Source organism: Carlito syrichta, unplaced genomic scaffold, assembly GCF_000164805.1.
Source record: "Carlito syrichta isolate Samal-C Ts95f unplaced genomic scaffold, Tarsius_syrichta-2.0.1 Scaffold256234, whole genome shotgun sequence".
NCBI lineage: Eukaryota > Metazoa > Chordata > Mammalia > Primates > Tarsiidae > Carlito > Carlito syrichta.
The window spans coordinates 129,351-242,908 of NW_007200330.1; the positions used below are offsets into that span (position 1 = coordinate 129,351).

The 113,558-nt window shown below is 51.2% G+C and overlaps 1 protein-coding gene across 3 annotated transcripts; it reads right to left on the bottom strand.

Annotated features, from left to right (window-relative positions):
• Positions 1 to 3,838: 3,838 nt before the first annotated feature.
• On the bottom strand, positions 3,839 to 80,674 carry ARHGEF7 (Rho guanine nucleotide exchange factor 7). Of its 3 annotated transcripts, XM_008052080.2 has the most exons (21): positions 80,604 to 80,674; positions 78,196 to 78,280; positions 73,997 to 74,127; positions 64,303 to 64,504; positions 52,600 to 52,688; positions 46,677 to 46,771; positions 46,361 to 46,456; positions 39,721 to 39,843; positions 34,309 to 34,447; positions 33,669 to 33,728; positions 32,798 to 32,944; positions 30,512 to 30,598; positions 26,633 to 26,711; positions 26,308 to 26,447; positions 23,654 to 23,878; positions 21,746 to 21,839; positions 18,279 to 18,368; positions 14,743 to 14,919; positions 5,485 to 5,584; positions 5,160 to 5,214; positions 3,966 to 4,088 (listed from the first exon to the last, which is right to left on the bottom strand). In XM_008052080.2, the coding sequence occupies exons 1-21, from the start codon at positions 80,607 to 80,609 to the stop codon at positions 3,966 to 3,968; spliced, it is 2,343 nt and encodes a 780-aa protein (XP_008050271.2). In that variant the 5' UTR covers positions 80,610 to 80,674. The 3 variants fall into 3 exon arrangements, with proteins under 3 accessions (XP_008050272.2, XP_008050271.2, XP_021565234.1); XM_008052081.2 differs by lacking the exon at positions 14,743 to 14,919 and having other exon boundaries at positions 3,839 to 4,088; XM_021709559.1 differs by lacking the exons at positions 3,966 to 4,088; positions 5,160 to 5,214; positions 5,485 to 5,584; ... (3 more) ...; positions 78,196 to 78,280; positions 80,604 to 80,674 and adding an exon at positions 50,551 to 50,607 and having other exon boundaries at positions 13,642 to 14,919.
• Positions 80,675 to 113,558: the final 32,884 nt, after the last annotated feature.

The window sequence follows — 113,558 nt, forward strand, 5'->3', positions numbered from 1 at the left end:
GTGTGTGCACGAGACCCTGCAGGAAAGACCTCCAGGGCTCTGACGGGCAAGTCGGGGGAGACGCCATCGGCGCGCCCTCATCTGAGAAAGCCACACCAACGCCGCATCTTGTGTGTGCTCCGAGCACGAGTGGGAGAACACACGAGGCCCCGACAGCGGCTCCTCTCGCGGGGCCAGGAGTATCCCGGGGTGGCACGTGTGGTTTCTGCCTCAGACTCCCGTGCACTGTCTGGATTCTCCCTACAACCAGGTGTTCTTACAGTTCAAAACTGGCAAGAAACACACACACGTCCGCCCCAGATCAACGATGCCCACAGGCGTCTCATGTCCCACCCCTTCTGGTCACTTGCAAATCAACAGAAAAGACCTTGGCACGCCCACGTGGTTGGGCCTAAAGTAATTAAAAGCCTTGAAAGCTGAGATCCTGGCTTCACGTGGGTTCTGAGCATGACCCCCCCGCCCTGTCGGATGGTGTCCGTGTGGCAGAGCCTCGGCCACGCCTGAGCCAGGGGCAAGGCCCACAGGATGGGGCTACCTCACCCGGCCTCGCAGCCACCCTCCCAGAAGAGGCCCTCATCAACGCCAGACCCAGGGGAGGACCCGCAGGCTCGGGTCACAGGCGCCGCCCCAACACCAAGCTGGCTGACCTGACGCGTGACCGGAGCTCACCGTCAGCCGCGGCAAGGGCATCACCCACCGCTGTGCTCACAGGCATGTTTCCGGATGCCCAAGGAGATTAGAGGACTGTGAAAACGTAGAGCACCATGTGGACACAAATCCCGACGACATCCAGAAAAACCCGTTACGTAAGATATGCCTAAAATCTGGGAGAAGGAATTCAAGATAGCAGCTACTGGGTTATCGGACAAAAACTTTCCGTAAATCAAAGCTTCCCAAATGACTACGCTGTTAGCCCACTTCCTTGGGAGTAGGAGAAGCGCTCCGAGCAGGCAGGCAGCCAGCCAGAGAATCTTCCATACAGCTCGCAGCTCTGCGGGTCTCGTGCGTGGCTGCCGCTTCCCAAATACTACGTCCCAACCGCCACAGTGAGGGCCGGACGCGCCGTGACCAGTGAGCACTCAGCGAGGACCTGGCCTTCAAGACAAGTCTAGGCAAGACAGGACTTGAACAGCAAGCACACAAGCCATCTTCGTCTCATGGCTGTTCCCAAGAGGGTCCCCACGGGTGCCCTTCCACATGCTTTCACTTATTCTACCCCACACAACGATCTTTAGCATCTTCCAGTATGGGAGTCCCTATTCTTAGCTGGTAGAGGCTGTCCCCGACAGTGTGACCTGTCACTTGTTCCCATTCCTAACCTCTTCCACTTCTTTCTCTTATCTCCACATTTTCTCAAACTTTTAAGGGCAGACGCGTTCTCCAGTATCAAAAATTCACCCGGAATTTTAAAATCGACAACAGCCCAAAGCAGCAGCACCCACTCAACAAACACATCAAAGAAGATAAAGGGAGAGCATTTGTGACGTAAGAAAAATATCAGTTTAATAATGACAACAATGTAGCATCAATGCCGGAGTAGTCAATACCAGGACACTGTGACGTGTTTCTCCACAGCGGTCGGCAGGCGCCCTGGTGTCCCAGAGAAGTGAAGACATGATTGGCATTTGGGAAGTCCACCCGGACCACGGCGCCAAGGCCAGTGTTCGGACCTAGCCGCCCGGGTACACGTGGACGCACCGACGTCACCGGGCACAACGGAAAGTTTCAGACGCTGGGTCTCCATGTGGCTTAAAACTGAAAGTGCTTCTCAACTACAGATAAGAAATGGCTTCCTCTCCTCATCCACAAAAGACGGGAGCAAAGGAGGGACCTGGGTTAACTGTGCCCCTTCTGACGTCTACACCAAGCCCCCACCGCGGGAGGCCACGTGGTGACCTCACCGTACACAGCTGTCCACAACAGGGCAGGGTTTAGCAAGAGCTGCTCCTGGGCACGTTCTGAGAAGCCTGAGCGAGGCTGGAGCCACAGGGAGGCGAGGCTATGCACGAGCCCAAGGACCTCGCAGCCACCCGCGCACATCCGAAGAACACTCCCATCCAGGCATTAAGGCAGGTCTGCAGGAGGCCGTGCTGGGGGCTGGACAGGCGCTTGCGGCCCTCCCAACAGGCATGGCACCGCTGGCCACACATGCTGGACAGCAGAGGAGGCTGTTCCTGAGTGGACACTACCGCGACGGCAAACCTCAGGACATGCCAGTGCAGCGTCTCCCACTGTGGTATCTTTCGCATCACCAGAAAAATACCTATAAAAATAGAGCTTGCCAAAAAAAAAAAAAAAAAAAAAAAAAAGGACTTGCTCTTTCCTTATCCCAGCATGCGTGAATAAAAACAGGAAGTGCAGGAAGCTGACGATTCCAGCGGAAGGCCCACCGGAGGCAGGGTCTGGAGCACAGCCAGGCGACAGTAGGCCGGGAAGACCCCGCACCGGGGACCTGGGCAGGAAGCCGGCGGGGCTCGCTGGCCACCAGGAGCTGTGGTTACAGGGCACGGAAGAGCCACAACCGCAAGAAGACACTCTCCAAGTCGCCCGCCCAAAGGCATCAGAGGACAAAGGATTCGGGCGCAGCGAGAGGGCCTCTGACCCACAGACTGAAAAGTGCCAAGTCCCATAGCTGTTCTGAGACCTTGGCACTGCAGGGTGCTGCAATTTTGGCTGTAAAGACAGAGCATTTGTTCTATGAAAAGTTTCTCTTGATTCAGAGCTGACCTCTTCAGAGGAAGGGAAGCAAACCCAAGCGCCTGCGGCCCTACCATTTATTGCTGAGAGGACAGAAGCCCGCCCATGGGGGCTTCCTGCCTAGCCGCTCAGGCTGCCAGAGCGCCGGGCCAGACACCTGAAGGCTCCCGTCTCCCCCGCCCTGGACACAGTGGAGGAGCACTCCCACGTGGGAACCTGCATGACCTGCTTGACTTGAGGTGTGTATTGCTTTATTCTTGCTGAAAGAGGGGCGAGAGTATTTTCGGGGAGCACAAACCCTGGCTCGCCACCCCCGACAGGAGGCAGACCTCAGGCTGACAGTGGCCCGATGGCAGAGTTCTGCCTGTCAGCACAGGCTGCAGCATGCCTTCGCCTGTGTGCATCAGCCGCAGTGATCTACAATAAATAGTGGGTTCTATTTACAGGTTCTAGTTAAGAATTCTCCTGGGGGGAGGACAAAGCAGGGCACTTTGCCAGTCACGAAGCCAGCCTGCGTACAGAAGCCCATGTGAGTGACCACTGCAGTGAACACACGTGGCGACCCGTGCTCAGACGGAACGGCGGGAGCAGACACCCCTGGACATGGCGGAGGCCTGGGACCACCCTGCGGGCCAGGCTGAGTCTCCGCCAGCCACGCACCGCCCCTCGCGTCCCGCAGGGCCTGGGACCATGACGCTGCTTTGAGAGGAGGCTTGCAGGTGGGGCTGGGGTGTCTGCAGATAGAAATAGGGTCACACGATGTAGGTGTGCTGAGGCAGGAGCGCTGTGGCAGCCCTGTGGAGACCGCGGGGGCGAGAGCACCCCCGGCGTCACGCCTCTGATTCTGCTGGTGCGCGACAGGACGTGGTTTGGGCGCAGGGCGGTGGAGGGGAGTCTGGCGTGAGGACCAGCCCCGACACGGCCACCAGGGGGCGCATTCAAGAGGGACGTGTACAAGCGGCATACATCTACAACATTCACGTATTCAGTTAAGAGTCTGGGAAACCAGGACCTTCCGGCAGCCACTGAGCTTACTGCCAAGTGAGGTAACTGCGGGTCAGCAGGTGAGGGCCACGCAGCTCAGTCCTCAGGCCTGCGCCTCCGCTGGACGCCTCAGCGACGGCCAGGCGTCCGATCGCACAGCCAGCTCGTCTATGTACAGAGAGCGAGGCGGCGCCAGCCAGCCCTGTCTGAGTCCTGGTGCCCCGACGCGGCCAGGGCACCCGGCTCATCGCAGCATCGTGGGCAGGAAGCACCCAGGCCGCGCCTTACAGGTTGGTCTCGTCCCAAGCAGGGTCGTTCATGTTCTTCAGGACCTTCCGCACCAGCTTCTCCAGGTCTTTGCGGGCCCGCTGCTCCTCCTCCAGGGACTTCTTCATCTTTTTGTTATCCTGCAAATGAAGCAGACCACAGCATGGGCATTACGTCTGGCAGCCTGCGGCGTGCCCTGTCCCCAGACTGCCCCCTCCAGGAGACCCTGGGCCTCGATGATGAACTCCCGAGTGCCACTGCCTGTGGGTTGAGGTCAGCGGGGTCGGCCAAGCCCAACCGTCTACACGGATGGCAGCTTCTGTACGTGCAGCTGTGCTGGGCACCCAGACACGGCGCAGACAAAAGCAATCCTCGCAGCTCCTTCTTAAGTCCTTAAGCGTAATGTACCATAAGAAAATGGCTGAAAACAGCAGAAGGAACAGCTATCTGATGTCTTCTTGAGTTACAGACAGGAACGGGAGAAACATTCCTCCTCCGGAATGAACACAGAAGGAGGAACCTGCTTCTGGGCAGCCGAGCCAGGCGTTCTTGGGTGTGGAAGGCACGTGCGCGTGCGCTCTGGGGCGGGGCAAGCCATGAATGGAAAGTAGTGTGCCTGGGAGCCGCGAGGACACGGTCCTGGGTGGCCGAGAGCGCACCCAGCCCGCACGGTGGTCCACCCAGCTCCGTCCCACGCCAGATCGCACCTTCTCGGGCTGTCCTGGGCCTAAAGTCCTCCATCTCCTGCCCCCCGCTGGGCAGGAGACCAAAGCCGTTGCACACGGGAACTCTACGCCCATACGCGAAAAGCGTGGCACGTTGGCCAAGTGGCCGCGACTCGCTGAGCGGGCTTCCAAGGTGCAAGGACGTGCGGTGGCCAACCCCAGCCGCAGGGGACGCCTCAAAGGATGGTCCGAGTAAGCAGAGCTTGAGGCGTTTCAAATGAGTTTGAGATGGTTTGTGGCATCAAAAACGTAGGGATTTGAGATGGTCTGTGGCATCGAAAATGCAGTTAAAAGAAGACTAGCAGAAGCTCTCTTCATGGAGTGCTACCCAGGAGACCCACTGTCTCCTCGGCTGGAACTCCGAGGGGTGGATCTCCTGGCTATACTTCTCTGCTTCCGGACAACCGGCTTGACTTTTCCGATGGCACTTTCCTCTCTTCTCCCGTTACAGCTTAGAAAACCTGGCGAACAATGAGCACGACGCACCTGTCTTAATTCTTGGACTTCATCCTTTAACGCATACACGGTATCCACGAGGCTCCTGAAACAGGAAGCACAGGAAGCACGTGAGCAGGCAGCGGCGGGCACAGGACGGGGGCGCACCGACGCGGGCACAGCCCTGCCTGCTGGGCTGACGTCCACGCTCACAGCTCTAACAACCAACCTCTGGGGGCGCAGGGAAAACCCCAGCAGGGCTTCCAAATCTCTCGACAGCAGCCCAGCCCAGCCCAGCCCAGCCCTCGGGGACTAGCTCCGCTCACGAGCCCCCTGCCCAGTTCATGCCTGCTGGAGACACCGGGAGACAGCTTACTTTTCTTCTATCACTGTCTGACCGTTACTTTTAGTTTCTTCAACTATAATTTTCTCCTCTTCCGGAAGCAAAACTTGTGGTGCAGATTCTTTGCGAGAACCTAGGACCGTTAAAAAAAGAATAAGCCTATGTGAGTACCACAGCAGAACGAAGACAAGAACTTGACGCTACAACACTACTTAGACATTCAATTCCAGAGACCACACACTAAGAAGCCTGAGACAAGCTCGGGAAGGCGCCTTTCACAGCCCGTCCTCTCCAGCTCTGTCTGCTGGGCCTTCTCACACCCGAAACCGTAGAGGGGAAAAGGGACACCAGCCTTCTGGTCATTTGTGAAGCTTCAGCTTCTGAATCTGGGTTACAGATCTTTTAAACCTTAACATTTTCAGCAGGTAGTAAGCTAAACGTTGTGACCAGATATTCACCCAAATTTTGAGTCATGTGCTATCTCAAAATGTCAGAAAGACATAGGTGACCAAGCAGAACATAGACAATGGGTGCTTATAAATCACAGACCTGGCAATAAAAACATTTCACTCTACAGCGACATTTAATAATAAAGATATCACAGCACATGGTTTAGAGAAAGATAAATTTATTATTCGATTCATGAAAAGTTTGTTCTACATTTCCTAGAATAGAAACACGTTTCTGAATGAGAGGAAGCAAGTCACTCACAACATCAGAGAAATTTTTGCACCATTGAACCAGCACCTGCCCAAAAGCTTGCACAGGACAGACAGCCCCTGAGTAAATGCTGCAAAATACACACCTTGGAAATTAAAGGAGAAATCCACATACTCATTTCAAAAGGCGAGGGAAGAGAACCACATCGTCTCATCATGCAAGGAAGATCACACCGTATAATACACACCACTTACGTTTTTGAGAAACTATCGTCAAATGCTAACCAGAGGAAAGATATAACCTACCGGAGAACACGAACCCTTGCACGTGGCACTGCCACGAACATTTCTCCGTGAAAAGCAGCACACAGGGCTTGTGACATGCTCACATTCGCTAGAGAAACCGTGGCTCTACCTGCTTGGTCTCGCTTTCTAGGGCCCACCTTTTGTCTGTCTTCCTAAAAATGTGTCCGGTTATAAGAACTGCACTTGCAGCTGGGTGCAGTGGCTCATGCCTGTAACCCCAGCTCTCTGGGAGGCCAAAACAGGAGAACTGCTGGAGGCTGAGAGTTCGACACCAGCCTGGGCAACATGGTGAGACCTGCCTTCACAAAAATAAAAAAATAAAAAAGTCAGCAGGGTACGGTGGCATGCAACTCTACTCCCGGCTACTCAAGAGGCAAAGGTGGGAGGATTGTCTGTGCCCAGGAGGTTGAGGCGGCAGTGAGCGGTGATCACGTCGTTGCGCTCCAGCCTGGGTGTCAGAGTGAAATTGTCCTGAAAACACACACCAACATACACACACACACTCACTTTACACTGTGCTTTCCCATAATGAAGGGAGTGCGCAGCAGCAAACGCCACTCTTTTTCCTTTTTCAAGAGTCAGGGTCTCGCTCTGTCTCCCAGGCTGGCGTCAAGTGGTACAATCATAGCTCACTGCAATCTCAAATCCTGGGCTCATGGGATCCTCCCGCCTCAGCCTCTAGAGTAGCTGGGACTATGGGCACCCGCCACCATGCCTGGCTAGTTAAAAAGTTTTTTGTAGAGAGAAGGGTCTGGTTATGTTGCCCAGGTTGGTCTCAAACTCCTGGCTCAAGTGATCTTCCCGCCTCAACCTCCCAAAGTGCTGGGATTACAGGCGTGAGCCACTGGGCTCAGCCTCACACAGATATTTTCAAGAGACAGGATTTTAAAGAGCCTCACCAGCATTTTACTGCACACACCTACTTCTCTGAGAACAGGACTAAGGATCGCTGTCCCAGGGCCTGGGAGGGGTCCCTGAGGCGCAGGGCCTCTCTCCTACCCCACGGCAGCAGGCGCAGGAAGGGCTGGAGCCCGGGCAGGCACTGGCCTCTGCAATGACAGAGTGTAGCTGCGTCCCTGACCGCGGGGTCCCAGGGCTTGCCGTGGGTCCCGGGCTGAGGGATGACGCCGGTCTGCCTTTGCAACGCCCACACCATCCCTCAGCTCTGGGACCCCACAGTCAGGGACAAAGCTACACTCCGCCATCGCACTCCCCTGCCCTCAGGTAAGGAGAGAGACTCACGCTGGCAGGCCACTGCATATGGCTCCGTGTCCAACAGCACAGGGTGTCGGGACGCGTGCTCCCCTCCAGCCATGGGCAGGGCCTGTGTATGCTGAGAAAACGCCAGTCTCAAGGTTGGAGGCTGCACTCAGCATGCCAGCGAGTGGAATGAACTTGGGGACTGGTGTTAACATGAGTGTGTCAGGCCGGGCGCGGTGGCTCAGCCTGTAATCCCAGTACTTTGGGAAGCCAAGGCGGGAGGACCGCTTAAGCCTACGAGGTCAACATAGAGTGACCTTGCCTTTACAAAAATTTTTTTAAAAGACCTGGGTGTGGTGGTGCTCACCTATAGTCCCAGCTAATTGGGAAGCTGAGGCAGAAGGATTGCCTGAGCCCAGGAAGCTGAGGCTGCAGTCAGCCGCGACTGTGCCACGCACTGGACAGCCTGGGCGACAAAGTGAGATCCCGACTCAAAAGCAAAAACAAGTTTGTCAAACACTGTCTCAAAGATGACCCTCCCACTGGTGGTGTGTTCGCACTACACTAAGGGCCCCGCAGCGGCAGGACGCTGACCCCTTCACCCAGCCTCACACGGTGACCCACATCTCGGGAGCAACTTTCCCACAAAACGGAGTGTGGTTTCAGAGAGAAAGATGCGTTGAAAACACTGGTCTGGCAACCTCGGGGCTCCCCAGAAGTCTGACGGGTTCCTGGAGACCAGGGCGGAGGCAGCCCCTGGGCTGGGGGGAGCCTCGCCTGTCCAGGGTCCAGGACCCTGCCGGCTGCGGACAGGCCTCATCCAGGCTTGCCCGGTGGACGGGTGATGCTGTGGAATGTGGGGGCCACCCGGGTAAACGTGCTCGGTTAGGCGACTGACTCGTGATGTAAAGGTCAGAGGACGCACACGGCCGCCCGTGCAGGCTTCCCTGGGCTTGCAATGCAAGCACACATGGGAACTGGGCTTCTACGGGAAAAAGTCAACCCATGCTCTATCTGCCCAGAAAAGAGAGAAGCAGAAAGAAGACCCAGAAAAGCACGCACCAAGAGCACAGCGTGCAGATGCGCCTCCCGCCAAGGGCAGCAGCCCCAGTGTCACCCACCTTCACCTTCGCCCCTGGGGTCCCTCTGTCACCAGCCACCCAGTCTCCTGCTTGAGACCAGACGGTCAATGACTGTGGCGGAGTCAAGTCAAAAAAGAGGCCTCACGTGCGTGTCTCACAACACACTCTGCACATGGTGGGCTGAGGCGGCCTGAGAAGGTTCTGGAGCTGCGCTTCGGCAGAGGATGCATTTCTTTTCAATTGTTTTCACCCGTTCCAGCTTCCTAGACAATCTGTTTCTAGCACTAGGATTTGCAGAGGACATGCAAAATGGAGTCGCAGAGGATGCCGACTCGGTAAAGCCACAGGTCGTGCGGGGCTGGCTTCTGCGCAGAGCACCTGAGGGCGTGCCCGAGCATCGGCCGCCAGCGGGAGCTGGGGTGCCCTGGCTCCTCTCCAAGTGACTGGAGCACGGCACTCAACCGCTGGGTCTCAATTTCGTGGCTTGTGAACAGAGTAACAACCAACCACTTCTCCAAAGCTGTTCTGAGGATTAATTTAGATATTACACTTTACAAGTATTTTTCACAGAAGAATTTATAAAGACACAAGTCATGCTGTTGTGTAACATGATTCGAGGGACGAAACCTGTAAGAAATGGTATAACGCTACATGTGTATGACACAGGCCTCATTTCACAAACACAATGCACACGGGAAGGACTCCGTGATATGTGACAGAAATCTAAGGTTATGACTGTCATGCTATAGACAGAACATACTAACTGCCCCATTCCTGAAATTCATGGATGTAAAAAATGCCACCACGGATCTGTGGTGAGTTAGGAGGTTTGTAAACGGAGATTCTATCAGCCTGCCTAAAAATCCATGGAATGCTAATCTTCTATCTATAGTTTCCAAAAACTGTATTTTTCTAAAACGACTGAAAAATGTTTACAGCCTTTCAAAAAACAATAAAGGAATGGTCTCCAGCCAGGTTTATAAGCAAGCTGGCTATTTCTTTAAGAACAAAATTTTAGAACTAGCTTTAAAAAGCTATCTTAGAAATTAAAGTATTTTTAGAGGTATCACAGCACATTTTTCCTGTACCGTCTAGGTCGGAACAACAATTTGATGGTAGCACTCCCAGAGAATGTTCTATCGCTTTGTTCAGAATCCCACAACAGAGGCTCAGACACAGATAACACATTCGTGATGGTGCCACCGGTGTCAAGATCTGTGTTTCCCAAACTTCTGTGTTTCCGGGAGGCGAGAGGAGTCCCACAGCGCACCCTTCTGGGAAGCGGGCGCTACAGCCGCGTCTTGAAGACCCGCAGTGCACCCTCAGCACGCTCTGGGTTTTGAGGAAATTCGCCATAAAGACGCTCATTTAACTTTGATCCAGCACTTCTGAAACTTGTCTGAATGCTGAGTTTTTTCTTTTCTGCAGCATCAGTGGTAGCACCTTGTGGTTTTCTGGATACGTTTGAGAAGCGCTAGACGAGCCTGTAATCTGTCTGTTACCATGAACATATACAAAACTGCTGGCTGGTGGCTACTGCTTCTGCACGGAGAGGGGAGTCAGAAGAACACAGACATAGCACAACAGCAGTTTACACTCAACACCCATCCAGCACTTCTCAGACTCAAGGACTCCAAGAACGCGCCTGCAGATGCACTAAGTGCTGGATGTACTAAGTGCTGAGAAACCTTCCACACTGCCACCAGCAAGGGCTCACCTCAGGCCACGAGGCTGGAGATGCCAGCAGGCACCAAGACCCGTGGAGACACTTGCACAAAGGCGTGGTCCGGAAGCCTGGGCAGTTTGCACAAATGGTCAAGTTTGAGAGAGGCTGAGGCCCCGGCCCCTCCCCCGCCCAGACAGCCACAGACCCCCAGGAAACTGTGACCTCAGTTTAAGAAACACAGATCTAATCCAGTATTCCCATTTCATAGAAGGACAGCCTGCCGGGCAGCAATGACCCGCAGTCAACCCCTGGGGTTCCAAGTCCAGGCTCGCGACCCCGTTCTTGGGTGCTAGAATGCCACCGGGCCTCCTGTGAGGACACAACCACCCGCTTCAGGAACAATGCAGCCTGATGATCCCCGGAATCCAGGGCCCCGGGTGGTGCACAAGCGTGCATGTATAAGTCTGCCTGCACCAAAAGCCTAAAAGCAACACGTTTTGCAGAAAAGAATGCTGCCTGTCTGGCCAGCGGTCTAGGATATCTGTGGCAAAATTCACGTTCTTGAATTTGTAACCTTTTGAAAATCTGCATGTCATTATAATCAACTGCAATTGAAATCATTTTCACAATGAAGCAAAATACTATGCTTGAAAAAACCCGATTTAAAAAAATATCTCTGAAAGCCATCTAGGTCGCTTTGCTATTCATGGCTGCAAGATTCTTGTTCATTTTTCTTAGTGAAAAGGCGGCCTGCATCCTCTCTCGGGAGGGTTTTTGGTGTGGATCGCCCGCAGCTTGTCCTGGCCCCGTGCCTGCCACCAGGTACTTCTCCTTCCATTGTGCTTCCTTTCTCTCCTGGTCAACTGGACATCACTTTACAAAACCAAAAAACAAACTGTCCTCAAAGCCAGATGTGGTGATTCACGCCTATAATCCCAGCACTTTGGGAGGCAGAGGCTGGAGGACTGCTTGAGCTCAGGAGTTCGAGACTAGCCTAGGCAACATAGCAAGAGCTCGTCTCTACAAAAAAAATTCAAAATTATCCAGGTATGGTAGCACATGCTTGCAGCCCCAGCTACTCGGGAGGCTGAGGCAGGAGGATCACCTGAATCCAGGAGGTTGAGGCTGTGGTGAGTCACGACTGTGCCACTGCACTCCAGCCTAGGCCACAAAGTGAGAAAACAACTCAAACAAAAAGCCAAGCAACAACAACAAAAAACCTCAGTCCAAACAAAAACTTGAAAAGTCGTGCTTTTTCCCATTTATGCACAAAAAACAATAATGCTTCTTTCTGGAGACAAACCTTCCAGTGACTGAAATTTGTTTCTAAAAAAGAAGGAAACAGAAGTGTACCAGGAGCAGCCTCGTCTTGTCCAGCACACACCTAAGCTAGGAAGGGCGCGCTTGCCTACCAGGGAGGGGGTGTCCTCCACCTGCCTGCCCTGGGAGGACGCTTGGGCTCAGGGAGAACGGCCAGCCCTCTCAGCTGCACACTACGCTAGCCCCCTCCGCCCCACGTAACAAATACTGAAGGCCACAGGCTAGCAAAGGCAAAATTTATTTCAACTGTACAGAACAGAATTTTTATAAAACAAACACTTCATTGCCATATGCAACCACAAACAGTAATATGCATACTGTACAATACAATGCAACATTCAGATATACATCCAATTGTGTTTTCAAATGGTAGTCACCTACTAAAAATGGCTTTTCCCATTCACAGGTAAAGAGCACAATATAGAGATTTTTATCAAGATCTTATACCACTATATACACATTACTGTGTTTTGGCAATTGTATGCAAAACACATCATTAATATAGCTTATCATGTACTGTGGCAAGTGTTATTTCAATGGGACACCATGTGGGCCACTTGCGAAGGGCCTGGTGATGGCTTAGCCTACCTTCTAGTTCAGACTCTGCACCCTTTCATGATAATACTAACTGTACACAGATATTACAGGCTGCATAAACAGGAGATACTATTATCAGCATGACTAAAGTTCCACAGAAGCAGAAACACCGGCCCCTGGGTGCCATATGACCAATGCCACATGAGAACTGTCTTTCCGGGCCTGTGGCACTAATACTTCTTAACCAGGTCACGAAAGCTAACGGTGTTGGACATTCAAAACAAACGCAAACAAAGAAAAGGTCAGGTTATTATTCTGCAGTGATCTCAGCATCGACCAAGAGCATGGTCAGAATGGCTTTAACTGGTACAAAGAGGAGCGGTGGTCAACTGTCAAGACTTTGGTGTCTAGAACATCCATGGAAATGCCTCATTAAGACAGCCAAACAGTACTTGGCGTTAGAGAAATCCAAGTGCAGCAACTGTGTTCCATGCTGTGGCCACAGGGCACTGACAGGCAGCCGAGCTTCCTACGGCATGGCAGAGGCGTCAGAGCCCACGCCCTCATTCTCAGGCTCAAGCCAACAAAAGACACGCCACGGTCCCCATCAGAAGAGGACTGCTCTAGGTCACAGGAAACCAAAGCCACTTCCCAACCCATCGCATGTCAGTAAGTTACAAACTTCACAGTCATTTTATTTCTCAAAAACCCCATTTGCTATTTATTTGGCTGAACGTACAGAAACCTCATCTCGACTGGAGATTAATACTGGGTTTTGACTAGTTTTAGAAGACTGCCCCTCGATTTTCCCACTAATTGACATAAAAACACAGACTCTCCAGATGGCATCAGCAGGTCAGCAGCCACTCGGGGACAGACAGATACGTGGGCTCGGCAGCGGCTCTGCGGACTCCTGTGCCAGCCCCCATTCCACGCAGAGCGAAGCCCCAACTCCACGTGGTGCGGCTGCCGGGGTTCCCAGACCTGGGGCTTGCGAGCAGCCGGACCCAGTCCCAGCACACGGCCACGCCTGGCCCAGGGCTCACTCTGCGCAAGCACGGGCAGAACACCGCGCACAGGGTGTGGCGGCGGAGCGGGTGGCGGAGGAGGGGCCGCGGCACCTGGAGTTACAGCCGCCCTGAAGAAGGAAAAACGTTATTCTCAGTTTACTCTGGCATCCGGCGTCCTCCAGCAGGTTTCCACGAATACTTAAAACACAATGTAAGGTGCCACCTGAACACCAAATTGAGCGTGCGTGGGAGAACACAGTCTGGCCCCTCAAGCAATGACTTGATGTGGATCTGAGGCTGCAACTGAATGCGACTCTCACATTCAGTTCTTTGGAAGCGAAATTAGTCTGAGTGAGGCCAGTGAAAACTCCTTACAACAAATCCCAGGACAGCCGGGGAGATTTGGTTGCAAGCGAGTTACAAGCAACCTAGTAAGTCTGCAACGGACTTGGGTGCCCACGGCATGAAGCCTTGGGGTTCTCGCTATGGGTTGCTGTAACGGAGTTTCACTGAGGCTGGGTGCTGCAAACAATGACGTGCTCATGGCTCTTTAAGACAGCGCCAGCATGGATGTTGGGGGCAGCCGGGGGACTGAAGCCAAAGCACTCCACTTTCAAGTATTCCAAATGCCTCTCCCGACACAGTCAAGTCTACACTTGCAGAGGCTGAATGCTTCAGATCTGGGACTCTGAGCCCTCAGGACAGAGCTTTCAGTGTAGAGTGGCATAGGCTTGCTAAGTGCCACATGACAAAACCACTGCAGCTCAGGGAAGTCGGGGTGAGGATGAGCGTGAACATCTGAGCCGGGACAGTCAGCTCTGCCTCTGGAAAGGAGAGCGCCCGCGTCCTGGCCACCACGCAGCACACGCAGAGCACAGAGCCGTGGGTGCAGACAAGCTCTGGACACACGTGACGCCCGCCCGTCTGTGCACGGCCAAGGCCCACAGCCCACATGCCGTTCCGCGTGATCACCAGAACACAGCCCTCGGAACTGGACTCGCAAGTGTTCTTCTTATCTCTCCACTACTCGGTCAGTGTGGGTGTGAGACATAACACACACGGGTCCCTACAGATAAGGCCAGAGTCTCCTCCGTGGTGCTGGCACTTAGATCACAAACCTGTGTGGTTTCAGGACAAAATATAAAAGTGTGCATACAGCCGTATCCAGAAAAAAATGAAACAGTTGCTACACTGAGGATAAAAAACAAACCCTGTGGAGCTGTGAACCGACCATCCATCAAGAAAAGCCCCCCTGGGTGTGGGCTCGTGCGAACACACCACCTCCCTCCAGCAGGCAGTCACTGGAACGTATCTCGAATTGGCAATTAAGCCTCCACAAAGTACAGTGGGAAATATCAGAACACTCTCCAGAGTTGTTAAAATATCACATAAAAGAGACAAGGAACAGCAAGAAAACACCTAAGAAAGCAGGCTGCGATACAACAGGCATTGGTTAGGAGAGCTCAGAGTGCGTTAGTTCTGGTGAGAGATAGATGAGCAACAGCTCTTACGAGATGCAGAACCCATTCTGTAACTATGGGCTGTCCATATACTGTCATAGTCAGAGTCTTCCGAGAGGTCTGAAGGCTCCAAACGGGAAAGGCTACTGCGACGACCCAGGGAGTCTAGACTTGATTGGTCATCATCAGCCAAGACGTGATTATGCATCAGGTCAGTGCCTTGCCATGCTAAGACGGGCGGATGGAGTGACAGGAGCGACAGGCACAGGGGGTGAGGAGGAGGACGGACAGGAAGAGCCACAACCAAACATGGAACAAAAGCAAAAGGTGATGGGAAGAGAAGGAAAAGAGAAAATACTGTTAAAAAATGGCAACAATGCGTTCTTCTTACATAATGAACTCAGCACAACCCTTAGCATAAAACCAGAGCAAGTATCATCTACATAAACCTAACACATTGCATGGCTTCCGCATTGCTCCTTGTTATGGATATTGCTGTAAAGCCCTCATTTAAGAAACTTTTGTAAATTACATGTCCAAAAGATGATTCCAAAACGTGGCAATTGACCAATTCTATTCCACATTCAATGAGCAGTCTCATTTAGGACATTATTTGCAAAAGGTACCACTCATATGGCTGATTAAAAACAGTTTTCCACTCAGTAAGTAGATAGACTTAATGTAAAATGATTTGAAAGGATTTCTGACTGACTTCTTCAGCTATCTCTTTGCCAAGACAATGACTCACCAGAGGGGGTCTAAACTTACCTGATCAATCTACAACCACTGAGAACATTTCAGGGGAAGCAAGCCAGGGATAGCTCAGGGTCCGGGGCCCCTCAGCAACCACCAGCCGCCCACAGGGCGCTAGGACTCAGCCCACAGGCAGGGCACGGCAGGAAGCGAGTCTGTTCGCAAAGCAACTGACCCTGGGACAGTGTCAGGGGCATCTGCCAGGGCCGCAAGGCCTCCTCCTGCAAAGGCGCACGGCTAGCTACAGCACCACAGGCTCGAGCCCGCTCCTGCTCCTAAGCAAAATGACCTCTGCTCCCAGGCTGTGACAAGGACGAAGTCACAACAGTCTTGAAGGCCTTTACGGCCTCAAGACGGGGATCAACCCCAAAGATGTTTGGCTGATGAAGCCTTCTTGGCATCCAAATGTACACTGAACAGAGCTGGATTTTAGGTCAAAGACATTCTTCTTCTAAAAGCCATTTTAGTGGGAGAAAAAAGCCAAAAAATGAGAAACCTGCTTTCACTATGATCCCGTTTCCAAAGGTCTTGACTGCGAAGGCCGCCTTCCCAGCAAAGATGGCCCACTTCTCCTGTGGCCCCATTTGGGGAGGGCTGGGTAGAAGGCCATATGTGATCGTCAGCCCTCTGAGGCCCCAGGCTGGTTTGCCTGTGACAACAGTTACAAACAAAAACCAGCGTGCCATCCACAGCCTTTCCTGCACAGGAGAAGTGGAAGACCTAGCACAGGCCGTGGGAGCAGAGAAGGAGCCGTGGGCCGTCCCGCCAGACAGCAGAAGCAGCGAAGCAGGGTGCGGCCTCTGGCCATGGAGGAATGTGTCTGCACCATGACGCCCACGCGGCTCCTACACAGGCCACCCTCAGTGACCGCAGGGCATGGGCTCAGGACCCTCAGATGCCAAGACTCTCGAGTTCCTGATGTGTACCCTACACATGTCCTACACACGTTAAACCATTTCTGGGTTACTTATAATACCTAATGCAATGCAAACAGCTATTACACTACATTGATTTTTTTATTTTTGTACTGTTGTTTTTTATTGTTTTTCCCCCCAAATATTTTTGATCTGCCGTTGGTTGAATTTGCAGATGCAGAACTCATGGACACAGAAGGGCAACTGAACCTGGTCTGTTAATCTGAGACTATGGAGCTAAAATTTTTTTTCGAGTAATTGAAATTAACATGACTAATTTTTTTAAAACCTCAAATTCAAAATTCAAAGATTAGGTCACGTTTCACAGCCTCCTACTTAAAACACAGGCACCATCCAACCACGAAGACGTGGTACTTGAATCACAATCCTGCGTGCTGACACCTCGCTGCCTGCCTGTGCACCTGCTCCCTCCACATGCTGACAGGGTACCCAGGCCCTTCCATTACTCGCCCATTCTGCTGAGTCGTCACTGAGAATGGGTATTTTCACCAAAATATGCACAAAAAAAGGCAGTGTTGACTGACCCCATGCAAAAGGTCTTAATGTCACACAGTGCTGGTGAAATACTAGAAATGGTAAGATGGAAGTTTTCAGAAAATACACAACTCCCGCTGGGCCTTAGCCCTATCTCACAGTTGTAGTCATCCTGGCAGAGGCCAAAGCGGTCCAGAGTTCCTTTCCCACCTTTTCTTTTTTTCCAGTGATCATTTAAAACAAGACATGACCCTCACCCTAACCACCACACCAGGGTGATGGACTAAAGAGGCAAGTGTGTAATCTGCTCAAAGCCAAGGTGGAAAGGGAACCAAACTGTAAGAGCTGACAGACCAGCTTGGATGCTGAAGTAACATATGAACCGTCCAGTTCTCATAAAAAAATAAAATAAAACAAATAAAAGCACACCTGAGGAACACCAGGTCAAAAGGACAACCTGTGGTATCCGTGGCTGCAGCCCTGCACGCCACACCCGGTCAGCTGTACTGGGACTGCCAATGCCAGGAAAGGGACAGGCCACTTTCCTTGTGTGTCAGCATGCACGGCCATGCCAGTGGCTACACCGAAGTGCTGCACCCTCAGCTGCTGAGAAGGCTTAAAAAAAAAAGCTATCTTTTTATTGTCCATATGGTAGGTAAGCAGTTTTCATTTAAGACACTGGTCCGTGGCCCGTTAGGAACTGAGCCGCACAGCAGGAGGTGCGTGGCGGGCAGAAGCCCTGCCTGCTGACAGATCAGCGCAGCACTGGGCTCCCCTAGGAGTGCAAATCCTGTGTGAACTGCACTTTGAGGCATCTGGGCTGCACACTTCTCATGAGAATCTAATGCCTGACGATCCTCCCCCTCCGAGTCCGTGAAAAACCTGTCTGCCATGAAACCAGCCCTGATGCTAAAAGGCTGGGGACCACTGTACTACACATAAGACCCGTAAAGTCCATGGTTCTGAAATCTACAAATAAATTAGTTATCTTCTGAAGAATAAAGCAATCATTTTTAAAAAGGCTACAAGAAGCCTTGTTTAGGTTTATGTTTTGGACAACATCTCTAAGGAATTTAAACAAAACAACAAAAAGAGTCTCACTATTACACTCATAGTCTAAATAGCTGAAATAACTGAATTAACCTTGCACTGTCTTCTAAAAGCGAGAGAAGCGTTATACACTCCGAAGGCACCTTATATCTAGATACTTCCTAGGACAGCACAGCCACTCTGCCCACAGCTCGACCCAGTTCCAAGGCCCTGGGGCCTCACAGTGCCACTGTACTGCATGTTCCCACTAACAGCAGGAAGAGCAGAACAGACAGACGAGCTGTGCACGGGCCGCCCAGGGCAGCTTCCCGCAGACTGTCATTCAAATCAAAACAGAACGAACCACAACCCTCAGGATGTCACCGGGAAACTTACTCGAGTTGAGTGTTTGCCGTGTTTTGGCGCTTGTGCAATAAGCTTCGATGACTTTCAGAATCTGAGCATCTTCTTCCAAAGCAGCCGTGCCTGTCAAGAGACACACAACACTTCACCAACGAACGCAAGGCCACCAGTACCACCACCGAGACACATGCAGAGGCATGACCTCAACCAAAAAGGACACGCAGATTACCTACCCCCTTTTATGATATCACAGATGGCTACTTTCTACATACGTACAACAGTTATGTTCAAAGAGGTTTTTAGTCTTTTAAAAATATCGTATCTGCAACATATCTGGAAACAGGCTAGTATTGGAATTTTTGAAGGTTATCTTACTAATCCCTAAGAAAATCAGTTGCCCCGCTCTCCAACTGGAAAAAGGGCAAGAGAGAGGAATGAGCACTTCACAGACGAACAGCCAGCAACTGTTCATCCCACTGAAATGAAACATGATCACTAACACAGCGTCTCCACATTGTCACACTCCAGTCTGACAAAAACAAGACTGACCGCTCCTGGTGCTGATGTGGGAGGGGAAAGAGGGACTTTCCACCCGCCCCGGAGCAGGAACAGGAGCAGCTCTCCGGAAGGGCAACCCGACTGTGTTTCTCAAAGGCCTTCAAAGGAGCATGAGAGCCTCCTCGGGATCTCCCGGAGACAGTTTGAAAACCCAGCCCAGAGCCCACAGACGCCATTCCAGAGTTCCTCCTTAAACTGTGGACTTACTGGACACGCGCTTCATCTGTGTCCTCAAAGGCCCAAGGACAGGATCCTCCAGACTCTCAGGTCTCCTGGCATAAACCCCAGGCCCAGCGCCCCTCCCCCAGGCGCTGAGTAAGTGCTCTACCCACTGCCGCAGGGCCTGCAGATGAGCTGCTGGCTTCCTCATGTACTTGTGTGGGTTTCTATACTAAGACAGTACTTGGATACATGTTGCAAAAGGCTAGCCTACTCTCACAAAACATGCAAGCGTATCCATGCAAGTGTATCACAGCCTCATAACAATGAGGCCTCAAGGGCATTTAAGAGTAAAACATATACGAGGCAAACCACATATTCATGAAAGCCACATATTCATGACGAGAGAGCAATTTGCAGTACCAGGAATTTAAGCGCTCCTGAGAGAAGACAGACTGCCCCTAGCTGGGACCAACCACGCCCCAGGTTCCACGGGAAGCCCACTCCTCAGGAGTGCGAGGGTGGCCGCTGAGCAGTGCGGGCTCACGAGGGGTGGGCTGCAAGGCAACGGCCTCAGGGGAGGGGCGGCCACTCTGGTCAAGGTGCCCACAGACAAGTCCAAGTGCCAACGCAGCCCACACGGGCAAGAAAGACCCCCAGGGCAGCAGGGCCCACTGGCTCCCGAAGAGAAGCGGCCATCACGGTCCAAGTCTCACCCCAGAGGCGGGATGGAGGCCCATCAGCCCGGGGCAGCACAGAGTCCCCACGCAGCGCAGACCTCCAGGACCCTGAGCATGCCCGAGGTCAAGCTCACGCACGAACCTCCACCCTGCTTCAGAGCAGGGCGGCCTGCTGAGACACGCACACAGTTCCCTGGGCAGGTGCTCATGCAAGCGTCTCTCGGCCGGCACTGAAGCGTCTCCACTACCCCTCACCCCACACCCGCAGCCTCGGCCCTGTTCCCTGCCCTCCAGGTCCACCCTGCCTCATGCTGGAAGCACTGTCTAAGCTCTGAGAGCACTCTGGAACGCTCACCCCCAGCCCAGAACTTTCCTGAGCACCAAAATCACATATCACCACCATCTGCCTTATGTTCCTCCTGGGCACAAACCTCACGCTCTGAGTATCTTCCATGGCAGTCTACAAAAGTGCCAAAAGTTGGGCCTCCACACTGGCCTAGCACACCCAGGCTAGCCTCCACACTGGCCTGGCACACCCAGCCTGACACTCCGGGCTGTCGGCTCCCCACAGCCATCAGTGGTTGTGTGAAAACCCAGGACCGCTGAGGCCTCTGTACAACTGCTGTGCTCAGAGCGCCCACATCATTTCACACACCACCTCAGACATGCCACGGGCTTTCTGCTGGGGTCCCTGTGAGCAGGTCTGGGGCACCCTGGATGTCTGCTGGGCGCACCCAGCCAGCCCCAGGCCTCTGCTCTACCAACTCGCCTGCGCCGACACCCACCCGGGCCTGCAGCACTCCATGGTGTCTCCACTTGCCACGTGTCAGCACCCTCCTCCTAACATGCGGACTCCACGAGGACGGAGCCTCTCCCTTGGCCACGCCGTGTCCCGCGCCCCGGCTCATGAAGGTGCCGAGGAAACACATGCCATGCACACGAGGGCCCTCTGCAGTCGGGTCCACGCAGCTCTGCACTGCACACAGACCTGCTGAGGAGGGCAGCCAGCGGCCTCGAGTCGAGGCCCCAAGGACCCTTCAGAGGCCACGGAGTGGTCAGCGAGCAGCAGAGCAGACCTCCGATGTCAAGTGTGGTCCTACCCATGAGACCCCCTGCTGAGAGGCTGAGGAGGGCTCTGCCAGCCAGCGTTGGACAACCCAAGGAGGGGGCAGTCTGGTGGCCACATGTGCCCTGCAAATATCAGGGACAGAATGAGAAGTGGACCCCTGTGCAGTCGAGGAGGCCGCCACCTCACGAGCTCTCTGATTTGCTGCTGCTAGCAGGAGGTGAGGGCAAGACCACAGGGATGCCATGGCAACCACGGTGGGCGGGCCCAGCTGCCGCCTTCCCTGAGGAGCCAGCAACACCCAAGCTCCGACTACAGACAGCTCTCCCACCAGCTTTCTTTCGGAAGCGAAGCCCTGAAGGGTCCCAGGGTATGCAGGGTGAAGGGGGAGCGGAACCCAGTCTCAAGGACTTGCACAGGCCTCTCACGGCACAGGGGGTGCCACCCGCCGAGCCCCTTGCCCTGAGAAGGGAGTAGGGGGCACAGCCCGCAGGGCACACCCCATACTCCGAGTGAGGCTGGCCCACCTGGCACGGGAAACGTGTCCCCAATGCCCAGCAGCCTCAGCAGGCTGTGCCCAGTGCCCTGCCCAGCAGACAGCCGGGAAGAGCCGACACCATGGCCACGGGCCCGGGAGGGCAGCGAACCGCCCCGATCGCCTGCCTTGGCACAGCTCCCCTTGCTCATCCGCGTCAGCTGAGCCCCGGGGGGAAGGAGCTGGAGGCAGGACCCCAGGGCTGCCCGTGAGAGCCCAGGCCTAAGGCACAGCCTGGCTCCTGCACCGGCTGAGGACCGAGCTCCAGGGTGGCATGTGCTGAACCAGAGCGGAAGGAAGGGAGGACCAGGTCCACGCGCCATGGCTGGTGGTGAGCACACCCTCCCGCTCGCGGGGGACTCTGAGAGCTTGTTTCTGTCACCGCTGCAAGGTGAGGACCCTGCTTTCGCCTCCCAACCTCCCTCAGCCCTGCAGAAACCAAGAGGACGCGTTGTCCTCACTTTTCCGAGGGGTCTCAGCGGGTGGCACCCGAGGCACTCACTTTTCCGTAAGGCGAACTCTTCGTCAGAAGGTTTCCGCTCAGGTTTCCGCTTAGGCAGCAGCTTTTTCATGGTCTTGGGACTCTTACTGAGATCCTGGGAACAGAAGAAAAAAATACTGGCATGCTCTGAAGTCACTCACGTGCACTGGGCTACCAGAAAGGGCTGCTGAGAAGGTGTCAAACACACAACGGCTGCACCCACGGTCAAGCGCCTCCTACTTCCTGCAGACTTGGATTTTTCCTTGCCAGCTGTTGAACAGTCATTTAAAATCAACAGGGCACTTCCCGCATTAGTCACCGGTTAGTATCTCTTCTTGGTTGATAAAAGCCCTGGTGTGACCTGGATCCTGCTAGTTTCGTCACAGCAGAGGTGTTGCCAGCAGACAGGCTGGCAGCATCTGGAGAGGAGACAGGGAAGCAGAGACATCCAGGCACACGAGGGCGAGGACCAGGCAGACCCATCCGTACAGCTAAACAAACAGAGATGAGGAGACTCGGGCCATTCTTAAAAGGCAGAGAAGTACAAAGCAACTCCTGTAGGAAGACATCTGAAGAAAAGGGAGGGAGCGACCAGCTCGCCGGCTTTGGGTCCCAAGGAACCTGGCACCCGAGCCCTGGCACCATGTGCTTGGCGGGTGGCATGTCCACACCAACTCAGAGCATGTTCACCACAGATGGTCTACACCGCACTTCTCAAGAGGGCTCGCGAAGAAGCACAGAAGATGAAGGTGGAAGCGAGGTGAGCAAGAGAGAGCCCGCCGGGGCAGGCGAGGTGGCAACAGTGGAGCACATCTGAAACACCAAGATCAAAAAAGAACTCCTGCACCAGTTCAGCTGCATAAACCACCCGTGAACCTGATGTGGGAAACCAAGACTCAGAGGGTGACACGCACTACGGAAGGAACTCCAGTGAAAAGAGAGGAACAGAGCTTGGGTTTTACAGTTACCTTACAGAAATAAAAATGTAAGAAGCGCCTGAAAATGCAGCAGAAACCAGCTCCGGAAGAAACACACACGTACCCTATGACTTCCCCAATTCAAAGCAAGTCGAGAGGAAGACCCCGTGAGCCAACACCACCCGCCCCACCCAGAGGGCCCTGCGCTCCAGAGCCTCCTGGCCACACACCGAGCCCAGTCCCACAGAGGGGAGGAGCAGCAGCTGCCACGGGCCACCATCTCTGTCCCCCGCACCCACGGAACCCCGCTTCCCTCCACGCTCCGGGGTGCTTGCTACACTGGCCAGGAAGCTTTCCTCCCCATGGCATCTGCCAGCGTGCACGGCCAGACTCGTCCTCGTCAGAGTCAGTCTAGGTAAAAGTGTAGGAAACTGCCAATACTTATTCATGGATAAGAAATGTCTTATAAGTGCACCTAACAAACACGAAAATACTGGATTTGAACGGAGACGGACACGGAGTGCACTGGGATTCTGGCACGCCCAAGGGGGCGCTGTCTCAAATAATTCTTCTCATTTTTATCTGCACAGGTTCTCTTCATCTCAAATAGCTTCTGGTGACAAAACATGGGCTCCTGGCCAGGAATTTCGGACTTAGAAAGTCAGAAGACACAGCTGAACAGCAGATAGAAATAAAACGAGGCCACTCACGAGATGGGAGGCAGTCACTGCCGGCACCGTGCGGTCCCAGACCCCCGCTCGGACAACACGCCTCAGGCAGGCAGGAAGAGTCCCGCAAGTGGCAGGGAGGCTGGCACACAGCAGCACTGCCCGCGCCGGCCACTGAGGCCTTGGACCTTACGGCAGCAGCGGGGATGGCAGGGGACAAGGGCAGCCCCTCCCTCAGGGCTCAGAGGACCAGGCCTGTCTTCCACGACGGCAGAAGGCCCGGCCCAGCCCCACAGCCGCAAGGCACGCTCACCACCACCGGGCCGTGCGAGCGAGGACCTCACCTCCTTGTAGCAGAGAGCAGCCGAGGGCCGGAGGGGCGGAGCAGGCCGCAGGCAACTCAGGCTCCAAGGCTTGGGCGTTTTTGGCGGCTCCAGGGGTCCCCAGCTGATGGTGGTGTGCGGGGTGCCGTGGTGGGAGGGGTGGGGGAGCGTGTGGTAGGCGGGCGTCAGCGGCGCGGGCTTGCTGTCCGCGTGCTTGCTGGATGGTGTGACCGCGTGGGAGGGCAGCTGCCGGGCACAGAGGGAAGAGCAGAGACAGACCATGAGGCTCCGGGACCCCACGGGAGGACCCCGAACATTTGCTGCGCCTGGGCTTTCAAAACACCCACAGGGTAGCCAGCCCCAGGCTGGAACTCCTCCTCATCGACCTCCGATGCTCAGCCAGCAGTCTCTGGGCCGAGGCGACCCTGCGGAGTGTGGGGCTCCCTCGCCATCTGCTCCGTGTGGGGGCCCGACCCTTGGACACACCGCCAGTCACATTTCACAGCAGAGTCACTCTCGGAAGAAGGCGTTTCATCTCATCTAAGTGTCCGAGTCATACGCGAGGACGGGCGTCCCCTGGAGTGTGGACTGCAGGGAGGCAAGTCTCCCAGCCACGTCCTGTCACCTAGCACTGAAGCAGCGGGCAGGCCAGGGCTGACTGCTAGCTTTGTCCCGGCAAACACAAAGCTGACTCCTGTCCACAGCGGCACTCGTGTCACAAGGGCAAAACAGAGTTGCAACAGAGGCCTGAAAAGCAGCAAGTGTTTACCATCTGGCCCTTTACAGAAAACTGCCAAACCCTGGATAAAAAGGGATTTCCTTGGAAAACTCCACTTCAATCAAAACAAAGCTATTCAAAATCTAACTCCTACAAGGAGTGTGTTATTAATGAGGCTTATATTCCTGGAAAACCACAAAATAGCCCATCGCCCACTGACACTTAAGAGAGCAAAGTTAAAGAAGTAACCCTCAAAATTAGCCAAGGATCACCATGAGGCCACACGAGCCAGGCATGGGAGGATGGCCGTGAACAACTGTGACCTGAAGGCCTGGGTGAGGTCGCCACGCTAAGGTGTGAGTGACGTCAGAAACCCAGGCTGGAGCAGAGTCCTCCGGCGGCAAGTGCCATAGCTGCAGGAACAGAAGCAATCGCTTCTACAGGGTCATGGCCTCGCCCCCGCATGGGGTAGGGCGTGTGGGACCCGTGTCGCGCTATACACATGACATCACAATGGCGTCCACCTAAACCACTTTTCTCCTTGCAGTCATGGCTTGTAATGTTCGGTTTGGTTTCTCCTCACTTGAAACAGTCAAAAAAGGTATGCTTTCTTACTGTCTGAAGAGTTCTAAATAACATCAAAGTTCTGTCGTATCTTGTATACTATGTAGTTTCAAAATTAAATATAGCCTTAAAGCAAATTTTTTTTTTAAAAAGGTGTGCTTTCTGCTAAAATCAGACCATGATTCAAGCTGGACAGAGCTGGCTCCCAGGGCAAACACGTAATGCCACGAGAGATGCTCCCTAGAAGAACTCAGGACATCTCACACATGAGGCGCAGTGCTCTCCACACAGAGAGACTCCTTCCCAGCTGCCAGTGGCATGAAGGGAGACACTGAGGTGTGGGGTCTGGCCGCGGAGAAAAGTTGACTACAGGAAATTCTTTAGTCCGGCTGCAGGTTAGTACTAAAAACCTGAACATCCACAGTTCTTATAAACACAGACCCAAGAACACACATACATCCTGGGGACAAACTTAGTTCCATGAAAACTAAGTGACTTCAAAATTTTTTAAAGAACAGGCAAATTATAAATGGTAGAGCCACTCAAAATAAAATGTCAGCTAAAGCAAATGACAGTTTTACCCTTTCCTAACAGCTGAGTGCAATGGAGGCCCTAAAACTGATCAGAAGATTCTACCACAGTGATCCTTCCTGGGCAAAAGCATTAACATGAGGACAACAAATGAAAAGATGGATGTCGCAGAGGAAGCTAGCCCAACAGTCTGCTACAATGTGAGGAAATGCCTGTGCAACCGTAACAGCTCTTCAAAAGATTCACTCAGGTTTCCAGTATTGCTTGATAAAGACAATGAATGTTGAAATAGCTCAGTATCAATTTCTTGAGCACAAAACACCAGAACAGAGAGGCTTAAACTCTGAAACTTCAGTGTTGAATTCTTTTGAAATGTTATAAGCCTCTCAAGACGCCAAAGAGTTGTTGAGCTTTTCTAAGTAGGAGATAAATCTTCTAAGTAAAAGATAAATGAATTTCTTGAAGTCAAAACAACGAGTCATACACTATATTCTAATGCCTTCTATGTGGAACTGGCCCTCTTCATCAATCATGTTTTTAAAAAAATGAAACACAGGAAACCCAGTTACAATTCTCAGAAAAGTCATCCTGGGGGGTTAGTGTCAAACCCCACCGAGCTGGTCTCCAGGGGACACATGCGCCTCCCACTGTGTGTCCCTGACCGGCGCCAGACGCGGAGTCAGGGCTCTTCCCAAAAACCATCCTGGCGATGATTCACCACTAGCTGGAAAGGCCCGAACATGTGCGAGAAGCAGGAAGCCAGTGCTCCGCATTCCCAGCTACACTCTCAGGCACCTGACCACTTGCCACGGCTCAGCGCCGGCTGCCATCGCCAGTCTGAGAGGGCATGGCAGGTCCTTACGGTGTGGGACGGCACGGAGTGCGGCTTGATGGTGGGGTTCCCCACAGACGTGACTTTCGTCTGCTTCTGGAGGTGGTCCACCCACTCGTGTAGATCCTGCTGGCTGCTGCATGACACTAATATCCGCTCGATCATGCTCCCTGCAAGAGACAAGGAGGAAACAGACGAAGTGGAAACACAGCAGAGTGCACGCCACGCCACACCCCCAGAATGCCACTCCACCACGCCTCAACACGCCTGTGAGCACGCAAGTGAGATTCCGCACGTGGGGACAAGCTGCCCGTCCCCTGACACACACAGCATGCACACAGCTTGTGCCTGTCACCTGATATTTCAAAGGCATTTCTATGATTTTCACTGTCCTCAAGCTTTGTGATTGTCATTCCTGTCGTGGGTAGCTTTCCCTAAAAAAGACCCCCCCCCAAAAAAAAAAAAACGATTAGTGCTTTTCCACCAAAAAAAGATACCATCATTAAAGTAAATATTCGGCAATTTTAGGACTGGCAAAGGAACTGGGCTTATGAACCAAAAGAACTTTTTTTAGCAAGTGCAGCTCTACATGGTCTGACAATTAAGTTTGCGAACTTGCCACCACACATTTGTGCTAGCAGCATTGTACAAACAGCTCGGTAAGGCTTCATGACCCTGGCGTGTCAGAGTCTCACAGCTATGTTCATGTGGAGGGATGTGTGCTGGCATCTTGCTGAACGGCATTCACCACTGGTGCTGCAGGTTTTTGCGTGCCATCACGACAATGCTGGAGCTTGAGTTAGAGCCACAAACAAACATTAAATTGCTAGTTGAATTTTGCAAGAGTGGAAGTGAAATCCGGGACGTGTTGGTCCAAGTTTATGGGGATAAAGCCATGAAGAAATACATTGCACAAATGGATGAAATGTTGTTCTGAGGGGAGAGAAAGCAGCACTGATGAAGAGAGGTCAAATCAGGATGGCCAGTGACAGGCAGAACTGACAAAAACACTGCAAAAATTCATCAAATTGTGTATCAAAATTGTTGGCTGACTGTGGGAAGCACAGAAGACCAAATAAACACCGATGGAGAAACAGGAAGATCCTAAGTGCAAAGCTTGGCACAAGAAAGGCGCGTGCAAAAAACGGTCCCGAAGGAGCTCTTGCATCAGGACCACGCACCAGCCCACATAGCCCTGTCTGCGAGGGGATTTTCAGCCAGTAAACTGCATCAGAATAACTGCATCGGAATGCCCTCCCTGCTCACCTGACCCCCAATGACTTTTTCTTTACCCCAAAATAAAGGAAATATTGACAGGAAGACACTTTGATGACATTCAGGACATCAAGGGTAATACAATGACAGCTCTGATGGCCATCCCAGAAAGAGAGCTCCAAAACCGCTTTGACAGGTGGACTAGATGCTGGCGTCAGCGCATAGTTTCATAGCTTCCCAAGGGGGGTACTCTGAAGGTGACTGCGATGATACCCAGCAATGACGTATGCAGCACTTTGTCTAAGACGAGTTTGCGAACTTAACTGTCAGACCCATAATACTTTATAAAAGCTCTGTTTCAAATAAGAAAGCATGACACTGTACTGTAAACAGGAAACTGAACTGGCAAAAAGATGCAGAATACCAAACCAGAACAAAAGCCTCAAATAAACGTCAACATCTGACACACAAACATTACGCATCATGATTTTATTTTATTTTATTGACTGATTGATTGAAGGTAGGAAAGCAAGATTTATTGAGAGGACAGAATGCTCCCACAGTGGGAGGGGACCCAAGGGGGTTTTAAAAATGTTAAGCAGGTATCAGCTGTTTTAATTGACGTCTTTATAGAAAATAAACAAGTGCTAGCCTCATAAAAAATGCAGAGCGGTTCCCTTCTAGCTGCAGAAGGCAAAACAAGGATGGGAGACAGGCTGGAACAGGACTGGATAACAATTTCACTCTGTCGTCTAGTAAGCAGAAAATAAGCCATTGAGGCATAAGGCTGCACACGGTGCAGGAGGCTGCGGGCAAACCCGCCCTCCTCCCCCGGGTGGAACAAACTGGTCCCTCAGAGAGGAAGTGTCAATGGAGAGAAACCAGAAGGGGATGCAAAGTGACCATCACAAACAAAGCAGAACTGAACACAAGCTCCCCTGGCCCTGCAGCACGCCCTTGGGAAAGTCTAGGGAGTCTGGGGCCGAATTGTCTGTGAACAACTTCAGAGGTGCTGATGGAATTCCACTAGCCAGGGAGCAGAACTCCACCAGCACCTCTGAAAGCAGAGCCTCTCAACATGTAGGGAATGTGTCTCCCACAACCTGGTGGGGCTCCTGATAGCCAGTAGTAGAGGCCAGAGGCTGCTGACATCCTACAGTGAGCACGACGGTCTCCCCACAGACTCCAGCCTCAGGACCAAAATGTCAGCAGGGCCGAGGCTGAGAACCCATCACCGTATGGCAGGTAGACTAGCAGGCTCTTGACACTTCCATGGCCAAGTGTATTTGAAAAAATGCTACATACTGTGTATTGCTTTCCAAGATTCATAGCACATACGAGTATTTCAATAGTTTTGAAAAGTCCTATAGAAAATAAAACTAAGGACTGGGTGTGATAGCTCACACCTGCAACCCCAGCACTTTGGGAGACTAAGAGTGAGACCAGCCTGGGCATCACAGTGAGAACCCATCTCTCCACAAAATTTTAACAGATTTAAAAAATTAGTCAGGGGTGGAGGCATGCACTTGTAATCCCAGCACACTGGGAGGTCGAGGCAGGAAGACTGCTTGAGGCCAGTTCAAGACCAGCCTGGGCAACATAGTGATAATAGTGATACCCTATAGCTCTACAAAACTGTAAGTGTGCCTAACCCAGCACATCTTAAGATCAGCAAATACAACACAAGTATGTTGCTGGACCTCACATTGCTGAATACCCCCTCAAAGCCAGGGTTCTTCTAGCTGCAGAAATGGCTGCTGACAACACACAGACCATGCGTCACCACAGTCTGGGAGAAGAACTCCCAGGAAATGGAGCCAAGAATGCGAAACGCAAACCCTGCTGTTGGGATGTGGTCTCCAGCGCACGTCAACATGTCAAGGGCACATGTGCAAGCGCCAGGCACAGGCAGGGCCTACGCATCTGCAGGCAGCACCCTCTTGTCCCTTAGGTCAGAGTAAGCCCCGTCTTCAGTCAACGGTATGACACTCCCGGGATATAAAACACGAAGCCAGTGCTGACAGAGAGGACTCAGGTCACCTGGGGGATCCTCACAAGTACCACCTCTCCTCGGCAGAGGCTGGGCAGAGGAAGGCCAGGGTTTCCTGTGGTGACTCCATGTATCTGCTCTACCTGCTTCCAAGGGCTCCTTTTGGAATGGCCATGAAATGACACCCTCTGAGGGTGGACACAGCCTTCTGTGGGGATGCAAGGAAGCCATGTCTACACAGGACTGGGATCCTCTCACACTCTCGCTGGGGACAATACGTGACAGTGCGGCTTCGAAGAAACGCACTCAGGATGACACACAATGGTGACTGCTGTGGCAGCAGAATCTAGTGACTAGCCAGTCCCCAAGGAACTGGTGGAAGGGCCCAGCTGCTGCAACTTCACAGAAAAAAACACGGAACCCTGCCAAGGGCACGGGGCAGATGCACAGGAAGTCAGAAACTGCTTCTGCCTCCACCAGGGACCAGTCTAGCCACAGAAGAGACCTGGCCTGCACCTCCTCCTCCAGTTAGCTCTCCCAGTTTCTCAGAGAAAGGCAGCGAAATGAGTGAAAAGGCTAAACGCCACGTATCTGCTTGCATCACTTCGTGTCTGCCAGTATACCTGGGTGGTGCTGGGCCACATACAGATCTCAGCCTGCATGAGCCCACGACCCAGGACCTCTGGTAGGCCCATTTTGCAAAAGAGAAAACCACATCTCAGGGAAAGATGCAAGGTTCTGTGCACAAAATGGCATAAGGCAGTAACAGAGACGGACGTGCAGCCCAGGAAAACGGACATGCCTTTCCTTCTTGTTTAGTTAGAATTGGCACGGGTCCTGCCTGCATAGTCAAACTGAAGCACAAACATAAGCAGCACATCCATGTCTGAATACATTACACTACACATACAACACCACACACAGCACACACAGATACATCCACTCTTCAACACACAACTCAAAACCAGCCTAAAGGTGATTCTCAGATCCACAATCAACAAGAAAATATAAATTTAAAATGTGTTTTACCTGATAGATAAAACCACTCATCCTAGGACTGGCAGACAACATTAGCAAAATATTTGGGAAGAGTAGAAGATATCTTTCATTCTTTTCCTAATACAAAAAAAAAAAGCAATAATTTTTTAAAAAACATCTACTTACAAACATGAGCATAAATATGTTAGGCCCTATGAGACATTATTATATTCCCTCTTTAAGCATTTCTATCAAATTTTATTAGGTAAATTAAATAGAAACAAAATTATGATAAAGTTCTATATTAAATTTTAACATATAAGTAAGAGAGTGCTTTAACATATAGGTAGAGATGAATTGCAGAATTAAAAAAAAAAGATAAGAAAGAAAACTGGATGATTAAAAGATCCTGGATTCACAAGTAGCCTGTGTAACATCTTTTAAAAAACTGGTTAAAAAGTTCAGCTCTGCAATTAACTGTTGTTAGTTCATCTAAAACTTTCTTTTTGAATTGAGAGAAAAGGAACCTGGAAAATTTTGGTGAGGGGGATGGGGAATAGGTAGAGCCTTTGAAGCTAAAGGAAGAAAAGGAGAAATGTTAAGACCAAATTTGGTCTTTCCTGGCACTTCCCTAAACTTGCCAAATGTCAATTCAATGTTGTTTTCATCCATCCCATCAACTTCACCTGGTTTATATGAAAGACTTACAGCCATTACTTATGCATTAAAAACCATCTGCTAGCTGGGCTCGGTAGCTCAGCCTGTAATACCACGCCTCTGGGAGGCTGAGGTGAGTGGACTGCCTGAGCCCACGGGTTCGAGACCCGCCTGGGCAGGCGAGACCTCATCTCTACAATAAAATCAAAAAATTAGCCAGGCGTGGTAGCGTGCGCCTGTACTTCTGGCTACTCGGAAGGCTGAGGCGGAAGGATCGCCGGAGCCCAGCAGGTCGAGGCTGCGGTGGCCGGGAGCGGCCACTGCACTCCAGTCTGGGCGGCAGAGTGAGACTCCAACTCAAAAAAAAACAAAAACAAAAAACCATCTGCTTCAGTAAAATAACAAAAGCCAGAGAGACTACAACTAAAAGACAAAAATTCCCCAAGAATGTAAAAAGAGACCCAGAAATGCCAGATGGTCCTCTGTGCATGCTGACATTTAAACCACTGTCCAAACAGTAAAATAAATCCTAGGACATAGTTTCCCCAAACATAGTCCTCAGAGCACAGACCTACACCAAGGACCTTGAAAAAGCTTCCACACATCGAAGCAGTCATCGGGGACGTACTATGTTCCCTTGGAGATGCACGACACAGGTGGGGAACGTCTGCACCAAGACTCCGAGTTCTAACATCAAGAAATATTTCTGCTGCCTATGCTCTTTCCCATCATGGTGAGAACTTTGAATCGTTTTTGGAGTAACACCTACCAAAGTCACACAGATCTAGTATTATAAAGAACACACTCTGGGAAATACTTCCATAGAGTTACTTTAAATGAAGTTTTTAAAAAGCACATGATTAAGAAATAAACTGATTCTGGAAAACCCGGGGCTGTCTGATCAATGCAGTGAATAAGAAAAGTCATGGTTTCTTATGATACCCAAATTATAAGACTTCAGTACATAGAGGGGGTGGCACTTAAATTTTATAGGTAAGAAGGAAGAAACATTGTGAGTATTAACTTTCAGCGTTCTTATTCTCCTAAGAGTTTCACGTTTGAAATGGGTCATTAGCACATCTGATGATGTTAATTATTTGTCCAAAGGCAGAACAAAATTCAAAAAGTGGGACCTGCTTAGTGGCTCAATGAACACATTCTAACGTGGACTGTGAAACAAACTTCCCAGTGTTCGCTATGTGGAGATCTCACAAATCTCAGATTGGACCTCTCACTAGCCAAAAGCCCACGAGAAAACTGAGGATCTCATAAGCAAATGCCAACTAGCAACATGAGGAGAAGAGTAGGAAGACCCAGGATCACTGAAACAGATTCCTGAGAGTGAAAGGCTTGGCACGAACCCACCAGCAGGCGAGCACACGCACCTCTGTATGCAGAGGCTCCGTGAATCCCGTCCAGACACCACCCGGTCCACGCAGGATTCCCGCCACACTGAGCTCAGCGGGACCCAGACTGGCCACAGTCCACGCTCAGCGCTCAGTCTCCCTCTCTAGTGGCCACAGCCCCTTCTGTATCTGTCAAGGATAAAAACTAGATCCCAAATGATGACAGAGACAGAATTCCTGTGAGATCTTGTCATCGCTGGAGGAACCTTTAACGTCTTGTGTGGCAAGATCCCAAGTGGGACAGAACCACGCGGCGTGCACAGGATGGCAGTACCTCACTCCCCGCACACTGGATCAGGACCTGGGACATGTAAATGACGTTGCCCAGGGTTTTGATGTCATCTCCCTCCCAGCTCCGGATGGCTTCCGTCAGGATCTGCAGCTCAAGCTCTTTCCTCTTCCGGACGTCCTGACACTGGGCCTGAGAGACCAGAACAGCGCTGTCAAGGGAGACAAACTTCCAGAGCCTTGCACTCTGGCCACATTGCTTTTTGTGCCTTACTTCTTAAGACACATAATCTATTGAACAAGTTACTCAATTGTATGGATTTAAAAGTATTTGGTTGAAAGGATGGAATCAAGTCAAGACAAGCAACACACACAACCGCCGTGGAACACTAAATGCCACTTCAGAAAAATTCAGATTTTGCCACTTTTAAGAAGAAATGAAGACTGTACTAGAAAAAGATGTCTGTTCTGGTTTTACTAGTGTGTGCCAATGTAGAAGACTGCGAAGAGAAAAAAGGGGGAGTGTAACTTGTACTGTAAACAAGGCACATGTTCCAAAAACACACTGGAGTGATAGCATGACAGGAGACGCAACGGACTCCAGTGTCCATTTCATAATTCAGCACAAGAGACACTGGGCAGAGGCAAAGAAAATGCTCTAAGTAACTACAAAGTAGCCCTGACAGCAATTATGTTGTCTCTTCAAAACTCACTCACGGTGTCACTTTTCTAGTGTCACTAGGCCACTAAAGCAAGGGAGTTTATCAGCCACGGGATGCCTACTGTCTATTTTCATTTCATCTGAGTCAACACTGAATTCACACATAAGTTTCCATCATCTGACTTTCAGTTGCTAACTCTTCTACAGTCATTTGCCACACGATGTCTGGGGGTAAAATTCATAATACATCACTTACGGAAAGGTTTTTGAAGGCAGTCATGGATTTCTGAATATCTTGTCTATCAGTGTGATAATCCTTTGAATAAAGAAATGCACCGTCAGCTTTCACAATGACAAGGCTTCCTTCAGAGAGTGCCCCATTCCCCAGCCTGAAGCCCTCCCGAGGCCCTCCGGCCCGGAAGTGCCAGTCGGCAGTCTTCCAGCCCTCTCGGCCCTTCGGTCATCAGCGGACTTGGGGAAAACATAATTTGGGAGAGAACAGCCAAATGACGTTTGGTGTCTAGTCCACTGGGTTTTTCCGCACACTGCCACACCGCGGCTCTCCCTTACAGAAAAGACTCACAACCTGCCATTCAAACTCTCCTTTACTATCATTCCTCTGTAGCCTGGGCCCTCGTGGCAGGGAGCAGATGGTCCCGACACGACACCTCAACACTAAGAACAATCAGTTTCCACCTCTGGCTTTGGAAGTGGTCTGAGCCGCGGCGGCGGTGAAAGGTGGGGCGAAAGGCAGGCGCCTTTTCAGGGCAGAAGTCAGGAGCCAGGACTCTGTGTTGAACCACATCGCTTCGGAAGTCCCCAGTGAAAGCTCCTGGCAGCTCTTGGCGCGCCCTGGCCTCTGCTCTGCACTGCCCCTGCGACAAGGACAGGCGTACCTCCATGTGCCTCTCGAGCTCCTTGAGCAGCGTGGGGTACTTGTCCAGGCGCATGAAGGGCTTGCTGAGGCCTGTCGTCAGCACGAGGATCCCAGGGCTGCTGGCACCTCTGGTCTCCATGAACTCGCCCAGCTCCTCACTGCGAGAGAAACACTCGTGGTTAGGGGCAGAGAGGCCATTGCTGGCTGACCTGCAGGTCCTATGGAGCCCAGGAGTGCTGCTGGGATCTTTGAGAGGCTCCAGCTTTTACAGATAAGCCTGGACTGACTGTCTGGAAACGCCAGAGGGGACCCACAAGGCCTCTGCTACGACTCTCACGTGAGCGGCAGGAAGTGCACAGCGAAGCACGTGCAGTCTCCATGTGGCCACCCGAGAAGGCCCTCTCGCATGGCAAGCCCTCATCCCGCAGATGGGTCCGATGTCAGCACAGTGTCTCAGAGTGGGGATGAACTTTCCAGCTACCTCGGGATGTCAGGCTACTAGGAACCAGGGCCGCACTGTGCAAAGAGAGGTGTCTTAGCAGCACACGCACTGAGAGCCTGAGCCCAGGGCCGGCTGGTCCAGCACCCACGCCCAGCACAGCTCGAGCAGGTCAGGCCCCAGCCTCCTGGTCCAGCCAACACGCCCAGCACTGCCAGGTAACAGGTCCTGGCCCCATTCTCCTGGTTCAGCCAACACGCCCAGCACTGCCAGGAGGTCTGGCCTGGCCTGATGCACATCCAACACAGCGTGACAGTAGAAGGAAGGCGCGCTCAAGTGCAGAGACTGATCCTCACAAAGTGCAGACCAGGAAACCGAGTGCGTGCTCAGAAATGGAAGAGAGCCACACGCCTCAAGGACATCCTGCTCCCCCTTCACTGCCACCTTCACCACTTCAACAGCCGCCCACCCCCCGAGTCCTCACCTCCTCCCTCGGAGCTGCCACAGCCACAGCAGGAAGGATGCAGGGGGACTGCCGGGGGTCCCAGCTCCGTCACCAACACGCCTGTGACCACAGACCATCACCCACCTCCATGGCTCTCTCGCAGAACAGGCGCTCTCTAAGGTCTTGGCTGGGCCCCGGGTCTGCCATCCCCACGCTGTGTGTCATTGTTCCAGAAATCTGACACGATGTGGCCAAACCAGCAGGTGGGAGGAGAGGCAGCACCAGCTCAGACAGCCCACGTCATGTCCAGGAGACCAGGGTGAGCCCTCAGCCACCATACCCTGCCCCAGGAGACCAGGGGTGTCTGGTCAGCAGAGCTAGGTTCAAACGACACCCAAGCCACTCATCCTAGGAAACAACTATTCCTAGCCTAGAGGTTTATCCTTAATAGGAAAAAAGACGTATGCCCTTGGTAGTGTATAAATGATTCCCTAAAATAAATATGAAAATCCTAACAGAGAACCTGAAAAGCATGCTGGTCCTCAGTTTCAGTCTCACGAGAGCCGCAGGGAACCTCCGGCCAGCCTCCCAGCCCACCACGCTGACCACCCCCTGAGCTTCAGGGATACCAGACCCAGCAGGGCTCCCGGCGAGATTACAGACATTTAGGCCAGGCCGGAGGAAGCTGCAAGTTCAACAGTGAATACTGACAGCTTCAGGCAGCTCCGCCTAAAAGCAGCTGCCTGTGGGGAGGAGAGCTCCGGCTGGGGCCGCCACCCATCAGGGTCCACAGTCACCTGCCGAGACAGCCCGGACACCGCACTCAGCTACACCAGCTCAGAAGCAGGAGGCTTCACCGTCAGGCCGGACGCTCCTGGACCCCGAAAGAGCCTAGGCTCCCCCGCACAGGAAGCTTGAGACGACCACAGTCATCCAAACGCTTGCTAGGACACCGGGTTGTGGCGAGGCCAGCATGTTCCTGCCCCACGTGAAAACACAGCAGTGGTGTGGGCCACAGCCTGTTCTGTCTCTCTACTCACACCCATAAGAAATCAGTCTTTTTTCTCTCTGAGTCAGTTCTCTGCCACGCAGGCTGAAGTGCAGTGGCACAGCCACGGCTCACCACAGCCACCAACTGCTAGGCTGCTACTCAGGCTCTGGAGTATCTGGGACCAAAGGTGTTGCCACCATGCCTGGCTGATTTTTTGTAGAGAAAAGGCCTCACTATGCTGCCCAGGTTGGTCTCGAACTCCTGAACTCAAGTGAACTCCTGAACTCAAGTGATCTTCCCACCTCAATCTCCCAATCTCTGGGATTACAGGCATGAGCCACCACACCCAGCTGAAAATCAGTCTTTTAAATGAACACATATATATGCACATTTAAGAGGTATAATCAAAACCAAAGCAAATTATATAAAAGGGAGGTATTTCACATAATCCAGTAATACAAAGTAACACAAATAACCAACATTTCCTCCATTCTGTATACAGTGGGTACTAAAAAAAAGCATACATGTTTTAAGAAAGGAAAAAACTATATTAAAACTGTAATATTCTCAAAAGACACCTGCACGTGCATGTTTATTGCAGCATCATTCACAACAGTAAAAACATGGAACCAACCATGCTGCTCATCAAAAAGGACTGGATAAAATAAATGTGGTACATATACATGAAGGACTATTATGCACTCATAAAGAAGGACAAAATTATGAACTTCACAGCAACTTGAATGGACTGAGAGTCTATAATACTGAGGGATGCATCATAGAAACAAAGATCTGAGTACCATATGTTCTCACTCATGAGCGGACCTTGAACAATTATTGTAATACTATAAGAAAAGAATTATGCTGGGTTCAGTGGCTCAGGCTGTAATCCCACACCTTGGGAGACTGAGGTGAGTGGATTGCCTGAGCCCGCGGATTCAAGACCCACCTGGACAACTTAGTAAGACCTCATCTCTACAATAAATCAAAAAATTAACCGGGCGTGGTAGCACACGCCTGTAGTTCCAGCTACTCAGAAGGTTGAGGCGGAAGGTTCGCCGGAGGCCAGCAGGTCGAGGCTGCGGTGGCCAGGAGCAGCCACTGCACTTCAGTCTGGGCAACAGAGTGAGACTCCAACTCAAAAAAAAAAAAAAAAAAAGGGGGGGGTAATACTCAATAGGTACTGATAACCAAGAATGAATTTTGCTTGTGTTTGACTTCTGCAATTATAAGAGGTGCTCAAAGTGGCTCCCATCAGCATCCAGACACTTCTGATCACAGCAAACACCTCATAACGTCACTTAAAATATGTATACGTTTTTTGGCACCCCCGTATAAGGCTTCATAATTATTTTACTCCTGTGAGATAGGCCATCATGGTGACGCTATTTTAAAAAATCTTTAGCACAGAAACTATCGGAGCAGCTCCAGGTGTGGCATGTGCTTTCATCAGCAACACACACTATCTCCCGTCTCCATGTCTATGCCTCTGGGTTTTCTGGAGCCTGGGGCTTGGGATTACGCACAGGGCACAGAGCCATACTCTGGAGGCTGCAGGACGGAAGCACCACAGCAGCACCAGGTGCCTGAGCACATGCTGCTCCCGGCTCCGCCTCCACACACACCTCCCCACGCTGTGCTCAGCACCCACCTTCCCCTGGCCCACCTTCCCCAGCCATGCAGCAGGCCCGGTCTCATAAAATAAAGTCTGATCATACGGAAAGTCACTTCAACTTCTGTACATACAATCCATGCACGAACATTCCCACCAAGAGAAGAACCCAGCAAAGCCTATCCTGGTCATCACTGTATTTCATAGTCATGTGTGAATCTTCCTAACTATGATGACAGCAGAGAGAAATCAGCAAATCCAAGCACAGTTACCCGCATTACCACCCCTCCAAGAAGCCCCAAAACTAAAAACACAAAATGTTTGCAAGCAAAACTACCTTCCCGTGATACCCACACAGCATTCTTATAATGCCAGAACATAGGCACAGTTAAGAAAGGAAACAGAACTTTATAAACTGTTATAGTTTCATTTTGAAGCTTTAAAAAAAAACTAGTGCCACAATAAAACAAACCATCTAGTTACAGCTGCTTTGACAAGACAATGGCTTTCAGCCTAGTTCCTAGGACGCCAGCAGCCCTCACCCAGGATGTGGTCCTGTCCTTCCGACACAGCCGTGGGTAGGAGGCGGCGACAAACCACATGCAAGGACCTCCACACAGGCACAAAGAAAGGACAAGCTGCTGGGAAAGGGCCGTCTTCGTGGAGGACATGACGAAACCCACGGTTCATTCAAAACTGCCCCCCCGGACAAACGACATCACAACCACATGGTGACACAGAAAGGGTGGCTCAGGCACAACTCGGGGGGGGGGGGGTCCCGCATATCCAAGTTCACGCTCCCAACCTACACACCACACAAGCCCCACAGGGACGCACACAAGACTTCTGAGCTCCCACGCTACACTCAGTCAACCCTGAAACGACCCCAGCGCATCCCAGATGAGCCCACCTGCGGGTGTGGCTTTAGGTGTGAACAATGTAGGACAGGAGGAGAGAAGTTACAGTTTAAGAACCTATGTCTAGCTGGACTCAGTGGCTCAGCCTGTAATCCCAGCGCTTTGGGAGGCTGAGGTGAGAGGATTGCCTGAGCCCGCGAGTTCGAGATCCGCCTAGGCAACTTGCCAAGACCTCATCACTACAATAAATCAAAAATTAGCCAGGGGTGGTAGTGCTTGCCTATAGTTCCAGCTACGTGGAAGGCTGAGGCGGAAGGATTGCTGGAGCCCAGCAGGTTGAGGCTGCGGTGGCTGGGAGCGTGCCACTGCACTCCAGTCTGGGCAACAGAGTGAGACTCCAGCGAAAAAAAAAAAAGAACCTATGTCTAAAAACGCAGGAACACAGAAAGCAGCCACAGAAAGATGCTGTGACATCGCCGTCCCAGGTCCCTGAACACGCTTAGGGAGTGGGACCGACAGAGCAGACACTCCCTCGGCCCAGGGACACCAGCAGGGCACATGGGCATGGGTTCAGCGTTCTGCCTGTGGAGCCTGGCCCTGCCTGAATCGGTGCCTTCTTTCCAGCTGGCCTCACGCAGGCTCCGCACTGCGAGCTTTGTGAACCAAGGGAAGCACGACTCCAGCAGCCTCGACTCTGCGTGTGGGTACCCTCAGACGCTCACCAGTGCCTTCACCTCCTGCTCCATAAGGCTCCAGGCTGCAGGGAAGCCTTCGCCAAAGACCCTATGCTTTCTCAAAAACACTAACCATCCGCATGCCTGTCATTCCGGCTACTCGGAAGGCTGAGGCGGAAGGATCGCCGGAGCCCAGCAGGTCGAGGCTGCGGTGGCTGGGAGTGGCCACGGCACTCCAGTCTGGGCGACCGAGTGAGACTCCAACTCAAAAAAAAAACAAACCACTAACCATCATCAAAGACTCCTCACCAGTACTTCCCGAGCACTAGCTCTGAGCAGTAATGAAAATGAAATTGGAATAATCAAGTGAAAACTGACAGTGCCCTGCCCACTGTCCTGCCAAGCCAGCAAACCTGTGCTCCGTGAGGACGTTCACTGCAGACGGGTGATTGGCACAATACATGAGGTACAAGGTCTTCATCTGTGGCATCAGGTTTAAAAAGCAGCCTCCGACTCTCTGCTGGGCTTCAGGCAGCCTGGAGATAGGTAACACAAACGGACAGTCGTCAGTTTCACAGGCAGAAAGAAACTGCTAAGGGACGGCCCCATGCTACCTGCACAGGAGAGACCTCCCCGGGCCCCATCTGTGAAAACTGGATGCACAATCTCAGAAGCCATCAGTTCCACCATGACCCTCGCAGGAAGAGACATCCAGCCCCTGGAAAGAACTCTCTGGAGTTCCCTCCTGCAGCGTCCTCTCTGCCAGGACTTGTGCTCAGCACAGCAGCTGGCCCTCAAGGCCAAGTTCTCCGGGCAGTGAGAAACACAGATGTCCCAGAGCCTTCAATTTTACATAAGACAAGGGGAACCACCTAACGTGGCTACGTGCTGTCTACCGAAGGAGCATCAAGGCTGACCCAAGCAGCGATACTAAAGACCCCTCTCCAAGTGGGAACACCAAGGTGGGTTTCCTCAGTCAGGGAACAGGCAGGATAAACAGTCACTGGCTCACAAATTAAGCTCAACTATTCAGCACCATCACAAGGTACTGGGAACAGATTAAAACAAAGTAAGAAACAGTCTCCACCTTAAAAGTGGCCGCTGTCTTCTAGCTATCTTCATGGGAAATGAACAGGAAAGTAAAATGAGTGCAAGACAGAACACTCAGTCCCAGTTCCACACACTGAAAACCGCTGCCAGCCTGCAGGGGAGGAGAGATGTCCCCACAGGGAGGGGAGCAGAGCCTGGCTCTCCTGCAGCCACAGGGGTCTCACAGCCAGACACACGCTTCAGCAAGAGACACCGAGCTCCTTCTCCCTTCTCCAGGGAACCGCACACCTAAGACACCGATGTCTGGAGACCACTACAGACATCTGGGCAGGTGATGCCGACATTCGGAGACACAGTGAAGAATCCAGCTTGAGTGTGGATGAATGTGTGTGAGCCCTGAGTGCTTAGCCAAGGACTGAGGCCATGGGGTCATGATGGGGTGCCAAAGCTGCTTGGCTGCAGATACTGCTCAGTCCTGGTCACACGTTAGGCTACAATTTCAACTCCCATCTGGCCCGAGCCACAGCCCTGACCCCTTCAAAGGAGAAGGTACCTAAAAACCGGAACAACAGATTTTCACTTCTGATATTTTCGTCACCGAGAATTAAGTCGTATTGCAGTATGGCTTATAACTTCATCATACAAACTTTCTTTTCTTACTTTCACCCCATCAGACCTAGGGACTAGACCTTAATTACCTCTCTCAATCCCAAACCAGTTCTCCAAGAATTCACTGTCATGCTCACCACCAGTCAGTTTCTGTCTATAAAGCCCTTGCAATCATGAACTCGGCAGCAGGTGAAGCCCAGAAAGGTCGGTGAAGCCCAAGCCTGGAAGGCAGGTAACACACCAACACGTAATGCCCACTAGACAGCTAAAGTCACAAGACGAAAGCGTGTCGCCAGACGAGGCAAATCACACCGCCACTCCCACCCTGGCCCTGGCAGAGCGGGGGCCGAGATCAGGTGGCAGTCGTGGCGTTGGTGTGCCAGAGTCACACGTCCTGCCTACACTCGAGATCTCTACAGCACAAGCTACCAGGGGTGTCCATGGGTCTCTTTCTTTCCCAGAGTGAAAATGACTGGGTCCCAGCAAAAACATCTGAGAAATCCGAACTGCTAACCCACTCCCCACAACACGCCCGTTCCTGCTGACAGAGACAGAGGAGAAGTGACGAGACAGAGGAGAAGTGACGAGACAGAGGAGAAGGGGCCCGCTCAGCAGCTGGCGACTCCGGGCAGAGGCTGCGACGCACGTAGAGACAGCCATGTGTTGCGTGGCGCTCACAGGCCGTTCTCCACAAGCTGGCACGGCCCACCTGGGAGCAGCGGCAGCCTTCAGGGACAAGCTTCACAAGCCGCCTCATGTTCCCACAGGCACACAGACACATGGCCTCTGGGCAGTCCTCTCTTACTGACCCCACACCCAGAAATGGAGCCCAGTTCTTCCAAGGGGCCCTGTGACCCAGGAGGGCAGCAGGGCCAGAGTCAGGCTACAGGTGACCACACGAGGGCTCTCCCGGCTTCTCTCCTGACAGGTGACCCGTCTTCTCAGGCATCTCCCGGGCCGCTGATGTCCCAGTCGCCACTGCCTTCAGGACACCACAGGCTAGACCCACTGCACAGCCACGTCACCGTCCCCTCGAGGTCTTAGATGCCTACCAGTCTCAACCTGGAACAGTGCTCTGAAGCTGTGTTTCTACAAAATCAGCAGTCTGCACAAGAAAGGGAATTACGGCCAGGGGGTATCAAGGGGCCTCACGTGGCCAGGGCACCTGACGGCCAGGGCTGGAACCAGCACTGGTTGCTGCATCCTCTGCCTAGGCCTGCAGCCTGGTCCCCCAGAGCCCTGCAAGGCTGTGCCCCGTGACCTTCAGTCACCTGGGCCTGTACCTGCTAAGGGCCCAACTTCTGCAAATTGTCCAGGAAAGCCCCGATCATCTCCAAATCAGCAATAAGCCCTGCTCCCTGTTACTCGATCAAGGCAGCCCACGCAGAGCCAGAAGTGTGCCAGGTCTGAGCCAGCTGACTGTGCTCCAAAGTCAAACATGATCCCAGATAACCTACACTCGAATCAGTTGTGTGTTTCAAAAAGGAAGTTTTCAAACACACTCTGTGTGTGTATATAAAAGCATTATATCCTCTACCTTTCAAATGATAATTGATAATAACCTAAAAGAAAACTATTATGAAAATGTTACAGTAATGGTCCAAATATTGTAGACACAAATGCATTTACTTCTATCTTAAGGTAAGATTACTAATTAATTCTTGAACAAAATCCTTATGTAAGTAAAATAACAATTCCATTAAATACTTATGTACTATATTAAATATTTCCTTCTAGCTATTGAAGTCCTATCATATATAAGGCAGCACATGGGAATTCAGTCTACAGACGTGTGTGATACATGGAGACGGGGTTAGCCACCAAATAAGGTCCAAACACCCATGGATACGACACGTGAGAGAGGAGAGGTGCCGAGAAGAACTGCTGTGTCCCAGGGCCTGAGGAGCATGCAGGAGTTTAGTGAGAGGAGATGGGAAGCAAATCCCACAATGGGATGGGGGAACAGGGCTGGGGAGAGTCACCATCTCTGCAGGAAGTGGCAGGAAAGGCTGTGAACCGAGGCGTGAGAGGGCAGGGACAGGAGTGCAGCTGGAAAGGAGGCCGAGTCCATCTGGGGAGGGACTTCTAGAGATTATTACAACTTTGAATTATTATTATAGTTTTGAATAATCTGGTGGGTCTTCTAAATTCGTTTTTTTCAAGAGCAAAAATGACCACGATTTTTCCAGGCTCTGTTCCAGCATCTCAAAGCCCAGCTAGTCAGACAGTGCTCTGAACAACAGATGTACCATGGGGCATGCCCAGAGCATCTCAGATGACCCATTTCAGAAAGAGCCAGTGCTGGATGGGAAGGGAACCATCGGGAAGGCAGAGTCCTGCTGCGAGGTTTGTGCAAAGGCACCATAAGAACCCAGGAAACCCTGAACTGCAATGTTTGGGGTGTCAGGGACAGCCGGCGGACAGATGGGGCAGATCCTCGGCGGGAGGCCAGGAAGAGCTAAGATATACCAGGCGTCCCAGGAGAGCGTGGCCAGGGAGAAGGCGTGGGTGGAGGGGCAGGAGGGGCAGGAGAGACCCCCACAGGTCCTGACGTGCCCACCAAGCACCTCCACTGCAACAGGGGGTGAGAGAGATGGATCCGGAAAGCCTGGCTTCACAGGCAGGAGGCAAAGCTGGCCTCGACACCGAAGGCCGGGGAGTGGCAGAGTTGACGCCACACCATGTGAGAGCAGGTCAGGGCTCAGGACAGGACAGAGGGCGGGCAGCAGGGAGGACATGCCATGGGCAACCCGTGAGGAGGCGGCCGGGTGGCTCAACATAGACATACTGACGGCTCCGAGCGCTCTGCCTCCCTAGCGGACACTGACGGAGATCTCTCCGGCACCCACCACATTTCTCTGCGGAATACTTGTGCCATTTCTCTAACACCAAGTGAAGCTTCCTGTCTTTTTCAGCTTATGGCACAACCACAGTCTCCTTGCAAGTAGCTGATCCGTGTCTGGTAAGAATAAGACCAAAAAGACATTTTGCTGTTTTCTACCATGCCAACTACAGGCTATGATGGCCTCAACGAGCTGGGGGTTAAAAATAAGCTGTCTCCCCTACAGTTGCTCTAGAAAAACACTAGCTGGCATACTGACACTGATGGGTTCTGAGAACACTTACCTAGCAGGGGAAGCCTGTATGTGCTACAAGGGACCCACTCTCCAAAAACGAAGTCCATCCTCTTTCAGGTCCCCCCCGTATAATAGGACTTACAGTAGATCACCCAGCACAGGGCATTACCCATCACTTAAAATAAGATCGTGAACTCTATCCTGAGACAGCACTCACCATCTCTTCTCTCCCTACAAACTGCCCTGTCCCAGAGTGAGGCAGGGTCTTTCCCCAACAGGAGAAGGCAGCCTGGACTCCAGCCAGGGGCCACTCTGTCCCCAACACAAGAAGGAGGCCTGGGCTACAACTGGGAGCCCTGTCATCAACATGGGAAGGCGGCCTGGACTCCAGGCAGGGGCCCTGTCCCCAACACAGGAGGCAGCCTGAACTTCAGGCAGGGACCCTGTCCCCAACACAGGAAGACGGCCTAGACTCCTGCTGTAGATGGGCCTGGCCCTGGCCGAGAAAATGAACTGGCCATGGCTGCCTCTCACTGGGGCCGCCCGACAGGCAGCCAGGCCTGGGTAGCGCCCACAAGCAAGGGTGCTGCAGATGGAAGAAGCTAACAATGAACTCACCTCCTCCACGATCTCCGGTGGAGACAGGTGACTCTAAACGCAAACCCACCAGCCCCAGATATGCGACCTGGGCACGTCCCTCGCCCTCTTGGGGTCCTGGCTTTCTCATCTTCAGACACCTGCCTCGTGGCGCCGTGTAAGGGATGAGACTTGTTAGCACGTGCACAGTACTGACAGTGGTCCTGGGAACATGTTAAGAACCCAATAAAAGGCAGGTTTCCACATGGAAAGGCACCCTTTCTAGTCACTGACAAGAAGACATACAAAGCAAGACAAAATGTATCTAGAAACTAAGTCATGGCTAAAACTGGTAAAGCCCTAAGACGGGCAGGATCTGCCGCCAAAGGGCATCTGAGAAGACCTCGTGATGGCACAAGAGTGAGAGGACCCTGCCACCGAGCCCTCCGGGTGCCCTTTCTGCACATCTGCGGCCTCTGAGTCCGGTCTCGCGTGATGTCTCCTGCACCAGCCGTCGAGGAGGAGGAGGAGCTACCGCCTGTGCCTCCCACACCTGCCCTACACCGAGGCTGAATCGCCCTCACTGCCCCACTGAAACTGGCAGCTCTCAATCCTGACTCCGTGCGCGTGTGTTCCCTGGAAACCAGAGCTGAGAGAACAGAGACAAAGAGAAACGATACCAATGTCTGGATGAAGAGATGACGGGTGAGTTTAACTGTCAGTGTGTCCTACTCTGCAGTTTCTGGATCTCTCGTGACGCGCGCCCGTCACTCTTACAACCAGAAAGAACGAACGAACGCATCTTAGCACATGCCCCCTCCCCCAGCGCCTTCTAGGCTTTCCCCACTGGCACCGCCAGTGCACCCACCCAAGGACCCCGGCACTCCCTGTGCTGCACAAGGAACTGCTACAGCGGTAACCCCAGGAAAGCTTTTGTCAGGGTAAAGGAATGCTTAGAAAAAGACGCGTAAGCTACAGAGAGCTCTAGGCGTGGGGTAATTCTTGGGAGAAGCAGACAGAAACAGGAGAATGACGGATACACGAATGAGCAACCGTGAGAGAAGCTGGCCCACGCCGCAGATAAGAGTGGCTCTGGGAGGGGAAAATGGCTGTGGACTCCCAGAGGCCCTAACTAGGAAACTCCACCAAGCAAAAGGCTAAAAAAGAGCTAAAGCCCGTTGTACCAGCACCACACCAAGCCATTGTCAAGTGGCTACTAGTCAGTGGCTTTTAAGGCAGCAACAGCACCGATCACGGAACAGAGCCCCAACGAGGTCTGGCAATCTCGGGCCTGACTCTCCACAGCCCCGCCCGCCACAGCAGCCGCTCGTGTTCAGCGGAGGGGGATGACGACACCACCAAGCGCCAGCCCATCCACGCAGGCAAGCCGGAAGACAACACCGGAAAGACACGGCCTTCAAGGCCTACCTCTGCAGCACACAGGGGCATGCAAGCAGCCATGCCGCTAGTCACCTCCATACCCCCGAGGAGGACGAGCCAGTCTCCTCTGTCTCCCAGTGGCCCTGCCTCCAAGGACACCTTAGAAATCACCACTTTTGCCACGTGTTCCTCTGATGATCCCTGCTGTAAAAACTAAACGGTCTACCATGCAGCTCTAACTGTCAAAGTCGACCCACCTAAAAGACTTAGAATAACCTAGTTTGCATCTTTAGAAATATGAATTCTAAAATGATGTTTCGCTTGACCCTTAAAATACCAATTATGCCAACATCGTACTTACTTGGTGCATTCTTCTAAAGACTGTACGAGCATTTGCTGGAAAGAACATATTTCTTCCAGATTTCCCATTAAATAGGAAATGTCTGCTGAACTTAACCTGGAGCCAAGAAGAACAACAGTCAACACACGGAGACGGTCCCACCGCCACTCCTCGCCCTCCCACCCCGCACCCTGAGGAAAGCCAAGCAGACAAGCGAACTGCGTGGCGAAGGCGAACTGGCCGAGCTCAGCTCTGTCACTCCACCCCTGTTCTCTGGAGACAGAACAGCCTGCAGTGAAGACTATTGACAGGAAACACAGTTTGCCATCTGACTTACTTCTCACTGGTCTGCAATGGCCGTAGGTAGGCTGAAAGCACAGTCTGAAGCTCTTTAGAATATTCATTTTCTGTTTCTAAAATATTCTGTAGCACCTACAATAAATGAGGAACAAGTGTTAGTTGACATTTCCAGTGCTGTTTGACATGGAGATTTATAAGCTTTGGACAGCTCATCACCACTGCTCGATTCATACTGTGGCCTCTATGTAATACCCAAGCGTTTGGTATCATCATTCCTTGCGATTATTAACTGCTAAGCCCATGGAGTAAATTATTACTAAGGCTACACAACTGACTTCATCTCGCTGCCAACCATATCTCCCACATGAGGCTAGAACGAATTCATTTCATCGTTAGATGAGTAATGCAAGTCCACTGAGATAAGAGAAACCACTCGTCACCACAGCAGCACAGACAAAGTCGACACCATCGTGCTGTGCAAGAGAAGCCATCCCCACAAGTACACCTGCAAGACTCCATGCACATTAAGTCTAAAGCAGGCAGAACCAATCTGTGGTGACAGAAATCAGAAAAGAGGTGAATAGCCGGGTGGGGGAGGGCCATGGGGGAGGGGCTCAAGATATATCTCTAGGGTGAGAAACAGGGTCTCCATTTAATTTGTAGTTACAACAGATATGCAGATTTGTCAGCGTTCATTGAACTGTGCCTTCAAAGTCCATGCGTTTTAATATGTACACCATAGAGCAACTGAAAAACAAAGTTTACTCTTTAGATGGCATCTACAAATTGAAATCAATTTCTGGGAACTACAGAATTTCATTACCAAATATGAGTTTCAGAGCACCCTACCTACAATGTTTTTTACAAATTAAAGGTCTGAGGGAGTGGGATGTTCCACTTCCAAGTAAGAACCTTCGCAGTGCCAAGGGTAAAAGAGAATTAAACAGGGGTGATGCTGAGAAAGGCAAGAAGACTTCATTCAGAAGAGCGCCCAGTGCCACACCTGGGAAAGGGAGGCAAGCACAAGACTTGGCCATATCGCCACGGTCTCTCTGGGCGGAGGCCAGGCCAGGCCGCTGGATTCTCTTACACAGACGCCATAAGAAAACAGGCATCACCAGATGGAGTCTTTGGAGAATCACAAGAATGCATCCCTGGAGCAAAAATGATCTTTGTGGCAACAGGAAGACAGAAAGGGTAGACTTGACAGCTTATCTCAGAAAGTAGTAACTGGCCACTGCCATATTTATTACAAAACAGAAATGTCTCATGCCTCTTTTGGTGTGTACCACAATTTAATTGATCTCACACACCAGAATTCAGATCACGAAGGACTGACAGAATATTTTTGCTGAACAGTTCTGAATTAACTAAGACTGGCTTGTGGATAAATTAATATGATCAGGTTTTTTTTTTAATTTTAAGAGGAATCTGAATTTAGTAAGCGCTATCACTGTCTTCTCCCTCTAGAAGTGAGGCTAGACCCGATCAGTAATGTTCAATTCTTCACAAAAGTGTGAATGCCACCTTAAAGCCTCCTGGCTTTATGTTTTGATTTACATAACCTGTTTATGAGTACATGTAAACACTGGGGAGATCCCTTCACTGTCTCAGAACAAAGCAGAACTTACCTGTTTCATGTTCCTGAGCCTCTTGAAGGCAAGCACCAAAGCTAAGGTAGCAGTGTCTCCTTTATAGTTTTGGTCTTCACTATGCCAATCTAATTAGAATTCCCTGTATTTAAAATGCTGATTTTTACTTACTGAAAGGCATTTCAGCGTGCTTCATGCGTAATACCGAGTAACACTGAGCACTTCTCACGTTTTATACACAAACTGCAATGTCAGATTCTTTTAAAAGTCAGCATGACAAGAAATAGTAGCAAGTTAAACTTTACTTTTGAATTCTTTACTAAGTCAGATTAAGTTATAATTTAGGATTGCCCTTAAAACAGCTATTCAAAAACACATAAAACTGTAGCATTACTGTGGTCGTATGACTGAGAATGGTGTTTCTGCCAATTCATTAGCAGGTTTTAAGTAGAGGAAATATACACAAACTAAAAAAGTCATGTATTTTCATAAAACTGAAGATAATTAAATACAAAATCAGAGATCATGAAGAAAATTAAAGGTCTATCAACATAAGCCATCTTTAACTGTGACTCTGTTTAAAGATAGCAGAAAAATTTATAAATCAGCCTTAGAATTAAAATGTTTCCTGATACCCTGTATTACGAAAGCAAATTTAGCCAAAAGTAAGTCCCATCAATTGGCAGATAACGGAAAGTGCATGATGCTGAGATCAAACACAATCCTCTCCCACTATCACCAACAGCACGGCCCCTCCCAGGCGGGACCAGAGGACACTGGATGTTAAGCGCTGGTGTCAGGACACCACCAGGGCACCAGGCTCCCAGTGACCAACGCTCACCACGTTCCTGCCACCAAGCATGTGGTGCCTCTCATTCTTGCAGAAACTCTCCTCTCAGAAAGGCCAACGTGTCCCAGCTCCAACAGCGGGTGGGCAGCCCTGGTCTCTGCCGCTGCACTCCCCCACGAGCCCTCCTTGGGCGTCACATGCAGGACAGGAGTCGGGGCTCCCGCAGGACCTGGCCCACGCAAGAAAGGGAAAGCCCTCCCTCAATTCTTTTCACCCTCCCATTAGAGAGCCAGCATTTGTAAATCAGAAAATCATACTGCCTGTATTTCCTGCATATTTACCACATGCACTAAGACATGCTGTCTGTCTTTCAAAGCTAACAAGCATTCCAAATTAATCACACAAAAGAAACTATACAGAAGTCACCAAGATATTACACATGCTCATTTTTGACTCCAAAATTTTTGATAATCTGAATGTAAGTTGAAACATTTAAGAAAAATCACTGTTAAGTTTAAGCATCGGGCTCAGTAAACGCAACCTGGGTTATTGTTCTATTTGCTACTGTATACTACAAGTTCTGAGGCCAGAGGAGAGTCCCTCCTGAGTAAAGCCGATCCGATTAAACAGCTTACATACTCCACTCTTCGAGACAGCAGAGTCAGAGCCTCCTCCCCCGGGGCCACTGAACTCTGGCTCATCTCTGAAGGGCCTATTCACGCAGGAGCCTGCTGAGGCAGGGCGGAGGGGCCTCGGGGAGTCTCTTTTGTGGGGCGATGTGGATGCCGATCCCACGATCACAATGTCTTCCTTCTGAGAAATGCCCGCTGAACACAAATGTCAACGGCCTGGTGGACAGAGGACACACTGTGGCACCAGCCACATCATCAGAGACGCTACTTGAAACCAGGACTGATCCTTCAAAAACAATGGGAGAAGTAAGCCAAGTATAATGGGACCTTGAACCAAAAGAAATAAAATAAAATCTGTCACAGACATATAAAAAGGAAAGTCCTTTTCCAATGTCAAAACAAAGATAAAAAATGATTTAGTTTCTTAATCACAAATATCGAACACCTACACAGCAACACTGCCTAGCGCACGCTTGCAAACCCATATGAGTAATTTTTCATACAGAAAGATGCTCCTATGTGATGTAAGGAGGAAGATAACCATGAGAAACCATCCGCCGTACTAATATGAGCAGAGGAATAAAATTCAGTGATTCTCCTCAATCCAGCACCCAGCACGGTATGCAGATGCAAGAGTTTCCCAGAAGAAAGCACTGAAGTCCTCGGCCAGAAGAGTCAGTGGGTGAATCACAACGACTAGTCTTAAACACCATTTTCAAGCAGATGCTACAGACAATTCTACAATGCCCACTGCCAAACAATGCAAGTCACATTTAGCTCTTCCACAAGTGCCGGCCAGATGCGACTCCCGAGCTCCCTACCTCCGGCCCGCACAACCATCCCCTCCGGAAAGAAGCTGTAGCCTTCCTGACCCAGCCACGCCTCGTGGGTACCAACCGTCACCTTTTGTCCCCTTCCCGTCTTCTGTACACTCTGGCTGCTGCAGGACCCCATGAGACCTGACAGCCTGGCCACCACGGCGCCATCACACCACGCTGGGAAGCCAGAGACACGCAGTCTCCAGAGAAAACAGTCAGCCTCTGGAGTCCCCGGGGCTGAAGAGTGGCCCAGTCAGGGGGCGTGGAGTCAAGTCCCGGCAACAATGGTGCTACACAGGGCAAGCAGCTCAGCGAAGCCTCTGACAGTCCCTACACTGTAAGCCTCACAGCAAAGGACACAGTAAGCACTGGCTCGTAACCTTGAGACACACAGAAGCTGACTTGAGTAGCTGCGTGACTAAAGGCGTGCTTAAGTTTCTGATTTTACGAGTGGGTGACAACTTTCACGGCCAGTTTGGTGAGGTGTACCTGCTCTATCTTATATGCCATTAATAGCCACTCAAAAGATAAATAACTTACATATAAGAAGCAAATAACATTAAGTAATTCTTCCAGATTCATCCAGATAAAAGATTTTCATCATCATGAACTAAAGTCAAATTTCCATAATTCCAACGTATAAGCACGAGAAGAAGAACTAAAAAAACCCATACAATTATTTGAAACCCTCTTCCACCCCATGTCATCAGCCCTCCCAGCGCACCGGCACAAAGACACAAAATCAACTTGAACACGCTCCTTTCACTCCAGTCTACTTAAACTAAGGATTTAAATTTTCAAAGTGAATTTCGAGGACCCTGACTTTCTGCAACATCAAGCACAAGCCTAAAACAAGACCACAGGTGTCACTGAGCACAGAAGGCAGGAAGCACCATGCCCTCCGGGTCAGTAGGCTGAAGAAACTGCGTTCCCCACTGGGGAGGGAGAACTCCTCACCCTGCCAGAGGCGGCTCGTGGCTAGTTCTCTCCAGGTCAGGCACCCAGGCCCCTCCTTCAACACACCTGGCCTGAGACGGCACCAGCTAAAGGAGCCAGTTTCCTGAGGCCAAATTATTCGGCAATAAGACACCGGGGCCGGCGGAGGCAAAGGCTCAGGAGAAGGTGGTTGTGCAAGACCCAGACAAGGCTGAGCGGGAGCCCATCACACCAGGGTCCACCCGACGCGCCGACGAATCTCAGCACAAGCTCAGAAAACGCAGCCCTCATGGCAAGGGGTGGTGCAAAGACGCTCATCAGCAGCTATCCACATCACAAACCAAGGGTCTCGGGGCTCATGTTTACACCTGCTGACTATGGAAGTTAAAAAGACCGAGTGGGAGTGGGAGAAGAAATAACAGCATGAATGCACCCCTTCCACAGAATCCAAAACAGACACATGTAGAGAGCTGACTCCGCTGTTGCCACACGGAGTATACACCAGCCATTTAAAATGGGATCTAAATAACGAACATGGCTTTCCATTTCTCTAGCACATGCAACTGTTTAGGAACCAAGAAAGATTAGATTATACAGATTTAACAGGTCAGAGATTTTTAAGCTCACAAATTGATCCCATTAAGTTTTAAAATGCAGCGCATTTTAAGAGCCAAACCAGCTGTCTTTAACACACATCACATCTAGGCATGCCCGCATGCCCCTCTAGCTCCAGGCCTTTCGATATGTTCCCATCAGTCCTGGAAAGGCATTACTGAGAGACAAAATAAATGAGGAACTGTACTGATCTCAATACCCACAGTCTATCCCAAATGCTGATGTAATGTCACGCTATATAAAAATTTCAAATCACATCATATACCTCTTAAAAGTCTCATTTTTGAAGACTTGTAACGGTATGGGGAAATAATCCCCATACCATTGTTATGTGAGAAGAGCAAGGTATATACATGTCCATTTAAGCAATATTAAAACAAAACCATAAAATCATAAAAATACATGCAGATTAGAAGGAACATGCCAAAACACTGGTGGTGGTTGTATCTGTGTGGCAAATAATAAATGATTTTTACTTTCTTCTTCCTCTTCCAGTAAGTTCACCTATATTCTACGTGGTTGAATTTTACAGACATTCTAAAAAGTTATTTGCAGAAAACGTCTTGTGATGACTTACCACATTGTAATAGCTTTTGTTGATGGCAGTTGTATCGAATCCTTTGGGAGGGCTCTTCAACGCTCCTGATTTGGGAGACACAGGCTTTTCTGAAATAAAAACGGAACGCAGTTTTACTCAGCAGCACTTTAGATAACAAAAAAAGTGCCGGCCCCTCACCGAATTAACAAACCAAAAGGAGAGCTGAGGAAAAGGCATCACACGGTGACAGTGACCAGCAGAGTACAAGACCAGTCCCTCGGTCTAGCTCGGCGGGCCAGGGCTCCCACCACGCCATGCCAGCACGCCAGCACACTCCCCCAGTTTTGAGTTGAAATCCTGAGAGGCGATGCTGCACAAGTGTCAGCCGAAACAGGGCAGCTCAGTATGCAGACAGTCGAACAGTGTGGTCAATACAAAACATCACCCCAAGAGAAAATGCAGGCAGATACAAAGTACTCAGGCACCGAGACCCACAGCACTAGGCTGCAGCTTAGGGACACAGAGCACTCAGTATGCAGGATCAGGCCCCAGGCTTGAAACCGTCACTATGCACAGGAGATGAGAAGGGAAATAAGAAAACCCCAATTGTCAAGAACCTCCATGCCAGGCAGTTACGGCAGTCAGACTGCAGCCAGGACGTCAATGTTCTAAGCAGCCCGGTCCTCGTTCCCCAACCATGCAACACCCACTCACCCAGTGCCACAGGCCCTGAAGAAACATGTGCTGAACACAGCCTGGCGTGTGTGTCTGTCCATCACGGACCTAGGGGGTGTGTGTGTCTATCATTGGTTCCACAGGGCGGGTGGGTGGGTGAGGCTTCCAGGGTGGTTCTGTCACTGGTCCTGTGGGGGGCTGGTGGGTACATATGTCTACATGTGTGTCTACCATCAGTTCCATGAGGCGAATGAGTCTATCACTGGCTCTATGGGGACGAGGAACGTCCGACTGTCAACTGGTTCTATGGGTGAGTGTGTCAGTCTATCACTGGTTCAATGGGGTGGGCTGGTGGGCGTGCGTCCAATGCTGGTTCTATGGGGGCTGTCTGCCCATCACTGGCTCTCCAGAGCCACAGGGGCAGAGTACCACATGGGGAGGCAAGGACAAAGGCGGGAGCTTCTTTCCCAAGAAATTCGGATGAGCCTAAGTTCACAGCCGTCCCCCTCAAGCCTCCCTTCCCCTGCAAGAACCCAGCCGTGTGACTGGCCATTCGTGAGCAGAAACGCATCCTGTCCCCTGGGGCAGAAGCCGAAAGGATGCCGAGCGGCGCCTGTCCACAACCCTCTCGGGCCCTCCTGCTTTCCTCCACGCGACCCCCACCCACAGTCTCGGTCCCGGCGCTTCAGGGAGTGCTCCCCACCGCAGAGCCTTCCGCCCCGCACCCCGGGTGCCACCCGCCTGCCCAACGCCTGCAACACCTTCTCAACCGTAGAAGCCCAAGTGCCCCAAACCAAGCTCGCCACCTTCAGCCTGGGGTCCCCCCCTCCTCTCATGGAGCTGTCTACCGGCATTTCTTTCAGTGCCTCACTGTCAAGCTCCTCCTAGTGGTTGAAAATAAAGACCAAGACAGAAGGTGCCACTGCTAGCTGAAAGAGCGCTCTCTGCCAGCAGGAGGAAACGGAACTCCACAGGAAGCCCAGGACTTCCACTCTGGAAGAAACACAGAAGGAAACACTGTGGCTTCCACCAAAACACAGCACTGAAACACAACATGAGAGGGTCCAGGCGACAGCCATTCGTAACAGAGAAATGCACACAGCCAGGAAGCAGACGAGAAAACCCTCAACCTGCCTGGCATCCTAAGAAAACAACTTTTTGGCCCAGCTGATGGCCAAAAATCAGTGAAATTCCCTGTCAGGGGTGTGGGGGAACGAGAATGGAACTCAGTGCTGCCCTTCCCGGGCTGGTGGAGGCAGCAGGCCTTCCGCTCTTGCAGTAAACTCAGCAAATGCCGCCAACAACCGTGCTGACATACAGAGTGTGAAAGAAGAGGCGTGGCATCCCAAGGCGCAAGAGGAGGGCAGTGACTTGCCCTCGTGCAGGGGCTGGGGGACAGTCCCGGCCCTGCCTATGTGGGCAGCCCAGACTCACGTGCTCCCCTGAGAGCAGAACCCCAACTCACCCAGGGCCAAAAAAACCTCTGGGAAACCCAGAGGAAGCCAACGCTACTCCTCACTGTCGGAATCTTCTACAACCCAGGGGGTACAAGGTGCCCCGCCGGTCAACCGTCACCATCCAAAACGGACCCACGAGAAGGAAGCATCAGCCACCACTGAGAGGGTGAAAGGAAAGGCCCAGCTCAGGGAGCCAGCACCCCAGGCAGAACGACGGGCCATGAAGACAGACGGCGTCAGTGCACATAACGCAGCAGGAAGACAAGAAACCAGAGCCACGATGAACACCCAGGGCACCGTGGAAATCAGACACATGTGAACAAGAGTGAAGCAAAACTTCAAGAAATAAATGATACAGTCGTGAAAATGAAGACCCCGCCAACAGGCTGATATCAGTGAGGAGGGAATTCTCGAACTGGAAGACAGAGTTGAGGAACAGACTCCAAAGAAGGTAGCACCGCAAGCATAGGCAACGGGAAATATTTTTAAAAAGCAACCCTTGGGAAGAACCTTCAGAGCTGAGGAGGCCTTGAGTCGGGGGCCAGAGATGGCCACCCTGCGGAAAACCAGAAGCCACAGCCGAGCAGGGCGCCTGGACAGCGCCCGGAAGGCGACCCGGGGAGCTTGCGAGGGCCGCACGACGCCTCCGCTTCGGCCTGGGCGAGAGGCAGCAGACACCGGCAGGGCTGGCGCTCCGGCCTCTCCTCAGAGCAGCGCTCGCGTTTCTTCTTCCTCACCTCCCTCTCGACTGCTTTTCGTGTCACGGACCCCCTCCATCTGTGGCGTGTCTGGCAGGCCCACAGGCTGCAGGAATGAGGACAGCATTCATTGCCTCGTACATCTCCGTCAGAGCACTTGGGTGACCAGATCCATCGTCCATGAGCAGTAATATTTTAAAAGGAATCTTTCACTCTGAGCAGTATGTCTCAAAAGCAGGCTTAAAATATTCAGTAAACTGGCCAGGCGTGGTGGTGGTTCACGCCTGTCCTCCCAGCATTTTGGGAAGCTGAGACGGGAGGATCACTTGAGCCCAGGAGTTCGAGACTAGCCTGGGCAACATAGCGAGACCCCATCTCTACAAAAAAATTTAAAAATCAGCCGGGCATGGTGGCTCAGGCCTGTAGCTACTTGGGAGGCACAGGCACAGCTACCTGGGAGGCTGAGGTAGAAAGATCATCTGAGCCCATGAGGCAGGTGCTGTGGCGAGACTTGCCTATGGCACTGCACGGCAGCCTGAGCAACAGAGCAAGAGCTGACTCAGAAAGATTCTTTTAAAAATTCAGTAAACGATGGTGTAAGCAGATGGGTTTCCATCTGGGCTTTGTGGGTGCGCTTCTAGAGCACAGGCAGAGGAGATCTTGCCTGAGTCTTGAGGGCTCTAGGATTTGGGGACTGGTCAGTGAGCACTGGCTTCACCTTCAAGCCCCCAGCTGCATCGCCCCTAGCAAGACAGCCAGGCTGTCCCTCGCAGCTTTGCATCCAGGCGCCGACGCCCCACCTCTAGCTGCCAGTCCGGGATGGCGCCTTCTTCGAGCAGCAGGCTGTTTCTACACTGGAAGTCGGCTGCTCGGTGCGTCCCCTCACCCGTGACCTCGGCCGACTCTGCAGAGAACTTGCCGCAGCTTCTCCATCGGCCCTTGCTGCCTCACCTGCAAGTCTGGGTCGTGTCGTGTCGCGCAACGACTTCCTCCTTGATCCTCACGCCCTGGCCTCTCCCAGCTGCCGACCCTCCCTTGGCAGCCTCCAGGCCTCTCTCAGCCTTCAGAGCTAGGCTTCGGCCTACGGGCATGTGGTGGCTGGTTTGCTGTCCATCCAGACCACACGCATCTCCTCCCTATCAGCACAGGCTGTTTGGCCTTCTCGGCCTTCAAGGCCTTCATGTGCACCCTGGAGAAGTTCTTCACCGTCCTTCAAGCCCTTCTTCTCCTCTGCATTCTCCGCTTGGCTGGCAGGTGCGAGAGGCCGAGGCTCCAGCCCACTCTGGCTCCTGACGGGCCTTCCTCACCAAGCTCAATCATTTCCAGCTTTTGATGGAAGTGAGACGCGTGCGACCCCTCCTTCACGACAGGCCCCTGCAAGGTGATTAACTGGCCTGATTTCATCTGTGGTATCTCAGGGAACGGGGAGGCCAAGAAGAGGGGAGACAAGGAGTGCCAGTCGGTAGAGCAGTCAAAGAACGCATCTGTCAAAACTGACGCCGGCAGGGCGCAGCTCACGGCCCCTCGGAGCCACTTCAGCAGCGACACCGAGGCTCACGGGTCCCAGATCGCCACAACGGAGATGACTACGAAGAAGGCCGAAACGTGGCAAGAGCTGCCAGCGTGCCCCTGGGGGCCCGAGGTGAGCATGCACTGCCCAAGATGGCGCCAGCAGACTTGCTCTGTGCGGGGGGCCCAGACCCCCAGCTGTAGACAGCGGAGCAGGGCCTCGCGGCGACTGTACCCCTGCACCACAGTCTGCACCCCACACCCCGTGGGCAGCTGGGCCAGGGCTCCTGGCTCGGCCTGGGCAGGGGCCTCCACTCCATCTCCTTGCCCTTCTGGCCTATCCACTGTGCCATCCCAGGCTTGTATTCGTAGGCAGGAAGGAAAGGAAAACTTTTTTAAAAAATAAAACCTCTAATACTGGAAGAGGAACAACCCTGACCCCAAACTACAACAGGCCAGCTGATCCACGAAAAGTCCCATGAGACGGGATGTTTAATCACGGTCACCGGGAGACATGCACACGCACAGAATCGCACTCCAGAATGCCAGTGTGAGGACATGCTTGGTAGATGCATCTGGAAGGATATTTACCCCCACATTCCAGAAAAACTCCAAACCCTCTCACCCCAGATCCCTCTGAACAAGTTTTGCTCCCTACCCGGGGCTCGGAGACTTCTGTCCTCCCATTTATTCCCCTCCTCCACAGAACCTATGCATGGGAAAACAGGGCTGAAATGCCTGCCCTCTGACGCAGCCTTATCCTGGGCGCTTTCCCAGACGCACCCCTGTCCCAACCCAACCTGTGCCCATGAGGAGGGCTGCGGCATGAGCAGGGCTCACAGTGACACAACGGAGGGTGAGTCGTATGCGGCCTCCGTCCTCGTCCCTGCACAAAATACATGCACATTGCACACTGCTCTTTCAGAGCTACGTTAACGACTATGTCCGAACTTCAACCACATGTTATGTCACTTTTTGATGTCAAAAATAAACAAAAAACATTAAAAAGTGACCGTAAAGAAGAACAAAATCATGAATTTCGCAGCAACCTGGATGGAACTAGAGTCTATAATACTGAGTGATCTTTCACAGCAACAAAGATCTGAGCATCACATGTTCTCACTTATAAGTGGACCCTGAACATCTATTGTAATACTATAAGGAAAGGATTGACAGTGGTGGGAATCTATGGGGGGGGACAGGGAGGGCAAAGGCGGTGGGATCAATGGGAGTCATTATCTGTCTGGGGAGGGGGGGACACCCCTTATCAACAAGGGTTCCTGAACAATGTATATTTGTATACTTAACCCTTAACTGTACCCCACAATTTTAAAATAAAAAATATGTTTAATAAAAACAAAAAAGTGACCAACTTAAAAAGTGGCAGTGCAGACGCTCATTTAAGACCCATGGATCAGCAAATGGCAGCCCCACTTAAGTGCCAAACAGATTATCAACCATCATCTCACACTAGCCAGCTCCTAGAATAACACGTCTGTGCTGTACAACAGATAGCAAGCTGTCCAGAGACAGAAGAATGTAAGGCAGCGCGTCAGAAGTCGTCCTCTAAGAGGCCTAGGCGTTTGTACTCGTGCACAGAAAAGCAGCCCCTAAGCTTCCTTCACAGGACTCCTGCAGTCCCCTGGCTTAGCCCCGGCAACATTCACGTGCATCAGGTGGTGCCGACCCCATGGGGCTGAGGGTCTGCACGTCCATCTAATCCCAGCAATGGCTGACTCATCCCCAGGATGGACCTTGTGGCTTTGCTCTCCGCATCTCCTCCCTTGCAATTGGAAAGTCTGTAGTGTGTGTGCGCGTGCAAAACACACAGACACGAGGGAGGACCCCAAGAAAACGTAACTTATTTACAAAAAATTGTGTGTTTATTCTCACATGTTTAAACTTCAGTCACCTCCAAAGTACTCTCTGTTCGACACAACACACCTATGGAGAAACTTTTTCCACCGCTCAACACAATCCTGTTCTGAGCTCGTTCATTCTGCTGCCTTTTGTACTTCTGGTTTTTGTTTCACCTCTTCCACACTGGCAAAACGTTTCCCTCTGAGAACTTTTTTCATCCGGAGAAACAAAAAAAAGTTGCTCGTGGTATGGGGGTCCTGCTGTTTTTGATTCAAAAACTGCTGAACACTCCGTGTGGGATGGGCAGGTGTGCTTGCAAATCACCATCACGAAACGGGCAAATGCACTGAAAGAATCTCCCAAAAAACTCACTGAAGCTGAATGCAGCTTCTCACAACAACACTAGCCAGAACACCAATGTCGATGGGCTCCCAGAACACTTACCTAGCGGGCAAAGCCTGCCCTCCACAAGATAATTCGAGGTTTGTTGGGGTCCCCCTTCGGATACATGTGTGCATAAAATGCAGCAGAAATTCATGGCTTCGCACAGCCAAAAAAGGTGCACTGAAAATAAATGTTAAGGAACAATCATGCATCTTCCAGTAGACTGTGCAGAGCTTTTGATGCAGGCATTTGAAAGATCCTTATACTGAACACTGGAAGATTCCTGCCTTCAAAGCAGGACTGCTTCAAACAAGAAATGCACAGGCTGAAAGCCCAAAGACACAAAAGCTGGATCCTGACAGGCACCATCCCACCTCGAACCACAAGGGGGCAAGCGACAAGGGCCGTTCACGCGTCCCCAGGGAAGCTGGACTGAGGGGACACTCTGACTGAGGGGACACTCTTGCGGACGTATCTGGAGACAAGCAGCCTGAAAGACGTCCGGGGCTGGCTGGCTTCAGTTCTGCCCATTCGGTAAGAATGTCTGGAAGTCAGACCAGACTGCGGTGCGGGTGAGCAGCGCTCAGACCTAAGGGGGTCCGGTGTTTTCATTTCGCAAATAAGGGATCCCTACATGACTGCCCGTCAGAGAAGTCTGAGTTGGAAGCTGGCAGTTCTGTTTCCAGAAAATTAAGAATTACTACACTACGAATGGCAAAGCCTACGGCAAACACACTCTTCAGAAACAAGGAAACCTAATCCAACATCAGAAAGCCACGTAGGCTACTGGGAAACACGCAACACAGTGGCCCCCTTCCCCACGGGGCTGCGTCCCAAGACCCCCCTGCAAACGCCTATCCCCACAGCGTGAACAGCATCAAACCCTATGTGCTCTAGGGCTTTTCCTGTCCCCACAAACCTATAATAAAGTTTAATCTACACATTAGACACAGCAGGAGATTGACAAAAATAAGCAACAATCAAACTGGACAATTAAAATAACATAGGAGAGGTCAGGTGAACGTGGTCTCCCTCAGAACACCTCACTGTACGGCACCCGCCCCCTCGGAGCCGCGCTGCCCACAGCAACTGGGACTGCGGAAGTGAAGCCTGGGGCGCGCTGCGCGGAAATGCGCCTGCGATCTTGGCACCACATTCTCAACCGCTATAAAGCCACACAGAAAAAGCTGTGGCTTCACACTAGTCTCAAATGCCCACACAGGCGATCACATGGGCGTAACTTTCCATCCGTATATTCAGGCAACGACAGAACGCCAGGGATGGGAAGTCATCAGTATACTGAGGTTACTCCCTTCATGCCAGTATCAGATTAAGAAAGTTCAGCATAACGAGTCACTAATACGAGCAAATACGGTATTTCTCGTATTTTAAAAAATAAACAGAAAATTTAAAAAAATTTTCAAACAAAGCTACGAAGGTCTCAGCTTGGTACAGAAACCCTGGACTCAGTGTGGGCCCTGCCGAGAGCTCTTCGATACATGCATCACGCCACACATTTAATGAGCCCACACGTTCCCAGAGACAGACTGAGACACAGCAGGCCGGGCGGCTCCTGAGAGGGGCCGGACTCCGAACATGCCCCGCTGCTCCTTCCTCCGCAGCCTCGGCCGCTGCCCCGTGAGCCCACGCCCCACTCCCAGCGAGGCCTGCTCAAGGCGGGGGGGGGCATCGCCATCTGAACAGCCTAACACAGGAGGCTCTTGTTTATGAAGACATTTTGTGACCCTTTCTCTACACACCGAAACAGAAAATGCCTCGGTCCTCTTCCCACAAACGGAGAAGAAGATTCTCAGGGATGCTGGGGGATGGGGGGAGGGGGATGCTCTGTAGGTTCTTTTGACTCAGCCACAGACAATAATTTCAGAGCCAAGTCCTAACTATAGTTTAAGACAGAATTCACTAGAAAGAGACATGCCCCAAGGGTATGGATGACTTCAGAGAAAGGACATGTTCTTGCCTTTGAGAAGAAGCTGTATAGACTTTTACAACCATGACTAGGCAAACCATGAGCTAAGAGGGGTGGGCTGCAGGTGTCTGGTCATGACTTCTGGTGACATCTCTCCACCTTCTACAAAGTTAAGGGGGTGACTGCAGGTGTCTGGCCACAAGTTTTAAGGACCACCTCGCCACCTTCTAAGGTCACAAAGACCTTCTAAATAATTAAAGTTACTGCCTAACTGGATTTGTGCTTTTCTTAGAACATCACGCCTGTGTTTTGGGGAATTCCCTGTTGTTTCTGTGATTTCCTACACTGGCAGATGCACATTCTAGCCCGCACAATGGTCGGGTCTGGCGCACCGGTCGGTTGGGTGGAGGCCGAGGTCGTGCAACAAAGATGTCTGAACACTTACCCTATTTTACTTAAACTGCCTGCAAGAAACGTATCTATGCATGTCTAACCTGCCTCACCAAGAGGATACCAGGACTCCTGGTGGCAAAGTCTTTTAGGAACACTGGTCCCTAGCTATAGTAGTTCACACCAACAGAGATACCTATCCACTACCTCCGGGTTAACTGCTGAGAAAACTGCATGCAAAGAGCCTTAGGGCCCAACAAACACTTTGTAATTCACTCAATTCACTGGCCCAGGACTACTAGGCAGTGTCATCTTTCCTGCTGGCTAGCCAAGGCTAACCAAGGGGCTGTCTGCACAATGCTGGATACCACCTGCTGCACCTAGAAAAATACTGCAGGAGAAGCAGCATCTCCTACCGAGCTGCGTGGCTATACCAGGTCTCCTCCACAGACACCGTGTCTGGCTGCTCTCTAGCTATTCTCACAGGTACCTCAAAATGGCAAGTCAGGCCCGAATGTCTTGACCATGCAGACCTTGGAATGCGAGCCCAACACTCTCGAACACATACAGGCCTGCAAAGCAGTTACTTTCCTCTTACCCTAGCCAACTCCAACCTCAACTACGCCCCTGTCAGCAGAAAGAAGTTAGATTAGTCACTGACTGGTTTCCCTCAGGACTGAGGTGTGCTCAAACTTAAGAGGGGATTGGAAACCCCCTACAGAAAACTACCTACATGTCCTGACCCCTGGGGAGGGGCACGGCCTATCAGCTCTCTTAGCAATGGACCTGAAACTGCTGGAAAAGACAAGAAGTCATCTGAAAGACAGAAAGTGGCTTCGACCTCCAGGGACCCCACCCCTCCCACACCTTCCTCTTGAACTGCCTCCACAAAGGCTGAGGGCCAGGCAGTACCTGGCGGGCAGGGGAGCTGTTTTATGCACGGCATCTACCGTAAAACCTAAAAATGTGCTCTGGCAGACCCAGACTCCTACCCAGGCCCCAACTGGGAAGTCCTCCCCCAGCCACAGGACACAGGAAGACAGTCCCAACACTCCCATGACATCTTCAACCAGTGAAGAGTCCCTTCCCCTCTTCCCACCAAATTCCCTTTAGAAAACTTATCCTCTGAATCTTCAGGGAGACAGGTCTGAATGACTTCTCCCACCCTCCTCACTAGCTGCTCTGTGATATTAAACTCTTTCTCCACTGTAGCGGCTGTGTTAGTTCTGGTTTTTCTGGGCAGCAGGCATAAGAATCCAGTTCCGCCATAACACCTGCTGCCTTATTAAAATACTTATTGTTTGAGGTTGCTGCTGAGAAAAATACTCTTAATATCAAAACTGTCACATTCACACTTACAAACCTTTTTTTCTTGCTACCTTAAAAAAATAAAATAGCAGCAATTAACCCTCACTGAGCTCCTTCTCTGCCAGGTACTGTAGTAGGTGCTGCACAAACCTTAACTTACCCCCAAGACCTGACAAGTGAGGGCTGCTGGGCCTCGTTTCACACCTGAAACCCGTGGCTCTGAGGCTAATTCACCCAAACCCCAGGGAAGACCTGTGAGTTTACATGTGCCTCCCCACACCTCCCTATTTATCAGCAATTTGCTGCAAATCACCCTATCCCTGGAGAATCAGTGAAACTAGTATTCAACAGTGTCTTCAAATCCAGGGGCAACAGGCAAGTCAGTTATGTGAGACTCGTTTAACAAATCTCAGCTTTCCCCCACCCACAAACCCACACCCTTCCTTGAAGACACTAATTCTGAAATTTTACTTCTTTTGCATCTCACAAGAGTACCTACAACCAAGGTCAATAGACATGCACATATAAACGTGTACATGTGAATCTGTGGGGTGTGTGTGTATATCCACTGTAAGCGCCTTGAAGGCAAGAACTCTGTGGCTGTACTCATAATTCAGTCCTAGCAGAGTTTCAGTAAGTGCCTCTGACCCATGAATGAAGATGGCTGAGTGACAGCCATGCTCAGCAACTGCACCCGTCCTGCAAAACAGCTTCCACACAAGCATCTGGCCCCACAAACACAGGACGTCTGCTGGGCACTCAAACCAGCCGCACCCTTATTACGCGAGTCCCAAGTCCAAGCCTCTGAGGAAATTTTTAATTCGACAACAAGAAAGACAGCAACAAAAATGTGCCACAGACTCTCTCTCAAAAAGTTATAAACCCTAAAATGATCACTTTTAAGAGTCAGTGATATATATATGCGCATGTCTATTGACCTCGGTTGTGGGTACTCATGTGAGATGAAAAGAAGCAAAATTTCAGAATTAATGTCTTCAAGGAAGAGTGTGGGTTTGGGGAAAGCTAAGATTTGTTAAGCAGCTACAAAGACATAAGGAAAGTGGTGCGTTTTGAAAATATTATTACTGGCACACAAAAAAATGACAAATCATCAACAAAAATTAATACAAAAACTTTTGTTACTAGTAACAAAATAGTACATTTAATTTCGTTGCATAGTAACAAAAATTAAATACAGCCTGTACATCACAAATGCCAGGTCCTGACGATAACCCTGAAAAAGGATAAATTCTCTCTCAGAGTACAACCACAGCAAACAGGAGCAGATTTGAGGCATTTCCTTTCCCACGTGGCGAAGGTCAGGATGGGAGGTAACGCGGCTTATGGCCCTGGAGCTGGCCGAGCACCCAAGTGGGGGAGGTAAAATCAGTTCCATGCAACAAGAAGACTTCCCCCGCCCAGGTCATTTCCACAGGCCACCTGGAAAACGACACAATGTGCAGTCCATTTGCTTCTCTCCGCTCCTTCTCACCTGAAGAAAAGCATTCACCAGTGCCCCCACGAGGCCACTTACCGCTGGCCTTGACCTCGCGCACGTAGTTGCTGGGGAACCAGCCGGTGCGGCCGCTGTGTGTGCCCTCCCACCAGCCGCCCTCCTCCACGCGGGTGACATGGATGACGTCTCCTTTCGTGAAGGAAAGCTCGTCCTCATTGGTCTGCTGGAAGTTGAACTTTGCTCTTACTACCAGCTGACTGCTGCTATTATCGCTCATGTCCTGAAAGGCAGGAGGGGCGGGAGAAAAAATACACCAAGTACAGTCGGCTTCATTATGAAACAATCAGATCGTATCCTACATCTTAAGGATGGTCCAACTGCCCAAAACACTCACACAGCACAAAAATCTTTAAAGAAGTTTCCATTTCCTATCTCCCGGTGTACCCTGATCACCACCACCCCACCCCAGCTCCTGGGACACCCTCTCCAGGACTTGCAAAGGCCCTACTCTGTCACTGTGACCCATAGAAACAGAAGCAGCCTCAGGCATTCATATGGAATCACAGGGACACCTCTCTACAGGTGACGAGAGTTTCTCCAGTGTGGTCACTTCTCCAACAGTACTTGATAGCTACTGAAATAACTGTTTGCTAGGGTGTGGCACTGACTCGTCAAACAGCTCTCCATTAATGAAGTTTAGGTTCTTTCTCATATTTTCCATGTGCTACGTACAGTATTTTTCTCTTTGTGTAAAATAAGCCTGTATTGAAATCACGTGTGCACCCATCTTTGCACACACCTGTAAATAAGCCAGTGCATGAAGTTCTGGCCAGAGGACACGTGTAACACACACAAAACTCTAACCCTTTACACTCGGATGTCCCCTCTCAAGGGACATAAAGAGACTGCTGGTGATTATGCAGGACAACCTTATGCCAGTGCAAAAATGTATGTTTCCTTGGAGTTTTCCATTCAAATTGCATGAAAAAGCAAAGAGATGGAATATAAACTGAGATATACTAAAAAAAAAAAAAAAAAATCACTTGGCGTTACATAGCAAGAGAATGTGTAAAGTGCTTCCACAGTGGTGCTGAAACTTCTGTGTAACAGAAAGTAGCGATAAAGAGCATTTGTATAAGAAAGGCAGCTGTAGGTATACCCTTTGTGTCAGACGGCATAACTTGAAAAGATAGATACGCAAATTACTGTAGCCTTAAAGGAAAGAGACTTTCAAAGTTGAAGGCAGATCATATTAAAGTATGGAGCAGCACAGATTGAATATGTTGGAAAAGTAAAATTGGAAGAGTAAATTTTTTTGGATAAATTTCATTTCGTGATTTTGTGATTTACAACTAGAAATTTGTATCCATGTATTTAGTTTGCAGAACAAGGGCAAGATGAAAAAACAAAGTGAGAGTTACAATATAAGCAGCAGCACAGACGCATTGGATTTAGACTTTTATACACAAAAATTAGAAAAAATAAATACTGATGTGGAAGAAAACGACAGTAGCAACAGTGATGCCATCCCACCAAGAAGAAAACAGGTGAACGAAACAGGTGAATGTCATAGAAAGTGACTGTGATGAAAGTGTGTTAGTAGTTTGGAAGAAGTAGAAGACAATGTATCCATCCAGGAAAGACTGGCAAGATGATGTCACAGAAAAAGAGGATCCTCCAGCAAGAATAAATTTGGTGGCACACCCTCAAACAGGACCACAAATGGCAGGTAGTATAAGAGAACACACACAAAAATGACAGAAAGCAAACGACTATTTTACTCTGTATTTTACAAATGAATTAGTGGATAGTACAATAAAAGAAACAAACTATTATGCGGATGAAAAATAAGGAAAAAGCAGCTATCACTCAAATCAACTGGCAAAAGTGGCATGAGGTTGACTGACAGAAACTTTCAGCTTTTATCGCAGTTACCCTAAATATGGAAATAATTCAAACACCAAATCTTCATGAGTACCGGTCAACTGCCTTCAATAGTAAAATACAGCCGGGCTCGGTGGCTCAACCTGTAATCCTGCACCTTTGGGAGGTTGAAGTGAATGGACTGCCTGAGCCCGCGGGTTCGAGACCTGCCTGGGCAGCGAGACCTCATCTCTACAATAAATCAAAAAATTAGCTGGGCATGGTAGCACACGCCTATAGTTCCAGCTACTTGGAAGGCTGAGGCGGAGGGATCGCTGGAGCCCAGCAGGTGGAGGCTGCGGTGGGCGGGAGCGGCCACTGCACTCCAGTCTGGGCGACAGAGTGAGACTCCAACTCAAAAAAAACAAAAGTAAAATACTCTTGGGAAACATTCAGAAGTTTTACGTAAATCCTCCAAATGTTTCATGTGAAGTCACCTGCGTCAAGTGATGAGACAATCAGAACTCATATTCAAAAGGCCAATAATTATTTGGAATACATCAATTCAAAATTTTCACAATATTTCATTCCAGATCAGGCAATTTATGTTGATGAGTCCATTGTACAACTTAAAGAGTGAATATAATTTATAACATACAGTCCAAATAAGCCTACAAAATGGGATATACGTATACATTTAGAAAAAGAGCTTCCATAGAAGAAGTGTCATCTTACTGCTACAATCAAAGTCAGCCAAAAGAAAAGACCAGCACAAATCAAAAAGTCAAAGATATCACAAAAAAAACAGTAGTGCATAAGAAAAATAATCTTATGCTTTTTGCTTGGAAAGACAAAAGGACTGTTATAATTCTCAGCACTTGGAATCATGCAGGAATGAAATCTAACATGAGGATATTACATGGTAGAAATATGGTATCGGTCAAAAAGCCTGGCCGGGCTCGGTGGCTCAGCCTAAAATTCCCACACTTTGGGAGACTGAGGAGAGTGGATTAACTGTGCCCCCAGGTTCAAGACCAGCCCAGGCAACTTGGCGAGATCTCGTCTCTACAATAAATCAAAAAATTAGCCAGGTGTGGTAGCGCGCACCTGTAGTTCCAGTTACTTGGAAGGCTGAGGCGGGAGGATCGCCAGAGCCCAGCAGGTCGACGCTGGGGTGGCCGTGAGTGTGCCACTACATTCCAGCCCGGGCAACAGAGTGAGAGACTCCAACCAAAAATTTTTTTTAAAGTCTGAAATAATTCTAAATTATATTGCAAATATGAGCACTGTGGAGCATGTGGATCAATGTTCTTCCAGATATTTTTTGCAAAAATCTTTAAAATGGTAGAGAAAATGATTCTTCTGGGGACTAGAAATATGTGTTGTTAACTCCTACATACTGTTCTGAGCATCAAAAAAAACCCCAATTAAAAACCTACATTCCATTTGAAATTTGTCAAGTTTCTGATCAATCAGTTAAACAGTGATTTTCAGGAATTACGAGTGCGTCCTTCCACATCGTTTTCGAACAACAGACTGGACAAAAAAATAACATGTTATTAATGTGGGAAGAAAACGAGACTGCACTGTCTGCTCAAACAGAAAAACACCAGGTAGAAGACATCCAGCAAGTTACTACTGCACAACATACCAATGAACCTGCAATGCATGTCGGTGACTGTTTCACACAGTACCACACGCTAGGAAAATATATACAATTTTTATTGTGATTATGTGATCATTTCCTCAATGTCCAAAATTCCACTACAAGCCAAATATCATTACAATAAAATAATTGGTTCTGGCGCTATACTATTTAATGTGAAGTGACTTGTTTTTCACTATTTTGTAAAAAAGTGCGGCTGAGTTGCTAGTAGGTGATCCGTGGGATGTCCCTGAGTGCAGAGGGTTAATATATACTACCACACTGCCCTGCCTAAGGGCTCTGGAAACTACACCAAGCAACATTACTACCAACAGGCTCTAAGAGTTCCAATTTCATCAAACTTGCACCAACACGGTATACTGCCAAATGTTTTATTTTTGCCTCATGGGAAAAAATGGTACCTCATATTTTAATGTGACTATTTTCAGATCTCTAAAGGTGGGATGAGGAAGACAGACCGGCTGGGATTTTATTCTGATTTCGTCTACGTTGGACTGAGTTCTGCAGAGGCTGCCAACTCCAGCTGTCAAAGGAAATAGACCACAACACTCCCCAGAGAAGCCTGCTCTCCTGGCCAAAGCAGCAAGGGACAGGGTCAGCCCCGGAGACCCAGCCTAGCCCCATGCCCAACAGCAGTGCTGCACCCACTCAAACAGCTCATGGCACCAGAGAGAACCATGCAGAGTGCCAACGCTCGACCCCAATCACTGACAGTAAATGAGTGTGCCACCCTGCCAGTGTCCACAGAGACAAGGAAGAAAGTCCTGAGCCCCAGAGCATGAGGGACGAGGCCTCTATCCACATCGGGTAGCAGCAGGTGACCCAAATGTGCTTTTCTGGCCTGTCACCCAGTCAAAGGGAAGGACCCAAGTCAGCATGTCCCCGCCTACACCCATCCATAGGGGAGGACCCAGGCCAGCAGATCCCTTCCTCCACCCAGTCAAGGGGACATTCTGGGCCCAGTACTCATGACACACAGCCTCCTCTACCACTAGCAGCCAGGCATCACTCCCCGCCCCACAGCTCCAGGTCCAAAGGCAGCACCACCCAAAACGCAGCAGGAGCCCAGCCAGCCAGGTGAGGACAGCTTGGCAGACACCACCGCACGAGCTCTGGAAATGCAGCCGCCTCTGCAAGCGGTCGACCCACCACGGCCAGACTGGCACAGGAAGCCCAGTCAGGGCTCCGGTCTGCTCCAGCAGAGGTGGAAGCTGCAGCCAGCACTGCTTCACGTGCTCTTTCAAGCATCTAGGATGCAATCTCAAACATTCTTCAGTCGGACAAACAGGAAACTGGGCGGAGTGAGGAGAGCCCACCCCCTGTCGCAGCACCAAGACAAGAGGAAGCAGATGCGGGAACCGCTGCCAAGGGTTTTCAAGCAGCTGCCAGAGAAGGCGTCCAAAGCAATGACACATCATCTCCGATCGACAACAGGAGACACAGAAAACTTCCGAAAAGAAAGGGAGCTCACTAAATGTGCTTCAAGTGAACTACAAAGAGAAAGCGGGCGGAAGAATGCAGAGCAACCCCGGGACTCCTGGGAAACAATGAAGGATCGACACTGGCATCGCCAGGCTCAGCAGAGTCTCAGGAAGCGGGCAGGGCTGAAAGCAGCAGAAGAAACAGGGCTGAAAATGCCCCAAATTTGGCAAAAGACACACATACGTGGATCCAGGAACCGGTGTGAACCCCACGTACGATCAACCTGAAGAAATTCACACCAAGCTGCAGCACAATGAAGCTTCTGACACTAAAGGCAGAAACAACCTTCCATCAGGAAAGAGCAGACATCTGCAGACACACAAGAGCTCCGCGAAGCGCACCTCCCACACAGCCTTGCACGTGCGCCTCCAAATCGGGGTCGCTGACAAAGGACCACAGAAGGAGGCAGAGCAAGCGCAGAGGAGACACTGCAGGTCTGAGGGCACATCCAGGGATGCCAGCAGGTAAGACCCTGCTCAGCCAGGGCCGCTCCAGGCAGATTGCAAGCTCCAGGGCACACCTCGGGAAGAGGAAAGCGGAAGGACAACTAACCCGGCGGGTGTAAGAAGAGCTTCCGAGAACCAGGAGAAAGACTAGAACTGCCATCAGCAATAGGTAACAAGCCCACGAAGCCCACATCAACAATGGTGAGTGCCAGAGAACAAAATGTCAGCAGGGAAAGAACAGTTGGAGCACACAGCGTGGCTCTGCTATGAATATCACCCACCCTGGCATCACGGTTCCCTGAATGCAGGTCTAATGAGAGTGTACGGAACTCAGCCACGGGCAGATGGGCAAGGAGAAGGCGGGGGCTGGAGATAGCACAGCCCCCCTTTCACTGGGGGAGTCCACATTGGTAACATTTCAAATGAAGCAAAAAAAAAAAGAAAAAAAGTGGGGGGAATCTTTTATGTAGAGTCATACAAGCAAATACCTGAAACTAAAGTGGTTGTCTCTTTTTTTCCCCCTAGTAGCAAGTCTTAGAGAATTATTTGACTCTAAACTAAGTGCATGTACAAATCACTAAATTAAAAGATCTTAAAAAGGTAAAGCATCAAATAGTGATGAGGCCACAGCAGTTACTCAATAAAGAGTAGCTGACCAGCTGGGCACAGTGACTCTCTTCTATAGTCCCAGCACCTTGGGAGGCAGAGGCAGGAGGAATGCCTGAGGCCAGGAGACCAAGACCAGCTCTCCTTAAACACATCAAGACCCCATCTCCTTAAAAAAAAAAAAAAAAAAAAAAAGCCAGGTGTGGTGGTACACATCTGCAGTCCCAGTTACTTGGAAAGCTGAAGCGGGAGGAAAGCTGAGGCGGGAGGACAGCTTGAACCCAGGGGTCGAGGCTACAGTAAGCCCAGATGGCAGCACTGTACTCTAGCCTGGGTGACAGAGCAAGACCCTGTCTCAAAAAAAAAAGACTGATAACACTATTCCCAAAACATTTAGGAGGATCTATTTAAATGTGTTTATATATTAATTATAAATACGTACTTAACTGAAAGTAATAAATTAAACATTTAACACCTGGTTACAGTTTAATGAAGAAACCCCCCTTCGGAGTTTGGCTGAAAGCCGCAGCGGACAGTGACCACCCGCATGCCAGCCCACTGTGCCCTGCCTGAGAGGGGCAAGGATGAGCTCAAGTGCAGGAAACGCCACGCGTTCCCAGCCAGGCCGTGTCCCCAGCCACCTGCTGTGGCCTCCCCACACCCTCCTCTCTGTAGCTCACCCAAGTCCCCTGGGCAGGACGGCGCCGTATGAAGCAAGCACGTGGCCAGTCCTGGTGACAAATGCCAACACAGAAGGCGGGAGCAGGCATGCCGAGCAGGTCAATCCCCACAAAGCTACGGTGCCCCAGGGGCCCACCTGTAGCTCCAGTGCTCCTGTCCACCCCCAAGCACCCAGGCCAGTCCCGTGGTACACCGCAGGCCTGGTGTAAGGGGCGGTGTTAACAGGTGGCAGGCGACACCCCCCCAAGGTGCTGAGCAGGAAAACAGCTCTCTGAACTCAAGCAGGGGCGGGAAGGCCAGCACAGAATCCCCCACTCCACCCAAACACCCCGAAAGGAAAGGGCAGCAAGGAAGAGAGGGAGCGGGAGGGGAGGCACAGAGGCCAGGACACATGGAGGTGGGGAGCGAGGACGGGAGGTGCGGAGAACGGGCGGCGGGGAGGATGGGGAGTGCGGAGGACGGGAGCACAGCCGACAGGGGGCGAGCGAGGCGGGCTGAGCCCTTGAGTGCACAGGCTGCTGAGAGCCCGCAGAGAGGTATTCGACCAAGGACCGGCGGAGAGGAGGGCCCGGCGGACTCCCTCCACCCACACACTCCATAACACCAGTTCCAGCCCACACCACGCCGCTGAGCACAGCCAGAGGTGGGGGGGGGGTGTCAGTGCATGGTCACCCGTGTCCAGGAAGCAGGGAGGGAGGGATGTGTTTAATCGCTATTTCATCACTGCAGGGTCATGTTCCTTTTTTTAAAATTATTATTATCTTTTTTGAGTCGGGGTCTCATTGTCACCCAGGCTGGAGTACAGTGGCATGCTCACGGCCACTGCAGCCTGGACTTCGTCTCTCTCAGAAATGAAGGCCAGTGGCAACAAACACCACCCACAAGCTTAGAGACAACGTCAGGAGCTCACAGCGCACTGCACAGTGATGGTAACTGAGGGCACAGCAGAGACGCCAGAAATTCCAGGAGTATCAACACAATTCTCAGGACTAAGAAAGCAAGCAGTCACACCACTTCTGTAAGGAAGGCCACACTGGGACCTGTGCCTGGGCTGGCCACGCTCTGGGTAAGACACGCATGGCAGAGCACAGACGGCTAAGTCAAGAGCTCAGGTCAGCGCTGGACGGGGTCGGAAGAACTCTCCCAAGGAAAGGACTCACCAGGAAATAGGGGAGAGGCACCCAAGGGTGCAACTTCAAAGCAAAGATCTAAACAAAACTGACACTAGAGACACTCTGAGCTGCCTTCAAACGATGCAGGAGCAGGGGACGGCAGGTGCCCCTCCAGGACCCGCCATCCAGATTCAAATAAACAGCTGGCCATTCTCGTTTTTCTTACACATTTTTCAATTCAAGAAAACCACTGCCAAGTGCTATTCGTAAAGTATATATACACAGAAAAATCTCAGGGCCAAGAAATAGACGCTCGCACGCGGCCCCATGGAAGACGATGTGGCATGTTCCTTAAGAGAAGTCAGCTCACCAAGCCACTCAGCTACCACCACAGCCACAGGGCTTCATGCAGGACATAGCGGAAGTCTCAGAAGGTCTCTAGCTAATGAAAAATTAATCCTGCACTCACAGTGATCTCCGTAACATCCACGATCCACACTACATTTCTGTTTTACTAAAAATCATACATTTGCAATCCAGCCCTCCTTCACTCAAAAAGGAAAAAAAGAGTCTGATGAACACTGCCACAGTGTCCAGGCAGACAGCTAATACCGCTCCCCCAGCGAGCCACCCTCCCGTCTCTGATGCCCATCACCGCACTGGCTGCAGATGTGCTTCCAAGGTGCATACTTCTCTAGACCCGGGAGGCCCGGCACTTGTAGCAGGCCTCCACAGAAGTCCTCCACACTCAGCCCAGGAGGCGAGGTGGCAAGGGCAGCCTGAGGGCTGCAGGGTTCCAGTCCACATGAGGCACTGACACAGGGCCTGGCACAGCCCGCCACACGCCAGCAGCCCCCAGCGGGAGAGCCTTGTCCACGAGAACCCAGGGAGAGGTGGCTGGAGACCAGCATGCGCAGGAGCAGATGCCAGCGGCGTTCTGCCCTCTGCCGGTCCTCACTCTGCTCCGTGGCCACGGTCGGCTACTGCCCTCCACGAGACACAGCTCTGTCCACAATGACTCCAGCCCTGGGGGCTGACCATCACCCTGGCACTGTTCCTGTGTCAACGCAGGGGAAGGGCTGGAGAATCAGGTTCTCTCTCAACTCTCACGGCAGGTCATTGCATGCTCCAGCGTTAAATAACTTCTGCCTGCTGCATGAAGGAGAAGGCCTGTCCCCGGCAGGGAAGCACAGGGCCGCCAACCAGCCGGCAGTGGCAGGGGCCAGGCTGCAGGACGCGGGCTCTGCGGAGATGCCCGCCTCCGCCTTTCCGGCAGCTGGGCTTTCGCCCTCCTGACTCCTTCACACTCCCCCTCTGCGGACACACGCCGTGTTCTGCGCTCCCAGCCTGTGTCCTGCGCGTTTAGGCATGACTCTTCTCCCCTTGCCAGGATGACCAACCACCTGAGTGTCTTCCCCCATCACAGTCAGCCACCACAAGCGTTCCCCTCTGTCAGCCACAAGCAGAGTAAGGCATCTAAGCATGCTTTCACGGAGAGAAAAACACCGTCTTCAGACTCTGCAGTTTCAACCATCTCTTCTCTTACAGGCAAGCACTTACTTATGCACATATATTTCTTATCCTGTCTCTAGACGTGTGCAGAGCAGACAAGACTGCAAGAGACGAGGAAGGTGTTTTAAAGCACACATCTCTCCAAACAAGCAGAGTCACGGGCCTTAGAGCAAAACCTGAAACTACCCAAATTTTCCAAAAGCACTCACTGAGGGCACTCTCTGGAGACACAACAGAGGCCACGTCCTGCCGCCTCCAAGCCCTGGCTGGCTCTGGGAGGCACCCACGCTGCCTTCTGGCTCGTCAGCACTGGGAACGGGGCCCACAGACCTTTCCAGACACATCTACACACACTCATACTCCAAACACACGTTAGCTTCAGCAACAAAACCTCTCCAACTTACCAAGCTCCGATACTGGCCCTGGAACAGCTTTGAAGTCCGACTGTGTGAAGCCTGAGATCCGAGGGAGTCGAAGGACTTGATGCGATGGGACGAGGGCCGGGCACACACGGAGTCGCTTCCCAGCCCGATGTCTGCAGCGGGCAGCACAGAGAGAGAGAGCTGAGACCCCGACACCACGCCGCCCGCACCACGCCCAGCTCGCAACGAGGGCAGCACAGAGGGCACCCCGAAGACCACACAAAGCAGGCCATTCACGCAGAAAACAAAGAGCAAGCTGTGGGTCTGCGGCATCAGAGGCTTGCATTCACTCCCCAACTACCTGTCCAGAGGTTGTCTGGAGATCGCTACCAGCCTGCTCTCCCCTAGGATGAGAAACTGCTTGCAAGACTCTCCCTTCTCCTAGAGAAAACAGGCCTCTGCGATGCGACCATGCGGCAGAGAACCGCCAGGGCCTCATTCGCCAACACACGCCACACATGTCCTTCTCCAAGGCTATGTGCCGTGTAACACGCAACAAGGACCATTGTGCAGCGAGAAGACTTATTTGAACTAACAGCAGACCCTTGTGGCTGTCAGCCAGTGAGAACCTTCTGAGAGTCTTTGCTCCCAGTGAAGGCAGCACATGCTCTCCCTATCACAGGAGCTCAGAGCGAGCAGACACTGGAAGGCGGAGCTCTGGGCTCTGGAGTCCCTGCAGGTTACACTCCACAGGCCAACCAGTAAGGACGTGACAGCCACCCACTTCTTAAAAGTGACTTGATTAAGAAAAAAATAACACAAGGCTATAAGGCTTTCCGGGGAAATCACTGGACTTCCCGTTCCGAGACGACATGCCCAGCAATGTCTGAAGCTCACGGGAGCCTTGGAAAGAACAACCCTAAACTGATGGCATCCGGGCCCTGGTTTTCTGGTAGATCTCTCTGGACTGGCTGACATAATGTCTTACAAAATTCAGAATTAACTGTCAACACCTAAGGCTGATGACACCACCAGAAAAATCCGGACTTCCTGCTGTGCTTGGTGCACGGAGGGCGTGGCAACACCGAGTCTGTATTCCTCAAGTCAAAGCAGCTCAGAGCACACAGGGCTGCCCAGAGGACCCACTGTCCTCACACGGCATCGAGCTCCTCCTTCGGCCACCTGCCTGGCTCCAGGATGGCAGGGCGGCAATCCTGTCCCACAAGCACCTCGACGGCCTTCCTCTGTGGCACCCATGACAGTTGCCCTACTGAGGTCCTGTTGGGACTTCAGACAGAGCATGTGGACTTGAGAACACAGGGCCCAGGGGTGGCCCAAGCATAGCCCTGCTGAGGGGGCATGATCTGGAGACCCTGCCCAGGCCCCCATGTGGCCCAGTGCTCCCTGGCCCTGGTCTTGGAGGGAACTCTGGGGACAATGAAGCATCCCGAGGACATCTGCACTTCCCCGCCCCAGGCTTCCTCTGTCCAGTTGAAAGGCCAGCTAAACCCTCAAAACCCCTTGAGCACGCACATGGTTTTCTTTAACTGACACAGCAGGGGAGGTCAGTGATGGATTTTCCCAAGAATGCCTACAGCCACTCTGCCAATCAATTATGAAGGCTGAACTCTAAAGAGATGCGGTCAGTGCCATCACATTTACTTCAAACACAGACACAAGAGCAAGCAGCCAACAAGCAGAAAAGCAACACTTCTTTCTGTCTGAGAGGGGTCACTCACACGGTTTGTAAGCTTCTAAGTACCAAGTTCATGTCAGAGCTTCCAAATCTGTCTTTGTAAGGAACACGACTTATTTTACATGCATACAGATACAATGACATCAAGAATGCAAGAAGACTTCCGCAAAAGGTGGAGGTAAAAGCACCTGTGCCCAAGAGCTGCTGGAGCCTGCTCCCTTCTGCTCTTACACATCACAGCCCCTCAGGTCGGAATCAGTCTGATCATGTGAGCGAGTGTGGGCCAGAGCCCTCCTCATCTCCTCCTCCTAAGGAGCACCTCCACTTAAGGCGCAGGCGGAGACAGCACGGACAGTGGAAGGCAGAGTCGGCCTCCTCTGCTACAAGGAGCAACCACTAGGGAGGCCCTCAGTGGGGCCAAAGGCGGGGTTTAAAGGCAGGATGGCCCGCAGACTCCAGGCGTCTCTGCTCTTCTTCATAGCTGCCACAGACACCTACGTTAATTATAGGATACATCATTCAAAACTGAGTCAGGCAGGACACGGTGGCTCACACCAGTAATCCCAGCACTCCGAGAGGCTGAGGCAGGAGGATGGCTGGAGCCCAGGAGTTTGAGACCAGCCTGGGCAACACAGTAAAATCTTATCACTACAGAAAAATAAAAAAATTAGCTGGGTGTGGTGGTATGCACCTATAGTCTCAGCTACTCAAGAGGATGAGGCGGGAGGACTGCCTGAGCCCAGGAGGCCGAGGCTGTGGTAAGCCATGATGGTGCCACTGCATTCCAGCATGGGCGACAGAATGAGACCCTCACTCAAAACATAAAATAAAAATTAAAAACCACACACAACTTTGAGGCACAGATGAACAGAAGCAATTTGCAGACACAGCCCACGTGGTTAGGAAACATGGATACACACCCTCTGTGTGAGCTAAATCCCAGGGTAATCCACTCTAAATATATTTCCCTTTCTATATTATCCATCACTTCCTGTAACTGATTTTCTTTTCTTTTCTTTTTTTTTTTTTTTTTTTTGAGTTGGAGTCTCACTCTGTCGCCCAGACTGGAGTGCAGTGGCCGCTCCCGGCCACCACAGCCTCGACCTGCAGGGCTCCGGCGATCCTTCCGCCTCAGCCTTCCAAGTAGCCAGAATTACAGGCGTGCGCTACCACGCCCAGCTGATTTTTTGATTTATTGTAGAGATGAGGTCTCACTGCCCAGGCGGGCCTCGAACCCGCAGACTCAGGCAATCCACTCACCTCAGCCTCCAAAAGGCGCGGGATTACAGGCTGAGCCACCGAGCCCAGCTCTGATTTTCATTTTATCTGTTTCTTCACATTAAAGCTATCATTTGTACAACCGGGGCAGAGAAGGCACCTGCATCACCTGATCAGTCACTTACATAAAACGCCACACTCATTTGCAGGATATTAGTAAATGATGGGACAATTAAATTATTGGCATCCACCTTTCTATCCCTGCCCTTTGAACACCTGCTTCCTAGATGCTTTTCTCAGAACAGCCCTTGAACTCAGGGTCAAGTTCTGAAGCAGCCATGTTCACATGTCTGTCTAAATCTCCCAGGGGCCCCGTCAGCAGCAAGCTCCAGACAGCAGTCATGGCACACGTGTGCAGGCATGTGGCACACAGGACAGTCCTACACCCCTGGGAGATGAAACCTCCCAGAGACAGGAACATGGACCCACCATGCTCCACACGTGGAGGGTAATCACAACTGAGAAGGGTCAGAAGCTGAGAAGAGGCCACTCTACAAGACTAACCTAGGAGGTTTCCATTCAAAAAGGACACTCTACTTTAAATCAAAAATTCAAATCGTAAAGTGAACAGGAGAGAGAAAAGGCTTTAGAGCAAAAGAGGAACTTAGGCTCCTCCATTCTGAGTCACCCAGTCATCCAAGAGGACTCCAGAGAGCCCAGGGGATACGACAGGCCTTCCCTCAGGACCTCGGGACACAGTCCAGCATGGGCCGTCCTCTGGGACCTAGCCCAGGAGACCCCCGTCCTCGTGTGGTCTGAGAGCCCATGGGGCATTCACAGCCCCATCCCTACCCCTCAGTTCCCCTGGGGCTCAGGACCTGCAGATCCTGAGCCTTCTTCCACCATGGCCGGAGCAGGCTCCGGAGACTCAGAGGCCCATTCGTGAGCCACAGCCGCGCCATGACTACACTTAGGAGCCCTGTGTTCACCTACTCGCCCTCGCCCGCCTGACGCCAGCGAAACCCCAAGAAGGAGCCTCCCGCCCAGGCAGCCGGACTAGGCCTCCTCGGAGCTGGTGTGCTCCTCTGTGGCTCCTGGGAGAGTCTCTCCGCCCCAGAAAGGAAAGCACCAGACACCACCAAGGCCAAGGGGAAGATCCCGTTCTAGAAGGAACAAGGATCACAGCAAAGGGAGCAAGCAGAAGGGCAACACACAGACGCTCGTGTCTCCCGTTCCAACACGCTCTTTCGGCCTTGCTTACAGAAAACCACAGGCGTCCACCCTCTTGTCTTCCCACCCCCACCAGTTCAATAAAAAAGGGTCTTACCTGCTGTTACTTTATTTAGGGTCACTAAGGAACTGAGGACCTTGTTAAAATTCTGCCCCTGATACAAATCATTTGCATCAAACGTCTGCAAGGAAAAATTAAACAAGCAGAATTAGTAGAGTGAGACACTGGGTGCAAGGCATACCACATTCTCCCACGACGCGAGGATGCATGACTTTCCGCATGTGAGGAGGCCAGGCCTTCAGGGAGCCCAGGGCGCTGGCTCCAGGCCTTGGGTGGGGAGCCCCTCGGTGCCCTTGCTTGGCCTGTCACCCCACGGCCTCAGACCAAGCTCCTGCCCAACCCACAGCCCTTGGCCCACTGGGGCTTTTTCCTGGAGCAGCGCATCTCCACAGTGGCCCTGCCACAACCCCTCCTGCGGCCACACAAGGCCCACAATAGGCGTTCTTTCTAATCACAGAGAGGGCCAGGTGATAGCTGATTCCAAGGCTAGGAGCAGCAGAAGAAAATGGACATGAGAGGCGGGTGGGCATGAGGGCAAATGGGGGAAGATGGGAGAGGCAGAAGGGACAGTGGAAGGGACAAGGGACCCACCACCCTCCCGGCTCTGAGGCCAGGACAGGCACATCTACAGCCACATCCCCTCTGCCCCAGGAGACCTGGGAGCATGACAGAGCTGGTCGCATCATACTGACAGGCACTCCCCAGCCATCCTGCAGCTGGAGGAGATGAGCAGTGAGCCTCCTACAGGGGTCATGGCCGGGGCCCATGGCACACGCGCACAAGCAGACACGGTGTCAAACCAACCCAGCTCTCAGCTCGGATCCTGTCTACAGACTACACACAGCTCCTGATCACCAAACAGCCTCAGAGAGAGGAGGCTCCAGCCATGAACAACTCTGGCCCAGGGAAGTCAGGAAAGTCTTGCTTTCAGATGCACAGAGTGCAGAAAGATGTCTGCAGATACCAAATGTGTACCATGCTGACATGCTCTCACTGTGGCTGCCCCCCCCGGGGGGGGGCGCCAGGGGCAAGGGCCCTGCCCTCTCACCCTGAGCTCCACGCCCTCCCTCCGGCCAGGCCCTCCCTATCCCTCTGTCAGATCCTGCCAGGAAGCCCCTCTCCTCCTCTTCCTGCCTCTGCACCCCCTTCCCAGCGAACTCTTACTCATCGTGCTTCCTGGTGGAGCCCTGCCCTGACAGCCTAGCTGCCCCTACCAGACCCGGCCAGGTGCCCCACAAGCTCCGCCAGAGCTTTTCTCACAATGACACTTTTGTGGCTGCTGTCGGTATGCCTCCCTGGACTGACAAAGCTTCCAAGGCAGACCGCACATCCCCAACAACCAGCAAGACAGCCGGCACACGGTAGAGACACACATCAGATAGACACCACGCCAGCTGCCCACACCACACCAAGCGTGAGATCCATATCAAGAGTAGCTATGCCACATGGCTACATCGTGGATGAGTCCTGGTGCAGTGTTCAAAACTCATCCCCAGTTAATGGTCTTCTGTCTGTATTTTTTGAAATAAGTCACGAGAGATGTTTATTTAAACATTAACAAAAAAAGAAACGCAGAAGCTGAAAAACCGCCTCAAGAAGGAAAGCCATCAAGCCACTGAGTCGAGAAAGGAGCTGAAAGCCACAGTTCACGTTGCGAGAGTTCCCATGGAAACAGTAAATGGAACCAGAAAGCTTACAAAGGGAAAAGATGACATCTTCTCAGCACCCTGTGCTTACTGACGCCCCTTCTAAGACTGATCAAGTCCAAAACGCAACCCACTCCGTGAAGCCTTCGTGCAGTCCTCAGAGTAATCTTTCAGACACACGAGTTAATCCATTTGCTGTGATGTCCGTTATTTAAGAAGAAATTCTAACTCACACGAGAGCATTATCTAGGCTGACATTTCCATCTACACTTGTAAATAACAAACATGGCCGGGCTCGGTGGCTCAGCCTGTAATCCCGCGCCTTTGGGAGGCTGAGGTGAGTGGATTGCCGGAGCCCGCGGGTTCGAGACCCGCCTGGGCAGCGAGACCTCATCTCTACAATAAATCAAAAAATCAGCCGGGCATGGTAGCGCGTGCCTGTAATTCCGGCTACTCAGAAGGCTGAGGTGGAAGGATCGCCGGAGCCCAGCAGGTCGAGGCTGTGGTGGCCGGGAGCGGCCACTGCACTCCAGTCTGGGCGACAGAGTGAAACTCCAACTCAAAAAAATAAATAAATAAATAACAAATATGGGTTAAGTTGCATTTTTTAAAAATTAAAAGTGTTAACCTTAATAGGCCTCAGTTTCCTCATATGCAAAATACAAAGTTCCTTTAGTTGTGAAATACTTAAACAGGTGATCAGACTGTCTTTCAGCTCTGAAGATCTAATTCTAGAGCTTGGAAAACTCAAGTCATGGCATTCTAATAAAAGAAAACCATACATAAATTTCTACTAACCTTCATTGTGGCGAGGCAGCAAGTCGCAAAACCCAGAATAACAGGATGCTAAAAACGTGAAGCTTCCTGTTATTCCAGAGCTATATATCTGTCTTACTTGGATACCAGGAAGCACCTGATTGGCTGAAGCTGCTCACCAATGGGCTTCAACATGATGTCAGAACTTAAGTGAATACACACACACCATATTTCTCAACAGGAAACTAAACAATGAGATGAGACAAATGCCTGCCATGAGAGAGGAAAAATGCACACTCTAAGCCAATAAAATGTTTTGACTGCAGCACTTCTCTGGAGAAAGACTATTTCCTGAAATAGAAATCTATTCAACAAAGAGCAAAATCAGAAAAACCCTAGCACAGAGGAAGTTTGTACTATGGGAAAAAGAGAAAAGTCCCAGGACTTTTATAGAAATATCTCTGCAAAGAACAAATCAGTGTGTATGTAAGAATGATCATGACATTTCACACACTAAGTCATTCCCCGGGGCAATTCCACGCCCACGATGAGACAAGGCACAGCCTTAAACAGGACCCGCTGGCTGCTTCCCTCCGCCTTCTCTGCGGCCACTCTGAAGACACGGTCACTCTTGGCGGGGGCACAGAGCAAGCAGGAGGGAAGGACGCAAACGCCACTTCTCCCCAAGCCTTACCCCTCTGGAGCAGAGGTTCCTACCTTGAGCTGCACTAGGTCCTCCTGGGGCACTCCAAGAGGGCAAGACCCTCAAGCCACATGCCAGAATCTCCAAGGAGGGACTCAGAAGTCCACACTCCAACACCCACAAGGTGGTTCTGATGTGCAGCAAAGGGTGAGAAGTGTCTCCCTGGAAAGACCAGGAGGGTCACAATGAATCCTGCCCAGCTCACAAAGCCAGCTCACAAAGCCAGCTCACCTGCTTCCGGTCCCCCATGACCACCTGCACAAGCACCGTGCTGGGGAAGTGGGTGGCCGTACAGACACATTTAACATCGATATCTTAGGATCTCTTCATCTGGAAAGCTAGATGACACACTCAGCCTAAGTGAATTCAATGTGCAGTGGAATGATGCAATACTGTCAAAATAAAATCTTCCTCCCAGTTTCCCACCAAAGAGCTCATACTATTAAATTTACAGCTTATTTTTAATATTTTACTGTCAACAGAAACAATTCTACATCACAAAATTTAACAAATACCAACTACACAGAAATGAGGGGCAAAAGAAACCCAGAGTATTCAAAGTAGGACCCAAAAACACTTTCTAGAAAGTTTCTCCTGATGTGGGAAGAAGGCAGCCCACCGTGAAGGGCAGTGTCTTCGCAGGTGAGCTGAACTGAACACCGCCACCTGCCTGCCACAACCTACCAAGCCCGAAGGGCCCCAGGCTTCTTTTTCCCAAGGAGAATGAGGAACAAATGAGACACTGATGAGGACAATGTGACAACAGGAAACAGCAACTTGCAAATGCCTGGCACTTGGAGAACAAATGTTCTGAATCTGCTTACCAACTCCCAAGGGCTCCTGTCAAAACCGACCTGCCTGAGCCCAAGGGTTCAAGACCCCCCCCCCCCCCCCCCCCCCACAACTTGGCGAGACCTCATCTCCACAATAAAACAAAAACTAGTCGGGCGTGTTGGTGTGCGCTTGTAGTTCCGGCTACTTGGAAGACTGAGGCAGAAGGGTCGCCGGAGCTCAGCAGGTCGAGGCTTCGGTGGCCGTGAGCATGCCACTGCATTCCAGTCTGGGCAACAGAGTGAGACTCCAACTCAGAAAAAAATTGACCTACAGATAACTACCTTCTGCCAAGGAAGACTCTTACTTTTTAAAATGTAAAATAGCCAACAAAGGGAGAAAAGCCCTCAATTTCACTGAACAGAAAGAAATCACCTATGTTATATACAGATCAACACCTTCACTTCCAACACAAAAGTGAAGCCCAAAAGCACAATGACTTTTCCAGTTCTACTCTGAGTCACTGAGACTGATATTTTCGGCTATTAATTTAATTAATTGAGAAAATTACAGCACACCTGCTGGGCTCTGCGTCGTCTAGGGACCTGAAAGGCAGCTGGCATTATTTAGGAAAAGTACCTTGTCTTCTATGAAACAAACAGGCCACATATCAAGCAATCTGGGCAAAAAACAAACAGAGAAGACTAGAAGGTGTACAGGCTCTACAGACTGGAGAAGGGACACGCAGAGAAAATAGCAAGAGTCTTCTGCCATCGGCAGTGGCCATGAGGAAGTCGGAGGGAACATGAGCCCTGGGTGGAGGAGCCAAGGGAGCCATCCACTATGCAGGGGAGACAGGCTGGCACAAGTCTGCGTCAAGTTCTGGGTCCAGAAGACAACCGCACCCGCGGCTCAGGGCATCACTAACGTTTAAAACTAAGGGAAAGTCCTCCCCTGACTTGAAGCAGAAAACCATGTCTTCAGTACCTTGTCCTGTTCTCCGTCCTGTCTCTACTGGGCACCTGTGCAAGCTAGACACTACGTCCTGTCCACAGATCTGGTAACAGAACAGAAGGCTGCTCTCGATTAAAGTAAGGAACCCACCAGGCACAACGAGTGGCCTGGACCAGATGCTGCTTGAGATCAACCATAAGGTTCTACAAGGGACGTCTGGGAACAATTCAGGAAGTTGGAATACAGATGAGGTGTAAGACGGAGTCGGGAAACCACTGTTAAAATTGTCAGACGTGACACCACTCTGGCTATGGCGGAAGATGGACTTATTTTTGGAAACACGCATCTTTAAGTATTTAGGGACAGAATGTCATGATGAATATGTAGGTTAAAATATGTCAGCATATCCCAAAGTAGAAAATAAGTGTAAGAAGAAGAGAGACTTCACAGACATGGAGGCCGGTGTCAGGAGGCCATGGCCCTCCAGCCCAGCGGGAACACCAGCCGGGGGGACACAAGCCACAGGCGGGCAGTGACAGGAGCCCAGAAGTCCTGAGAGGGGAGCAGGCGCTGGCCGGGTGCAGAAGGGAGTCCCAGCAGGGGAGCAGAGTAACTGCTGGGCTTTCTCCCACTGCCACCGCTCCTCGGATGAGAAGACGGCTCCCTCACAGCCGCTTCCTTGAGGAAGAGGTCAGGAGGGATGGGAGGCCAGGTCGTCGGCAGCTCGCCCAGGGCCCCAGGAGACTCCCGTCCCAACCCTGCACACCTCTTGCCCTGCTGTGCAAGTGTGGCCATGGCACACGAGCATGCCCCCCCCCCAGTTCCACAGCCAATGGTGCAACACGGGGCCTCATCGCAGGCACTGTCCTTCCCCCGGACTCCATTAGTGAGACCCTGGCTCACACCCTGGGAAGTGTCTTCGCCATCAAAGCGGTGAGACTTCCACCGAAGCCCACACTGCCAAGCAGCTGCTCCGAAACAAACCCGAGAGCCGGGCCTGTCCTCATCACCCCGAGACTCCCAGAAGGATTAGACACCGGCAGGAATGAGGACAGCCACCCAGCCTCCGCTGAGCACGCTGGGTCCCCCACCTAACTTCCCAGGCCACTGTCACAGAAGCTCTCTCCCCACACTGTCCACCCACACCATCCTACCCAGCACCCTTCCACATCTGCAACCTGAGTGGGTATCACAGACAACACTGCCTGAGCCCAGTTTAACACAGCATGAACAGCCTGCACTCACTAAATCCAACAGCAGTGCCCACCGAGGTGAGTGCCAGGCAGCCGGACACCACACAGCAGGAAGGACACAGCCCAGAACGCACCGAGGCACCTTTCGAAAGGCCCTGTGAGACTGGGCCTCTTGGCAACTGGAGGGAAAGAAGAGTAAATCTCAGCCTTGGGGTGGAGGCCCTGCCTTCCCGGTGGAAGGGTATATCCACCACCACGCAGGCTGTGCACCACCGAGGCACCTGGGAGCAGCAGCCAGGGGGCCACCATGCATAGGCCCCTCCAAGTCTCAGCACCGACACAGGCTCTGCCTGACTGCCCCTGCTCCTGAAGGACTGAAAACCAGCTCCCTAGTCCTGCCCCTGCCGAAGGATCCTTGGTAGGGCCATTCACCTCCCAGCGACAGCTACTGCTGAAGGGCGTGGCTGGCTCTACCACCTCGCCCCAAGAACAACAGGAAATCCAAGTATCCTAAAAGAAAGAAAAAAGGTTCTAGGAGTTCCTTTTAATGAAAATGTACGCAGCAAGCACAGCTACAGGCAAAGACGTTTCCTCAAAAAGTGTGTAAATACGGCCATGGCAGAATCACCCAAAGGACAGAAGCTCCCTTCATCAGGAGCCCTTCCAAGACCAAACAGATTCCAGCCACGCCTGTATCGTTCTTCTGCCCTCAGTCAAAGCAGAGACTGCCATGGTCTTCACAGACAACAGGCCACTGGCAGTTCACATAGGGCCCGGGCACACCAGCTCACCAGGGGAAAACGAGGCACATGAGAAGCAGCTGGAGACACAGACACAGAGAGGGCCTCCCAGCAAGCAGGGATGTGTGGCCCCCGGCTGCCACCAGAACCCCAGGAGCCAACCCGACTCGAAGCAGCGGCACCTGCTGGGTGGATGGTCTCTGCACCACGTTCCGTACCCGGAAAAGGAACCTCCAGAGTCCCTTCGATTCCCCTGATGTGGTGTACTGTTTCATGAAAGCACAGCTGACTCGGAACAAGGGAGAACCAGGGTCAAAGAGCCAGTGGAAGAGAAAGCGAGAAAGCGGGAGGGGACGAGGTGGGCAGTCCAGAAGCTGGCTGTGAGGATGAGGAGCAGAAGCAGAAGGGAAGGCGCTCTCCTCCACGAGGGGGTAGACACTGCAGAGTGCTGCAGCCACGGTCCCTACACGCAGTTCCAGAGAAGGGAGGTGCCAGCTTCAAGGGGACCAGGAGGAAGGAGGAGACACAGAAAGAAATGCACGAGGCTCTCTCCAGAGCGGCCATTCCCACAGGCCTGCCAGGACCCCCTCGCCACCCAGGGCAGGAGAAGCACAAGACAGGCCGGGGGAGTCTCTCTGGGCGCTGAGGAGCACACCAGCCGAGACAGTCCTCAGAAGAGCCCAGAGCTACTGGAATAGAGCTTCCTTCAACCTGTCTGCACTGCTGCAGGCACAGGGCGGCACTGGAGCAGCAGAAGGCCAGGACCTTGGCCCCGGGCTAGTGGCGGAAAGAAAGCACCTGCCAGTCAACACTGTTAAGACGCCCATCCTACCCAAGGCAATCAACAGCTTCAACGCAATACCCATTGAATCACCAACATCATTCTTCTCAGACCTGGAAACGACAACACAGAAACTCAAATGGAAACATAAATGAGCACGAATAGCCAAAGCAACCCTCAGCAAAAGAAACAAAATGGGAGGCATCACACTTCCAGACTTTAGACTTTACCATAAGGCTACAGTAATCAGAACTGGATCATATTGGTACAAGAACAGGCACAGAGACCAATGGAACGGGATAGAGATTCCGGAAACAAAACCTCAATTTCTCAACCAACTCATCTTCGACAAAGCCTCCAACAACCACCACTGGAGAGAGGAGAGAACCCGTTCAATAAGTGGTGCTGGGAAAACTGGTTGACCACATGCAGGAGATTGAAATAGGACCCTTACCTATCACCAAACACTAAAATCAACTCTAAATGGATCAAAGACCTAAAGGTAAAACCTCAAACTATAAGAACCTCAGAAAATGCAGGAGACATTCTGATGGAAATTGGAACTGGAAACCAATTTCTGATCAAAACCCAAGGTGTCCATGCCATAACAGATAAGATTGATAAGGGGGACCCCATCAAACTGAAAAGCTTCTGCAAAGCAAAAGAAGCCTTCAAGAGAGCGAGGAGACTGCCCACAGAATGGGAAAAACTATTTGCCAACTGCATATCTGACAAAGGCCTAACCTCCAGGATCTACAAGGAACTCAAATGTTCCCAAAGGAAAAAAGTAAACAGCCCCCTAACAAAGTGGGCAAAAGAGATGAATAGATACTTCTCAAAAGAAGGTATACAGACAGCCAACAGGCACAAGGAAAAGTGCTCAGCCTCACTCATCATCAGAGAAATGCAAATCAAAACCACACTGAGATACCACCTAACCCCAGTAAGAATGGCCAACGACAATAAAACAAACAACAGATGCTGGCAAGGATGCAGAGAAAAGGGAACATTTCCACCCTGCTGGTGGGAATGCAAATTAGTTCAACCTCTACAGAAAACAGTGTGGCAATTTCTAAGAGAACTAGAAACTGACCTTCCCTATGACCCAGCGATCTCCCTACTGGGAATATACTCAGGGGAACTCAAATCATTCTACCAAAAAGATACCTGCACATGCATGTTTATTGCAGCACTGTTCACAATAGCAAAAACATGGAACCAACTGCGCTGCTCACTAAAACTGAACTGGAAATAATAAAAAATGTGGTACATACACGCAATAGAATATTATGCAGCCATAAAGAAGCACAAACATATGAACTGCACAGCAACTTGGATGGATTTAGAGTCTATCACACTCAGTGATTGATCAAGAAACAAAGAACTGAGCACCACATGTTCTCACTCATGAGCGGACCCTGGACATTTAACATGATACTATAAGAAAGGGATTGGCAGTAGCAGGACACTGCCAGGGGAGTAGGGGGAGGGCACACAACATCCATAAGGGTCCCTGATCTCAAGCCAGGCAAGGTGGGGACCAAAGGGAGGCCCAAACTTTACCTGGATGATGACCACTTGGATACCTCATCCTGAATTGTAACCCACATTTAAAATTAAAAAATTAAAAAGGGAGAGAGAAAGCACCTGTCACTAGAACCGAAGTCAGAGCTCCACAGAGAAGGTGACAACTGTGTGTGTGCTCGACAGAGAGGCAGGCTTCAGGGCAGACACAAGGAAGAGGACAGCCCCATCAAATGCAAGGCTACCACCCACCTGGGAAGTGTTTAGACGAGGAAGTCACTGTCTGGCGTTCCCTCCCTGCTGTCCAGGCTCCAGGCCCAGCACACGTCACCCAAGTGCTAAAACTGGCCATCACAGGCTTAACTCTCGCCATCACTCTAAAAGGCCTGTCTGTATGTGAGGAAGATGGGGCTTGGCTGGTCACAGCAGCCACCTGGCAGGCTGAGGCCATCAGGGTCATCCCGTATGCACATGCAACAGCAAGAGCATAGTCACCGGTGCTCCCAAATGCGAAAACCTCTGGCCAGAAAGGATGCCTTTGTCTTAGCAGAAATATCCATAGTGGTTTTCAGGAGCACCTGAGCCAAGAGAAGACTGCTGCAAAACCAGAAGGCTTCGCCAGCACCAGTTCTAGGAGCTGGCTCTGACCCACATCCTGAGCACTGTTTGCCAACCTCCTTAGTCCCTCTGACCTGGTCTCTGAGGCATCTGCAAACCACCCATGGTGCAGGCAGGCGTGGGCCTGGCCACGGACAGACACACGAGCCGAAGTCACAGGCACCAGCTCCGACAGAAGCCAGGCACACTGGCTCTGAGCAGAAGCAGCGGGAGCCTTGGGGTGCTCCAACCACCCTCCCATCCTCCTCCCTTAAATGAGCATGGCGAAGCCCCAAAGAGAGCCACTCCATCAGCCTGGACCTGGAGTGAAGAGGACGCCTGGAACGGAGCGACGTGCTGTCCGCAGCTAGCACGTGACTGGTGTGTGACTGGTGTGACAGGCCTAGGCGCTGAGGCACTGGGCGTGGGAGCGGTTCACTAGCACAGCATCAGCTCGCAGGAGGTGGTGTTATGGCCCGACAGAACTTATTCCCGAAGGAGAGGGAGGACACCTTCAAAAACAAGAAGCCAGAAGTAAGACTCGCCTAGAGCAAGGCCGGCCGAACACCGCCTAGCCGGGCAGACAGACACAGAACGCTCCGCTGGTCCAGCAAAACGGCCTGTGACCAACCAACACGCATCACTCCGCAGCAAACGAGGTTCTCCCTCCCCAAACCCTGACGCCACCACCATGCTGCTGGCAAAGGACGCCGTTTCACGCAGACTCCAAGAAAAAAGTCACACAACCCGAGGACCTATGGAAGACCCCGCCTGTGGGCCCTCTTGGTCACAGAGGCCCTGTGCAGGAGGAAGGCAGACAGGCGAAGGAGGGCGAGGAGGTGTTGGGGGTCAGCCGACACGTGCGTGGCACCACCAGTCACCTGAATGCCCGTGTCGTCTCCGTTTCTACGGAAAACTGATTCCGAGACAGCAAACACCTATGACCTCGCAGTCTGTTTCAGCAACAGGAGCATCTCAGCCATGGGCACCTGGCAGCAGAAGGCCTCCTCGGAGCTGAGGACCTGCTCACAGGATGGCCCCGTGCACGGCCGTGGGCAGAAAGCCACAGCGTGAGCAATGGTCCCCAGAGTATGCGATCCCAGAGCACCGGCAGGAAGGAAGCTGGCACCGGCAATTTCAGGAATCCCATGAGGCCTCAGAAGCCACACAGGCCATGGTCTGGCAGGGAGAAATGAGTCACTTCCATGCTCAGGGAAGGAGCACAGGGCTCCAACCACAGAAGCAGGAGGGCAAAGCAGAGGCAGCGCTTGAAAGCCACCAGTGGCATCCTGGGTCTTCCCCTTCAAACGGAGTGGCCACATCTCCTCCTTGGATATGTCAGATAGCATAAGCACAACTTCACACAGAAATGGACAGAGGCCTCGAGGTCACAAGAAGGCCCTTCACTCAGTGGGGTCTGAAAGGCTCCCTCCCATATACACCCCACCCCACCCCAATACAACCAGTGTGCCTCCCCTTGGCTCCCACGTTCACGGATAGCATAGAAATTCAGGAATATCTTGCATATAATAAAAGCAGCGGAGCAAACTTTACATCACAAAATAGATTGTTTCACACACATCATATAATGAAGATCCTATTAGAATCCCTCACACAAGCCCAATTCAAATTGGCTTAAGCCAAAAACAAAATGACTAGTTCCCGTAACAAGTTCAAATAGCGAGGGCTGGAGCTCACAGCTAGGAGCTCTCTCCCGCTGGCTTGACTCCACCCTCCTAATTGGGGCTGCAGCTTCAGGAAGGGTATCCCTCAAGAGCAACATGACCACCACAGCCCAGGCCGGCAGCCCCCAAGCCAACATCCTCCAAAGCGAGTCACTGGCCCTGACACCCACAGGTAAGCCTACTCCACAGCCAGTGAGATGGCACAAGGAGAGCTGGCCACGTCACCAATGACTATGGTCGCAGCATCCTGGCAGACCCACAGGGAAATGTGGCATTTATAGCGCACAGATTCAGACAGCCTGGGCTAACTCAGGCCCACTGCTCTAGGTCGAAATAACTGCAAGCAGGGGACACACCATGGTCTCCCTTCATCTGCACTGCGCTCACACCCATCCTCTCACCAACACGCCCACCAACAAGCACAGCAACTTGGCGGGGCCACAAGGGCGCACACGTCACCAGCCGCCACAGGTGGCCGTGCCCACCCTGCACGCCTGACACAGAAGCAACTGGAGGAGGGTTCGCACCTCAACAACGTCACCGGCCGCCTGCAATGCCAGCTGTTCCCAAAAGAAACGGCAGGGAGCGGGAAAGGCTTCTTGTCCTTCTCCTGACTTCCCATCACCTCAACCTTAACAGGGAGCCCCTGCGGCAGGAGACAGGCCGCAGACTTTTTCAACGGACTGGAGCTTTGGTCGTCCAAACGCCACAAGTCAGCTCAGCTCCCCCAGTGAATTTATGAGGAAGCTATTTCTGACACAAGAATTGTGACTTTTGGCGCAGTTCTGGAATGTGGTTTGCAAAGTTTAAAAATATAATTTTGTCCTATCACACTGGCAAATGGAATTAGTGATTGTATAACAGTGTCAAAAATGGATCTTGAAGAAGTAGTGTGATCTGAGCTTCCTGCAAATAGTCTACCCTGACGGGACACACAAGCAGCAGCCAGCCAGCACTGTCTTCGACTTCCTGGTGTCTGTTCATTCGCACGCCACTGCACCTGCGCCTGCACCCCAGGGATGAAGTGACAGTCTGACAGAGTCCGTCACTCACAGCACCATCATCCGACATGTTCCCCAAAATTCATTTCAGTTCACAAGGAGGATCCAACCTCATTCAACTGTGTGGGTTCCACTCGATCAGCATTCGAGTACTAGGACGGGACGCATATTGGAAGAAAGAGCCAAATCCTCTAGGTAGCTTACAGAACGGGTGGGAAGCGGGGTAGGACAGCCCACCTGAGCAAGCCCTCTCCTCCCTCTCCAGCCCAGGAGCAAGCCCCGCCAGGTGCGGAAGAGACGAGGACAATGCTCGCTGCCAAGGACCAGCGTGTGCCATCAGTGCCACAGACAGGAAAATGAGCCTCCGAAAGCCTGGGACACATGTCCCCAGGCAGGACAAAGACGACGCCACAACACCAGCTGGGAAGAGAAGCGTGGGCCCCGTAGGACAGCCGAGTCACAGGGGCCCCAGGGCGCCCAAGAGAGAGGGGCGGCCTCAGCCACCACCCACGGCACATGGGCGGCATCCACATGGCCCGTATGGTCCTTGACTTCTGGCTTCAACTGCTAGGAACGCACACTTGCCAAAAACAGATAGAATGTCCCAAAAGGTAAGCATGCATTGCAGAGAAGGACTGTGCAGGACGACACTCTCTTGGGCTAACAGCAGGCGAAGCAGTAACAGCAAGAGCTACAAAGGCAACGAGCCCATTCCAGCCGCTTTAAGACTCAGGACGTGTCGTCACAGGATCGACTCTGAAAAGTGTCTACGACAGGAGATGCAAACACACTTTCACCGCGCGTGCCTCTGAGACTGACAGAAGGGAAAAGCCTTCAAAATAATACGAGACAGAGCCTACCGCAGTGCTGACAAGGAGGACAGCGAGGCTGTGTATGGTCTGCAGAAGGCTGAGGGGAATTCTCCAGTCGTGGCACATGCGTGGCTCTGCTGCACAGATCTGCCACATGATGGCGAAGACTGGGCAGAGGTGGAGTCTGAAATACCCTTCAGAGGGAGCCCGGAGGAGTTGTCTGACACCAGGAGGGACACCCTTGCCCTCAGGACGGCGCCACGACAGCCCCCTGTCAGGGAGGAGGCCAAGCACCAGACCCTCTCTGAGCAGGAGCGCCGCCTGCACTGGACTCAGCCGTGATACGAACTTGAGGCACCATTCGGTCCCCCAGAGACTCTGCGGAAGAAAAAGAAAGGCTATTCCACCCTGAAGGAAACCCCAAGGGCTCTGGCCACAGCCTGAAGGCCCCACCCGGGCGCGGCCTGGTACCAGCGCGGAGGCGCTCTCCCTCAGGCTGCTGTGGAGGTCTTCAGTCTTCCTGGAGTCCCACCTGCCTGCTCCCAGGCCTCGGCCCACCTCTGCCCACGGCAACGTGGTCACCTGGCTACCTGAGGCCCGCCGACGGGACCTTTATCCACAGCAGGAATGTCCCACTATGCCGCATCTCACAGAAAACAGAACCCAGAAGAGAACTGCTGGCCTTGGGCTCCTGGTAAGATTCCTCCAGCCGAGAGGCCTAAAAGCCCTGGACACTGCTTAGGAAGCACAGGAGGCAGACGAGCACAGCAGATGGCAGGCTGGCTGAGGGGCCCAAGGAACAGCCAGGGGGTTCTCGGTTTTCTTCAGCTTCAAGTGCCCCACGCTGGGCGCTAAAGAGGCTGGCGACCCAAGGGGCGCAGACAAAGCCAGACCCGCCAGAAGCCTGCCCTCCCAGCCAGAGGACCAGGACGTGCAGCTCGCAGCGATAACAGCGTCTCCACAGTAGCCACCCAGCCTGACCAAACACCACGGGAGAACGCAGTCCTTCCCCTCCTGCAGAGGCCAGGGAGGCATCCAGGTGCCCTCCTCCAGCCTCCCCGCCAGGCCTCGTGGTGTCATAGAACCGAGGACTCTTTCACACAGGAGGGCAATCTAAGATAAGTCAAGAAGCACAAGAAATGCAGGTTTCGGGTACATTTTGCACAATTATAAAGATGAAAAATTAAAAATCATAGAACAGGGAACTGGGGCGGGGCGGGGGGTAAGAGGCAGGCAAGCATGCCGAACTCCCTCTCTCGGGTCTGCACTAAGGAAGCAGAACAGGAAGGAGCAGTGAAGAGAAGAGGATTTAAAGGGCTGCGTGACAACTAACATCACAGTGAAGAAACAAGGAAGTTCAAGGGCCTCCTAAAGGCCCAACGCTGTCAAATGTAACTGTCATCTACAAGCATGGCAAGTTCCCTGGAGGCTTGAGTGATGAGAATACACAGAGCAGGAGACGGTGGGGGGAGGAGACCTGAGGGCTGACAATGCCGAAACATCCAGAGAACCAAAGATCGCCAGACAGACTCAGAGAGATAATGTTTTCATTGAGAATATTTTATTTTAAAAAAAAAAAGGAGGCGCCAACACTCCTATCTAAATACTGAAGATGCGCCATCTCTGTCTGCCTTCTCCATTGCGTTTCTAGTTCCCAGTCCATGGCCACTGCCTATTCATCTCTAAATGCACCATTCAGCAAAGATCGCCAGCACGAGCAGGCACAGTGTGCCTACAATGTGACTGCTGGCAGTCTGCCTTCCTGTAACTCTTGGCTGCTTATTGGCCTTGGTTCTGTCTTGCAGGGCTACACAGATGTTCCTCAACTAATGATGGGTTACGTCCTGATAAACCCACAGAAAGCTGAAAATAACATGTAAGTTGAAAACACATTTAATACACCGAACTCACCAAACATCATAGCTCGGCCTGAAATATGCTCAGAACACCTACATGAGCTCACACTTGGGCGAAATCGTCTCCCACGAAGCCTATTTGATAATAAGGTGTTGAATGTCTCATGTCAAAAACAGAACAGCCCTCCAAACTCAGTTCCTACTAAACGCCTACCACTTTTGCACCACGGGGAAATCGAAAAAGTGTATAAGCTGAACCATCGTGGGTGGGGGGTCAATTTCTAAGCATCAGGTCGGAGTCTCCCATGGCAGGGCAAAGCTGGTGGCTCCGAGGGCAGCTGCACTGAGACGGAGGCCAGAGCAGTCTCTTTCAGGTTACGTGGCCCACCCAGCCCACGGCAAAAGTAAAATCCCAGCGTGTCTGTCAGGCCCCCAGTCATGTCCCCCAGGAGTGACGCCTTGTTTGCAGTCTGGCCAAACCGGCTGCCCGCGGTATGGGAAGCAACACAGCTGCACCGGTGTGGGAAGGTCTCTGGTCGCAAGGGCTCTCCAGGTCGCAGAGCTTCCCGTGCTGGAGAGAAGCTCTGCGTGTGACGTACACAGGCTGGCTGGCCACCAAGGACAGCAGGAGGCTCCACCCCATGGTGTGTGGCAGGTCCAAGGTTGCAACCAGAGAACACCTGACTCCAGCAGGTACGGGAGCCAGAGTCTCAGGAATGCTCCCCAAGGAACTCCTGAGCCCTGGAGTGGATGTGGAACCTGTCGTGTGGAAGCAGACACCACATGCGCCACAGCTGTCTGGTGAGCTGACCCACGGACCCACTGTGCTCTAGATGGCAGTGTTCCCACCTCCCCATTCCAGCCCCCACAAATAAGGGTGCTGTGGCCAAGGTGACAGGGAGCAGTGCTGTCAACAGGGACCCCAAACACCAGCTCTGGCGCCCTGCAAGATGCGCTAAGAATATGCATGGAAGGAGAAACACAGACAAGGGCCAGCCCTAGTGTCTGCTTGTCTGTTTCTTAAAGGACCCTTCTTCTCCCCCGTGCTTTCTTACAGATATGCAAATGATGTCCACAGTTGTGACCACAACCTCAGACAGTCCTATAATCCCAATGCCGCTAACCTGCTTTGCAAAAAAAAAAAAAAAAAAGCGCCAAAGAAAAAAATCATACCAAAACAATACAGACTAGATTTTTCCTTTTAGATATTAGAAAGAATCAGGTCTATAAAGCACCTTTGTTCCTAGGGACAAATTGCATACACAGAAACTGCAACCCAGAGTGACGACCTCCTTGCCTCAAGGTGGGACAGACAGAGCTTGCTGAGCCTCATGGGCGGAGGGGTACTGTGTGCTTCCTCGGTAACCATGCAGACAGCACAAACAGGATCCGCCATCTACTCACAGGGACAACCAGCCCTGCCCCATCCTTTTGTTTTTTGAATGCACAGTTGACTCCTGAACACCACGGGTGTGAATTCCAAGAGTCCGCTCACAGGCACCTTTTTTTCCTACCAAACTCGGATGGAAAATACAGTATTCATGGGATTCAAAACCTGGGTATAGCAAGGGCTCTTTGCATACTTAGGGGTCCGCCGGGCCGACTGTGGAACCTGAGTACAGGCGAGTGCAGGAGGTCCTGGAGTCAATCCCCAAGTATACCAAGGAACAACTGCATTTTTTTTAAAAAAGCAAGAAAAAACTAAGATTGCAGAACTATAAAATTCCTCCCAAGTCAGAACCTACACAGGCTGCCCTCAAATGGACGCAGTTGCATCCTCGGGAGTCAACGTGCACAGGTCTGTCGGACACGAGGGAGCCCGTGTCCCCACCACACTTCCCCGAGGCCTTGTCTCCTGAACACAAAGAGGGACCACGGAGCGGGGACTCCCCGGCGGCTCAGTCCTACCCAGCAGTGCCCATTCCACTCAAGAATGAAACCGGGCCATGTTCCTTCTCTTTGAGCTATTCATTCATTCTCTCATTCATTCTCTCTCTCTCTCTCTCTCTCTCGCTCTCATTTGCCTTTAAATAAACTATATTTTCTAGTCTAAAAAAAAAGAATGAAACTGGGTTCGTTCCCGAGAAGAAGCTCGTGGAAGGGCGGCTCCCCCACAGGTTCACAAGCTACCTTCTAAGATCTCCCTTGGAGTCACTTCTGCCCAGGCGCATAGTCTTCCTCCCAGTGTGGCGTGGAGGTTGTAAAGTCGGGTCAGGCACATCCTGGGTGTGCAAGCTTTACCCTTCCTAGCTTGTTTATTTTTCTCTTGGCAGCCACAGCGTCTACCTTCCTCTTATGCCCGCTGAAGGACTCCCAGGCCTTGTCTTTAACTCAAGAAAACCAGTCTAGAAGTGGAACCGCTGGACGTTCACGACGCTTTTGTGATCTCTCTTTCCCATCCCTTTTGTGCACCTGACAACATTGAGCAGACGGTGAAACACTGCTCTCAGGGCTTAGCAAGGAAGGAACAAGAAAGGCCCGAACTTCTGGGTGGACAAGTCTTTCCCTCTACATAAAAGGCCCCTATTGAAGCGTGGATCAAAAAAAACAAGAAAGAAGTGTGCAGATGAAGACTGCTGCTCAGAGTTTTGTCTCTCAGCTACTGCACCTGATCTTAGAATCCGAAAGTTGGTTTTGTTTTGCTTTCTGCAAGCTGTGGCTTCCCTTCTGGAACTCTAAGAGTACACTCCAGCAGCACCTGTGTGCACTGTGGAGGGGGTACTGTCAGAGAACACAGCAGCAGACCAGTGACGCCCTGGGACTATGCTCTACAGAGAAGCCTCTGACCTCGCACCGGACAATTCTGTCTGTGGAAAATACATTTTGAATGGGCTTTTAATTCCCCCAAATAACTAAGCAAATAAAACTGCTTCCTGAGACACTGGTACCTGTCTAGCTGGGCTGACCATGCCCTCCCTTGCCCATTCCAATCTCCAAGCTAGCTTCAAAACCTCCCCCAAAAGTTCTTGTTTCTCCTGCTGCCCAAGTAATTCCTTTCTGCAGATCAGAACCATGCTAACAGCTCTTCTCTTTCTTCCCCACATTCTTCAAGATTAAACTCACAACAGTAAAAACTGACAGCGCGTTCAACTTTGAGCAGAACAGACTTTCAACAGGTCTCGACAGCTGGACGACACCCGCCAGCACCCCTCTCTCCCGGCTCTTGGTCCCAGGTCTGGGTGTCAGGGAGGAAGGATCCTTGTCCCATACCCGGCTGGCAGCCTGCAGGGTCCCTGTCTCACAACCGTGCTCTCTCCTCCCAGCCACACTACACGTCCCCGTCCAACAACCGTGGTCTCAGGGACGCATGTGTCTCCTCGACAGTCGCTGCCATCCAGCCCCCCCACCAAACGGGCTTCCTCTGAAGAAATGTCAGGCTCAAGTTATCAAATCTCCTAGCAGCTAGAGCCGGAATGCTGCAGGCGGCTCAGATGCCCCTTTGATTTGTAGGACACGCAAGACAGTTCCACAAATCCAGGTCGTTTTGTTGGTTCCATTCAACAGACTGGCTGGAAAAGGCCCCAGGCCAACCATGCAGCAGCCTTCCCCACAGGTGTCTGGCCCACTGCCTTGGCAACACCTCGCCAAAGGCCATCTCCCACCTGAAGCTCTCTGGCGTTTCCATGCCTGAACCCCAGCCCAGGTCGGCTGCTCTCCCTCACAGGACAATGGGGGTTCCCTTATGTGCCACCACCATGCAGCGCTCTGCGATGCTCTGGATCAGAGACCATATTCACCTGTGCACGCCCTCAGAGCAAGGCACACAGCTCAAGAAACTGCCTCATAATTGTGCACAAACTGATGAACACCACCCAGAGAAATACTCCAAGCTCTCTACTCACAATAAAATCCAAACTACTCTCCCAGTTTTTCAGAACACAGTCTACCCAAGAAACACTCCAGCCAAGGCTCTCATCCCACCTTTTCCCAGGAATGCTCCAAGTCGTACGAAATGACCTCGACCTCTTCTGGGGACCGGCTCTAAACAAAGGCTCCAATAAAATGCCATAAAGCAGGACGAAAGGAAGTTTCCAGGTCTTCCCCTGACAAAGGATGTAAAATTTGAAGTTGGGACAACCTGAAACTCAATACACAAACTTCCGTCCCATGGTTGCCTAGTCCTCCCCCCAAGTTCCTGTTTCCACCTCCGGCATCTCATCAATGTTCACACTCCTGACCAGGACCCATACTAATAAATACACTTCAGGCGATAACCAGTACACACACAAAGCCTCAAAGTCACTGAGCCGTGTGAATTTTTAATAAGGCCACCCCTAAGAGATAAACAATTAGCAGGTACCACAAGGGCAGAAGCGTCTCAAGCTCAAAAGATGCCAGTGAACGGTTCAAGTGCCCCCACGTCACTATTTCCCGGTAACAAATCCTTCACTACTCAGAATGGCTTGAGCTGAGTCATGCACACTGTACAAAATGGCAAGCATATGTTCAAAACTAACATTTTGCAATCACATACCTTAAATCTTAGTTACATTTCCTTCCAGATGCATGGTGCAGATTATTTTTGTATATCATCTATGTCTATGAAAACGCACCATGTAGAACATTATGGACAGAACATTACACACGTCTCTGTAAAGCTCTAATGCCCGAGTGTCTATCACCTTCCACCACCATTCCCTTGTCAAAGCTTGAATTCTAAATCTGGAGGTTCTGCAGTCCCCATGAGCCTGATGTCAAATACCCACTCTGCCACTTGTTAACTGTGAGACACCGGGCACATTACTAACTCTCTCCACACCTCAGTTTCCCCTGCCCAGAGTACGGTAACACCTCCACTTGACCACAGACCCTCGAGGTCCTTCTACTACTTAGGAGCTAAGCAGGAAGCAGTGGCTATTACTATGACACTGCTGGTATCCATTTTTAAAATGTATTACTATATTTCTAACTCTTCCCTATTTCCACCATTCTTTCTCATGAAAGGGAAAACATTCTATCTATAGCTGTCCCTTCCTTGTCATTAACTTCTACTCACTCCTCAAGTCCACATAGATAAAATTCCATTGAGAAACTGATTCTTTTGCTTGATAATGAAAAGCTTGTAAGAAAAGTAATACACAGCTCCGAAGTAAATGGCCAAGTTCACAAATGATGCCATATAATCCTTGGATTCTTGAAAGCAAAGGTATATTTTCTGCTCTTCCACATCCCCAAATGCACAGCTTCCTAGCTGAGGTGTCCATCACTGCCCCCAGTGTCCAGACCAACTGGAGCTCAAGGTCCCAAGGGTAACCCCATGTTAAAAGGCCTGAGAACCACCTGGCAACCACCACAGTGGTCAGTGTGCAAGCAAGAATCATCAGTGATGCACTATAGCAGCAGCACTAAGTAGATCTGGGGCAGAACATCCCCATGCTTTCAAGCATCACCCACAGATAACTTGCTAAGGATAAAGGGAAAGGTGCCCCCAGCCCACAGAGACCTGGTGGGCGTCTCCTTAACCTAGTAATGGAACTCAGCGCACCCGCGATGGAGTCGGCGGACAGGAAGTGCCTTCTGCTGTGACACTCTGAGAAGTGTGGAATCTCATCACCTAAGTAGAATTAATTCTTGCCAAAAACGTTTAGCCCAAATCAAATCAACCAGGTTGTAGGGCCGTCTACATGACAGCAAGACGGCAGTCTTCAAAAATATCCACGCCATTAAAATGAAAAAGGGAGAGGAACAATTCTACATGAAAAGAAACTACAGACACGACAAACCAAACGCAAGGCACAATCCTCGTTCAGATCCTACATTTAAGAAAAGCTACAAAGGTCACCTTGAGACCACAGTGGAAGTTTGAACATGACTGCATATGAGATCATTGAAATCATTAAAACAATGTTAAATGTCTTGGGTATGATGACAGCACCACGATTCTGCAGGAGGATGTTATTTGAGGACAGACATGCTGCAGCATTCAGAGGTAAGGGTCAAGAGGTCTTCAACAGTTTCAGTGTTTAGCAAAGGAAACCAGAAGCGGGTGTTCAAGCTCAGCATGCTGGCGACCCACAGGAAAGGCACACAGATGCTCACTGCACTGGACTCAACCTTTCTGTTCATTCCAAACTTTCCAAAGTTTAAAAGAAAAATCAAGGACAGCAGATGAAGAGGCTCTCTCTGCCATCCACTCACCATTCCTAGTCTTGCTGTCAAGAAGAAAAATAAAAGGATTTCACTCATCGCCCATAAGCCTTTCCTATAACCAGGTACCCACACGGACATTCCTTCTGACGGGACACACATCATTTCCTAAAGTGCTTCCACCCTGATCCTCCCTGGTTTGTAACAAGAAGGCTGGAGGAAAGTACACACTCCTCACTGCCTTTCCGAAGCAGGGCAGGCCTTCCGGGTTCTCCTGGGGCAAGGGAATGTCGGGGTTGCAGCTCCTCACCAAACCCTCCTTTGAAGGTTCGAGGAGGCCAGCTGCCAATTCCAAGCTTACTCATGCGGAAACTCCCCAGCCCAAGTGGACACCGCCTGATCTCCCGAGAAGGCTTCCCTCCAGGGCGAGAGTACAAATCCGCACGCCTCAGGATAAAGAGAAAAAAGGCCTGTTCCTTTCAGTCACTCACTGGGAACCCGTCTGCTCGCTGGTTCCCAGGACGTAAAGGAACCCTCAGAACTTAGAATAACTCAGGAGCAAGCACCTAACAAGAAAAAAAGGAAGGGGACATCTCTTGGGATTTTCTTGATTTGTCTTTAAATGAAAACACAAAGGCGATGACTAAAAGATAGTTCACGAACCCTTAGCAGAAATGGAAAACAGGAGGTGAAAAGACCTGATCCTGCATGGTGCGGAATTCCCCATGGACGGAAGCAGGCAGGTGCACCAGCTCAGAAGGCCCAAGGCCACGCCTGCATGCAAGTCTAAGCTACATACTGTCTGCACATGGCAGCCAAAACCAGTCATTTCCTTCTTCAAAAGAGCTTACTGGCCCCCACCCCCCCCAGATGATATGCCCTCCAGAAAGTTATTCCCACCATGTGGGTGACACTAAACATCCTTGTTCAATAGCAAACTGAAAAATACACACGTCACCTAATATATACAAGAATGCACATTTCATGCCAGAAAAACGTGTCTTTTACCCACTCTGGCCAGTAGCAATCTGTCTGGGGCTAGTCCTCCCGGCGACACTCTCAGAGACACATGTGGTCAGTTGTGCTAGACCAGACAAGCCAGCACCAGGGCAGGACAGCACTGCCTGATGTGACCACCAGCAGTACAGCGTAGAACTTGCCAGCTCACCTGCATAGCTCTACAGAGCCCAGCACAGATCTCATGGGTATGATCCTCTTCTCTTTCTCAGGGAATACAGACCTGTCCTTACACTCGAACCATCCTATCCAGTGAAGGTCCATCTCACCTCTATTAGATACCACTGGCTGTAGAGGCCCTGAGGCAGAATTGAACCTGCTGTCGAGAATGGGGGCCTGGGTGTGTCTGCAGTGAGAGAGGGGCACCACCGAGGCGGGCCTCACAGGCACTGAGCCCTGACGCCTGAGCTCAGCTTCTCACCTCCGTTAGAGACCCCACCTGAGCTCAGCTTCTCTCCAGCTAGAGACCCCACCTGAGCTCAGCTTCTCACCTGCTGATGCCCCACCTGAGCTTAGCTTCCAACACCACCAATGGGCCATCACCAGTTTGTAACAGGAGGAAGAATTCGGGCTCCTTCAGGGTGAAGAGACCAAACCACACGTGTTTCCTCCATACGCACATGCCACCCTGTCCAAAGTTCTCTCCAAGGTCTCTCAGCAGAGACTGAAGAAATATCCTCTTCCTGCTTGAGAATCTGAACAAGCCCTGGACACTTTTCTGACACATCACCCCCAACGCAGCCCTGCTGAAGGGAAGGGAAGGAGGCCGCCCAGAGGCACCCTGTCCGGCTGCTGCCCGCGGGGATCATCACAGTTTCTATTATTCCAGAGCTACAGACATTTGCCAAAGGTGGTTTCTAACCAGACTCAAGCTTCTTTCTAAAACGCTACAGTAGCAAGTAAGTCTGAGCATCTCCCCAGAGAAACAAAGACCTGCCGGGCCCCTGGCACTTCCCCCCAGCTCCACCAAGGCAAGCCAGCACCAAGAGAACCAGGGCCAGAAGCCAGGACCAGCCAACCACTAGCCAGGCAGCCCAAGACCACCGACAGCCTCACAGCTGCCCCTCCTCACAACTGGCCCTCGGGCCGCAGGACCAGCAGCACCCACCTGATCAAGCTACCCGACCTGAGAGGGGACTAGAGCTTGGGGAACAGTGTGGCGCTGGTGAGACTGCCCGTGTGGCCCGACGAGGCTCAACCTCTGCGCCTCAGTTTCCTTATCCATAAAGAGGAGCGGCAGGCCTTCTGCCCAGGGCTGCTGTGAGGACTTAACGACGTAACAAGGACCAGGAACCCCTGAAAGGGCCTGGAACAGAGGAGCACTGGGTAGGGCGCTGGCAGCAGATGCAGCAAAGCCTGGGAGCCTGTCCCCCACGGCGCCCTCGCTGGCCCACCAGCTTGGCCCTTGAGGGCCAAGCTCAGTTCCGCCTTGGGGCCGCTACACGGCCACACTTCTTCCTGGGAGCGTCTCCCCACTTCACAGGGGATGACTCTCAGCTGAAAGGTCCTGCAGAAAGGTGCTCCCAGGGCTCCCCGGGTGGGTGCTCCCAGGCTTCAGGTCACAAGCAGCACCTCCCACTGCCCCCACCCCTTGCCAGTCCCTCCTCTCCCCGTCCTCTTCTGCACGCTCCCAGCCATGCGAGCATGGGCGTCATGTCTGAAGTGGCTTGCGGTGCTGGACACACAGGGGCACTAGGTAAAGCAGCTGCTGGACTATTAAATCAGTCCCTCAGTGGCTCCTTCACAGTAAACTGCTAGAAACAGAAATAAGCAGCTTATCACCAGCATACACTGAACAACCAGAAAGGTAAGCCAGGAATTCCGGAGTCAGGAGCAAGCAGCCATACGCAGGAAGGCAGGTCTACCTTGTGCAAAGACACATCTAATGCAATCCAACTTAGAACAGGAAGAGTCAAACTCACACTGTGCTATGCTCCCAAAAAGGAAGGACAGCTAAGGAGACAGCATGGTCCCGGGACACACACAGCGGAATCTTCCAGACATGTGCTGGCAACGTGCGGGCCAAAACCAGCTCAACTGTCAGTAGCCTCCAACACTACCCCGCTAGGCATCAGCGTGAGGGATCCTGGTGTCCTCTCCTCTGTCTACTCCCGGCAGACGGCAGTAAAGGCCAAGCCTGGCACAGTCCAGAGCAGGGCAACCTGGAAGGCGTGTTCGCCAAGCTGAAGCAAAGCAGACCCTGGTGTCAGCTGAAGCGAGACAGCAAACTTGGAGTGGTAGGAAGGTGCAGCTTCAGCCATGGCCAGGAAGTCCCCCAACGCAAGAGCACAGGAAAGGAGGACACACGGGACGCACCCTCGGTCTCTCCCTCGCCAGGTAGCTGAAAGCTCAGACAAGGACAGAGGGAGGGGACATCCTCTCAGAGTCGGGAGGAGATGCAGGTGCCGGTGCCCCAAGAGGTGCCCCAGAGGATGCTCACAGGGACCATGGCCCAATGCGACAGCGGGGCTAAGTGTGGACATCAGACGGGACGGGGATGGGATGCACTCTGAGAAGTGCAACAGCAGCCAGTTCCAATCACCACAGTCCCAGAGCATCTTCGGCGGCCTCCACCACCTCAACCTGGGATTTCAGCACGCAGTGCCACTCCCTTCTTAAACACGCTTTTATACGGAAACAAGCCACAACCATCACACGTGCTCCAGGTGCCCCATCCGCCTCACCTGAGCAGGGGTGGAGCCAGGACACCCCGCAAAGCAGGGGACCTTGCCCTCACAAATTAGCCACACCAGTGAGTGACGGCCTACTTGTTGTGAAAAGTAAATCACTACCCGTTAAGTTTTTCACAAAGTAAACACCACTCCATGAGATCCAATCAATGCAACGCCACCACCAGCAGCTCAGCGGCTGACATGGGCAGGCCCTGCCCGCTCCCTGAGCCCCACACTCAAGCCCATGTGTGGGCACAGCCTTCGCCTCAGGCCAGGGACTGGGTTGCCTCCAGGAGCAGGGAATGCACAAACAGCGAGGACACTCCTCAAACACAACCATCCCCGCTTGGGGCAGAGGAGGCAGTCTCCATACTCACTCGGAATCAAGCATGGTTGTGCTCCCACTCAGCCGAGCTCCTGGGAAAGTGGCCCTGCCAGGAGCCAGCACCCTGAGGAGCACAGTGGATTCATCCTGGCCTTTTCCTCCCCAGGCCACGGCTGAGCTCAAAGAGTGTCTCCAGAAGAAACTCAAAAGCACGTCCTCAGAAGGTGGCCTCCAAAACAGACACGGAGGCCCGGAGTTTAGCCCCGACCCTGACCTTTTCCTGGTTCCAACCCCCCAGTCTGACCCAGCCACTCCGTGAAAAGTGCAGGAGGCCTTTTAAAAGGGCACAAGGTCAAGGCAAGCTGTTCTCCAGAGCCCAGCCACCACCCAGCAGGCTGTCACACTCCCCGAGATCGGCCGCCTTCCCAGGCAGCATCCACCACACCACAGCCAGGAGCACACGCCGAGACCCACCAGGTGTTCCAGAAGTAACCAGCAAGATCTGTGTGCACTCTGACCCCAGCTTTGAGAAAATAAATGAAAAAAGACATGGGTGGAAGAGTGTGTAGCATTCAAAAATACCGGAAGGAAATGTAGCAACAGATGAATACGGCAACTTCTTAGTGGTCCAAGCAGGGTAATTCTTTTTCTCAAGTTTTAATTTCCACATACCTGGCGAGCATCCCTTATCCAAAATGCTTGGGGCCAGATGTGCTTTAGGTTTTGGATTTTCAGGTTTGAGATGCTCAACCTGCATACCCACGTCTCACCCAATCAGAATAAAAAAGTATCATACATAAGGCTTGACTACAGAAGAGAGTCACGCCTGGTTTTCCCCTGGCTGCTGTCACACAAGTGGCAGAGTAACCGCAGGAGGTCTATCTGCCCCAGCTCGAGCTGAGACAGCAGCTACCTGGCTGTTTGGGCAGAGCCCACTGTCTGCCATTAACCCAGTCTCAGGGTGCTTTCATTAAGTCTGCAATGGCCACTCAAACCTATTGCAAAGAAAATGAGGCTGGGCTTTTAAATGTAAGTTTTGCTATGGCTTGAGGTACCTCTAAAGAAATGGTTCCCACTGTGTCAAGCTCGCTCGGAAGTAGCCAGAGAGGAGGTAAGACTGTGTGACATGATGAGGTGTTCACAAACATCCCTGCAGCCCCAGATAACTGAACCACCAACAAGATTGGGGCCCGGAGAGTCACGTGACTACAGGGAGCAATAAGATAATATACACCTCCAGGCCACACTTCCACAGAGCCCATGCTTTAAGAGCTTCCTGAACCCTGGTGTGGTTAGCTCTTCCATTTACAGAATTATTTTATTTTGTTATCATCTTTCTTAGTGGTTTGTAAAAGCCATTTATATATTTAGGTGTCAGTCCCACGTCAAGGTTTGACTGAAAGTATACCATGCACTTATACTTTCTGCCACTGTCTTCTTAGTTCATTAAGGCTGCTATAACAAAATACTACAAACCGTACAGCTTATAAACAACAGAAAGTTACTTCTCACAGCTCTGGAGGCAGGGAAGTCCCAGATGAAGCCACCGGCAGATTCAGCATCTGGCGAGGGTCTATTTCACTGCAACTTCACATGGCAGAAGAGGAAGGGACCTCTCTCAAGTCTTTCATAACAGTGCCAATCCCACTCATGAGCCTAACCACCTCCCAAAGGCCCCACCCTCCTAACACTGTCACTTGGGGCCTGGGATTTCAACATATAAATCTGGGGGACACAAACATTCAGCCCTTATCAGCCACATAAGAGCTTTTGATTTTTTGTGTTTTCAGAGCCTTATTCACCTACCTCTTCCTTTATGTCTTTTCAATCGTACTTTAAAAGCCTTTCCCCAATTAGAAGAAGATTCATCAAACTAACTTTAAGGATGATATTGATGTTGATTAAAATCTAGAAAGGCACACACAAACTGAAACACACACACTGCAAGCCAAGTTCCAACATTAAGAGCAAAACGTGAGGAGACAGGACATGTTCACGCAGGCATGGGATCTGGAGCCCTGCCATAGTGTCACTCTACCACCAAGACAGACAGTTGTCACACTTCTGCTATTACTGTGTGTTTAATTTGCTTTCAGACCGTGTCCTCCACGGGCCCCTAGCAGCTGCACTCCACACTCTCGGGGCCCTGCATCGCTGCACACAGAGCTGGCCAGGCCTGGCAGAAACCAAAACCCAGACACGTGCATCTTCCTGGTAAAAACAGCACCAACCCACACAGGTAAAGCAACTTAGCCACCCCGTCACAGACACGATGCTCTGACTCACGTGGCAATTCCTCCAGGAAGTCCCCATGGTTATCCAGGGCCCTAAACACGTGCATCGGGAGCTTAAGGGAAAAACCGGCGCTTCCCTCTTCGTTCAAGCCCTTGTTTGATGGATTTCAAAGCGGTTAAATTAAAAAAAAAAAAAAAAACAGTGCCCATAAAACTCAGCATCCCTATTTTATGACAAATATTTAGTACACATGCATTTTTCTTATAAATAACCAATCAACAGAACAAGGATGAAAAGCCTTTTAAGGCCGGGCTCGGTGGCTCAGCTTGTAATCCCAGCACTTTGGGAGGCCAAGGTGAGTGGATTGCCTGAGACCGCGGGTTTGAGACCCGCCAGGGCAACTTGGCGAGACTTCATCTCTATAATAAATCAAAAAAAATTAGCCGGGAGTGGTAGCGCGTGCCTGTAGTTCCAGCTCCTTGGAAGGCTGAGGTGGAAGGATCGCCGGAGCCCAGCAGGTTGAGGCTGCGGTGGCCGAGAACGGCCACTGCGCCCCAGTCTGGGCGACAGAGTGAAACTCCAACTCAAAAAAAAAAAAAGCCTTTTAAAAATTACAGAGTACATTTAATTGGCTGTTTTTTATATTTGAGCCAGAATTATCCACGTATCTGCAAACACCAAGTCCAACTTCTTGCCCGAACAGCCCCAAGCAGGCTCCCATTTCAGCTTGGAGGAAAGCAGCCGGCTGCCTGCAGGAGTCTGCCGCAGTAGCAGAGACGGGTCCTCAGCCCTCGGGCAGAGCCAGACCCTCAGGGCAGCTACCATCTCCCAAAAGCAAGCAAACCCTCGCCTGGGACAGCACGTCTGCCTCAAGGGAGCACCTGCCACTGCACTCAATGGAGGCGGGGAGACTCCAGAGCAGGTGGGGTTCTCAGAGCCCGAAAGACAAGCAGCTGTGGGCAGATGGCAGGACGGGAAGCAGCCCTCAGCCTAGCCTCCACCCCATGGAGCCTCGCACAGCTGTCACCCAGTGCAGAGCACCAGAGGATGGGGCCGGGGACAGCAGCAGAGGCATTGAAGCAGGCAAGGTGGAGCTGGCACCTTCCACCTCGGGGTCCCAGCACCTCAGCCCTCATGGCCTCCCAACCACTCCACGAGAGTGAAGACTGCGTGGGCCAGAGCCTGCTCAGATGCCTGGAGCCCGGCTCCACAAGGGAGGCGCTGAGCAGAAGGCGCTCACTCTGCCAAGGAGGGAACGTCATCGAAGCTGCACGGTGCCCGGTCATCCTGCCAGGACACCACACCTTCACTCCCCAAGCACATCCACACACAGCGTCTCCCCTATGGTATTCAAGCTTCCATGGGGAAGGGTGGCTCTGGCATTCTGTCCCAGGGGGACCCTTCACCATGGAGTGTGCCCTGGGCATCTGTCTGGCTCCTGGGTGGTGCCTACCACGATGACACCTGCAGGAAAGCACGGCGCCCTTAGTAGAAAGAGGCCAGCTGCACCCGCGTACTCCCAGGATGACCTGATTCCTGAAAGCACCAACCTGGGTGCACTTGCTCCTGCAGGAAACAGGCTGGGGGAGGAGCAGGGAGAGGACTCAGCAGACATCCCCCTCTGCATGTGCCCGGCACACCTGCCTCTGCTCAGAATCCACAGATGTCGCTTACACTTAAGAAAAGACAGTGGCTGAAATGACTCAGGCAGCAGCAAGGGGTCTCATGTCACACATGCAGGAACAAAGAAAACATTCTCTGTGCCAAGTCTGTTTCTGAGATGAGGAACTGGGAGCGCTGTGCTTCCTTCAGAGGCTCTAAGCATCACGTGTCTATGAAGCGATGTACATGCAACTGGATAAAAGAATGCATCCAACACAACCAACCACAATGTGCCCTTGGCACCCTCAAGCTCATGTTCACACAGCCCAGAGCATATGACAGCTAGAAAGCTGCACTGCAAATTTCTGAGGTTTTCAGCTCTTATTCCTACTCCAGAAGCTTTTCATCCACATCATCCTTCAAAAAGTCCAACACAGGAAACTGAGAATGCCTCAAGCTTATTTTGGGGTACAATGTACCTTCCCCTCAAAAAAGAAAAGCCAAAACGTTTCTCTGTAAGAGGCTGGCCAAGGATGAAGTTTGGTACAGAAATGCCCACCGCTCGCTACACTGTGTACAACAGTGAAAACTCAGAAGCCACCTCTACACCCAAGCATGGGAATTATCACCACAAACCGAGAGGCAGCCATTCAAATAAGTAGTAGTCAACTAAATATACGTTTGACACGGGAAACAGTCGTGCTGCACCGAGTTAAAGCATGTTACAAAACATTACGCATGCTATGACACCATGGATGTTTTTAAAGTATATCCACATATGTGCAAATGGGAAAAAAGGACCAAAAAAGAAATCCTAATTTTAACACTGGTTAAACCTCTAGATGGTAACATTATACAATTTTTCCTTTTCTTCCTACATATCTCTATTTCCTGAACTTTATGCAATGAATATGAATTACTAGGTAAAGAGTTAAAAAAATACCCAATGTGGGAATTAGACTGTGGAGAAACTAGTGACAATAATTGTAATAACAGTAACATTTATTTGTCACCTCAAACGCTCGAGGCACTGTTCCGAATGCCTTTGTACTGATTCACTTAATCCACACAACACACCACAGGACAAGCGGTATCCCCGTTTTACAGACGGCAGAGCTAGCGAGGGGCCACCAAGACAGCGAGGCGGCAGGGACTCAGGCCTGCAGCGCACCGCCTCCCCGAAGCAGACAGCTGATGCTCTCGGGCACTGCCGGGGCGAGCAACAACCCGAGAGCGAAGGCAGGAGGCGTCCACGGGCACTCAAACACGCGATGACCAGCTGGGGTCCACCACGCTCACCGGCCAGCACCCTGCCACAGCAGCCTGCTTTGCGCTGCTCCCTATCACGCTACACTCCGAGTAAGCAAGACAGGCTGAGTAGCCCTTACCCGAAACGCTTGGGCCAGAAGCGTCCTGAGCTTCAGTTTTTGGAGTACTTGCACTATGCTCACTGGTTGAGCAACCCAGAGCCAAAAGCCAAAATGTGTCCATGAACATGTCCTTCGAGTGTCATGTGGGTGCTCAAAAAGCTTTGGATTAAGGAGTATTTTGGATTCCAGATTTGGGATGCTCAGTCTGTATTGTTAAACCGTTCATACTGCCCAAAGCAACCATGGAATAAATGCAATCCCTGTCAACATTTCTACGGAATGCTTCACAGAAGTAGAAAAAGAACCCTAAAACTCCTATCAAACACAAAAAACTACAAGTAACCAAAGCAATCTTGAGCAAAAAGAACAAAGCTGGAGGTATAACACTCTCTGACTTCAAAATATATTACCAAGCTATAGTAACCACAACAGCAGGCACTGACATAAAAGCAGACACACAGATCAGTGGAAACAAAAAAGGTTGGACCCTTATCTCATACTACCCACAAAATATCAGCTCCAAATGGACAAAGACTTAAACCTAAGACTTGAAACTATGAAGTTAGGAGAAGAAAACAAAGAGGAAAAGTGCCAGGACATGGATCTGAGCACTGATTCCATGGATACAATCCCCAAAGCACAGGCAACCAAGGAAAACAGAATCTCATTGAACTAAAAAGTTCACACACCGCAAAAGAAACAACAGGATGCAGGGACAACCCACAGACTGAACCATACATCCAGTAAGGGGCTAATATCCAAAATACATAAAAATTTCAAAAATTCACTTACAAGAAAATTCGATTTGAAAAGGCTGAGCAAAGAACCTAAATATACATTTATCAAAAGACATACAAATGGTCGACAGATGAAAAATTCTTCACCATCACTAATCTTCAGGAAGACGTGAATTAAAACCACAAAGAAAGAAAGGCTAATATTAAAAAGACAAAAGTGCTAGCAAGAATGTGAGGAAAAGGCCAGGCTCAGTGGCTCAGCCTGAGAGCACTTTGGGAGGCCGAAGCAAGTGGACTGCCTGAGCCCGTGGGTTCGAAACCAGCCTGGGCAACTTGGTGAGACCTCGTCTCTACAATAAAATTTTAAAATAGCTGGGTATGGTAGTGCGCACCTGTAATTCCAGCTACTCGGAAGGCTGAGGCGGAAGGATCGCCGGAGCCCGGCAGGTCGAGCTGGGGTGGCCGTAAAGGAGTGAGAATCCAACTCAAAAAAAAAAGAATGTGAGGAAAAGGGAAGCTTTGTGCACTGCTGGTGGGAATGAAAGTCAGCGTAGCCATTTTGGAAAGCAGAACGGAGGTTCCTCAAGAAGCTAAAAACAGAACTCCCATGTGATCCACCCATCCTATTCTGGGTCTGTATCCCAAGAAGCTGAGACCCACATGTGGAAGCGACGTCTGTAGTCCACGTTCACTGTATCGTGGCACATATGCACAGCAGAATACTATTCAGGCTTTCCAAAAAGGAAACCCTGCCCTTTTTTTTTCCTCTTCCGGGGACGCTAGCTGAAGGCACTCAGAACAGTCCAGGCTTTCCTGCAATACAGCCTCTAAAAAAGCCAGGCTGTTCCGAATCCCTGGTGACAGAACTGTTTACTTAGACACCAAAAAGGTCAGGAAAGCACCGACATCTGCATGTGGTGTGTACCCAGGAAGACTTTGAGGGGTTCGTGCTGCGAGACCTTGAGTTCTTATAAGGCTGTTCAAAACAAAAAAAAAAACCTGTCAGCAGGGCCTGTGATGGTTCCCTGTGTGCTGTGTCTGTGACATGATCAAGTGTGCTCTCCTTATCGAGGAGCAGAAAATCACCATCAAAGTGTTGAAGGCCCAAGCACAGAGTCAGAAAGCTAAATATAAAAATGAAGCTTTGAGTAATAAAAAGTAAAAGATTTGGAGAAAAAGGGCAATCTGTTGATTGTAACAACATGGCAAAGGAATAAGCCAGCACAGAAGGACAAATGCTGCATGACCTCACTTACATGTGGAGGATAAAAAAGCTGAACTCATAGAAGCAGGGAGTAAAATGCTGGTTTCCAGGCGCTGGAGGCAGGAAGGACCCATAAGGTCCAAAGAATACAAAGTTTCAGTTACACAGAGGAATGAACTTTAGAAATCTATAGTAAAGCAAGTGATTATAGTTAATAATGATATGATATATACCTCAACATCGCTAAGAGTAAGTTTTTCTTAAATTTTCTAGAAGCAGGGTCTCACAATGTTGCCAAGGTTGGTCTCAAACTCCTGGCCTCAAGCGATCCTCCTGCCTCAGCCTCCCAAAGAGCTGGGAATACAGGCATGAACCTCCACGCCTGGCTCAAAAGTGTAAATTTTAAACATTCTTACCACAAAGAACTGTTAAGTATGTAAGGTGATGGCTGTGCTGTTTAGCTTGATGTAATTATTCCACAATGTACTTATATATCATAACATCATGTTGTACCCCGTAAGTATCTGCAACTGTCAATTAAAAAAATAAAACATATGTGTTAAAGAGAAAGTAAAAGAAACTGGATGTAAGGCAGGCTTTCCGTAAACAGTCGGTCTATATTTCATGCTCTACTGATCTGAGAGACCAAAAATAGTAACCAAAAATCTCCAGGCGTGAGCATGGGAAAGAACAGATTTCTGCCCTGAACCACCTGGGCCTTTGGATGATTGCCACTTTTCCAGAAGAACAGTTTAATAAACGAGCAGCAACGCTGGAACCAGCAGGTAATTCTAGTATTGGCAGGTGTGCTAAGGAACAGTGAAGATCGGTTATGTGAGGGTTACCATCCCCATCAGGGCAGGCATGTCTGTTCCAGAAACGACCACGAGAAAGGAAGGCGCAGTTTACTTACACCTGACAGGCTGGCTCTATTTCTTCTTGGCAACTATGCAAACAGGCTCATCCTGTTTCATCTGAAATGGTTTGTTTTCCTTTCTAGCAGAGCTGGTAACATTGTATGGGGAGTCGCTGTCAGTTCTTAAGCAAAAAGCCTCCCTAACACACACTGTCAAGGTTAACATTTGCTGGTCATTCATAAGACTGCTCCTCACCTCCAAGCATGGCTGAGTCCACCTGGGTGGAGGATTCTGCTGGGAAATCATGAGAAACACCACTTGGGGGATGGCACCCAAGCACTGCTCTCACTTCATAACCTCAACTTGAACTTTAGAGACTTCAAAAGTCAACAGACCTGAATAGCTAAGTTTATAATAATGCTGAAGTTAATCTTTCCTGTCAACTCTTCAAACTAAAAAATGATATTATACATGTCTGAATATACGTGAATATAACTAAATATTCAGAACAGTAGACATTTTTCTTTTAAATAGAACTAAGTCCAAAATCATAGCTATATTATAATAATAATAATTTTAAACTAACAACCTCCACTTTAGGTCTTGATGGCTTTAACCAAGGTGTGATAGCTTTAACCAAGCACAGCTTTCTCCAGGAACACAAACTCTGTTTTGGCTTGTTACATTTCACCTGTTTCAGTAGCTGTCAAATGCTTAATCAGACAATGTTACACTGGGTGGGAAAATCTTGGAAGCTCATTTATTGCAACCACTGAATGAAGAAACTAACGCATATCACACACACACTCAAGAAACACACACACCCTAGTGGGAAAACTTGGAAGCTCATTTATTGCAACCACTGAATGAAGAAACTAACGCATATCACACACACACACACACACACACACACACACACACACTCAAGAAACACACACACCCTAGTAGCTGCAACACTGGATCAGAACTCCAAAGTAAGAGAATTGCTTCTTGATTTCTCTGCAACTGTTTCACCTGAAGAAGTGCAAAGAAATGTCCCATCACTCACAATGGCTTGCCTCGTTAAGTCACTTCTCTAAATGAAACTCTAAACACATCATCGTCTTATTCTTATTCGCAAATTATTGCATTTTCAATGTTTTTAAGATACAAATAAAGGGAAATGGGATTCCCTTCCCAGCATTTTTGTCCTCAAAGAAAAAGATTCAAAAGGGCACATGCTGAGTAGCAAGTAAAAAGTTACAAGAAAATGACGTCACCTAAGTTGTATGCACTGCTTTCCAACACAAAATTGTGCAAATTTTAAATTCTTCAAAAAGTTTGCAAATTTAGAAATGTTTTCCAACTTTAAGCCTGCGTACTTCTCAAAGTTTACCAGTAAATGCAGTCTGCACAATATTCCCAGCTTCTAAAATCTATTGTCTCCCACCTTCCACCTTTGTGAAAATTACATGTGTAAGCCCCACAGCACACTTCAAAAGTGGAAGATCCTCCTCTCCTCACTCCCTGGAACCTCTCTTCAAAAACACTGGGAAGTTACCAGAGTGTGGTCCACATGGGAGAACAAGCCACCCAGGGCACAGCCCTGGTCCCTTCACACCACCGACAACAAGGCTGGAAGCCAGCGTTGGACCCACACCACAGAGAGTTCCTTTCTCGGGGTAACTTCCTAAAAATCACAGTGATTGAACAACTTATGAAGCTTTCCATGTGTTGTTTTCTTTTTATTTTTATTACCTCCTAGGTAATTAGAAGTCTTAAATGTGACTTTTACTAGGCTTGAAAGACTGCTAAATTTGCCTCCACTTAAAATTTGCTGGAAGAGATACTCTTTAAAAATAACACAAATTAAGCCAAAGTTGATTTTTTTTCTTGAAAATGAAACTTGCTATTAACGGCAACCTCAAGCTCAGTTACATATTCCAAGCAGAGTTCTAGATGCTTTGACTACATCTGTGAATAATCTCTCTTCCAGAGCATCGCTAAGTAAACTCTTAATTATAAAACAGTTGCTATATGAAATATCAACAGTAACCATTAGAAAACTAAAAACGAATTTAACATTCCATTTTTTTAAAACAATATTTTCTTTAAAAGCCTTACACCAAAGCTGTCAGATAATTCTAATATACAAATTGAGTTTCAAAAATACAGTCACATAAATAAACAAAATTCAGCAGTTGAAAGGGGATAAGAAAACCCCACAAAGCCGGGCTCAGTGGCTCAGCCTGTAATCCCGCGCCTTTGGGAGGCTGAGGTGAGTGGATTGCCTGA

Excerpts from the sequence above, each read along its gene's own strand:
- ARHGEF7 (XM_008052080.2), bottom strand. Across the intron at positions 46,772-52,599 it reads ACAAAAGCTATTACAATGTG|GTGCTACAGAATATTTTAGA; the intron begins GTAAGTCATCAC and ends CATTTATTGTAG. Across the intron at positions 26,712-30,511 it reads TGAGTGGTTTTATCTATCAG|GGAAAGCTACCCACGACAGG; the intron begins GTAAAACACATT and ends GGTCTTTTTTAG.